General features: G+C 37.9%; 1 protein-coding gene across 4 annotated transcripts; it reads right to left on the bottom strand.

The window, feature by feature from the left end:
- Positions 1 to 4,119: 4,119 nt before the first annotated feature.
- Positions 4,120 to 93,014, bottom strand: NRIP1 (nuclear receptor interacting protein 1). Of its 4 annotated transcripts, none has more exons than XM_026700662.2 (2): positions 92,878 to 93,014; positions 4,120 to 12,993 (listed from the first exon to the last, which is right to left on the bottom strand). In XM_026700662.2, exon 2 carries the CDS (start codon positions 12,677 to 12,679, stop codon positions 9,194 to 9,196), a length of 3,486 nt encoding a protein of 1,161 aa, XP_026556447.1. In that variant the 5' UTR covers positions 12,680 to 12,993; positions 92,878 to 93,014; the 3' UTR covers positions 4,120 to 9,193. The 4 variants fall into 4 exon arrangements, 3 of the variants coding, with proteins under 3 accessions (XP_026556447.1, XP_026556446.1, XP_026556445.1); XM_026700661.2 differs by having other exon boundaries at positions 92,494 to 93,011; XM_026700660.2 differs by lacking the exon at positions 92,878 to 93,014 and adding an exon at positions 92,214 to 92,430.
- Positions 93,015 to 144,179: the final 51,165 nt, after the last annotated feature.

Genomic DNA, 144,179 nt, shown 5'->3' on the forward strand with positions numbered 1-144,179 from the left:
AATTGCATATTTCATTCCAGAAAATCATTTTTTTTAAAAAAATCTAGTTTATAGGATTTTTAAAATACATTTAAATCTTTCAGTTTATGTGAATTAAGGATAGCAACTAAATACCAGTTCTATACCCAGTAAGAAATTATATTACATTATTATAATGATACCTTAATAAATAAAGGATAGGTTTCACATGTATATTCATAAAACAGGTATTACAGATTATACAGGAAGGGTGCATAGAAGTTTGCCCTTGGTTATATTGTTTACAGTAAGGTGCAATAAAGTGTGGTTTTTGAGTGGCAGAACATTTCTGTTCACATATTTAGTTTTCTATATACTTTAGTCTCCCATAGTGACTTATGAATTAGCTTGCAGCAGATTGGATGATTGTTGGAAGAAAGAATGAATTTAAAGATAACACTAACACTATATATTAATATTAGATATAAGATAACACTATAATTAATATTATTTTTGTAAGAAAAGTTTTTAAAACTTGGGTTTTCATGAAAGAAAATAATGATAGGTGTTTTCAGAAATAACATGATGGTGAGAATGCCCACATTACATAAACTGATATACAGCTAAGAAACAGTAAGCTAATGCATTACAGAGACAGATAGAGGTCAAAGGAAAACCTAAACAGAGTAGTAAGAGTTAGAAGAGAAAGAGAACTGATCTGATCTGATAGGAAGCAAAAAGAAGATTAAAGCAGAATAGTTAAGCCAGAACACTGGCAGAGTTGAAAGTTTGGAGTGCAGTAGTTTTTAGCAGCAGGACCATCCCAGTAGCAACACTAACAGTATTGTGTTGACCAGCTGGCATTGGTAGTAAATTTGCCCACTTAGCAAAATGAGGTTCACAAAAGTTCCAATGGCAGCATAAGCAAATGCAACCAATTGTGCAACTGGTTTAATGCATGTGAGGGCAGATTAAGGCCTGATAATGGGGAGATCATTATACCTTATACAAAGAAAAAGGTAGCAAGAGGGAATAAAAAAATTATGAAGAATTAAATTACAAAGAAACATTAAGTGACTTTGACATTCAATTTTTAGCTGAGTTCTCAAGAGTCTATGAAACAGAACAATAAGTAAAATTTGGCAAGGGATCCTTCTAATCTTAGGCAGATTGTTCCAACGTGCTGGAGTGGCCACTGAAAAGGTACATGTCCAAGGTCCTATCAGGTGACAACCTTTAAGTGTGGGAACCTGGAGTGTGCCCATCTAATATAAACTGAGAGTGACAGGGAGATACCCTCAAGGTATCATGGTCTCTCAAGTAAACTGGCCCTGTGCCATACAGGGCTTTAAAAATGATAACCAGCTCCCTGAATTGTACCCAAACATTAACTAACAGTCAGTGGAGCTCATGCAGCAGTATTATTGTTTGGGTAAATCATGGGGCAGACAAAACTGTAATTCTGATCCAGCTGCAGATTCCAATTGGTCTTCAAGGTCAGCCACATGTAGATCAAGTTTCAGTAATCTGAACAGGAGGCAACTATATCACAGAAATCTATCCATGAAGTAGCTTGATGCTCAGTAGTAAGAATGGGACTGGAGGATAGAAAATCAGAGTACGTGGAAGCCCACAATAATGAACTCTTTTTTCTGTTTAAGGAACAGTTGAAGTTATACAGGTGAAACTCAAAAAATTAGAATATTGTACAAACGTTCATTTATTTCAATAACACAACTTAAAAGGTGAAACTAATAGATGAGATAGACTCATTACATGCAAAGCAAGATAGTTCAAGCTGTGATTTGTCATAATTGTGATGATTATGGCTTACAGCTCATGAAAACCCCAAATCCACAATCTCAGAAAATTAGACTATTACATGCAATCAATAAAACAAGGATTGTACATAGAACAATATCGGACCTCTGAAAAGTATAAGCATGCATATATACTCAGTACTTGGTTTGGGCCCCTTTTGCAGAAATTACTGCCTCAATGCGGAGTGGCATGGAAGCTATCAGCCTGTGGCACTGCTGAAGTGTTATGGAAGACCAGGATGCTTCAATAGCGGCCTTCAGCTCCTCTGCATTGTTTGGTCTCATGTCTCTTCTCTTTCTCTTGGCAATGCCCCATAGATTCTCTATGGGGTTCAGGTCAGGTGAGTTTGCTGGTCAATCACAGTAATCCCACGGTCATTGAAACAGGTTTTGGTGCTTTTGGCAGTGTGGGCAGGGGCCAAGTCCTGCTGGAAAATGAAGTCAGCTTCCCCATAAAGCTCGTCTATGGAAGGAAGCATGAAGTGCTCCCAAATATCCTGGTAGACGGCTGCGTTGACTCTGGACTTAATGAAGCACAGTGGACCAACACCAGCAGATGACATGGCTCCCCAAATCAACACAGACTGTGGAAACTTCACACTGGACTTCAAGCATCTTGCAGTGTGTTCCTCTCCATTCTTCCTCCAGACTCTGGGTCCTTGGTTTCCAAATGAGATGCAAAAGTTGCTCTCATCAGAAAAGAGGACTTTGGACTACTGAGCAACAGACCAGTTCTGTGTTTCTTTAGCCCAGGTAAGATGTTTCTGACATTGTTTGTTGTTCAGGAGCAGCTTGACAAGAGGAATATGACATTTGAAGCCCACGTCCAAGATCCGTTTGTGTGTGGTAGCTCTTGATGCACTGACTCCAGCCTCAGTCCACTCCTTGTGAAAGTCCCCAACACTTTTGAAGGGTCTTTTCCTGACAATCCTCTCCAGGCTGTGGTCATCCCTGCTGCTTGTGCACCCTTTTCTTCCACACTTTTGATACAGCACTTTGGAGCATCCAACTTCTTTTGCAATTACCTTTTGAGGCTTTCCCTCCTTATGGAGGGTGTTAATGATGGTTTTCTGCACAACTGTCAGGTCAGCAGACTTTCCCATGATTTTGATTCCTACTGAACCAGACTGAGAGACCATTTAAAGGCCCAGGAACTCTTTGCAGGTGTTATGGCTTAATTAGCTGATTAAAGCGGGACACTTTGAGCCTAGAATATTGAATCTTTTCACAATATTCTAATTTTCTGAGATTGTGGATTTGGGGTTTTCATGAGCTGTAAGCCATAATCATCTCAATTATGACACATCACGGCTTGAACTATCTTGCTTTGCTTGTAATGAGTCTATCTCATATATTAGGTTCACCTTTTAAGTTGCATTATTGAAATAAATGAATTTTTGCACGATATTCTAACTTTTTGAGTTTCACCTGTATACCTCAATGATTTCTGTGTCCTTAGATAAATGTGCCGGGCAGAGAGATCATCAAAGCATCACAATATAGGCATGCTGGATTTTAGAAGAGCTAATTTCCAAAACTTTAGAGAGCTAATATCCAGGATCCCATGAAAAAAATAATCAGATCAAAGTGAAATTAGAAGAGTTGTGTGTATGTGTGTGTGTGTTTATGCATATGTGTGCGTGCGTGTGTGTGTGTGTGTGTGTGTGAAATAGATGATGGAGGTAATTTGTAAGGATTAGGAGTTTTACCAGCAAGTAGCTAATATCTGTAGGAAGCAAATTAGGAAAACTAAAGGGGGAAAAAACAGAGCAGATTCTAGAAAAAAAGGCCTGGCTGACTGTTAAAAGATGGTAGGATAGTCATGGATAATAGGGTGAAGGCAGAGCTTTCAACTCCTACAGTACTTCAGTCCTTTCAATAAGGGAATTATGTTCAATGGACCTAGATAAAACAAATGACAAAAGGATGGGGTGGCAACCCAAAATAAATATGGACAGAAATACAGAGAAAATAAATAGGAACAATGTGCTAGGTACACATTTTTTTTAATAAGGTACTAATTAGAAAGGTTGTTGTTTATTAGTCCTGAAGTATTATAATACTGATTCAGTTTCCTGGGACTAATACTGTTACAGTAAACTGAAGTTCAACTGATTAAAGAATCTTAGTGAACAAATATACTTGATAATCTCTATGTGATGCACAGTAGAAGAATTATGTATCTGCTCTAATTCAGCAAATATTACAAGAGATTGTATGTTTTCCTCTATACGGGATTTATGCATGGAGTATTAGTCTACAAGAGGGGAGATTATGGCAAATTAAGAATTACTGTTTGGTTGCAAATAAAACAATGCAATCAATAGATTAAGACTACAAATTCAATGCATTTTTTCATTTATTCAAATTTTCTGCAGGAAGTAAACACTGAAAGAATTTTAAAAACTTCACACTGCCATATGTACAGTTTTGCGACATTACATGAATAAGTCATGTCTTAATAAAATGAGAATTTTTATTTTTTTTTAATCAGTGAAAACTTCACAACAAAAAAGGCTGTATAAATTCCATAATTTGTATGTATGTCAATGCAAAACAAGATTACATTATCTGAAAATACTGCAATAGAATTTCAGTGGCTTTAAATGGAATTAAAAACTTAACAATATTTGTGATGGGGGGCAAGGAGAGGATCTTTTCGTTTTAAAGGTAGTTCTTTTTTCCCCAGGCTCATTCATTTGAAGCATTCTTTTACAAAGCTGAAATACCATAGCAGAAGTCATGTTCAGAAACAGAATACAGTGATAATCCGGTTTTGACAATTTTTGCCATTGCAGAGATGCACAGGGTCCCCCATGCATTTATCATGCAGCAATAATTACAATTTTAAATAAAACATTTTCTATACATTCCTCCAGACTTGCACTGTATACATACATGCAAAATGTTAACCCTATGCAATAATATTTACATTTATTAATACATGGAATATACAGAACAAAATGATTAAAATGTTAATTTCTTTGCATTTGATATAATACAAAATATGTATTTTAAAGAAACCACTATTTACATCATAGTTTTTAGAAAAAAAATTAAACATGTTAAGAAGTCTATATATTTACATATGTATACATATATATAGAGAGATATAAAATATAACTTGCCAGTTTATTCAACTAAGATGCAGCAGAGAATTAACTGGTAATATTTTGCTCTCATTAGTGACAATCCAAGGGAAAACAAAATATTAACAAAAAATTAAATATTTATTTCTTGTTATAGAAAAACAAAGGTGGCTGAGCACACCTCAAAAATCAAGTATTTCTGATATTGAGAAATTACAGTAGGTTTCTGCTATTTATTATACCAGCCTGGCCCTGAAAAAAAAGTGATATTGCATTGAAACTCAGATTTCTTAAAGAAATACATCTCTTTTCGGATTCACTTGGACAACCTGAAAAAAGACAGTCTGATTTAGTGAATAAATGGATGTGTTGCATTTGTGCAAAATCTGAGTAGTATTTATTTGCAGGTATGTGATTCATTTATAAGCATGTATGTGATTCAGTTGTACAATCCAAGATTATGAATAGTCACTTGGAAGTAAGCCCTATTATATTCATGGAGTCACAGCCAAGTGTGGAAAATAAAACATTTTTCCAAGTAAAATAGAATGCCAAATGTTGGGGATATGTCAATTTATGTTTGCTTTTATATGATGGAAGAATGAGATAAATATTACTTATTACTCTTGTATATATTTTATGCTTTTGTAACTGAATTTACGCAGGATTAGAGATCCAGATAGGAACCAAAGAAGAAATAAAAATAAAGAGGGAAACAGAAGGAGTGGATAATCCCTCGTTCCTAAAAGAACTTTTAAAGTCAGTTTACTGTTTTTTGTAGTTCTCAGCCCTGAGGTCAAGCTGAAAGTAAAGCACTTGCAGGAATGTGTGCTTTTTCTTCAAATCAAACCTTTCTCTTCATTTAACATCTTAAATACTTAATTAATTTACACTTAACTGCAGTACATGAATCAAGTTCAGACATGTGATGTTCATAATTTAATTTTAACTGCAATTCTAAGTTTTGCTATTAAATGTGGCATTTTGAAGTCTGCAGTTTGAAATATTTCTAATTTTAGAAATGTCTAATATAAAATACTAATAATGCAATGCTAACGATTATTATCAAAATAATACATGTGTGTGAAGTGCTGAAGTGGCAAGAATAGTAAAGCAATTAATGTATTATTAAAAATTATGCAAAAAGGTTTTAGCCAGGTTTTCATGCCTGTGTGTTTGAGATACAAAACAATCAAGCCCATTAAACATGATCTCAAATATAACTTAATAGTTGAAAAGTGAGATTCTATATTAAAATGGCTTATTCTAAATGTTGTAAGGCAAAGAAATACATAAAAACTGCTTCTCAACTGTATCTGAATAAAATCCAATGAACTCAAAAGAATGTATTTGAGAATATTTGAGAATACATTTGAAAATATTTGAGAATACATTATAAGATTGCACTACAATAGTGCACTAATACATGTCTATTGAAACTTGCAAATCAATTTCAATTTCATGCACATTTTTGGTTGTTTATGTTCCTCTTAGACCAAAATATGGGTTCTTGAAAGTGGGAGGGAAGAGCCATTGGGCAAAAGCAAAAGACATTGAGGAAAATAGCTAGAACATATAAAGGAAGGGATTGGGAATACAGAGTAAATAGGCAGGGACACTGCTGTTGCCAATATCCTTGACCCAAAGGTGCCTTTTCAAAAGGCAACTGGACTTTGTTCTTTCTTGAAGTTTTGCTTCTCATCCAAGACATTTCTTTAAATCTTCAAGGAAACATCTTCAAGGAAAAACGAAGTTCAGTTGCCCTTTTGGGACAATCATGATGACTGAGAATCTCTCTAGACCAATATTCTTGAGTTCAACTCTGCTTATTCATTTAGTACACCCACCCTCTGAATCTTCCCAGATCATCCATTCATTAGCTCTCTTTAAATGCTGCTGATGTACTTTCCTTCAAGCATAGTGTAATGGGAAGTAGAGAAAAAATGGCATAGGGAAGATTGATAAATGACTTGCTGTACAGGCCATGTAGAAGATAAAGGAGAAAAGAGCAAGGAACATTATTACACTATTCCTCTTGTAAGTGACTTCCAGACTTCAGTCTTGATGAAATCACAATAACCAAAATATCTGGGTTTCAGTTCTGCTGAATCACAGTCACCAGCAGAACTTCCAAGGAACAATGTTTGTTCCATTTAAAAACAAAACACATTGTCCATGTTTTGCACACACCACTAAACAAAAAGTTCAATTTAATTTGATTGGGTTTTTTTGCACCAATAATGAACATAAGACTTGAGCTTCAATATTACACATAAGAATTTACGCAAGACTCATAATTTGTTGCTATTGCTATGGGTCATGTAATAGCTGTAATAAGAATTAAGTGAAATTATGAAATTTAAGTTACTGATGGCACCTGGATATTATGCTAACTTCTCAAGGAATAATGGCAGTTTCTGGGAAACAATTGAAGGATGTTATGCTATTTACATTTTATTCGTAATTCATTTGATGGCATACTAGTTATTGTGGAAATAAATTTCTGTATTTTCAATTAGAGTAGCCTTCTCATTTACTCTCCAATGATATGTATCTGTTTATATAAAAGTTTAGTCTGCCAATAATAACTAATACATGCATATTTTCAATATAGCTGAACCTGCTGAGCTGAGCTGTACTAGATTTGGCTTTTTGTCAAATACAATTTTACCCAAATCTGTGGAAGACTTGAATTGATCTGGATTTAATCACAATAAAAGGTGTTACCAAGTAATGTGTTTGAAAAGAAATGCAGAAAATTATATATAAAAGTACCATTAACCTTGATACTTCAAAATTATAATTATAGAAAATTTTAAATAATCCGTGATTTCATTGGAACTAATCTAAATTTAAAAATTATTTTTATTTAGCTTTGTAATGTGTTTAACATGTATTTCATGTCTAATGGGATAAATTAAACCAACAATTTTGAACATAATACATTTATTAATGATGTTTCTTGCCACTTTCCCCTCTAGGCATCTGGAATTCCATGAATCAATAAAATAACATCTTTCACACTAGTAGATGCTTAGTTTATTTACTTTATATTTTCCAGTTCTGCAGTCAAATGTAGAGTTTATTTATTTTAAGGCATTTAAATATTAAAATCATTCAGTTCTTCCAATTTATAATTCCTTTCTTATTGCTAGGATAGAAAAAGTTTAAAAATGATCGTGAGCTCGTTTAGATCATTTGATAATTTATACATCTTTCATCTTAGCTATATAAATCTTTTATATATATGAATTAGTGAAAATAGATCACAATGTTAGATTGACTGTCATATTTTTTTCTTTTTTTAAGCATGAGTCTAGAATCTTTCAACTTCATGTTAATTTCCCTGGAAAATTTGAATAAATGTAAATAAATAAACAATTAAAAGTAGTGAAAGAGATTTATCTTTTCCTGCCAGTAATTTATGATTCAGCTTCATTATTTTTTAAAGTCACAACCTAGATTTAATTTATTGAAGCCGAGTGTCTAGGAAAGGCAACCAAAAAAAGGACAGTATTTCTTGTGGTTCTGTCCAATTATGCAAATTCAAATTACACGCTATTTGGAAGCACTAGAAATTTCATTGTGTACAATTCTCTAGTTAATACTGATTAAGTATTACAAAAACAACAAATAAATGACTTGGCCTGGATGATGATCCATTTATATATATAAAAATATTCTTCACATTTTATAAATGAACAGACAATACAAGATGATGGTAGCCCAGTTGTGAGAGAAGAGAAAATATACAATGTTGAATGATGCAATATTTAAATGATACTGCATTGTATGAGTAACACCAGTATCTCACAAAAAATCTTCTTTTATGTATCTTACTACAGTTGCTTTTGTCTCTATACTTATTCCTACACTCGCCCAGATACATGTAAATAAATCTGCTCATATGATTTATTCTGTTTGCCATGTGTACAAATCACATACAGCTTTTTGAAATGTCTGTGATTTATCACTTTCGTGGTTTTGAAACATTTAAGGAAAATAGTATGGATTTCCATAAGCAAATACTTATGTGCAAGGACAGTAATAGCAGTTACTCACTGAGTACAATCCAGCTGCAAATTACTCATGGACATTTATATAATTAACAAGTCCTGATGACATGTATTGTGATAAATTTCTAGTAAATTTCTAGTAAAGCAAAAATAAAGAACAAAAGCTGTATGCATCTTAAATATCAGCAAAAAAAATTCATCAAACAAAACCATAGCTATACCATGCTCTTCTCAAATCATGCTAGATTTACATTATTTTATTCAAAGAAAATATTCAAACCTGATTGTAAACACTTTGTAAGATTTTAACCTACTCAGGTTCTTTTTTTATTGTTAATACCTTTTCTAAGAGTCCATATACTTCTCCATTGTGTTGAATGGACATATTATTTGAATGGCTAATGTATGCATTTCTTCTATTAGGAAATGTTTTACATTCTGTGACAGGAGACAACTCTTTCTTCATTGTGACAGAAGATGAATTTTCCATAAATGATTTATCTCTCCAAGCATCTTTGCTATGGGCTTCCTGAATACTAATAGGGTTCCCCCCCTTTTGTAACATATAATACAATATTGGATTAGTTTGGGTCAGTCTTGGGGAGTCTCTCTCAAGATCATTTTTGTCAGAATCAGTGATGACCCATTTTAGAGGTCCCCTTTCATTAGGTACATGGCAAATGCTAAACTGGTCACATTCTGGCTTTGATGATACTGTGCCTCCCAAATGTTCAGTGAAGGGAGAACTGGCAGGACTCTTCATAGCAACTGAATATTGAAATGTCTGGTAGTCCAAGCAATTGCTTGGTTGCCCCGGGTTCCCTATGAGAGTATGCATAGGAGAAACACTGAATTCAGCCTTGTCATTATTTGATAGGTTATGTTTGCTTCCTTTCTTTTTGCCATCCATTACTGATAAATTATTTCTATGCTGAGACATATCTTTTTCACAATTTTCTGATAGAAGCAGTTGCTTTAGCACATTAAATCCTTTACTTTCTGTAGACCAACTTCTGTTTTCACTTTCATTATTTGACACATAACCTGAAGAATATTTTATTTCAAAATCAGTTTTGATGAACTTAGATTCTTTTTGGTTAAGACAACTGCCATACAAAGCATCTGCAGTAGTTTTGTGATTGATTGTGACATCAGGTATTTTACCTTTATTACTTTTTAGTATTTTTAAAGGACCTTCTAAAGAATCAGAATGCAATTTTCTCTTTTTCGGGAGCATACTGTGACTTTTTGATTCCACAAAACTCTGTTCATGGTTTCTCCTATCCAGGTTATCTGCAGAGCAGCCATCTTGACTCTGTCTCAGTAATCGACTTAGAAGTCCATTCTTCGAAAAGGAAAAGTCTTGAGATGTAAGAGACTGGGACTGAAATTCTTCTGATGCTGGAGAAATAGCTATATTTCTCTCTAAAGAATGAGTTGTTTCTGGAAATTTCTTATTAACATTTTCAATTATTTGTTGAGCATTTGAATTCTGAAGGGCACTGGATTCTTCCTCAGAAGGCTCAGCTTTTATTTTTACAGTTAGTATTTGTTCATTCAAAACTTTTTCTGTTGGATCTTGTAAATTCTCTTCTTTTAAAAACATTTTTTCCTTTGTTTCATTCATATTTTTGTTGGTGGTTCCCAGAAGTAACTGGAGCACAGTGCGTCGTTCTAGCAGATTTTGGATTTCTGAATTGGGAAGTTTTTGTTCTGGGAGAAACTGATTAGTGAGAATTCTGTTTTTTTCAAGTGTACATGATGTGTTATGAAGCAGGGAGGTATTTAGTCCATCTATCAATGCTACTGGTTTCTCAGTGTTAAGAGTCATTAGTTGTTTGCTTGCTTGTCTTTGGTTATCCCCTGACATGGAAGACTGCATCCCACATTGAGCTAAGTTTTGCAATAGTTTACTTGCGCTGAAAGATGAAGGTGTTTGTAAAGTTTCTTTTTTATTTTGTTTACTTCCATGAAGTTCTTTGTGAATAGTAAGATCTATCAAGTGTTTAGAAGCTGGATTAGATAGTCTCTCGGGCTGTATGATGCAAGTATATGGTGGTGAATTACATTTTATCATTAAAGGAGAATTGTGTGAAAGGTTGATAGGTGAATCTGCTTTTGCAGAAGTTTGCAAAGGAGGAGTATGTACTGGAATTATTCGATTAGTATTAGAAGAGTCAGTAATAGGAGTTCTGTTAGTCATTGAAAAATTAAATTTCGCCACATCAGCTGGAACTAATGTTCCTTCTGTTTCTTTAACTTTTGGTGAGTTTTCTTCTTCCTTATGACCAAGTAGCAATTGCAGTAAAGTTACTTTTTGGTGTGGATTCAATTTTGTATTTTTAGAAGTATCTTTTTCTTCTATGTTTTCCAGAGATGGGACTTTTGATTCCCAACTATGAAACAACGATTGAGTTAAATTGTCTAGAGAAGTTGTCTGCCCTGAATCTTGAGTATTTGTTTTTTGTTTGAAAGACAAATCTATAGGAAGACAATTTGAATGGGAACTCTCATCATCACTGCTATCATCTTCTGTAAAACTTGGGTTGTTGTCAGAGTATTCATCAACAGTAGTTGGTGTACTGCTTTCCTCAAAAATGCTGGACCTGTCATTTTGTTCATATTGTTTGTTCTGCTTAATAGTACTATGATTTTTCAGGAGGTGCAAAAGCAAACTACTGTTAGTAGGTGGTTTCATATGACCTTTTTCTGATGTTTTATAGTTTGTAATTTTTGGAGATGAATGAATTATGCCCATATGACTCTGAAAATTTGTGGTATTGCTTTTATTGGTTGTTGTTTTGTTTGAACATCTTGCCTGACCATTCAAATGGCTTTCCATTCCTTTTGATAGTTTAAAACGACCAACATCTTTTGGAGGAACAGTTTCTTTTAGTTTTGCCATAGCAGAAAGTCTCTCACTTGCGATTTGATTGGCATTTTGTGCTTTTAGAGCATGTTCCCTGGAATATTGCTGCAAATGTGCTTCACTTGAAAGAAGCAAAGCAAGTTGGCTGCAGGCAACACTTGGCTTAGGTGATGCAGCAGGACTAGATCTTTTCTCTACCATGTTTGCAACAGCTTGTAGTCTTGCAGCACAAGAAAGTGATTCATTCATTGCTTTTGAACCACTCTGTCCTGAATGTGTAGATTCTTTAAACCGATCTTGAACTAGGTTTGTTGTTAGCTCTGGCAGACCAGTCTCCAGTTTTTCATCTTTCAATTTGTTTTTTTTCAGCAAAGTCTTCAAGTGACTGGATGCAACACCATAGCACCTCAAGTCTTTCTCTACCTGCGAGGAATCATTGCTGAGCGAATATCCTTGCTCTTTAAGGCTCTGCCTAATTTGTTGCGACAAAGCAACACTCTGCAACCTAGAGCTAAATGACTGTAGTAAGGAAGCCAGCAATGTGCTATCTTGCTTGCTTTTAGGCACATTTTCAACCATGCCAGCCAACAACGCTTCTTTTTTCTCATTTATATCCACAAAAGAATCAGACAATCGTCCTTTGTTTTCAGCATTCCAGTCTTCAGAAGACTGTAGCAATCTTGCCTTTTTATGATGCAACATGCCAGAACTTCTATATGTATGTGTGTTGGGAACACCATCTCTCTGACAGCTAGGAGATGCATTTCCAGAAACGCTGAAATTCTGATCTTCAGCATTACTAGTAGGCTTTTTGTCAATGACAGAACCCGAACCTCCGGCTGTCTGATGCATTAGTAATCCCTCTAAGTAAGTTAGAACAATGGAATCCTGGTGCATCTCAGAGACAAGATCTTCTCCATGAGTCATGTTCAATACAAGTATCCACAAAAGCTCTCTTTTTATTCTACTTAGGATCTAGTGTATTATATGTGAACTGAAATTTAGCTCAACAAATAAATGTATACATGTTTTCCAAATTTGATGCAAGACAGTTGTAATACTCTTTTGCAGATCTTTCCATTAAGTATTTGTAGAAGAAGCAGTGTTCCCATTTTTCTCTGATTTAATATACACCATTTATGATGTTAAGGGACTATTGTATGGTGTCAGGTTAAAATGTTTTGTAGGGATTGACAATATTGTTTTCCATCTTCTTTCATCATATTACAAACACTTGATTCCTGTTAAAAAAAAAAGAAATAAAATATCAAGCCAAATCAAAACATAAATGTTTCATACAAGCAGGAATATTTCAAAATTCTATGTACAATTTCAGGTAAACCTTCCTATATAATTTTATTACTCTTCACTTGATTTTGAAGAGCACTAGAAGCCACAATAGCTCTGAAATGCAGTTGTGTGGGCAATTGATGAGTGGTTCCACAGTCCTAATAAATAGATCAATACTCTTAAAAATATATTTATAAGGATTTCTATTAGATTGATGAGAAATTTAGAAAAGTTGTAGACTGACCATTTATACAGGTTTGGAAATAGTAATACTTTCAGTTTTTGGATTAATATGTTTTGTAGGAATATATAATAATAATTCTGTGAAGTTCAAATAATGTTATGGGTTTCTTTTTTTAATGTATTATTCCACCATTAACACCATAAATAAGACATAAACATGGTAGAAGTAGACATAGCAGTAATCCATGCAAAGTAAACTTTCACATTTGGGGAAAGAGAAATAACATATGAAGTAGCATGCATAATATCATACAGATATTATGTACCATACGGATAATATCAACTTGTGGCTGGTTACTTAATGACCATTCAAAATTATGATTGTCTCAGAACAAGTTATTATTATTTATTAATTTGTTGGCTGCCCATTTCATCATAAGGTGACTCTGGACAGCTTACAATGTTAAAAAGAATCAAACAATAGAAAATCATTTATATAATAACATTAAACACTATAAAATACAAATTATCTTCTATAACTAAAAGATGGGGAGGGATGTAGTATGTAGTAGGATGTGTATGAGAGGGAGATGGTCCAAATGAGATGGCAGGGGGTGGGGGGAGTCACGCACACATTGCATCATGGGTGCAGGCACATGAGCACACGTGAGCACTTTTGGCATGCGATGTGGAAAAGGATAATTCAATAAAGATGTATTCTCAATTTTACTAGGCTTCCTTCAAAGTCATTTATGAGTAGATATTTTGCATCTAAGGTTCATTAATTAGAGCAGGGGTGTCAAACTGGATTTCTTCATTTTTGCCCTCCATAGCCTCCTGCAGCACTCTGCTGGCTGAAAGTGGGCCGTTTTCAGCCATTTTTTGGTTTGTTTTGGGCCCATTTCTCAGCCCAATTTTCAGCCAGCAGTGCTGCAGGAGGCCATAGTGGGTGAAAATGAGGCACGGGGGGCTGCACATGGCCTGTTTTAGCCACCAGAGGCATTGCGGGATGTTCCCTTGATATTTCCAGGCTAGCCCTGTGGGGCCTTGAGTTTGGCACCCTTGAATTAGAGTATTATTTTTATAGTAGTTATATATATGTATTCTCAACTGTCAGCCTGTTTTGATCTTTAACACCTAGACATAACATATTATTTATAATCTACAAACTTCAATGAATTATAAAGGTTTTTATGGGGAAGATAAACATCTTAATTTTATCTTAATTATTACTAAATTGATCATGTAAATTACAACATTCCTGATTTTTAGTTTTACCATTTTGAATTCAGTTTCTTTTTTCTTTTTTAGTTGTTTAGTCATAATGTCATTGTATTAACAATGTTGTAGTCTGTAAGCAATATTTGGAAGGAAATGTTATTCTTTTATTTACATGATAATTTTACAGTATAAGAAACTTGGAATCCTCACAGGGGGATGTTTTATGGTAAAATTTCCTGATCTAATAGGAATGAAATACTTTAGATCAACTAATGGGCAACCACGTTTGAGATTTTGATTTATCACAAGAGCAATTTGGAAAATCCAAAACCAAATGAAAGTGTATACAAATAAATCAATCTTATCCAGATTCTTTAGCAGTTGTGAGTTTCTAAGTGGAACAAAAATTTGTCCTGGGATTATTACAAATTTACAATTTTAAAAAATTAAAATATATTATTAATGCCCATTATTAATTTGGAATGTGTTCTCATTACAGATCTTAAATATTAAATATAATTCTTGTCTTAAGAAGATTCTTAGTTCAAAAATCTTATTGGAATGCATCATATAAGGTTTTCATTGAGCACAAACACACTGCAGCAACTTTGAACACCAGAAAAGGGAAACAAACCACCTATTTTCCAATGAAATGGATATTGATTACACCAAAAGCAACACGAACTATGAAATTGAGAACATGACCACACATCAAAAATATCTCAGAAACAACCAATAGACCATTACAATGACACAACATCACTGTAGTAATAAAACCAAATAAAGTTCTCCAAAATATCTTAAATAAACTAAAACCCTAATAGTCCAAGAAGAAAACATAGGAGTCATCTACAGTATAAGAGCCGTAACAGCCACTCTGTAGGATAGGCAGGCATGAACAATAGCTAGCAGTAAGAAGGCACAATGAAAGCCTTAATTTCATAACATATGACTAAAACACAATTTCAACTGGGAAACAGTATTTTAGTTCAAGTAAAATCCAAAAATATAAGGGAATTCCTGAAAGCTTGGCATTTGGATAGTTATCAATAGACACAAAGAAATAAGCCATATTTACATACCATTCAAAACAGACAACAAAAGCTAAAAAGGAAACAAAAAGACCAGAACTCATCCCTCCAGTAGATATACAGAGAATAGCACAAGACAATAAAGCAGAAAGCAATGCCCTAATCAAGGTCCAGTACCTAAGCTACTGTACCATAAATATGAATTAAAAATTACACTCACTAGCCCTGATTTACCTAGTTGATTAATGAAATGACCAGAGGAAGATGAAATATTACATAAAGGCTTTGCCTTTAGAAAGTGGTTTAAAGATGTGATATAACTGAATTGTAATTCAACAACCTGTAATTCAACATCATCAAATATGGGAGTAACAAAAATGACTTTCCTTTTAAAGACAATCAGGAATTGATAATGTATTCACTTTCTACTTATGAACAATCTCTTTCACTTGATGTAATGGAGAGACTAATGAATATTATTCCTTATTTGATCTGTAAGTGCGTATATTTATAATCTGGAAATTTACATAATGCACACTAAAGGTTTATCACTAATATTTATACTAAATCAAAACTGGGTGAAATGTGAAAAATATATTTTTCCTTCACAATGTTTCTATGTACTACTGAAAAAACAGGCAAATGTATAAACATATGAGCAAATGTATAAACTAGTGAAAACTGCTTATATAGTCATGCATATGAGATAGATGACCACATAAATAAATAAATTCAATTATAAAATCAATTTAGTAATTATGAAAACAATTTACTAACCGTAAAACTAATCTTTAATTTTCTTTATATATTTATATTTTCTTGCAGCATCAAAGTCGATTATTTAACATATAATAAATCTACAGCAACAATCACAGTAACAACTACATGATAATGAAAACCTTTTAGCTGTACAGTTCGGAGAACCGGCAAATACCACCTCTGACTGGAGATTTTATGGTATCCTTCCCCTGCCACACCCACCAAGCCACAGAACCAGTAGTAAAAAATTTTTGAATCCCACCACTGATGTTTAGATTTTTAGAAGATTAAAAATATTAATATTACACTTTTCAAAAGCAAGATAGGAACACTATTAGTGCTTTTGAATTTTGGGTTGGAGAACACTCTTAAGAATACTATGGAAATCCAAGAAAACAAATGAATGAATTATCAAACAAATCAATCCAGAGTTCTCATTTGAGGCACAAATGAATAGACTTAAATTGTCATACATTAGATACATTATATAAAGAATTATCTTTTTGGACCCTAATGATGGGAAAGGGAGAAGGAAAGAGAATGTGTATAATCTTATTCAAAATGCGACTTCTTTTTGCAGCCAGAAGCTGCAATCTGACCTTCTTTTAATAATTTTCTGCTCGCTTTCAGACAATCCAGCCAAGAGAAACATGCCCGTTTTGAACAAAGGCTTAGCAAAAACTGGGGACGCTAAGGAGGAGCCTCAAGTAGGAGTGTCTCAGAAATCAGCTCAGCCTATTGGATGAGAGACAGAAGCACCTCCCATGCCTGGATGCTCTGAACAGCTCATCTGGAGAAGGTCCAGTTCACTTTGTTATGGAGAAAATCTGAATGTTGATTTGATGCACATAATCAACCAATTAATCAATTGTGCAGAGTGCAAACTAAAAAAAAGTTATAGAGTGCAAAAAAAAAAAAAAACTCCACAGAAAGATGTGTTTGTGATGCTTCATTTACACTGAATAATATAAAATCTTTCATCTATTGTTTTTTTATTGGTATCAGTTAGGAACCATATTTCAAATGTCTACCTTTGCCTTGCTGTGTGATGTGTACTACACAAGACAGCTATTCATTTTTAAATTTGGTTAGACTTCTATTTTGGATATATATTGTCATTTTCTCATAGTTTACAGTTTTTATTAATTTATAATATAAAATACAAAAATACAAAAGCAATTTTTTGTATTTTATATTACAGGTGAAACTCAAAAAATTAGAATATTGTGCAAAAGTTCATTTATTTCAGTTATGCAACTTAAAAGGAGAAATTAATATATGAGATAGACTCATTACATGCAAAGCAAGATAGGTCAAGCCATGATTTGTCATAATTGTGATGATTATGGCTTACAGCTCATGAAAACCCCAAATCCACAATCTCAGAAAATTAGACTATTACATGCAATCAATAAAACAAGGATTGTACATAGAACGATATCGGACCTCTGAAAAGTATAAGCATGCATATGTACCTCAGTACTTGGTTTGGGCCCCTTTTGCAGCTATTACTGCCTCAGTGCAGTGTGGCATGGAAGCTATCAGCCTTTGGCACTGCTGAAGTGTTATGGAAGACCAGGATGCTTCAATAGCGGCCTTCAGCTCTTCTGCATTGTTTGGTCTCATGTCTCTCATCTTTCTCTTGGCAATGCCCCATAGATTCTTTATGGGGTTCAGGTCAGGTGAGTTTGCTGGCCAATCAAGCACAGTAATCCCACGGTCATTGAACCAGGTTTTGGTGCTTTTGGCAGTGTGGGCAGGGGCCAAGTCCTGCTGGAAAATGAAGTCAGCATCCCCATAAAGCTCATGTGCGGAAGGAAGCATGAAGTGCTCCAAAATCTCCTGGTAGATGGCTGCGTTGACTCTGGACTTAATGAAGCACAGTGGACCAATACCAGCAGATGACATGGCTCCCCAAATCAACACAGACTGTGGAAACTTCACACTGGACTTCAAGCATCTTGCAGTGTGTGCCTCTCCATTCTTCCTCCAGACTCTGGGTCCTTGGTTTCCAAATGAGATGCAAAAGTTGCTCTCATCAGAAAAGAGGACTTTGGACTACTGAGCAACAGACTAGGTCTGTTTTTCTTTAGCCCAGGTAAGAGGCTTCTGATGTTGTTTGTTGTTCAGGAGCAGCTTGACAAGCGGAATATGACATTTGAAGCCCATGTCCAGGATGTGTGTGGTGGCTCCTGATCCATTGACTCCAGCCTCAGTCCACTCCTTGTGAAAGTCCCCAACACTTTTGAATGGCCTTTTCCTAACAATCCTTTCCAGGCTGCGGTCATCCCTGCTGTTTCTGCACCTTTTTCTTCCACACTTCCCCTTCCACATAACTTTCTATTAGCATGCTTTGATACAGCACTTTGGGAACATCCAGCTATTTTTGCAATTACCTTTTGAGGCTTTCCCTCCTTATGGATGATGATGATTTTCTGCACAATTGTCAGGTCAGCAGTCTTTCCCATGATTGTGATTCCTACTGAACCAGACTGAGAGACTGAACCCTTTGCAGGTGTTATGGCTTAATTAGCTGATTAAAGCGGGACACTTTGAGCCTAGAATATTGAACTTCCATGAGCTGCAAGCCATAATCATCTCAATTATGGCACATCATGGCTTGAACTATCTTGCTTTGCATGTAATGAGTCTCTCATATATTAGGTTCACCTTTTAAGTTGCATTACTGAAATAAATGAACTTTTGCACGATATTCTAATTTTTGAGTTTCACCTGTATAACCTAATATATTGTTCTTTTCTAATTGCTATATACTCTCCAATTCTGGTTACCTAGCCTTGTATCATTGGCAATTTCTCTTTTTTAATGTTGTGCCAAATGTGTCTTGTAACTGTCAGCATGAATCAAACTAATGGTGATATTTTTTGGAATTGCATCTAATAGAAATATTTGTGGTTTCATTTCAAAATTGAATTAACCCATTTGTTATCAAGTATACTTTAGGGTTTTTTTTAACAACCCCATGTGATAAAATGGTTTCAATTTAAATATCACAACAAAGAACTAAATACTGCGGGCTTATTTAAGAATGAAACACAGGCAACACTAATTGGATGGTCCAAATTAACAGCAATAATAATTATCACCAATGTTCTTTAAGTGTCCATTTTTAAGTTTCTGGTGTTATCATAAAAGAGAACCTGACCTGAAGCACTTACATTGCAACACTAGTGAAAAGGGTCCAGCAGAGATTATACTATCTGAGAGTTCTCAGGAAAGAACAACTGAATGAAAAACTGATGGTGACTTTCTACCGCTGTACCAGAGAGGGTATTTTAACTTACAACCCTCAAGATTATTAACCTTGGAGGGACAAGATTTGCAATTAGGTTGGCATGGTATGGGAAAAATGAGATACATGGTTACTTTCAAAGACACTATATAACAATGGTGGCTAACCTTTTTGGACTCCTGTGCTGAAAATTGCACCCAGAAGACAATGAGTGTGCAACCCCTCCATGCTCCCTGTGCTTGCATGTGTGATCCCCCACTGCCCCCTTACCTACACTGTGGGCCTCCCAGATGATTTTCAGCCACTTTGAGGCCTTTTTCGGCCTCCCAGAGGCTCAAGGAAAGCCTCTGCAGCCTTTGGAGGCTGAAAAATGGGCCATTTCATCACTTCCGGTATTTCCAGAAATACAGGAAGTGATGAAACGGGCCTGTTTTTTGGCCTGCAAAGGCTGCAGAGGCTTCCTTTGAGCCTCTGGAAGGCTGAAAAAGGCTCAAACGGGCCGAAAATCAGCTGGGAGGTGTGCGCATGCACAGTGCAAGTAAGTTTGGCTGGGGCTCATGTGCCCACACAAATGGCTCTGTGTGCCATCTGTGGCACGCGTGCCATAGGTTCACCATCACGACTATATAAGAAATGCTTTATTGCTAGTATGGGACAAAATCAGAGAACAGCACTATTTGAAAATAAAATGGAAGCACTTATCCACCCAAATGTTTTTAATATGGGAAATGTGGTCAGATACAAAGATATTTTGAATGAAGAGGGTGAGCTCAAATCTAAACAAGAACTGGATGAGCAAGGGATCGAAATGGTTTGGTATTCACACATGCAAATACAATCTAGATATGAAAAAGATGTAAAATTATATGGTTTCTATCGAGAATTGACAGAACTGGATAACATACTAACTGGAACAGAAAAAAGATTGATAAAAAAATTGTATAGCTATCTGTTGAGCATTAAATTAGAAGAGGAACAAGTGAAGGAGACAATGATAGCATGGGCAAAAAAATTTGGTTACACAATAGAATTAGATAAATGGCAGAAGTTGTGGGATAGAAATTATAAGTTAACAATGTCAACTGTATACAAAGAAAACTCGTATAAGATGTTTTATAGATGGCATTTAGTACCGGCGAGATTGGCAAGGATGTTTAAAGAGAAATCAGCTAAATGTTGGAAATGCCAACAAACACCTGGGTCATATCATATGTGGTGGACATGTGTAGAAGCTAAAAAATATTGGACAGAAATACATATATGGTTGGAAAAGATGGTATAACATTGACTTAAAACCTGAAATATTCCTGCTGATCTTACCTGAAACTTACAGTAAAGAGAAAGTATATTTGATTGTTCATGTATTAATTGCAGCTAGAATTGTATTTTCTCAAAATTGGAAAAGCAAAGATTCCTACTGATAAAAATGTGATTAGAAAAAATATTAGAATGTGCAGAAATGAATAGATTAACGCTTGCAATTAAAGAGAAGGAGCAAACTGAATATTATAAGATATGGAAACTATTTTATCGATTGCTAGAGAAAAAATATGAAAGCTAGAAATAACTAATAGATTCATGAAATATAGAAAATAGGTTTATAGAATTAAACATGCTAAGAAGGAATGCTATGGTAATAGATATTACGTTTATTAATAAGATAATAAGATAAGAATAGAGAATACCAAAGTAATGAACATGGATGTAAATTTTAATTGTTATAGCACAAGATATTTGGACCCAGATGACACTGTTAAATGGAAGATGAATTGTATGTACCTTAAACAAAATTTACCCCCCCCCAAAAAAAAAACAACTTACTGCACCTGTGTATGGTTTGCCAATTGCACAGTGGCAGATAGGACAGCACTCCAGAGGGTTAACGTCATTGCCCAGAGGATCATTGGTTGCTCTCTCCCCTTTAAAACATTCTTAAAGATCCATCTCATCCTGGGCACCCTTTTTTTTAAACTATTACCATCTGTCAGACAGTACAGAATAATAAAAAGGACAAATAGGCTAAAAAACAGCTTCTATCCTAGGGCAGTAATTCTATTGAATATAATAATTATATTGAATTCTACTGTATAGTGCAATATTAATGCAAAATTGTGTTTTCAATTCAATAGTATAAAACAGGGATGTCAAACTGGATTTCTTCGAGGGCCAGATCAGCATTTTAGTTGTCTTCTGCGAGCCAGGGGGATGGGGACAGATGCCTCCTGCAGCACCCTGCTGGCCAAAACAGGGCATGCATGGCCCCTTGCACCTTGTTTTTGCCCTCCATGGCCTCCTGCAGTACCACGAGGCCTGTTTTGGCTGTTTTCGGCTACATTTTTTGGCCTGGTTTCAGTTGGCAGAATGCTGCAGAAGGCCATGGAAGGTACGGGGGATCCATGTGGCACATTTTAGCTGCCAGAGGCACTGTGGGCCAGTCCCTTGATATTTCCAGGTTGGCCCTGTGGGCCAGATTTAAGCACCCCATGGGCCTTGAGTTTGACACCCCTGGTATAGAAGGATATGTGTTTTTTTTATTTTTATAGTTATAATATACCCTGAAGATGGCATTTAATTTCACTGTATGAGGTGCAATGACAAGAAAGTAAAGTAAACTAAACTAAATTTATACTATCAATGGCCCCATTGACAACAGTTTTGAACAAAGCAAACTGTGGATATGAATTGGACAAAAAAGGAGTAACTTTATGTGGATGATTTAAAATTATTTGGAAAAACAAAGGCACAAAAAATTAAATTTTAAAATTAAAAAGCACAAAAAACCCTCTGTAAATATTCTGGGATGTAATTTGGCATTGAGAAGTATGCAACCATAACCATAAAGGCAGGAAACATTATTGAAGATGATGGAATACAGGTTAGCAATGAAGGCTTGATATAAAGTAGCAGCACCAGAAGATGATTAAAAGTATTTGGGAACTGTGGAAGCTTCTGATTTATTACACAATCAAATGAAAGAAAATGCTTCTACCAAATGTATCAAACAAGTTCAGAAAATCTTGAAATCAAAATTAAATGGTGAAACATTAAAGCAATTAACACCTAAGCAGACCTGTTATTTGAACAGCATAGCTTGCCAAATCCTGGTCTCCACTCTCACCATTCCAGCCACCATGGGTAATGAGATACAATGTGGAACTTGAAAAAATCCTCTTAAAAATTTAGACTGGACAAATTCTAATCATGCAAGATTGGAAGATGGACCCAATTCTGCACCATATAACAACTGGGCTAGAGGACTTAGCTTCGAAAAGCTTGATGGTGGCAGGTATGTATTGATCTCCACTAATAGCTGCTGCACTCCTATGTACGTTTTGTGAATAATTTACATAAGCCCTTTTATATCCATTAGCCTGAAAAATTACCCCCCGATATCAAAATCATTGTACCTGTTCAATGGAATATTAATAATCCAAGTATGCTTTTTAGAGCAATTTGCAAATTGCCACTATTTTAGTTTTAGAGCAGTTGATTTCCAACCAGTTCTCTTTACAATAGTGTACAAAGTGTTCAGTTGTCTCTTGAATCCTTTAAAGAATTACTGCATCATCTCCATATGGCACCATAGTAATATCTCTCTCTGTTACCTTGGATGGATGAAAATTCAATCTTGCCAGCTATTTTATCACATTTATATAAAAAATAAATTTAAAAAGTGCCACTATGCAGCCTTCCTTTACGTCCTTAGCAGTTGGAATAGGTGTTGTCGGATGTCCTTGAGAGGTAAATTTACTCTGAGTTGTGTTCATTTCTGTAATGCACAAATTAGTAGTAGTAGTTGGTGATCATTGGTGGTATTATACAGCAGTAGATGGTGATCAATGGTGATGTTAGCTTGATTCAAAACACAGAGTCAAATGGTGCCTTAATATCAACAAAGGATACATAGAGTAAAATAATAGACCGAGAGATGCATTTTGCAATGAGATGATGAAGTGTAACACATTAGTCATTTGTTGAGTTGCCTTCCCTGAAACTGGATTGGTTCTTCACCAATAATCCTGTCTATTCCATCCAGTCTGCTTCCACTGAAGATGTCTTGCATAAATTTAGCTATTTATTAAGGAAATGTATAGGTTGACAGTTGGCAGGAACTGTCTTATTCCCTTTCTTATAGATGAGTGCAATGATCGCTTAGGCCCCAATTCTTAACATAGAGACAGATTTATCTTCTTCTCCTCCATGCTGCATCGAGAACCCAGGATGGGTTGACTCCTTCCTATGACGTCATTTAGCTGAGTCTGTACTAAGATATAAAAGCCAGCCCCTGGAAGAGACCCCAGCTTTTGACTCAGCTCCTTTCAGTCAATAGCTGTGTCTCTGAAAGCTTCTGTTAGATAACACTCACCAGCGATCTTCAGTGCCGTTTTTCCTCATTTCAAGCAAGGTTGGGAGCAGCATTGCCAGAGCACTGTTCAGGCAAGTTGGGCAGCGTCTGTAGACCTCCCCCACGCCTGCGGTTTGAGCGGTCGTAAAAAGCAATCGGTAAACTGATAACAGCTTCAGCCAGCTGAGGTTCTGTAGATAGCACTCACCAGCGATCTTCAGTACCCTTTTTCCTCACTTCAGCAGCTCCCAGGATCTGGGCAGCTGCTCTTCCAGGAGAGCAGGGCTCTCTCTCTCCTGCAGCATTGGGAGCAGCATTGCCAGAGTGCTGTTCAAGCAAGTTGGGCAGCGTCTGTAGACCTCCCCCACACCTGCGGTTTGAGCGGTCGTAAAAAGCGATTGGTAAACTGATACCAGCATCAGCCAACTGATCTTGTGGCCAGAGGCTGCCCTTTCCTTTGTTAACTTCACTCGGGGCTCTTTATAGCCTAAGGAGATCTCGGAGCCTGTTTTCCATAGTCAGCGGCCATCTTGGATTGAAGCCTTCCACCACGAGGTGAGTGGCCATTTTGTAAGCCCGGGGGCTAATTTATACCCTAAAGGGCTTAATACAAAAAATTTACAAACAGTTTCTTTCCATTGTAAGAGCCTTTATTCTTCAAATGGAGCAAGATAAGGGTCAGGCAGAGTCCCCCCCCCCAGTGGAACAGTCTCTTAAGCCAATAAGAGAAAAAGTTGCAGGCAACACACGCAATCAGTCCAGAGGGAGGTGGCTGCTAGAATCAGAGCTAAGGCTCTAGCCCCTAAGAAGGCAACTCAGGCTGAGTTGAGGGCAGAAAATCACAGACATGCAGCCTTAGAGAGGCAGTTCAACAGAACTATTCAACAGAAGGGAGTGCAACTACAGCATGTTTCAGGTGATACTTGTGGGCCCCAGCCAAACCCTCCCAGGGGAGGAGAAGATATCTATGAGCCTGTCTCCTGCAGCTTTTGCAGTACAATGATCCTCAGGATCTAAGCAGATCTGGGCCTTATTTCCAACAGGCCTCTGGGCCCTATGCTCCTCCCCCTCCCTCCAGGCCTCAAACCTCTTCTAAATCTAGGCCTGAAGCCACCTTCACTCCCTCAGCAGTGGGCCTTCGGCCTTCTGCCCCTACCTTTGAGCATAGACCAGGGGATATCCAAGATGTTGTCTCTTTGGCCATTAGGCAGGGATTGGCTGAAGGCTTCAAGCAAATCCTTCGACCTCCAGAAAGGGTTCAGGCCCTTCTCCCTTCTCCATCTATAAGTTGCCTCATCACCCTGATTTACACAGGCCCCAGGACCTCAGGGTCCATTCTTCTCTACCAGAATGGGAGGAGGTTGATGAGGAGGGAAGGGCTTCACCATCTGAACACAGTTACTCCTCCCGTTCAGAATGTGAAGAGGGCGAGACCTTTGACCAAAATCTTTCAGAGGAAGAGGACTCTCGCCCAGAGCAGACATCCTCTGCATTGGTCTTCAATCATTCTCTCTTCAGGCCATTACTCAGCATGGCCTTGGTCACTACCAAGCTGTCACCAGAGGAAGTGGCTCCCGAGCCACAAGGAATTCCCTCTAGCCAGGGAGACTCATTCTTCTCCAAGCCTGTATTGCATGCAGGGGTTTTGCCTTCTCCCACTTTGTTCCTGGACATGGTCAAGGAACAGTGTGCTTCCCCTTCGTTAGGTCCTCGCCCATTTTCTCTGGATAAGCATTTCTACAACGTCAGCGCAGCTCTGGACAATTCCCTGGCAGTGCCTTCTGTAGACATTCCAGTTCTGGCCTCGTTCCCATTTTCTGGCACTCTCACGTGGGCCTCCATACGGTGGCTGCACCAACTCCAGATTAGATTGCCTACACCTGACCTTCGGTCTCACCAAGGCTTAAATAAGATTATCGCAGCGGCAGAATTCACTGCAGATGCCACTCACAATTCCGCCAAATTTGCATCTAGGGCCATGGCATCTTCAGTAGCAGCAAGAAGACTGTTATGGCTCAGAAATTGGCAGGCGGAGTCACACCATAAATGGAAGCTGGGTTCAGTTCCATTCGTGAGTGATAAGCTTTTGGCGATGCTCTGGAACCATATCTCATTGAAACCAGAGATAAACATAAAATTCTCTCTTCCTCTGGGAAGAGAGCTGACTATCGCCCAGTTCCTTATACTGGTAAACAGCCCTTTCGGGAGGGTGGGGGTCATTCATGCCGTCGCTCTAAGTAATCCCTCATTCTCCCCACCCATCGGAGGTCGCCTAGCCTTCTTTGCCTCCAAATGGGAGGAGTCAACAACGGATGCCTGTGTGCTCAGCACTATTAGGTCAGGATTACAGTTGGACTTCCTAATGCACCCCCCCCCCCCCCCCAAAAAAATTGATCTGTCCTGTCTCTTGGGACATTTCAAGGCAAGACCTTATGAATCAGGCTATTCAACTCCTTCTTGAAATCCAAGCTATTCAAACCTGTTCCCCCCTCTCAATGGGGACGTTGGCTTTATTCTCGCCTTTCATCATTCCCAAAGCCTCGGGGGGTAGCGAACCATCCTTGATCTAAACTCAGTCTGGACCCCTCATTTATTCCAAGGGTTAACACCAGTTTCACAGGTCCCAGGACATTATGTTGCCTGTCTTCTGCCCCCTCCCGCACCATGACTTAGAGCAGCAGTGGCACTTGCTAGACGTAGGTAGGGCTCTTAGAATATACATTAAGCGCACTTCCTCCTTCAGGAAGTCTGAAGCCATTTTGTTTCCTTTTCCCTTCTCACTTGGGGCACAAGGCCTCTTTAACTATTAGCAGGTGGGTCAGATCTTGCATTGAGCAGGCCTACAAATCTGCAGCCCTTCCGGTTTCTCGAGGTCTGACGGCGCACTCTACCAGAAACGCGGCCACTTCAGCTGCCTGGGTGATCCAAGCACCCTTGGAGGAGATCTGTCGTGCGGCCACGTGGATGTCTCCTTTCATCAGATACTACCATCTGGATGTCTTTGCCTCCGCAACTGCAGCCTTCGGCAGATGGGTGCTTCAACGAGTGGTTCAACAGTCGGTGTGATGAGCTGGACTAGGACCCACCCGTGGACATGCAAGCTTTGGTATGTCCCATCCTGGGCTCTCGATGCAGCATGGAGGAGAATGGGCATTGGTAGAAGTTACCCTGAATGCCCTTTCTATCTGTGCTGCAAGAGAGCTCAGCCCCTCCCTTGATTCGTCCAGAGAGGGTAAGTCATATTTCTGTATTCATTTGTGCTTTCAGAGACACCTTTCAGTCTGTCAAGTATCTTCACCAAAGCTGGGGTATCTTTCGGGGGCTGGCTTTTATATCTTAGTACAGACTCAGCGAAATGTCATCATAGGAAGGAGTCAACCCATCCTGGGCTCTCTCGCAGCATAGATAGAAAGGGCGTTCAGGGTAACTTCTACCAACGCCCATTCTACATCTTCTTCTTCTTCACTTCCTCTTTTACCATTTGGGTGCTGAAGGAGATACAAATTTCTGGCTAGTGCTCTTTTGATGGCCTCAAACATTGTTAATTGATAGTTGTTGTAGTATGTCTTTGATGTTGTCTCTCCATCTTCTGGGTCTGCCTCATGTTCTTTGATTTTCTCCTTTTTGTATATGCCTTGTATGGTATAGAAAGGGCGTTGGTACTTACCTGATACACCCGTTCTCTGTGAGCTGTGAAGAGCATCCAGAAGTGGGAGGTGCTTCAGTCTCTTCTGGAAAGGCTGGGTTTAAAACTCCGGGATGCTCCTCTTTCTCCACGGGACACCTCCCCAGCGTCCCCCAGTTTTGCGAAGACTGAGTGCCAAAGTCCGGAACTCATCACCTAATCTAGATTCCTGACGGAATGGAACCCCATGGAAAGAAATGGGTGGGGCTGGATGCTCTTCACAGCTCACAGAGAACGGGTGTATCAGGTAAGTACCAACGCCCTTTCTCCCATGAGCTGTTCAGAGCATCCAGAAGTGGGACATACCAAAGCTTGGCCTGTCCTTAGGGAGGGACTCCACCTGGATCGAAATCCACTCCTAAACTCTGTGGACCCTCTGCAGGACTCTTCTGCCAAATGAAGTGTCCGCTGAGGCATAGACATCAATTTTATAATTTCTGATAAAGGGCGATGGTGAAGCCCAAGTTGCCGCTCTGCAAATTTAATCTATGAAAGCCCATGTGACCCATGCTGCTGATGTTGCCACACTCCTTGTTGAGTGGGCTGTAATGCCCTTAGGCACTGAGATGGACTAGCATTTGTAACTTTAAGCTATGGTGGCTCTCAACCATCTACCAATGGTCATCGACGACACCTTGTGTCCTAAAGTGGATGGGTTGAAGGATAAGAATACAGCCTCAGATTTTCGAAATGCCGCCGTGCTGTCTAGATAGACGCTTAATGCCCTTCGAACGTCAAGTCGATGCCATTGATGCTCCAGTCTATGAGATGGTTTCGGACAAAAGTGTGGAAGCACCAACTCCAGTGCTCTGTGGAAGACTGAATTTACTTTAGGGGTGAACGATAGATCCAATCTGAGAACGACTCTGTCTGCATGAAAAACGCACAGGTCCTTTCTCATCGACAGTGCTGCCAATTGGAAATCCTCCTTGCTGATGTGATCGCAATTAAGAAGACACCTTATATGTCAGGAGTTTGAGACTAGCGGTTCTTAAAGGCTCAAATGGTCCAGTTGTGAGTGGGGTTAACACCTTGTTGAGCTCCCAAGTGGGGAGCAGTGAATTACAGGAGGTCGTAAGTTTGCAGCACCCTTAAGAAAGCTGTGGACATGTGGATGGTGCACTATGGAATGAAGGTCACCCCAGGATATCACCGAGGCTAAGGCTGCCACCTGTCTGCATAAAGTATTTGGAGATAGGCCCTTGGTCAACCCCTCCTGTAAAAAGTCCAATAATTGTCCTATTGATGGGGCGGTTGGGTCAATCTTAGACCTCTGGCACCGGTGGCAGAAAACGGACCACGTAGCCTCATATAGACAATTTATTGAGGACCGTCTGGATGCTTGTATGGTGGCAATGGCATCCTCTGAAATCTGTTGGGTCCTTAAACAGCTCCGCTCAACCTCCATACAGCTAGGCTGAGCCATTGTGGGTCCAGGTGAAGTACCAACCCTTGTGAGAAGGAAACCCTTGATGGTGGAATTTTCCAAGGTTGTTCTCTCGACAGGTCCTGTAAGTCCGTGAACCACGTTCACCTGGGCCAGTAAGGGGCGACCAATATCAATTCCGCTCGTTCCTCCAATAACTTCTGGATCGACCTGGGTGTTACAGGGAGTGGAGGAAACGCATATAGAAGTCCGGGAAGCCACTGACATCACAGGGCGTTGATGGCCTCCGCCCCCTGAGTCGGGTACCTTGAAATATACCCGGGCAATTGAGCATTGAGGGGAGAGGCAAATAGATCGATCACCAGTTGCCCAAACCTCCGCACTGCTTTCTGCAAGAAAGACGGGTGTAGGCGCCACTCTGTCTGATCTATCGTGGCCCTGCTGAGACAGTCTGCTTGTGTGTTTAAGGCCCCTGCTATGTGTTCTGCCTTGAGCAAAAACAGATTGGCCTCAGCCAACTTGAACAATCTGGCCATCTCCAGCATCAGAAGTTTGGAGTGGGTACCCCCCTGTCTGCTTACATGGGCCTTGGTTGTGATATTGTCTGTCAAGACCAGAATGTGGAGTGATTGGAAAAGGGGTAGAAAACTGCGTAACGCCAGATGAACTGCTTGCAGCTCCAACAGGTTGATGCTTTGTGATTGTTCGGAAATAGTCCAACTTCCCTGTGCAGTGTGGGATTGAGTTCCCCATCCTACCAGGCTGGCATCTGTTGTGATTGTTGCCCTGCAAGGTTCCTTGAAAGGACACCCCTTGTTTATCGTGTTTTCCGACCACCAGCGGAGCGATCAGAGAACATTGTGCAGTACCTTTATCCGGACATTGGAAGTGGCTCTTCCAGATCGCTGGAAAGGTAGCAGGAACCATTGCAGATCTCTAGAATGGAATCGAGCCCAAGGCATAATGGAAATACAAGAAATCAGTTTCCCTAACAATTGAGACAGAACTGCCAGGGAAACCCTGTTTAAGGCTCTGATCTCTCTGGCCAAAGACTGGATACTATTCAACCTGTCCTGAGAGAGAAAAACCTTGCCCTCCACGGTATTTATCACTGCCCCTAAATGAACTAACCTAGTTGAAAGGATCAAATGGCTTTTATCCCAATTTATGGAAAAGCCGTGACCTTGAAGGGTCTCCACAGTAATCATGGTATCCAAATTTGCTTGATGTCTGGAAGATGACAAAATTAAAATATCATCCAGATAACATTGTAAACGAATAGATTTGATCCTGAGGGAGGCAGCCAAAGCAGCTAGGACCTTGGTAAAAGTCCTAGGGGCCGAAGCCAGACCAAATGGTAGGGCGATATATTCGTAGTGCCGATCACAATAGCAAAATCTAAGATATTTGTAGTGAGCAGGTCTAATTGGTATATGATGATAAGCCTCTGTCAGATATATAGAGGTCAGGACATTGTTCTCTCTGATGCTGAGCAGAATGGACTGGAGAGTAGTCATCTTGAATTTTTGATAAACCAACATTTGTTCAGATGTTTGAGGTCCAGAATTGCTCTCCAGCCCCCCAAACTCTTTGGGAGCACAAACAATAGAGAGTAACAGCCTTGACCCCGTTGTTCAGATGGGACCTCTCTAATGGCCCGAATATGCAGAAGATGATTGATAGCTTCCTGCATCAATGCTCTCTTAATGGGGTCCGTGGACCTAGGGCTCCTAATGAAAAAGTTCGGGGGGGGGGGATTGAAACTCTAGCACCAAACCAAACCTAACAGAGTCCCTGACCCATGCATCAGAGGTGGAACTGTCCCATTGATCAGCAAACAATTTTGGCCGCCCTCCAATGGGAGCTGCTGTCAAGGACTCACTTGGGGCGACAAAAAAATCGGCCTCCGGTACCTCTGGGGTTTCTTCTGTTTTGGCCTCCCTGCTGACCTCTATCAGAAGATTCTGACCTATCCTGTCTAAAACTGGGCCTGTAGCCTGATGTTCTCTGCGATCTGGGAACATATGGGCCTTAATAGTAGGGCTGAAAGGAGCTCCTTCGAAACGACTGGGGCGTTCTGTTTTCAAACCTCCGAAAAAGAGGGGGAAGCACTTTTTTCTTGTTTCTATTCTCAATAAGCAGGGGCTCCAAGACACTGCCAAATAATTTATCTCCTGATATTGGGGCTGATGCCAGCTTGCATTTATGCTTGGTATCCACCTGACAATGTCTGAGCCATAGCAGTCTCCATGCTGATACGTGAGATGCTATGGCTCTAGATGAGAATTTGACTGCATTAAATGTGGTGTCGGCGGAGAATTCTGCCGCTGCAATAATCTTAGCAATGTCCTGGTGGTCTCTGACATTTGACACCAGAGATATATCCCTCAAGTGGAAGAGCCGTCGTAGGGAGGACCGTGTAAAAAAGGACGCAGCTGTAGCTGCCCTAATGGCCCAGGTGTCAGAAACATGCGCCCTACGGAGTGCCAACTCTGCTCTCTTTTCCTCTGGTCTCAGGGCTTCCTCGGCTTCATTGGGAAAGGTTGAAGAACAGGCCAGTGCCACAATGGGCTCATCCACCTCCGGCGTTTTGAGAAAATTTGAAAACTTTGGTGCCAAATTATAATATTGTTTATCGTATCCTGTTGGGGCTGGGTAGGATGCTGCTGATGCCCTTTGATTTTGTACTAATTCAGCAAACATATGAGGGACAGGAATAGTTTCTGCCTCATTAGCCAGTTGTGAGAATATTAGATCCTCAGATTCATCCTGAGACCTTGTTGACAATGGATGAGGGCTTGATGTGCCTAGTTTAGCGGTGTTCTTTGCTTTGAACAGTAAAGATTTAAAGAGGTCCGGATGAAAAAGGCCAGAAAAGGTAGGTTGGTCCGGAATGAGGCCTTCGTCATCCAACATTCCTCGTTCTAGTGGGTCAGCCTCTGACAACCCCAAGTTCATCTGATGGATCGATCCCATCTCCATGGGAACATCCCGGTCATCTAATTCCACCTCCTCCCGAAGACCCTGGACTGGTATGTCAGGAATATTGGGGAATACCTGAGTTTGATTATGTCCCATTTGTGGAAAGGATCGAGCAGACAGGGATCCCGTTTCTGAAGTAGCCGAAAAGTGTCTGGTCCGGATGGATTGCTGAACTCCAGCCGCAATGCCCTTGTGTATGGCCATCTCCATCCATTGCCTGATTTCGAAGGGAATAGTCTCATGTAATCCCTCCTCCTGTCTTAAACCGGCAGCTGTAGGGGTAAAGGTTGCCTCTGGGATTCGCTGGGAAGTGCTCATTGGAGGAGATATGCCTATGGGAGGCTGTCCAGAAATAGCCTCTCTGGGCTGAGTGGATAAGTCCAAAGGCCCCAACAATGTACTTGGGCCCTGATCCGATTGTTGTGTCATAGCCATCTTGTCCGCCTCCCTGGCCTGTTTCTGCAACTGCCTTTCCAAGGCTTGGTGCTGTCTATGGGCATCCTTATCCACCGCCTTAGAGGCCTTTTTGGGGCCCACTGACTTATCTCGGGACTTATTTGTCTTGGAGCGGAAGATGTTGTCACCTTCCATTGTGGAGGACTGATTCTCGTGCCTCTAACTTTATTTTTTTAAAAAAAGATATTATTGTTATTATTATTATTTGTACTTAGGGGTGATGCCTACCCCTGTGGTTGAAAGTAGAACGCTTCTCCAGGAGTGTAAGTCTATATATATATATACACACACATATATCTATACACACACAGATATATACACATACACACACACACACACACATATATATGCATAGATACATATATGTGCCTATATCTACATGTAAAATTGTGTATATGGGAAACAGTATCTAAGGATCCCCAACAAGGGAAACCCCCAAGCACTCCAAGCAAGAAATATTCTGGATCCCTGGTCCCCAACAAGGGAAACCAGCTATACAGGGCCTGGATGGATCCTTTCCTGTCAAAAACGTCCCGCTGTTTGAAATGGCACTTGCGGCTTCACTCCAATGTAATGATCCAAAAGCAATTGCAAAAAGAAAAAAAAAATCCTGTTTAAGGACTAGCCTGCTTATCCAGTGCCAGCAAGATAAAAGAGAAATAATGCCAGGGAAATGGAGTGGGAAGGTACTTGTCCCGGTCCCGAAGAAGGGAAACCAGCGGGGAATGGTGCCTGTGATATTTAGGCACGAACTTGAAGCCAGCCATTGAAAATGGCGGGAAGGCAGAATCTCCGATGTTAATTGCCTGAGCAGTTTAACGAGCCACTGCTGCTGACTCTCTAAATTGTCAGATAAATGATCCTGTCAGTCGAAACAGCAAGGAGAAGTGAGCCGCGGCTGCGAGCACTCCACCAAGATTGCAGAGATAAGAGATTGGGGGATTAGATATGCTAATTGCCTGAAGTGGCTGTCTCAGGCTGCCTGCGGAGTGGCAGGCTCCGCCAGCCACAAAGAACTGCTCTCAAACTGATCGGAGGGGATGACCTAATAGAGCCACAAGCCTTGAAATCGCCAAATTAATTGGGGAAAAATTTACAAGCAGAATTAATCCAAGAGCAAACCTGAATTTTGACTAGCTAAATCAGAAAACCATTCCAGTCAGGGAGTGCACAACCTCTTACCACAAAGGCTGAGCTAAAACTGGGGAACGCTGGGGAGGTGTCCCATGGAGGTGGAGGAGCGTCCCGGAGTTTTAAGGCCAGACTTTCCAGAAGAGACTGAAGCACCTCCCACTTCTGGATGCTCTGAACAGCTCATGGGAGAATGCCACAACATCCTCTCCAGGTGAGCAAACCAATTTATTTGCTGTTTTTGTATGTAATTTAAGATTGGTTCTATGCCAATTCTTTCTATTATGGTCTTATTTCTGATTTTATCTCTTCTGGTCACTCCAGCAGCTATCCTTCAACATCTCGTTTCTGTGGTGACTAATTTTTGTTTATGTTTTTGGCACTGGTAACAAAGGATGGAGATGAATATGCTTTTATGAGATGCTTCTTTGTGCTGATTGGTATTGGCTTGTTGAGGAATGGAGCAAGCTGTCCTAATTCTTGGTTTGCCTAACTGCATAGTATGTCAATCTCTTCATCTTTTTACCATCTTTGGTGAATGTTGTTACTAGATATTTGAACGTTTGATACTTGTTTTGGGATAAACCTTGGGGATTTAGGGTATGCTCTTTTCTTCCAATTACCATTACTGCTGTTTTCTCTTTACTGATTCTCATATTATTCATCTAGCATTCTTGGTTCATGGCCATAAAATATTGTTGCAGTTTCTTAGCTGTACTTGCTATCAATGCTTGATCATTTGTCAAGAATAGTTTGATATTATTTGCATTCTTGGGTTTGGCTTCTTTGCTTATATTGTCAATGTAGATGATAAACAATATTGGAGATATGTAGAAGGTGACAGGTGCATTATTTTTAGTTAACTCAGTTGTAATAGCATCTGCACCTGCTGCATATCCTGATTTGAAATGAGAAACTAGGCTCATAATCTCTCTGGATTTTACAAATACTGATACCAAATAGGCATTTTTTCCAGATCAATGAGAAGTGGCAATGGCAAGGATGCTTTAAAACCTGGAATCTGTTCTGGAGATCTATTTGTTGAGCAAGGAAATGAGTCATTATAAAAGAGGGAATTGTGTTCTCTCTGTTCTGGAGTGGTTTTTTCTGTGATAATTTTCCTCTGTTCTTGGCAGAAGCTGTAACCATAAAAATTAGCTGAATCAGGACCTGGATTGAGGTGTCTTTAAATATTCTGGAAAGGAAAACACTAATGGAGTTTCTGCCATCCTAAGCATTTTCTGTATATTATCTGGTTTACTAAAAAGAAGACAAAAATCTTTTAAGCCCCAAAGAAATAGCTAAAAATGGTATGTTTTTTAAAAACTGCTTTCCAGTGTATAAGCAAGTAAGCAAGCTATTTAAAGGGATAGATAGTAGAGCCTTGTTGTTTGGAAGCATTCTACCTATACCTTTGGGATGATTTTTATTCAATGTCCCTACATTATTGGTTGTTGCAACTCACATTACCAGATATCATCAGGGTTTGCATAAGTTTACTGAGTGTATATTGAATGTCATTCAAAGAAGTAAAAAATATCTAGAACTGTGTAATCTGTAAGTAGGCAGAGTTCTCCTAATGCCTATGGAGTAGTCTCTACAGCATGATTATCAAACAGATTTTCCTTTCTATTTCTATCCATGTCTTGTAATGATGGGAGGTAGAGCTGTAAGGAAACTTGCTGGGCAATCTGGAGGGAACCTTGTCTTTCATCAATGTTTTTGGAGAGGAAATAGAATCTTCCTTTTTTTTAAGGTAGCAGTCTTGTTCTTAAGCAAGAGAATACCTATGACTCTGAGAATTATGTATGATAGAAAGAATATAATTTTCCAGCTTTGTCTTGTTATTTGCCCTGTTTTCTTTTACACTGTTGAGTGCTGTCTGTGCTATTTCTTAGTTGATTCTTTCAAAACAATCTTGCAGATAGCTTAATTCCACAGCCAGGTTCTCTTACTCCTTAATATTTATTGTAGTAATGATTTGATCTTTTAAGGTCACGGTTAAGACACTCCCTTTGCTTTCCTCTCAGTAACATAGTTTTTAATCACTTCTTTGACATAAAATTGGCCTGAAGTATAAAGTATTTTCCCAAAAAGCTGGTGGAATAGCTTCTCCAGTAGTCCCACAACTTGGCAGCCAAGAGCTGAAAGGGATAGAGGACTTTTATAGGTGAAATAAACTGGTGGAAGAAAAGTAATGTGTAAATACCTATGTTAAGAAAAACCTAGAACTTTTGCTACAGAAATTCAATCAAGGGGAAAAAGTGAAGGCTGAATTTAGAAAAGAAACAATTGAAAACAGATTTGTTAATTGGAGGAGAAAACAATGCATGGTCAATACTTGAAGGATATAAAAGGAAAAACTGATAAAAAAGCCACATGGAGTTGGTTAAAAGTAGGAGTGTGAACGAAAAATTGCAGGTTTTATTTTGTGGCTCAAGAACAAGAACAAGCTTTGCCAACTAATTACATGAAAGTGAAAATTCAACATGTAGCAAACAACAGTAAATGTCACCTTTGTAGTAGAAAGGGTGACACATTGATCATAACTGTATCTCCAACTGACTTTATTTGTGTGGTATATATTAAGGATACTTGATGTTCAAATAGGGCTACAACAAAGCTATTATTAAAGAATTGGAAACAATTCTTTTCTACAACCTGTTTTATTTGTGATTTAAAAAAAAAAATAATTGTTACTGAAATTTATTTGGAACCTACTGTTATGTACACTTTCACAACAAAAAGTGCCTATTTCCATAAAAATTGTGTTGCTTATTTATAATTTCTAGAGTCACTTTGATAGTGAGATGGGCAGCATATATATTTAATTAATAATTTATAAATTATAAAGTACATTAAATGTAATTTAGTGGGTCTAAAATAGCAAATCTCTCTTTCTCTCTCTCTTTCTCTGTGTATGATATACAAAATAAGATACATAATATCTGTAAGCATGAAGGGCTTCTGCTACAAATCACATAAGCGATCTGACGGATGGAACCTGGATTTCAGGGGCCGCGGGCCCGGACCGGCCATCTGCTGGAGCCCTTGCGCGATTCCCTGCTGGATGGCAAACTCCATCCATGATCTCATGCTCTCAGGGATTTCAGCCATGGGATGTTCAGGTGGCTCTTCCTGGCGCAGGCCAGTAGCAGTGGGGGTGAAAGTAGCTTCAGGAGCTTGCCTAGGCAGCGAGGCTGAGGATTGAGCAGGAGAGGGGGGGGGAGGTTGGGAGGAGGTTGAGGGAGTGGCGGGAGGAGGAGCCAGAGGCACGGAGCTTGACTCTCTAGACCGCCTATCTATTTCCCTCTCTAGTGCCTTGTGGCGTCTGAGGGCATCCTTCTGGGAGGCTTTGGAGATCTCCTGTGCCTGGTTGCGCAGGTAATGAGATTTGGATTTGGCCTTCAGAGAAGGGCCACGTGAAGGATTGTCATCTGCCATCTAGAAGAAGCTGGAAAAAAAATTATTTAAGTTAATATAAGACGGTTGGCTCGTCTGGATACGGCCTACACCAAGGCCGGGTATCACAACGGTTGTTTCACGCCCCCCTTTTAGTGAAAATTTTTTTTATCAATCCTGGAGTTGTTCTGGTTTGTTTTTGTTTTATTATTATTATTATTATTATTATTCCATGAGGTACATCATTGACTCATGATGAATCACTTTGTTTGCCTGAAACAGAGTTTCCTTTTAAAAAAAAAATAAATAAATAAAGAAGCAGGGACTAGCCCAAAGTCTCGTTGCTTGTTATTAGAGCGTTTCCAATTAGCCGAAAGAACGCCAGGCCTGAGTAATATAATGGCCTATTGCAGCTATCCCCCAGACGAAAACCGGGGTGGGGAGGTGAATGCTGCTACATCGCCAGCTGAGGAGGCTGCGGAGCCAACGGACCTTATGAGTGCTCGGGAGCCCTCGAAAGCCTTGAGGGGATGAGCTGGAGCTATAGGCAGTCCTTGGGAAGCTACCTAGTGAGGGATTAATCACGCAGCCTGGAAAAAAACTGTTAGACAAGGCCCCAAAATGGCGGCCGGCCATGTGGCCGCATCCAAAATGGCGGATGCCACATGGCCACACCCAAAGTGGCGGATGCCACGTGGCGCCCAAAATGGCGGCCGCGAGCTATGCGAGGGGCTATCAGCGGCGGTACTCTCCCATTAGATGAAGAGGCCTAAAAGGCCCTAAAAGAATGGGAGGAGCAGGGGATAATTATCTCCCCTAGCCTAGATTATGGCGTTCAGTGGGGGGGAAACAACGAAAGGAGGCAGGAACGAAGCGGCGCTCAGCGGTGAGCGAATGAAGCGGCAGGCGAGGGGGTGGGGGTGGGGCGCCAGCATCTCGAAGCGCTGGAGACTTGTCCCCGGGAAAAACAGTTAAAGCTTCCCCCCCCTTTATGGAATGGGGAAGAAAACTCCCATAGGGAGCTGAAGGCCCCAGGGCAACTGCGCAGAATAAGAATAAAAGGTCCAACCTGATCGAAGTTCTGGAAAGAAAACCTGAATCGGCCAAGAGCTAGGTAGAAACACAGCCTGACTGTCACGAGGCTGAGCTAAAACTGGGGAACGCTACGAGGACCACGTGATGGGGAGGAGCGTTCCTCAATTCAAGCTCAGCCTGTGAGAGCCGAGACTGGAGCACCTCCCATCCTGGACGCTCGTAGCAGCTCTATGGAGAACACATAATTTTCATTCAGCATCATAACTCCTAATGCAAACCAGTTATTGTAAATGTAGTATATATGTTAGGATACCATTGTATTTTATCCATTGCAAAGGTAATAGGGCAGCTTATCTATATAGTGAGTAATTCACATAAGTATGAAATGGATCCGGGGTGGAATACGACAGGGTTAACTACCTGTTCGGGATTTATGAGGTTCGGTAATTTATGATGTGCTTCCCTACACGCTACATCAGCATGCTGCATGCAGAGAAGCAGCTTTTGAAACAGCCCTCTTTTCCTGCTTTTTTAACTGCAGCTGTGCCTCGTTCAGCAGCTGAAGTTGAAAAACCAGGAAATAAAGATCAGGTAAGAGCCTGGGTGGGCAGGTAGGCAAAAACATCAGCAGACATAGAACCGGTTCTATGTCTGCTGCTCTTCAGAGCTACCAGTTCTACAGAGGTGGACAGAATCCGTAGAAACCCACCCTGAATGGACCTCATATTAATCAAATAGGTTTTTGCTACTTCTTGTAATTCTGAGTTAATTTACTTAGAAACATAGACTAGGACTGCAAGATATGAAAAACTACTAGGAATATCAGGAACATAAGTACTGTTATCTAAAAGCTGTCCCAATACTGATCTTCCTAGCAAAGCAGGTCTAAACCACAACTATTTTCTGAACAATCAATCTATAAGAAATTATCTGAAAATTTTAGAATTTTTTTCCCCATAGCAATCATAATTAGATGAATCTATACCTCACTAGCTGGGGCCCAATTTTCAGACTGTCTTACACATCTCTATTGAAGTCTAGTCTCTTAATTTTTTTTTACAGTCTATGGTTGCAAATTTAATAAATGCATGAACAGTTAGCAGATGCTGTTTCTGATTAGCATCAAACAGAATCTGAAAGCAAGATTAATTGATCAATATGTACCCAGGATTATCTTTATCTGTTTTAGTGAGTATTCTTTTTCCTAGAAATTACAGATCTTGCTACTAGTATTCACTTCTTCTTAAGATCAAGGTTCAGTTATCAAATTTAATTATGGATTCTCCTGAAGTCATATGGAGGCTAACTGGGTTTACATATCATGCTTAATGTACTTTGTGATCTTAATCTACAGGATTTCCAAAATATGATTTACAACTTAGTACAACTACAGTTTATATAACAAGCAATAATCAATAAAATGGTGGCTCCTACAGTGGATTAATGCAATGTGACACACAAGCTTGATTCTAAGTATATGAACTTTGTGAAAGGCTATAAGTGAGTAGTAGAACATAGGTTTTGCATCTAAAATTAAATGAATATATTCAGCATGCTTGGAGATAAAGATAATATTCAAGGTGAAACTGATTAAATGCTATTGTTTGTCTTTTGTAAATATTAATTATTTCATGTATATCTTTGAGAATATTATATACATTTCCTATTTTTTATCTACAATATTTTCAGATGTTGCTTATATTATTTCATTCAAAATCATGAATGAAGTGTAAGCATATACAAAATCATCAGATAATTGCTGATTCTGAAGTGTGAGTTTTACAAATGTATATTTAATCTTCAACAAGTTAAGTGGTTTAATATGCACTTTTCTGATATATTTATTTACATTAGTCAAATGTATATTTATTTTACCTTGGTTTAAACTACTGTATGTTGTTGATAACTATCAAACAGTTCATACAATTGTGTGTAATTATTATCACACAATAAGCAAATAATAGAATAAAAATGAATAATTTAGGGTACAACAAACTTCATCTTAAAGGGTTAAAAAGAAATGTCTGAAAATATCATCGACTTTTTCTAACAAGGATCAGATTTTGCTGTTGATTTAATTTTCATTAAACTAAACTTTTTTTTAACAATGACTGTTATTTTTTATTGTTTATACTGCTTTTAATAAGAGTAACACATAAGAGAAACACATTAAGAGCACATCAAATATGTAAATGTCTAGACTGACTTTGAAGCTTTATTATAGTTATTATAAAAGAACATATTATTAGAGAACTTCATAGATCTCATTTTGACATCAATACATTTTTATGCTCAGCAGGTCTCAACTACTCCTATGGTCATAATCAAACACACTTTAATATAAATTCAAAGATACCATTATTACAAAAAGGATTGAGAATCTGTAAATATTAATTGGACTGACTAAAGTGTTATTGAAGTACTGCAATTATTTGTCCAGAGTTTCAATATTTGATAATACATTTTCAAGATTCCTTTTAAGTCAAGCTGTTAAATACGCTTATCAGTTTTACAATATACTTCTGCCAAATTAAAGGTTTAGTCTAAAGATATTTATCTGGAAGGAAGTTCATACAACAAAATGGGTTTTTATCTTGAGTTGTCAAGTATAGGTCTACAACAGTTTTAACACATCTGTATTATTATTGTTATTGTTATTATAGATTTAATCTTCAATTTGATTTATAATCTGAGATTGGTAAAAACTTTATATTATTATTATTATTATTATTATTATTCCTAGGTTAGGACTTGAACTGTCAAGTTTTTACTAGTCCCAGACTGTGAATAGAATTGAAGATTAAATAACAACAGCAACAGCAACGACAGCAACAACAATAATAATAATGATAATTTAATCAATTCTAATCATAGTCTGGGACTAGTAAAAACTTAACAGTTCAAGTCCTAACCTAGGAATAATAATAATGATGATAATAATAATAGAAAACTGTTAGTTTGGGTTCTTTGTTTTAAAAAGTTTATTGAAGATACTTTTAGAAGAAAATGAAAAACTAATGCAAACTAATATAGAGTAAGAACTAAGAAAGGGAAAGAAGTATTTTATGATTTTCTTATAAACAAAATTATGTTTATCTTTTACTCTATGGTTACAAAATAGCTCTCTTTTTATTTCTACTTTTTCTAATTATCAAAACCATAAATCATAACTTCATTTTTTCTGTTTCACTCAAAAAGTCTATAAAGGGTTTCCGGACAGCAGTAAATGTAGATATTGTCTTTTTTTTAACAATCAAAGAATTCAATTTGGCCATCTCACCCAATTCCATCATTTTCACCAATCATTCCCCTATGAATCTTTCCATCATTATGTATATTAATAATCTTGCTGCAGTTATTATAGACAAAAACAAAGTCCGTAACTTTCTTTCCCCAACTGTTTGTCCATCGGTCCCAAAAGGAAAGCCTCTGTTTTCATGTTTCGATTCTCTCTAGCATTGATATGTCACATAAGCTGAACACTCATTCTGCAGCTTAATTGGATCTATTTTTTACATTATAAAATCAGAAGATATGTGCTTTAATGTATTTAAAAGCAGAATTCTAAAGAATTATCAACAGTGTCAGAAACAAATCATCATACACTGAAAAAGCCTGAATATATACTATCTGTCCCATGTACTTTCTATCATTAATTACACATAGAAAAATAAAACGGAAATAAAACCTGCATAATTGAAATTAGCAACTAAACACTTCCATTTATACAAGTTTTTCTAATGAAAAATTATTTTGGTTTACTCAAAAATGTTACAGCAACTGAAACTTAAATTTAAATCTTGGTATTTATATTGTATCCTATTTTCAAAACAAATCTTTAGCATGCTAAGGAATACAATATTTACTGTCCCTTCTATTAATTTTATTCTTCAAATTGAAGTAATAGCAGTGAAAGTGGAAATAAGTTAATCTACCAAAACTATGTGAACATTCTAAAATGTTTTCCAACATTGAATGTTAAAATTATTATTTGTAAAAAAAAGGAAAGAAATAGTAATTTCTCCCATCTAACCTCTTTACAAAACACTACTATACATTTCTGTAACTGAGCAGTTCATATGGCTTATTGTTAGTATTCTATTTATGATATCAAGGGAAAACACAAGGGAAAATATGGCTTGTTAGAGCTGGTTATATATTTTACTGTAGTAAACAAATAGAAATCCTTTTATGCTCCCTCATACTTTTTAGTCATTTATTTCAATTCTTTACAACACACAGCACATGCCAAGAAAGAACTTCATATTAAGTATTCCTGAAGTGCGCAATATAATAAAAGAGATTTCAAGCATACCTTTCTTTCACAGCAGTGGTGCCAAGCACAGGTACACTGTAGCAATCAATTTGTTCTGCAGACAGTAACACTTTCACAGAATACTAATGCAAAATCTCTTTTCTTTCTCCTTCGACTTTACTCCCCAATGCCTGGGTCCCAACCAATACCAGGAGAAGGGTAGCCTGCCTTTCACTGAGATACCCCCCTACTGTTAATCAAGCATATGTGTACAAGGACAGAAAATTAAACCTTTACCAAGCTTGACTTAGGTAGAGGGAATAGCTAAACACACACATGCCAAGGTCAGAATACACATAAATACATACAAATCTATTTGAGTGAACAAATTCATCATACTTTACTTGTGCTGGCTCTTTATCTCAGGGAACTAAAATTACTTCCTAGCGAGAGCTAGGATTTAGATATAAATGCATGTTCTGATTTTATTAGTAAATAGTAAATAGTTTGGTTCAAAGTAAGAAATATGTGAACATCTGAGATTACTTTGCTAATCTGCTTTTTTTTCTTTTAAAAATGTTGAAATATTCTTTAAGGAAGTAACAAATCCCAATGTTCAAAGTCAAGTTACATTAACAATATTTTAAAACCCCTAAAATTAAACAAATATGGTGCCATTCACACGATAGGAAATAGAAAATAGGAAACATGTCAACATAGGAAAATGGGTGACAAAATATTTGTAAAATATCTTACCTTTACAAAAACATATTTTTATTATAACTATTTAGGTTTTATTTTAAACAGAAGGATGTTATATTTTCATTTTTCAGAGTAATGTATCTCTCAAATACTGAAAGCTTTGTGACTTAAAACTTTCACAAGGATCTGACTTCTTAAACATTCTACAGCAACTAGTTATTTATAATTTGTCAACTGAATAGCATTTTTCAGAAACAGCAGTATTTCCTAGATAATGAGATTGAGAATTTGAATCATTATTGGCAAAGCTTTATTACACATGTGACCTACATTTAAAGGAACAGGGAGAAAAATAATATCTATTGGCATTTCATCTCCTGTAAATTGGGAAAATGCTTTTGAAATATCAGTACTTTCACTGTCAGATCATAAAGGGAAGTATAATCAATACCAATCAGTGTGTCCTTGACATACTGACCGTGTCATCAGGCTATTGTCATGTGATATCATTTTTTCCCCACCTGGCTCATGACCTTGTCCTTTAAATGACCTAAAGCTTTCCTAAAGTAGCAGGAGGCCCCTCCCCACCGCCTCAACAAGGTCAAATGGGTCAGCATGCCCTCATCTATAATCCACCACCATTTGTCAGCAGGGAGGCTGGAGGAGGTAGGCTTACTACAAGGGGAGAATGCCCAATTAGGCAGCTGTCACACAAAGCACAGGCTGCAAAATTATCCCCTGTCAAAAGAAAGAGCAGCTGCAAGTGCCAATTACAGCAACCTTTCAACCCCTTAGGTACTGGAAACTACACAGAGGTAAATGAAGTATAATTAGTAGTAACAAATCAATAAATTAGGATAATAAATTATAATTTAATATTAGGGAAGCCTAAACCTTATATACTATTAAGGCAAGGGCAAAAAAATAGATTTTGCACTGCCTATCAGTTTTAATTTATACACTTTGCATACCTAGCATTTTCTTTATATGAATTTCTTGAAACAGTATAAGGAAGTTGTTATTTATTTCAGTTTAGCCACCAAGCACTTTGTTCAACTCAACCATATGACGTCCATTAACAGGCAAATCAGTTATAATTCCACTGAATAAAAAAGTTAGACTGTTCTATGTACAAAGCAGAACAAACAAGAAACGGGTATCATGGTTGGAATTCAAAGAGCTACATCATATGACCGAAACTTCTTGGACAGTCTAAATGCTGTCTAACATTTTTTTAAAAAAAGAATATTCAAAAGCAGTTGTGGGAAGACATAGGATAGCACCATTTTGTGCATACCTAGAATGTTTTTTAATTTTTTTTCTACTGCAGTAGACATAAAAGTGTTCCAATGATGGAGTGATGAAGATGGAATTTTGACATATAACCCATCTTTGATGTTTTAGAGATTCAAAGGTTTTTCTTGTCTAAGCCTAATTAAAATTAACAATACAGTTTAATTTCCCACTAAAATCAGCAAGAAAACAATATATTTGCTAGTTTACTATCACATCTGACTATAATCATTAAAGTGAGTAGGGGAAATATCAAATTTTCCAAAGTTGTAACTGAATCATCTCAATTCTACTTTTTTGTACTAATTACTTATATCTATATTTAACTGAATTGGATTTTAGATTGGTATTTTTATATCTGGGTTAAACAAGTTTTTGGATTGAGGGCACATTTTAAATTTTGAGAATATGTGGTGAGTGAACTCAAAAAATTCATCTGTTGATAAATTCTGTGCCATAATTGACAAAACCAATCACCTAAGCCTTTCCTCAACTCAGAAATACATTACATACAATGTTGAAGTTAAACATTATTTTGCACTATTCCACCTTAATTTTTAATCATTATAATTCTTTTTAAAAATTAGGAAAAGGCGGTAGCCCTCAATCATGAAAAAGAAGCTATTGGGAGAAGCTGTGGGCAGGAGAATATTTGCATAAATCTGATATCTGGTATGCCAACTGTGGCCATTATTGCATTGGGAAGTGTTATACATGGTCACTCACACTCCTTGTTTTCTTGAATTGAACTACTACAATTTGCTCTACAAATGTCTATTATACTTGAATATCATCAGAAGTTCAGCTGGTTCAACACTAACAGCTATTTAGAAAGCCCAAGATAGACTACTGCATTGCCTGGTGGGCTGGTTTTTGGCTGCAATTTAAGTGCCGGTTGTCACATTTAAAGCTCTATGTGGTTCAAAACCAAATACTTTTGAGATCTTCTATATCAGAGTGAAGTTACTCGTTAGGATTTAAGAGACAAGATTTATTAGGGTGCACTTTTCTGACAGAATGACATCTATAGGGACTTCATAGTCAAGACCTCCCAGAATTTTTCACCTTCTGTGAAACACCTGATATTCAAACTCTTTCTGCCTTGTTGAGCCTCTAAAGCAGACTCAACAGGGCTATGAAGACAGGGATATTCACGGGAGCATTTAGGAAAAATAAGGGTTGGACTGAAGGCTAAAAATATGAAAAACGGAGGAACTGGGTATGTCTAGTTTAGTGAAAAGAAGAACTAGGGGTGATATGATAGCAGTCTTCCAATATCTCAGGGGCTGCCACAAAAAAGAGGGAGTCAACCTATTCTCCAAAGCACCTGAAAGCAGGACAATAACCAATGGATGGAAACTAACCAAGGAAAGAAGCAACCTAGAATTGAGGAGAAATTTCCTGACAGAGCAATTAATCAATGGAATGACATACTTCAAGAAGTTGAAGGTGTTCCAACACTGGAGGTTTTTAAAGAAGAAATTGGACAACTATTTATCTGAAATAGTATAGGGTTTCCTGTTTGAGCAGGGGTTGGCCCAGAAGACCTCCAAGTCCCTTCCAACTTTTGTTATTCTGATTGATCTATCCCCACTGAATGGCATGGTTAGCAGATGTTTTTGTTATTATTTCTTTATGTAAGCCATTCAAAACTATTTGGACTTGGTGACATGCATGATCAAAAAATGCTAATTGAAGGGAACAATTCTTTTCTTTGGCAATACTTATGTTCCAGAACACAACTTGGTAGACATGTCAGAATGCCACAGAAGTATTGTCTGAAGAGAGAGAAAAAAAGGATGATGTCAATAAACTCTTCTATTAATTATTGGTACAGAAATTCTAGAAGCAACACTGAATAAAAATGATATTAAAGGCCCTAAGGATAGATTTTCCAAACTAAGTTTGGAAAAATATCCTTTTCTATTTTTAAAATTTTCATTGTTAATTGCTGGATAATGAAAAAACAATGGGAGATATAGCAAAAGGGTAACTACTTAATGCTATGTTGTCAAACCCAAAAAGTCTTCCTGTTCTTTTATTAGTTAAATAATAGACAGATAATTATTAATGATTCATGGTGTCTGCATACAGAGATCTTTATTGTTCATTTTTTTCTTTAAGTCAGATGATCAAGCTCAGATATCTGGCACTATCTTTTCTTCCCACTTTTTTTTATGAGTCTCTTTATTAGTCTAAACCAGCATCTTTATCTCCAATTTCTTCATATGTGCCTGGATTTTTGTTTTGTAGCAAAAATCTTTAAGAAGGAAAACCAAAGTTTAAGTATTTTTTTCATCAATAAGCAGAATTCTTTCTACAGAATTGCAGAATGGGACAACCAGCCTGAGCTTTTTTCCCACCATCAGGCCCAGATCAGACTTCTGCTGATCTTTAAGAAAAAAAACTGCAGACATATGGGGTCAGAAGCCTCTACAGACAGGCCCTGTGTCCAACTACAGACTCCTTCAGTACTTGTTGGGTCATTTAGAAGTTGAACTTAATTACAATAGGTAAGAAAAGTTGATTTTTTTGGAAACAATTTTTCTTGACCCATCTGAATTAGTTTTATAGTCTGGAAGAACTAGTAAATTTAATCTGATCAGCTGGATCTACAGTCAAACAAAGGAGTGGTATACCAATACCTGCTTGTTGAATTGGTCTGAATTTCCTGAACTAGAGGAAATTTATTCCCAGAAACCAGTAAGCACATAAAGAGAACTAAACCAAAGATAACAAGTATAAGCAACTATTGATAGGATCATGTATCGTCCGTCCCCTGAAACTAGTTAGGATATATCTAACAAAATAACCTTCTTTCTGATAAACTAGAACAATGGGATATGGGATGGGTGGTCCTATTACCAGATAAATTTGTGCTACAGCAATGTATAGTTATTAACAGGTCTATATGTTGAGATGGAGGAATGCAGTGGGGTACCAAGTATTATTTCAGCATCTTCATAATCTATTTATATGAGGAATAAAAGAAACAAAATTTGCAAATGGCACAAACCTGGAGTGGCGATGAGGACTGCTAACATTCCAGGAGACAGGTTCAAGATTCAAGATGTTAATAGACTCTTAACAGTGAACCTATCCAGCAAAATGTTGTTTAATGGTAAAAACGGTAAGATTCTCCACTTGGCAAGAAAAAAAACAATACAAAGGTACAAATTAAGAAGTATATAGCTTGGCAATAGTTATGAGAAAGATCTGAATGTCTTGTTAGACCACAGATTATGAACTAGCAATGTACTTCAATCATCAAACCCAGTTTGGGGCTGCATCACAGGAAATCATAACACCACATCCCACTCTATTGTTCTGCTCAGACTGTACCTGGAATAGTATGTTCAATTCTGGTCACAATACAAAAATGACACCGTAGAACTGGAAAAAGTGCGCAGAATAGCAATAGGTGAGTCCTTAAGTGAGATGGGGAGTTATAAGTGTGATGAATAAATGAATAAATATAGTAAGGGGCTTTGAGGCTAAATGCTATGCAAAATAACTGAAGGAATCTGGTATGTTTATCCTAAAGAAGAGAAGCTTAAGGGTAGGTAAGTGTTTTGCCAAGTGTTAGGGCAGTTATTAAGTGCCTAGAAATTGGGTGTTTTGGATCTAGAGATAATGATCAGATCAGAATAAAGATATTTTAAGCTTTATAATATACTCAAGCAAACAGACTTAAAAGCATAAAAAAAACCACCCAAAGACACCAAGCAAGATGATACCCAAATTTTTTACAACCTGTCAGGAGCTCATTAATAATAACAGTAGAGATAGCCCAAAGTGGTCAAATTCCACAGTACCCAGTTCTGGATTCTGTGCAGAAACTGCCCACAAACAAGAACTCCAAAGTTTTTATCAAAATCTTTCACAATGACAGAGGTGGTATTCTGCAGGTTTTGACCAGTTCTGAAGAACCAGTAGTGGAAATTTTGAGTAGTCCAGAGAATCGGCAAATACCACCTCTGACTAGAGATTTTAATCCTGCCATGCCCACCAAGCCATGCCCACAGAAACAGTAGTAAAAAAAATTGAATCCCACCACTGCTTCATGGCCCTGCTACGGTCATAAAAATGCAAGACCCGACCTTGACTGAGTGGCACATGACTCTGGACTGGAAATTGAAACTCTAAGACTTTCATAGTAAGAAAAGCCTTGCTACTACATACCCATTCTCCTTTATTCAGTAAACAAGACTTTTTTAAAAAAGCAAGTTAGCTCAAAATTAACTTGTGATACTAAAAATTTTAAATATCTTTCCACTTGTCACAGCAAAAAGTTCCAAAAATTCTGTAGTAAGTTGCTCTGGGTAACAAAGGTGGGATCTATTTATATTGAAATCAATATTCAAATTTATTTCTTTGGTCTTTGTATTACAAAATATATATAGAAAAAAAAACAGCTTTGTGTGTGTGTGTGTGTGTTTTGTCATGGATTTATCTGTTATCAGGGTTTTTTAAAATCTTGTGAGATTTTGCTTTGATATCGTTTGTAGCTTAACACTGTATAAAGCGAACCACTTCTTGAAATTCCCTGCTACTTAACCTGCTACTCTCTAAATTTCTATTTTTCTCTCATTGAACCAAATGTGCCAAATTCTTATATTAATTGCTAATTATTTGACAGCATAGGCTCAAATATTTATGATAAATCTTCCATATATGTTCCACTGCTCATTATTTGTTATATTGTATACCATATTGTTTAAAAAAACTGCATTGTTGCCATAGTTTCATTTTTAAACTGCCAAAATAGAAAAGCCTGCTTAATAAACTATAATGTTCATACTACAAACAAAAATGATGCTACAGTAGGCTCAGTCTGTAACTTGAAAATCAGGTTCACTATGATTTATGTCCAAAAAGCCCATGACAGCAAAAGTTGGAGGCATTAGAAGTCAAACCATATGACCTTTCTTTGTAATCAGCAGATAGCACAGTTAATAGGCTGTGGAAAACAAGTGTGCTGGCCAGGAAATCAAAGAAAAAAAGAGGCGTCATGGACATCCACAAGAGGTGGAAGGTTGAATGTTGTGATTCATGGTATCATTGGATATAATTTGTGCAATTGACACAAATTACATGCCAGTTATGACATGACATAATAAAATATATGACTCATGTAATTTGGTCAATAACATCCTTACACACAACATCATTGTGGCATCTACCAGATACTTAAGAGAGACACATTATCAAATTGTAAACTGCATACACTATGTTATTACACATACCTGTCCCACTTTATCTAATGAGAAGGTTTCAATAGAAAAAAATGGGCCATTTTTAAAAGCTTATTTCAATGGAAGGGTGGGGGACTTTTGAGGAAACAAGAGCAGCGTGTCTCAAAGGAGATCTATGTTCTCCAAGAGGCCACAGTGGCTCACACGGTAAGATGTTGGGCCTGTGCACTGCTGATGTTGGCAGCTTGGCAGTTCGATTCCCATGAGTAAATGAACTGAGGAAGGGACAAGAAAGGAGCCTACTGGCATTTAGGTGTCCTGTGGGTAAAGATAACACTGTCTGAAAAAAATTCTTTTCACAGAGAAAGGCTCAGTGATCCCTGGCTAACACATGCCGTACGCTAAATAAATAAATAAATAAATAAATGTTCTCCATTTAGACCCTTAAAACTACCTAATTGTCTTTTCCAAACAAGTAAAAATCATACCACAGAAAATAATCATTTTGATAATTCAGATTTGGCAGTGTGACATCAGAAGCACAAATGGTAGAACAGCTTGCCTGACATGAATTGGTCACCCTGCTTTAGAGGATCTGTAGCTAGAAACAATAACGCAAGCTCATGATTCTAATTGTATAATAACTACTACTTATATTGGCATATGTACCCATGAACTTATTCATTTAACAAATGCACTAAATTACTCTGCTTTATTTTAATATCAGCAATATGGATCTATCTTTGTTGATTCTACAATCTGTACTTTCCAGGTAGATAGATAAATTTAAATATTTACTGCAACCATTTACTTTCAGAAATTGAAAGACAAGAATCTTATATTGTTATTTACAACCGAAATGCACTTCTATTTTATACAGCATAAATGCAACTATACAATACAAAATGTTTCCTTATTCTTAACAATTCTAATAGTAATCAGTTGGAAAAAGCAAATAAAATGTTATTTGGATTTTCACTGTTTAGATATGCTTATACAATTGGAGGTTATAAAATTGAAGACTTTGCTGAAAATATGCACAATGCATTAATATCAATTGGAATACTATTCATTAAGGTTTGGTATTTCTTTGGGAAAGCATATGTAACTACAGCAAATTAGCTAATGTCTTCAGAATTCATTCTCATCATATGTGGGTAACTATCTCTTTAAATAATTTAAATCCTCTCCATCAACTACAAAGCTGTTTTGAAGCCATTTAGCTTTGTTCTTTACATGTGTTCTAATTAAGAAATGACCTTGACATCACACACAGAGAAATCCTGGATTATTTCCTACAGCAATATCTACCAAGTGGGGGAGGAGAGAAGAAAAGAAATACAAGTGGGGAAGCACACCCTGTATTTGTTTCTAGCAAGGAATTGAGCATGTTTTTGGTTGGTTGAATGCTGAAGTAATTCCACTGCATCGTGGTTTTTTTTCCCCTGGTTGTAGAATGTCACAGGGCGGGTTAGTGTGACCTTGAGCTGCATCAGCAGCACAGCAAGGGTCGAGATGCCTGCAGGCGCCCTTGTACTGGATTTGCAAGACAAAAACCTTCAAATTGGCTGAAGGACATCTTAAATCTCTTCAAAGGGTTTATGAACTAATCTGGGCTGTTCATAGCCGGATCTGTGCTAGTGTGAGAGGTAAAATTAAAAACAAGGTCTTTGACAGGATGCTATTTCCTTTTAACCCTTGTAATACAAAAAGAAACGTATCTTGGGCATTTTAAACAAACAATTTAATAACTAACTGTAAAGCACATAGCTGAAACACTGAAGCAATGTATTTCATAAAAGATTATATAAATGAACCTTTGGAAAAGAAGAATATTGTTATTGACATCAGATAGGAAGCAGCTTCGTTGCACATTGTTTTCTTATTCTTAAACAAAATTTGTCATTCTACTTTGCTTTTTTTTCCCTACAGAGTGCCCCCCTCCTCCTCCTCCCTCCCTCCCCTCCCCCCCCTCCCTACACAGATATTTTTCCCACCTATTCCAACTAAATGTATTTTCCTACCTGGTAAATATTCTTAAAACTTCTATAGTTTGTTCAGCGTATTTTGTCTAAACAAATAAAGAGGTTCCCTGTCAATAGATTGCGGATCATGATTTTCCAGAAATAAGCAACCTCCACAGATGTAGGAAGCAATTCATTGCAGGCAAGCATTCACCTTCTGCACATGAAGAGTGACAAAAGAAGCATATAGTTCTGCAGAAAATTCTTATCTTTCTTTGTGTAAATACGATATGCTATAATAACTTATTTGTATTCTGTGGTTTCCTTGAGGACGATGATATCATAATCAACATTAAGGTAAATGGAAAACAATTTATAAAGGGATTTTCTGGCATTATGGTTGTAATAAATTATTTGAATTTGAATATGAACATCTATGTTTGTTTTTAAGACTGCTAGGAGTAGCTGAGGAGTAGCCTTTCAAATTATATAAATTAAGGATGATCCTACACATTGTTCAATGTATATTCTGTCTAATGAATTAGATCTCACACACTGAATGTTGGAATGTTACTTCCAAATTTCCAAAATTAAAAGATTTGGCATGGCCTTTCCTATCAGGTGGACTTCTAAAAGAAGGGATCCTATGATTTTGTTTCTAGCAGGAAACAAGGTAAGGAAAAAGTTTGTCTAACCCTCACTAACAGAAACAGGGTTGGATATTGAAAATCTGGACAGCAAGGCTAGGATCAGCAAAGCTAGTTAGCCTAGAAATTGTTTTAAGTTTATGGATATAGATCCAAGCTGTGTAAACTCTGTGTGTATGCACATGTACACATGTATATTTGACTTCTTCATAAATAGTTTATTCCTTCTTTTTCTTTTCAACTTTCTTCTTAACTATATAAAGATTTATGATTCTTAATGAACCAGTGGTTTTATTTCGAAAATAATATATATTGCAGCACATCTGTTCCTATTGCATCAGAATGCTAAATACTGTCTTTTGCCTTCTTTTTTAGAAATTATTGTGAAAATATTATTCTGAAGAGGCTGGTAGCAATGTCTAGTTAGCTCTCTACTAGGTTAATGAAGATGGTCCATCCATTCAAATTACATATGAACATGCAAGACAATTGGAATTCCAATACAGAGTAAAAGTATGACAAGTATTAAAGGAGAAGGGAAATCTGTGAAACAACATGCATAGAATGTGTCTTCCTTGATGTATCTGGAAGAGCAAATCTTGTGCTAGTTATGTTAATAATAAATGTGATCTGATAGCTATTCACATAGCTTGGCAAAATTTGGCTTATAAGTAGTCCTTGATTTACAACTGATTGTTTAATGACTGTGCAAGTTACAATGACCTTGGAAAGATGCTTTATAACCCCTGAAGCACTTCTGGACATCGTTGCACTACCCCCCACAATCACATGACCACATTTCAGGTGCTTGGAATAGGCTCACATTAACAACCTTTTGCAATGCCCTGTGATCATGTGACTGCAATTTGTGACACTTTTGTTGGTTTTGGGGTTTTTGCTGATTTCCAGCAAAAAATGCCCATTTGGGAGGATGGATTTGCTTAACAGCCATGTGATTCCCTCAATGACCCCTATAAAATGGTTTTAAAAATAAGTCTAGTCATATGGGTGTTTCAATTGCTCATAAATCAATGACTACCAGTATTAATCCAGGGTTTATACAATACACTACATCATTAACTAATCTGGAAGCTGTGTTCAAATACACTGAGTCACAAACCTTTCAACACAGTGTAGCCTAATGTATCATCAGAATTCCCCCAAGAAAACATAAATAAAGAGCTGACTGGAGGCTAACTGAAACTAGCAAGATCAATATGAGTATCAACGATGACTTATCTTCCTAATACTAATTATGTAAAGTAACAGCCTTTCCTTTAGAATTTTTAAAAATATGGAGTCAGCTCCTAAATTTCCCAGCTTGCATGGCCACTACTAGAATTATAGGAATTGAAAGCCACATATTGCCCAGTTCAGGACAGTTACAATATATACAATGAAAGCTTCACTCTTTCTGACACATAATATATCAGTTATGGAATGTTATAAAAACAAAGGAATTTTTATAGTGAAAAAGTTTTTTACCTTCAAGAATACAATAATGACATAATGAGATGTAATTTGATATCATATCAGGATGTGACGCTTGAAGCAAATTTGCAGAGAAGAGTTTGTTTATAGCTCTCTAGTTTAGAATAGTTCTAACATACTGAATTGTTGTGCATATGCATCCACTTTGAAAAATATTGAAGCATACTTGGACAGATTAATATAATATTATCATTTGAGGTGCAATGTAGCCTAGCATCTTCATGGTGCACCTTGGGCAACATGACTTTGTCGTGGATAAATAGTTTATATCTTCCGGATGCTGGACCTCACAAGAATCTCTCAGCAAAAAGAAGCTGCATGAATACCGAAAATATTACCATGTTGCATGTTCACAAATACCTTGTCAATTCCAACAATGATTTGAAATGTTTTAGGGTCCAAACTATGGTTATGAACATGCTTATCCATGGTTAAATACGAACTTTTCAATTATTCTAATTTTCCTGATTCATACAGCACACTGACCTAATCACATGGAATGGCTCTATATAACATGTTAAACTAAATGTGGTTGATTAGTTTGTGGCTAAGCATGTTCTATGAATCTACACAATTAAACAAGATTCATGTTGTCTGAGTACACAAACTAATGCCATAGGATTTCTTGACTTAACATTCATTTTGATTTCTTTTATTGCTTATTGCCAGAATAGCTTTTACACAACTGAAAATAGCACCAACTATGTTTATTTTTAGAACATACAGATGGTGTATACATACCTTATTGTAGTATTCATATGGTGATACATACCTTATTTACATAACGGGATTACTGCAATGTAGACTACAATGACACAGTCAATACACACTAGCCTACTAAATTTTAGCTTATCATACAGCATAAGCCCAGTCAATGTAGTTAATCTGCATTTCATAATATATTATGAACCCAGAAATTGGATTAAATATATTGGGTTAACTATTACTAAGTATGTCATACAAACATTGTGGCCAGGATTTTGATATAAAATATATCTACTACAGTTTCCTTGGAGAAACTTGGGTTTCGAACTGGTTTCAAAGTACTACTGAAAATTATCCTGATGAGCTTTGACAGTTATTACATAAAAACAATATAATTAAGGAATAATCTTATCCCAGAAAAGCCTGCCCCTGGCTTTTGAGAAAAACATATATGATCTTCAGATGTCTTGCCATTCTTATTGGAAATAAACATGCTTAAATCTGACATTTTAATGCACTTTGACTTCTATGTTCAGGTCTAGAGGTGGTATTCAGCAGGTTCTAACCAGTTCTAGAGAACCGGTAGCAGAAATTTTGAATTCAGAGAATACCACTTCTGACTGGAGATTTTAAAGTATCCTTCCCCTGCCATGCCCACCAAGCCACGCCCACAGAACTGGTAGTAAAAAAAAATTGAATCCCACCACTGTTCAGGTCCCACTGTAGCCTGAAAAAGAGTTGCTCTTTCATAAGAGGAATACGATCTTGTTCAATGTCTAAAACACTTCTGGACTATTTTTGAAGTATGGGTCTAAACAGCTTAGCAGACTCAGTCCCAAGACGAAGGAGGTGGGGTTTACCCTGTCTTGGACTCTCGCAGCAGTATAACAGAAAAGATGCAGTTTCCATCTTTTATTAAACATACTTCTTTAAATATTTTTGCTATAAATTATATTTTATTCTTGGCTTCTCCTTTTGCCTTCTCACACATGATAAAACAAAGAGGATTAAATGCAACTTATTTTTTTGATATTGGCCATCAGTTGAGCTGATCTTTCACAGAGGATTCTTCCTAAAAAAAGAGCCTCTACTACATAAAAATGTGTTAAATGCTCTAAATGTTTATTATTAAAATTTGTTATGACTTGTTATGACATGATTTTCTATAACTTACAAATAAAACCCCAGGGAAATGCCATAGGTTTCTACAAATATCATCAAATAATCTTGAACAGATGTTATATAGGCATTATCTGGATTTATTTATTATTTATGCTTTATTGGATTTTGTTCATGTTCTTTTCAACTTTTCATTCTTCCTTAACAATACTACACTTTAGTCTAAATACTATATAATCTCCTTAACCTATTTAGTCATATAGAATGTTTATAAAATCAGCCAAGCAATCATTTTACATAGCAAATAAAAATTTCAAACCCCCTATTTTTTCTATCAAACAACTTCTACATATACAAGTAAGAAACCATTTATATTGGAAGACTTGATTTTGATTAACCAAATGTTTTAAGACATCATCTAGTTTGTAATATAAGATATATAGTCCTTGTTTCCATTATATTTTTACATGGAACCTGAGCAATATGAAGATTTGAACTGATTAGCAAGAATAGCAGTGATTTTCTGGAATAGACAAAACAGCTTATAGCCCCAGAAAGCTACTATGCAAAGAGTATATTGAGATATAACCAGCAAAGGAGGTCACAGCTAAAATGCCACTGCACTGCAGCAATTCCCGGTTGTTGAATCAACCTCTAAGTTTACATTAAAGCCCTTATAACTCCACTTGAACTAAAGCCATCATTAAGTTTATGAATAATACAGGGAGCACAAAAAGCAAGAAGTCAAATCTGATTTCCAGTTTCTTGGTAATTATATTAGACTAACTATGGTCAAAGACTAGCTACCTTAAGTAATTGATTAGAAGGGATCAAAGATGTACAATTTTGCAGTGCATCAATTTGTGAATTAAAAACCTTCGTAATATATACAATAAGCTAAGCATATTTACAGATCACTGTCATGGATCCTAGGAAATTAATTATAGAACCACCAGAGTCCAATTATTCTGTTTTCAGTAATGGCAAGAACTTGTTTAATTTCAGCATTTGATATCAGAGACATTCTACAAAGGAATAAGCAAAATTACTTAAACTGGTGGTGGTGATTCAGTTAGCCAGAAATTGTCATGTTCAGTTAACCAGAAAACCAACTGTATCAATCATGAAATAATCAGAAGTTTTTCCATAGCTTGCACTGCTTAATGACTTTTCTTCTATGGAAAACCCATTAACAGAGCACTATTGCCATAGCTGAATTATGCTACTATTCTCAGGCAACTGTTATAGCAATAGCACTTACTTTATATACTGCCCCATAGTTCTTTACAGCACTCACTGGGTGATTTACAATGTCAGCATATTGTTTCCAACTGTCTTGAGTCCTCATTTTACTGACCTTGGCAGGATGGAATACTGAGTCAATTTTGAGTCTTGTCAAAATTGAACTCCAGGCTGTGGGCAGAGTTTTCCTGAAATACTGCATTTTAACCACTGTGCCATTAGGATTCTACTATTCAGAAAAATGGCACTTTATTGGATATGCCTATGATTACTGATAATGAATTCATAGGTTAACTTTCAATTCTGTATTAATTGAAAATATTCTACAATTCAAGGATTTTCAGTTTATGATGTTCTTTAAATAAAGACAATTAAACTTCCTTTGTGACAAAATTCACACATTTCTTTCTCATTGACTGGCTTAAGAACAAAATGTGAGGTTCATATCCTGGTATAAGAATGTATTGCACTCTCATTTTTATTTCTTGAAAAAGTAACAAAGTAATAATCAGAATTTTGCCATGAAATCAGAAAGAAGGATTGGCTCATCAGGCAGCAGATAGGAAAACAGTAAACAGAATAGGAATAGATGAGAATATTTGTAGTTCAGGAATGAACGATTGGGTCCTTGGTGGTTTTCTTGAGGATGTTTCATTACCAAACTAGGTAATTTCATCAATGCTAGATGGAGTGGGGTTTGCTCTCTATCCAGCACTGCTCTCCCCAACCCCCCAGTCTGTGGCTTGGTACTCCACTGTGGAAACCGGGCTGCACAAGTGGCAGGAGTGTAAAGGTTTCTACTGCCCAGCCATTTCCAATTCTAGGGGGCAGTGCTCGACTCCATTTCTTAGTCAAGGGAGACAGTCTTGTTTGAAGACATTTTCCGTGGTCATGTGGTCAGCATGACTAAACACCAAGGTACATAGAACACTGTTACCTTCCCATTAAAGCAATACCGATTTATCCACTTGCATTTGCTTTAGAAAGGCTAGGTGGGCAGGAACTGAGGCAAGTAACGGAAACAGATGCCATCATGCAATGCTTGGGTTTTGAACCCAGGCTGTCAGCTTTCCAGATGATCTCAATATTTCTGATTAATTTTCTATTTAAAATCATACTTATCATTTGTTTCAGGGATATAACAACTACTCAAACAGTAAATTATTTTTGTAGCTAATATTCTGTGATTCTGTAGTTGAGTCTTTTTAAGAATTTAGACTTTAACATTCAAAGCGTAACAATTCTGAGTATGCCCTTTTTATTATTTTGTATCTGTGAATTACTTTATTCACTGCATTTATCTAGTCCTCCAATTTTCCGGTCTATCACTATGTGCCTTCACCCTTATTTAACTTAGAAACTTCTAGCATCTTAATACATAATTCTATATATGGTATTTCTCTCTAAAATAATTCTTCTCTTGAGGCATTTTGACCTTCCTGCTGACAATTATGTTCAACTCTATGTTCATGGCTTACTTTATTTTGTACACACATAAATATATAAAATATTTTTATTGTTTTTCCCAGATTTAAGTCTTCTTGTCCATAATTCATGTGGTTTATGTTTAAAAGCTGTTTTGTCACATTTAAACTAAGTTCTATTATAGTAATCTAATTCTATTTTAAACATAACACTGTTCTATTAACAGGCATAACAGGCACAGAAGCATGTACAATAACCACATAATGTGAATTACCTATAATAACAATAAAGTTAATGTAATTATATCCAAGTAACACTTTTGAAATGACACAAATGGTCTGCCCATTTTTCAAATAATGTAAACTTTTAAGTAATCAATGAAACATTTGAAAATTGATATCTACCTCATCATTTAATTTTGCTTTTGCAAGTTCGTGTAGTAAGTTAAATACATAATTTAAACTTAAATAACAACACAAAGTGTATTTATCATAGTGAGCTATGGTATTCTTTCCATAGTCCCCTCTCTCTTTCTACCTTTGCTGGCAAAAGCTGCCTTATGAATAGCCTCTTCTCTATTTTAAAGCAGAAGCTATGAATGTAGAATAGTGGTCACCAACCTTTCAGGCTCTGTGAACTGGCAGTGGCAGCAGGATAGTGGGGGTTTCACACATGCACCTGCTGTTTGTGCAAATGGAGCTTCATACATTCATGTGCTCGCCTGTCACTTGCAGCTAGTCTTTGTGGCCTGTTTCCCAACAGGTTGCGGCTCAGTACCAAGCCATGGACCAGGGGTTGGGGATCCCTGATCTGGAGGAAGCTATGGGCTTTTTCCACTAGGAGAGTGCAACTTCAACTAGGGCTAATATGGGAGCCAACAATAAATTCAGCAAACAGATTAAGAATATGATCTTTATATAATGTTCAACTCAGTATGGAGATGTATTTTCAGTATGCTGTAAACTCACTGTCAACCAATAAATAACTTTTCTAACAATGAAGTTTCATACAGATGTTAATTTTTGTTTTAGAAGCCTTGTGAATAAAATACCTGAATTTCTCCTCTTACTAAATACGGCTAAATTCAACATCATATTTGTCTGTGAGAGTTGGCTCGATGCATCTCTCCCTGACTCCATTACCACAGTAAGAGACTATGTTTACCGATAAGATTGTGAAATTCGTAAAGGAGGTGGTGTTGCTATCTTCTATAAAAAGTCCTTACATCTAAAAAACATCCAAGTTACCCAGGAGCTTCCTCTTCCTGTGACCATCATCTGTGAACTATCCTTAAATATCACATTTCAATTCTTACTATGTTACAGAGCACTTGATTATGACATCGAACATGTAAACAAGCTAAATTCACTACTAACATGGGCAACATCCTACCCACATGCTTTTATCTTTCTTGGTGACTTCAATCTACCTCATATTAACTAAACAAATATACAACTGAACCCATACATGAAACCTACTACAATGCTGTTACAAATCTGGGACTGGAACAACTAGTAACCAACAATACTAGACTTAACAACTGCCTCGATCTCATCTTCTGCAATAGTTTGAATTTAATTTACGGAATACAAACTAAAGAACCCTTTTCCAACAGTGACCACAATATGATTGACTTTTGTCTCAACATACATCCACACAAAAATCATCACAGTGACGTAATCCCCAATTATAACTTCAAAAAAGGCAACTATGATCTTATAGAGAACTATCTCTCATCCCTTGATTGGCAATCTCTATTCACTGGATGCAATACTGTTGAAGACCATTACAACATATTTTTACTTGAAGTCAAAAGAGTCATCAAACTATCTGTACCAATAACAACTCCCAAAACAAACAAACAAAAAAAACCAGATTACCCACAACAATAAGGAAACTTCAATCCAAAAAGAGATCACTCTGGCGGAAAAACAAATCTGGTCACGTTGCCAATTTCAAAAGCTGATACAAAAATTTATGCCACCAGATAAAGACTGAATGCACCAATTATCACATTAAACAAGAGGAAAACCTTCTACGCACCAATTCCACCCACGCTTTTTACAATTTTGTAAACAACACACTAAAAGACTCAAGGTCCATCCCACCCATGATAGGACCTAATGGTAAAGACTGCAACGACGACACCATTCAAGCCAACATCTTTAACACATTCTTTGGCTTAGTATTTGTAAACAGCAATGGATCATGTCCAGTATTTTCAAGCCGAATCACAGAAAACTACAATGATCTAATACATATCGATTTTACAGAAGACAATATTGAAAAACCACCATGCAATCTAAAACCATCTCTATCTATTGGACCAGATGGAATATGTGCTTACTTCTTAAAAAAGCTATCCACTGCCATAGCAGAACATCTAAGCATAACCTTTGAAAAATCTTTCAGGACCAGCTCCTTGCCAAACCTATGATCACAAGCCACGGTCATCCCCATCTTCAAAAAGGGAGACCCCAGCCTAGTTGAAAATTACAAACCAATCTCCTTATGTTGCGTCACCTGTAAAGTCATGGAATCAATTATTAACCAATTCATTATCCTCCACTTAGAGACAAACAACCTACTCGCTAATAAACAATTTGGTTTCAGAAAAAAACTATCCTGTAATCTGCAATTCTTACACTGCAAAAACATATGGACTACACAACTCAATCAGGGCAAAACAATAGACACAATTTACATAGACTTCTGTAAAGCCTTTGATTCAGTGGTACATGACAAACTACTACTAAAACTAAAATCTTACGGTATCTCTGGACAACTGCATAACTGGATAGAAGCATTCCTGTCAAACAGACAACAAATGGTCAAAATTGGGAGTGTCCTATCAAATTCTGTAGCTGTCCATAGTGGTGTCCCCCAAGGCAGTGTTCTAGGATCAACTCTCTTCATACTCTACATAAATGACCTCTGTGATCATATTAAGAGCAACTGTGTTCTCTTCGCTGATGATGTAAAGCTGTTCAATACCACAGACAATACTGCTACCCTTCAAAAAGACCTTGACTATGTATCAGAATGGTCAAACAAATGGCAACTTCAAATTTCAATAAATAAATGCTCTGTCTTACATACTGGCAAAAAAAATCAGAAAATAAAATACAAGCTGAATAGTCAAGATCTTGTTGATGATCCAAGCTCTGTAAAGGACCTTGGAATACTCATCTCTAATGATCTAAGTGCTAGAGCCCACTGTAACTACATAGCCAAAAAGGCATTAAGAGTTGTTAACCTAATCCTACATAGCTTTTTCTCTGGTAATAACACACTACTAACTAGAGCATACAAAACATTTGCTAGACCAATACTCGAACACAGCTCATCAGTCTGGAATCTACATTACGTATCTGATATTAGCACAGTTGAGTAAGTCCAGAAATATTTCACAAGAAGGGTTCTCCACTCCTCTACTCGTTGTAGAATACCTTATGCCATCAGACTTGAAATTCTAGACCTAGAAAACCTTGAATTTTGCCATCTTTGGTCTGATCTAAGTATGGTATATAAAATCATACATTGCAATGACTTACCTGTCAATGAATACTTCAGCTTCAACCATAACAACACAAAAGCACACACTAGATACAAACTCAAGGTTAACCACACCAAAGTTGATTGCAGGAAATACGACTTCAACAACAGAGTGGTCAATGTCTGGAATACTCTACCTGACTCTGTGGTTTCTTCCCCAAACCCCCAAAACTTTAACCTTAGATTGTCTACTATTAACCTCACTCCTTTCCTAAGAGGTCTGTAGGGGGTGTGCATAAGCTCACCAATGTGCCTACTGTCCCTGTCCTATTGTTTCTTTTATTTTTCTTATAAGTACCCATTTCATGTATTCATAACTATGTATATACTTATACCTATTATCCTGTAAGCGATTGACAAATCAAAATAAATAAATAAACCGTAATGGGAAGAAAACCAACATTTATGGCATTCCATACAAAAGCTGCCAAAGGCTTGAGAATTTACTCATCACTAAGTAAAACTGCCCACTCAAGAAAGAGTATAACTACTACAGAATACAAGCCCCGAATTCCAAGGCATCTAGCATTGTCTACAATCTCAAACCCTGCTAGTAAGGGGGGCATATCTCTTGTCTAAACTGCAAAATGATAATCCACAAGACTGATATTGCAATTTCTGTCTTATCTGCAGTTCTGAAAATCTCTAGAAGGGAATAATATAATCTACTTCATCCATGAAATCATGTCACATTAATCCCTGCACACTTCCTCAGAGTTCGTACAATCAATTCCTAGATAATATTCACAAGACTCTGCCCTAGTCCCAAGATGTAGCCTAACATGAAAATAATTGGATTAGCATATGGAAATAACTGCAGCTTGGAAAAAATGTGAAAGCTTTGGGAAAATAATGGCAAGCATTTGAAAAATAAGTTATTTTTTAAGAGTATTTTTTCTTGATACTCCTTCACTCTAAAATTGATAAAATAGAAAAAATGATTGCACTAATATTGCACTAATATGATTGTGCTGATATGTTTAAATAATACTTGTTAAGAAATATATATACCAATCAAACCCAGAAATACATAAATGAATGAATCCTCGTTTCAGGCAAATTTCAATTTTAAGAAGCCCATGAAAGTGGCAAAACATTAAGGATAAAAATAAATAATTCATAATTTATAACAGTTTATAATTCTATATGCTATGCATCTCTTGTAACAAGATTTTTTCAAATCTAGAAAAAGTTAGGCAACAAAAAAATTATTTTCAATTCAAAAATATTTGTATAAACAAAACAACCTATATTATTACAGTGCTAATTTCAGCTACAAAATGATTAAAAACTAGGTATCTTATAGATTCTAAAATGGAGGGATTTTATGATAAATTGACTGATTTAGATAGGATTTTGACAGGTACTGATGAAAAAGTGATTAAAAAATTATACAGTTATTTGTTGGAAATTATATTAGAGGAGGAACAAGTTAAAGAAATGATGATTGTTTGGGGGAAGAATTTTGGATATGGGATTGATTTGGAGAAATGGAAAAATTGTGGTCTCAAAATTATAAAATGACAATGTCAACAGCATATAAAGAAAACTTGTGTAAGATGTTTTACAGGTGGCATTTTCCCCCGGCAAGAATAGCAAGAATGTTCAAGAACAAATCTGAAAAGTGCTGGAAATGTCATCAGATACCTGGCTCATACTACCATATGTGGTGGACTTGTGAGGATGCTAGAAAATATTGGACTAAAATTCGCATATGGTTGGAAAAAATGATAAAGACACATATAGACTTGAAACCAGAGATTTTTTTATTGGGAATCTTACCTGATACATATAATAAAAAATTGAAGTATTTGATTGTAAATGTATTAACAGCGGCTAGGATTGTATTTGCTAACAACTGGAAGAGTGAGAAAATTCCATCAGAGGAAGAAATTATTAAGAAAATATTGGATTGTGCTGAAATGAGTAAATTGACATTTGAAATTAGAGAACAAGAAGATAAACAATTTTATGAAGTTTGGGATCTTTTTTACCAATGGTTAGATAATAAAACACAATAATAGAATATTTAGATTTAGGATATAATTTTCTTTGATATTATTTTTATAAAACCTTATTAAGATAGATTTGGTATGATCTTATGATTCGTTGCAAAATAAATTAAGTAAATTATAGTTATCTCATTAAAGTATGAATTAATAAAATTATAGTTAAATGATTTCTCAGTAATGATACTAGGTTATACAATTGTTGATTGATAATATGAGTTATGATGTAATATAACTATATTAGCGTTTAGGAAATGGATGCACAAAAAAAAAGTGGTAAACCAACTGATACACTGTTTGTAAATTTATGAAGAAGGATGATATTTTTATGTTTTATGTTGTATGTTTTATGTGGTTTTGTTTGTTGTTAAAATAAAAAACTTTAAAAAAATGATTAAAAACTAATTTTGCATATTACCATTAACAGAACTAGTCAGCCAAATTAACAATAATTTCCAAATTGCTTATTTGTACATGAAGGCATTTTTCCTGTAAGGTTACCTGGCAAATGTTTAGGTATCCTAGGCAGCCGCCTTGCAAATTTCCTCAAGCGATGCCCAGGTATTCCAGGCGGTGGAAGTAGCAGCACTTCTAGTGGAGTGGGCCATAATATTCTTTGGCACCGGCAAGGACAAAGTCTGGTAGGCTTTGGAAATACATGTTCTAATCCATCTACCAATGGTAGATGAGGAAACCTTGCTCCCCAAGGATGCAGGTTGGAAAGAAACGAACATGGCTTTGGATTTCTTAAAGGCTGCAGTATATTTGATGTAGATACGGAGGGCTCGCCTTACATACAACGTATGCCACTTGTGCTCCCAAGTCATGGTGTGGCTTGGGGCAGAAATCTGGTAACACAATGTCCTGCACCCAACGAAACCAAGAATTCACTTTAGGAATAAACGTAGGGTCTAGCTTTAGAATCACCCTGTTCTCATGGAAAAAGCACAGGTCCTGTCTAACTAAGAGTGCCACTAGTTCTGACACTCTCCTGGCTGAAGCCACTAGAAAAATCACCTTGATGGTCATAAATTGAAGAAACACCAAACTAAGAGATTCAAACGGGCTTCCTGTAAGGGCCTGCAACACTTTAGGGAGGTCCCATGTGGGATACCTATGAACCACTGGGGGGGGGGGGCAGAGATTAGAATCCCCCTTCAAAAACCTGTGAATTGAAGGTTGGTGAGATAAGGTCGAGTAAGTTTCCCAGGACAACATTGATGACAGAGCCACCTCTTGATGGCAAAGGGTGTTAGGTGTTAGCCCCTGATCTAGCCCACCTTGAAGGAACATTAATACATCTGCAACAGATGCCAAATAGGGGTCTTGGGCTGACTTTGAACACCAAGTGCAGAAGACCTTCCAGGTAACATCATAGATGTGAGTCGTGGAAGGTTTACGGGAAGCCTGGATAATCTCTATCACCCTGTCAGGGAGGTTAGAGTCCCTCAGAGATTGCCGTTCAAGTGCCAAACAGCTAAGCAAAATCACTGAAGGTCCAGGTGGAGTAATGCTCCTTGATGGAGGGAGATCCTGTTGACCGGAATCCCCCATGGCCGGTCTACAGATTCACCATATCGGAGAACCTGGGTCTCCTGGGCCAACGGGGCACCAGAAGCAGTAGCTCCGCCTTTTCCTCCAACATCTTCTGAATGACTGCCAGAATGATCGGAAGATGGGAAAAGGCATAGAGGAGACCTGGAGGCCATTTGCTACGAAGAGCATTCGTTCCCTCTGCTCCCTGAGTTGGAAACCTGGTGAAGAATCTGCTTATCTGAGCATTTTGAGGAGAGTCAAAGAGATCTTCTGCTGGTATTCCAAACCTGTGGGACAGATCCAGGAACAAGGAAGGATGGAGACCCCACTCAGATTGATCGACTCTGGACCGACTCAACCAGTCGGCCTGGGTGTTGTCGATTCCTGAAATGTGGTCTGCCCTGATGGAAAGAAGGTGACTCTCTGCCCAACGCCTCAGGTGTTCTGCTTTCCTTATCAAAGCCCTGGACCTGGTCCTCCACCCCTGTCTGTTGACATGTGCCTTTGCGGCCACATTGTCAGTCATGACCAGCACGTGACAACCTGCCACCCTGCTCTAGAAATGCTTCAGGGTTAGGAAAATGGCCCTGAGCTCTAGCCAATTGATGGGACAGGCCCTGTCTACCTGAGTCCAAGTCCCCTGGGCTATCTCACTGGCTAGAAGGGCCCCCAGCCCTGGAGGCTGGCATCTGCAGTAAGCAGGATTCTGTTTGGTTCCTTGAATGGATGACCTTTCCAGACTACCAGAGATGGCCACCATTTCAGAGAGGAAAGGATCTGTGGTGGAACCTGAACCCTGGTGGAAGTGTGGCTGGTTTCTGCCCATTGAAAAGGCAGCAGGAACCATTGAAGAACCCGGGCATGTAAATGGGACCACAGTACAATGCCAATGCAGGAAATCATTTTCCCTAAGAGTTTGGACAGGAGGAACAAGGGAAGAGTACGCTGCCATCGAATGTGAATGATGAAGATGACTTCATCATGAGGCTCTCCCCACACTCCAGGGAGAGAAAGACCTCACAGAGCGATGTATCAATGAGTGCCCCAAGATGAAGCAATCTGTTGTTGGAAAGAGATGGCTTTTCTTGAAGTTGGTAGAAAAACTGTGGTCTTGCAGGAACTGCAACATGATGTGGAGGTCGCGATGGGCGGATTGAAGCGATGTTGACTGGATCAGGATGTTGTCCAGGTAACACTGGACCCTCATTGGAACCGCTTGAAGTGAAGCCACCAATGCTGCCAAGATCTTGGTGAAGACGCTGGGAGCTGATGAAAGCTCGAAAGGCAGGGCCTGGTACTGGAAATGGTTGTTCTGGTAACAGAAGTGAAGAAACTGGTGGTGATGAGGCCAGATATGGAGGTATGCCTCTGTAAGGTCTATGGAAGAGAGGAGATCGCCCTCCCAAATGTCTTCTAGAATTGAATGCAAGGTCTGCATCTCAAAACACCTGTAAGGGATGAATCTGTTCAAAAACTTGAGGTCCAGAATGGCTTGTCACCCCCACCCCAAGGCCTTTGGGATAATAAAGAGGTGAGAGTAGAAACCTAGCCCGTGTTGATCCACTGAAACCTGCTGAATGGCTCTACTGTCCACGAGGTGTTGAATGGCCGATTTCATCAGGGCCTGTTCAGAACTGTCCCTAGATATCAGGCAGCAGATAAAAAAACTTGGGGTGGGAGAGAAACTTCAGTCGGAGACCCGACCTCCACCGTCCTGAGCACCCAGGTGTCCGATGTTGACTCCTCCCATCTGGAAGTGAAGACCTCTGATGGATGGGGAGAAAGGGCATTCACTTAGAGCGTTGGAAAGAATGACCTCCTCCTCCTTGAAAGGGCCATTTACCAGTGGTCTGTTGCTGCCTACCTGCAGCCTCAGGTCGTTGCTCCTGACAAGGAGGGAATGTTCTCTGGCCCCAAGAGAAATGAGCGGAGACTCAGGATGGAAGGAAGAAGATTGGTACTACTCTGACTTCTTTCTCACCAAGGAGAGAACCTTTCTCTTGGCTCTGGTTTCCACCAAGTATGGCTCCAGGGTGTTGCTGAACAGCTTTTCTCCGGCACATGGAGTGGAGGCCAGCTTCGATTTTTGGCAGGAATCAGACTGCCAATTTCACATCCAGAGAAGCCTGCTAGCTGCCACCGATGATGCCATGGCCCATGATGCAAATTTGGCCAAATTCAGTGTAGCGTTTGCCGTGAATTCTGCCATCGCAATGATTTTGACCTAAAATTGGAGGTAGGAAGCTGATCTTGCAGTTGGTGCAGTCATCACAGAAATGCCCTTGTAAAAAAAGGAAGCTGCTGTGGAGGCCCGGACCACACAAGCTGCTGCATGCTGGGTGCACTTGAAGGGTTTGCTCTGACCTCTTGTCCTCTGCCTTGAACACATCCTCCGGCTCAGTGGGGGGTGCCTGATGTTGAAAATAAGGCAACCAATGGGGCATCCACAGCTGGAACCAGGAGAGCATTGGCCAAGGAAGAGCCCATTTTGAAAAAAACACCTGTCATGTGTAGAAGGCTGAGGCCCTGCCCTAGGGGAGGCACAATGCTCCTTGACCAAATCCAGAAATAACAGAGGGGATGGAAGTACCTCTGAATGGACCACTGGCTTAGAGAAGAGTCACTGTGGCTAGAGGAAGGCACTTGGGGTTCTGGAGCCACCTCCTCAGGATTTAATTGGATGGTGACTAGGGTCTTGTGCAGGAGCGGTTTGAACAGAGAAGGTTTAAAAACTACTGCTGGGTTTTTTTTTTGATCAGATCTAAGCCCCTCTTCTTCAGATAAATCAGGATCCCTGATTTTTCCTTCCTCTTCCTCTGACTTAGAGGAACGACTGTGTTCAGAGGTGTTTATGTAATCCCTCTCCTCATCCTACCCCAATCCAATTGGATAGATGGGCAACTGAACCATTGTTGCCTGGAAAACACTCTCTGGGAAGGAGGGGTCCCTTGGGAGGAACCAGGGACCAAAGACTGACCACCCCCTAAGGGGTGGAGGAATTGCTGAAACCCCTCAATGAGGCCCTGCCTGATGGACACTGAGACTATGTCTCTGATACCATCAGGCCTGTGGGGTAGATCCACTAGACGCAGGCCTGCATCAGTGGAAGTGGAAGTTGCCTATGGCCTCCTTGAATCACCTGACCTAGGGGGAAAGAGGGACAAGGGTCTCAGGCAGCCTGTCTAATATTGGGCCCAGACTTTCTTAAACCCTGGGGTTAAAAACTCTTCCTCCACCCTCTCTGGAGACCAAACTAGAAGATGGCTGGCAGAGCTAGATTTAGCCTCCCCGACCCTGGCCATAACCTCTGGACAAACCTGCACTTCCCCTGACTGAGAAGTCTGCTGGATCTGGTTTCTCATCTGCTCCAGTGTCTTAGCAAACTGTTTTTCCAAAGCAGCATGCCTTCTCTTCTCAGCCCTGTCATTGGTATTGGGAAATTCATTGGTGAGGTGATAGTGACTGGATGTGTGATGTTCACTGGTAACTGTGTGGTGAGTGTTAACGGAGAACTCATTGGGCTGGAGATGTTAACTGTGCTGAAAACATTGTCAGGTGCTTATCAACTGGTTCATATTTATGACAGTCCCGGGATCATGTTATCAACTTTTGCAACCTTCTGACATATTCATATAACAACTGTGTTATTAACTTAACAACTGCAGTGACTTACTTAACAACTGTGGCAAGAAAGGTTGTTAAATGGGGCAAAATTCACTTAGTACCAAAGGAGCAGCTCCCCTTGCATTGTGGCTGCTGCAATGAATATGAGAAGCCCAGACAATGTTTTCAGCACAGTTAACATCTCCAGCCCAATGAGTTCTCCGTTAACACTCACCACCCAGTTACCAGTGAACATCACACATCCAGTCACTATCACCTCACCAATGAATCTCCCAATACCAATGACATTAGCTGGCCCTTTAAATATAGCCATGAGACCTGTGGAAAGCATGCCTTTCCTTCCCCAGGTGTTACCAACCTCTCCCCCCTAGTAAAAAAAGAAACCTAGAGCAAAAACTTCATGCAGTATTAAAAAGAATAGAAAAGGGGGCTGCTAAATTGAGTGCTAAATTGGCAAAATGGACTGCTAAATTGGCCACGCTCACTGAGTCACATGACAACCTGGCCATACCTACCCAGTCACATGACCACATAGCCACGCCCACCAAGCCACACCCACAGAACTGGTGGTAAAAAAAATTGAATCCCACCGCTGGTGTGTATGTTCATTTTTCTTTGTATGGAAGATTCGTTATCACGATCTTATTTTTATTCTTAGCACATTCAATATTTAAACTCTATACCAGCACAGTACTAAATTTACGAATAGTATATGTATATACCATTAAGGTTTTGCAACAGTACTTATATGCAAAACAATTATATTGTTCAATGAATTGTTATAGTACAAAATTAGAATCAAATTCCTTTCAAACAAACTGACAAAGAATTTTCACTGGTGTTTCAAAGCAAATTACAGAAATAATATTAGCTGATGTCAAATTCATTTTAATATACTAAAATATTTAAAATATTGATAACTATAGATTAATATATCAATAAAATCAATTTTTGAAATAATATTAATAATGCTAACAAATCGTTTCTAAAAGTAATTTCAGAATCTTCTCATAATACAGAAATTAGTATGAGAAATGTACACAAGCATCTCTTCTAATCTAGTACATACTACACCAATATTACTCAATTAATAAAGAGTTCTGATATAAAGTGGTTAATTTTCAATAAACATAAGGATTGCATTGGTTTTATAATTGGTTTTGCAATATATATCTTCTGTTCAATCTTAAAATAATATCAATAAAATTTAGCATAATACAACAAATAATATAGTAATATAAAATGAGAATGTTTCACTTTATATTAAAATGGTGGAACGTTGCAGATGTGCTTAATTTTCAATATATACAGCATATTATTTTTAAAAAGCTTTTAAAAGTTACAACAAAATGCTATACATGGGTTTAATTCTGTCAACTGAAAAAGTTCAATATAAGTTTGATTAATTATTCATGTTGAGTTTGCGATCCAACTTCACACATTCTAAAATTGTCTAAGTGGCCTTAGTGACACTGCTTAAAAAATGGAAACTGGAACCACTAATTTAAAAACTTATTCCTGGGAAAATGGCAGGTGTAGTGGCAGCATGGCTATATTAAAAGGTGAGATTCTTTCACATGAGGAACAGCCACACTCAGATATTCTAGAACTCAGGGAAAAGGGATGGGAGTGTAAATATCACAAGGATGATTCTGACAAGCTGCTATAAAAATGTGTAAAAGGTGTTCTTTGATCTCCTTCTAGATTTAGCTCAGTCTGGACAATACTGGGTGAAAAAAAACCAATCCTTTGTTTTTGGTTAAAAATAATCCCTGGCTTTCAACCTTAAGGAAAACTATTAAAGTCTTTTAAAGTAACAGAAACCAACAAAGAAAGAGATTTGCCTCTCCTTTCTTTTGCCAAGTAGTAACCAAAAAATGGATGCCACACCTAACTCTAATACCCTGTTTCCCTGACAATACAATCTAACCTGAAAGTAAGATCTAGATTGATTTTTACACGTGCAGCCTATATAAGCCCTGCCCCACCCAAAAAGCCCTAATTAAGATCCTGCCCATCCTGCCCATCCTGCCCACTCCTCCCATTCTGCCTGTGAAGAATGGACCCTGAGGTCTTGGGGTCTGTGGAAATCTCGTTGCGGAGGTAAGGAAGCCATAGACTGAGAAGGGAGAAAGGCCTAAACCCTTTCCAGAGGCCGAAGAATCTGTTGAAAACCTTCAGCCAATCCCTGCCTAATGGCTAAGGAAACAACATCTTGGATCTCCCTGGGCCTGTTATCAAAGATAGTGGAGGGCTGAAGGCCAGCTGCAGTGGGTGTGAAGGTGGCTTCCAGCCTGATCTTGGAGGCCTGAACTCTGGAGGGAAGAGAGGGGGCATAGGGCCCAGAGGTTTGCTGGAATATGGTCCAGACCTGCTGAAATCCTGAGATTGTTCCTCAAATGCCTCAGGGGACCAGACAGAGGGAGGTCCAAAGGCTCCATGAAAAATTTCCCCTCCCCTGGGGGAGCTTCTCTGGAAACCCTGATGTTCAGCTGCCTGGGAAACCTGTTGCAGTTGCTTTCTCATTTGTTGAAAAGTCTTGTTAAATTGTCTCTCTAGAGCACGGGTGGGCAAACTATGGCCCGGGGGCCACATCAGGCCCATTGGTCTTTTTAATCCGGCCCGCCGAAGATTGGTACAGAATTAAGGTTTGATGTGAATGATTGAATGATTGCATTCATTTGATTTTGACTTGTAATGACAGGCATTTTGACACCAGGTGGCGGCCTGTCTGTCAAATTTTAAAAGTCAATGAAGCCCCCGAGCCAAAAAGTTTGCCCACCCCTGCTCTAGAGCCACATGTCTGCGTTTCTCTGCCTTCAACTCAGCCTGAGTTGTCTTCTTAGGGGCTAGAGCCTTAGCTCTGATTTTTGCAGCCACTTCTCTCTGAGCAGTATGTTGTCTGCGTCTTTTCTTTTCAGTGGGTTGGAGGACCTGTTCCGCTGGAGGCGGAAAGCTCTGCATGAGCACTGTCCTGATCCATTTTAAATAAGCAAGGATCAAGTGTTGAGAGAATGACTCTCAAAAGTGCTTAAGGATAGTAGAGGGTGGAATTTGGTCTTTGGATCCCCGAAAATGGCCACCAGGCCACTTAAAATGGCCGCTCACCACGTGTCTGAAGAGACTGCACTCAAAGATGGCCACTGCTTGTTGATGGCTCCAAGAAGTGAATTTTGCTCCTTAAGCTATTGCAAGCCGCAAGCGATCAGATCAGCCAGAGAAGGAAGAGATGACTCCCAAGCGATCAGCTGGCTGGCTCTGTTATCAGTTTGCCAATCAGTTTTATGATCGGACAAACTGCAGCTATGGGGAAGGTCGCAGACGCTTCCCTGCTTGCCTAGCAGCACTTGGGAAAATGTTTATCCCAATGTTGCAGGAGAACGGAGCCCCGCTCTCCTGAAGTTGCAGCTGCCCAGATCCCCGGGAGCTGATTGAAGCAAGGGTAGCTTCTGTAGAAAATCACTGAATAAAATGCTAACGCTAACGCTTGTGACTTAAAGAAGCCGAGTCAAAACTGGGGATTCTCCTGGGGGCTGGCTTTTTATATACAAGTAGAGACTCAGCTTAATGATGTCATAAGAAGGAGTGTACCCATCCTGGGCTCTCGCTGCAGCATGGAGAAGCAAAGAGATCCAAAGCTGGCACTCTGAAGCAGTCCAACAGCTCCTGAAACAAATTGGAGTGCAAACGCCACTCTGTGTGGTCAATGGTGGCTCTGCTAAGCCAGTCAACCTCAACATTGGCCACACCTACAATGTGCTCAGCTCCGAGCAATACCTGGTGTCTCTCTGCCCCTAAGCAGAGCTGTTCTGCCTCTAGCATCAGTGGCCGTGAATGTGTCCCACCTTGGCGGTTAATGTGCACCTTAGTTGACACATTGACAGTCAAGATCAGGATGTCCTTATCTGAGACAGCATCCTCTAAGTGTCTCAGGGCCAGATGGACCTCCCTAAGCTCTAGCCAATTAATATTATGGCCCAAATCTGCCTGGGGCCATTGTCCCTGGACCACCCTGGATTGAATATGGGCTCCCCAGCCATAAAGACTGGCATCCATGGTCAGCACTAACCTGTCAGGTTCCTTGAATAACAGTCCCATGGAAAGTGCCTCAGATGACCACCATTGCAAGGATTTAAGGACCATTGGAGTTAATCTGATCTATAGAAGTGAACTACTCCTACCTGTCTTCTGATAAGGGAGAAGAACCGATCGAAGTGGCCTGGCATGCAAACTAGCCCAGGGTACAATATTAATGCATGGTATCATTTTCCACTGGAGCTTGGAAAGCGTAGCTAGGGACATTCTATGTTTAGATTTTACTTGCCCAGTTAACTCCCTGATACACTCCTGACGTTCCTGGGATAAGGACACCCAGCAGGAAATTGTATCTATTACAGCTCCCAGATGATGTAAGGTATTGGTGGGAGTGAAGTGGCTTTTGGTCTCGTTGACCAAAAAGCCATGCTCCTGGAGCACCTGAATGGTGATTTCCAAATCCTCTGTTGCACTAAATGGGGAGAATGACTGGACTAGTATATCATCCAGGTAACACTGGATTCTTACTGGGATTGCTCTAAGATGGGCTGCCAACAGTTTCATAAATATTCTGGAGGCTGATGAGAGCCCAAAGGGCAAGGCCCTGTATTGATAATGCCTCCCATTATAGCAGAACCTGAGGAATTGCCAGTGGGCTGGAATAATAGGTACCTGCAGGTAGGCCTCAGTTAAATCTATGGAAGTCAGGAAATCCCGCTCCCTAATTCCCTCCAGAATTGACTGGAGTGAATGCATCTTAAACCTCCTGTATTTAACCCAGTGGTTAAGATGCTTCAAGTCCAGAATTGCCCTCCATCCCCCCCCCCACCAAGGCTTTGGGAATTACAAACAGGATGGAATAAAACCCCATGCCCTGTTGGCCCTCAGGCACTGGCTGAATAGCCTGGATTTCCAGCAGGTGCTGAATAGCTGTTTCCATAAGGACCTCTCTCTCTTTCTCTATTCTGAGAGACAGGACAATGAGTAAAAAACCTTGGAGGTATAGAAAGGAACTCTATAGAGAGGCCCGAGCAGACCGTTTCCAGGACCTAAGTGTCTATGGATACTTCCTCCCAATGCCTGGCGAAGACATCTCCCAATGGGAGGGTTGACATCCGATTTATCTGGGCCGTCAGAAGGGACAACTCCCAGCCCCCCAAAAGGGCCATTTATTGTTAAATGGGTGATTTCTACCTGTCTTGTCCTGGGGTTTTTCCTGCCGGGGGACGGAAGGTCTCTGAGGCCTAGAAAAAACCCCTCCTGCTTCACAAGTCCTATAATAGGAGCATCTGAGATAGGGTGTTGATCTGAATTCACCCCTTCTGGACCTGGATGGCAAGACCTTCCCCTTGTCCTTGGAGTCCACCAGTACTTCACCCAGAGCCTCTCCAAATAATTTATCTCCTTAAAGGGGGCAGTGGCCAACCTCCACTTATGCCTCATATAAGCTGCTTAAGTATTCAAACAATTTTCATATTACATATATTCTCATTCTTACCAATCCTACCATTGCTACACATTTGTAAATTATGAAAGAATTTTAATAGATTTTCATGACACTGATATGGTATATCTTTGCTGTTTATTCATCCCTTCAAATCTACCTACAGAAGCTTCCTTCTGTGGAATAGTCTAGAGCAGGGGTGTCAAACTCAAAGCCCGCAGGCCAGATCTAGCCTGCAGGCTTGCACTGGAAACAGTGAAGGACTGGCCCGCGGTGCCTCTGCCAGCAAAAATTGAGTGTTGGAGGGCCACATGCAGGCCTCCTGGGCTCCATTTCTGGCCATGATGGCCTCCTGCAGCCTTCTGCCAGTGTGCAGCCCTCCCAGGCTTCGTTTTCACTGGCAGAGGCTAAAGGAGGCTGTTGTGGCCAGAAATATCACCATGCCCCCCCTCCGGCCACAACACCCCCCCCACATACCCCCAAGGTCAAACACAATCCTGATGCGGTCCTCAATGAAATTGAGTTTGACACCCCTAGTCTAGAGCAGGGGTGTCAAACTCACGTCATTATGGCGTTATCACTTGACATATCGTGACTTTTTTTCCCCTTCACCAAACTGGGTATGGGCATGGTCAGTGTATGTGATTCATCTGGCCCGCGGGCTGTAAGTTTGACGACTCTGGCCTAGAATTACAGTTCGTGACTGACTGCTACTTAATTGTTCTTAGAAACATGTCTGAAATGGAGAACATGAATATATTATAGAGACTTTGCAAACTGTTCAGAATTATATATTGCATTCTATCTTCAGAACTCCAAAATTAACAAAAAACAAAAAGTTTTGAAACAAGTTCAGATAGTTTGTGAAATAAGCTCATGAAATGAGCTTATTTCAATAGTTCATCAATTAAACGTAACTTCTTAGAGTACATTTTATTTTGTTTTATGTATTTATTCATAATTTGTAATTTTTTTGCCATTTCCTTAACATATATTCTGTATATTTTGATATGATTATTTTCAAACTATACTTTTTATATCTTCAATCCAGCCAGCACTAGCGCAAATTATTCAGGGTCTGGAGCAATAATCATTTACATACAAAAATAAATGTAGGTTTATATCCGCAGCAACAGATTCCATTACAAATATTCCTTATACTGTACATCTATTGATAAATACTTTAAACAAGGGAACATTTGAGGAACTGCCTCTTCCCAATTATGTTGTCCCATCAAGTCTGGCTAGAGAGATACATTGTAGGTCCCATCTATTAAAATGTTACATCTATGTGCTCAAGGACAGAAAGAAGAGGAGGACTGGAAGAAAAATGATGGGACTGGAGCAGAATTTTATTGTAATACAACTGTATTGTAAAACAGCATCTACTCCCACTTAGTTTTGGATGTTCTACAACAGAAATATATAAACATTTTGTTTGTGTGTATGTGTGTGTGCATTCACACACACACAATTTGAACAACCAAAAAATCCAACTGGTTTTTGTTTATTTACTACAGTATTTGTATAATAATAGATTCCAATTTGCCTCCCACTTCTTATATAAATACAGATTTATTAGAACTAAATTCTAAATGAAAACACTCCTCTAAATCAAAACAAATATTATTGGTTGGGAGTCCACTCTTATCAACATCACAGTTCAAATTCTCTTTGAAACATTTTTTTCATTGCCTTTCTAAAAGGCATTGGAAATTATTTTTCCTGAATTTACAATTGCAGCGTTCAAAGGGAGAGGCACAAACTGAAAGAACTGCTCCCCTTCTTTTATCTTACATTGAAGGTAGAAAAGACATTCAACATTCTTACCTAGGAAGAATATACTGAATATGCTATATCGGTAGTCTTTGACTTGACCATTTGTTTAGCAATTATTCAAAGTTACAATGGCACTGAAAAAAGTGACACCATTCCTTGTACATATGACACCTGCAGCATTCCCCAGAGTCATGTGATCAGAATCTGGGTTTTTGACAAGCAGCATGTATTTACAATGGCTGCAGCACCCCCGAGTCATGTGATTGCAATATGTGATCTTCCCAGCTGGTTTCCACCAAGCAAAGTCAACAGGGCAGGTTGCATTTATTTAACAACTGCATTATTCACTTAACAATTGCAATGATTCATTTTATTATGTTTTATATGGCAAAAAACATAATAAAATCAGGCATGACTTATTAGCCACTTTGTTTAGCAATCGAATTTCTGGTTCAAATCATGGACTTAAATCCTGTACTACTTATATGAAATAGTTAACCATGATGATATCAAAGTGCCAATCCAGTTGAGCCGGCAATAAAGGGGCAAGATGACCCCATAGAGGAGGGGAGTCTACAGCAGTCTGTAAACCAGTCAACTGCCACCACATCTCTGTATAACCCCTGATACCCCCAGTTGCTGGAGTCAATAGCCTCTCTCTTTGGGAACTGCAAAAAATGCCATGCTACAGTGACAATAGCTTCCAGCAGCAGCCAACAAGACCATGCATCATCACAGCACCTGCAGGCAGGAAAAATAGAAAAAGTCTTAATGCCTGCCAACAGGAACACAATCAACGCAGCCAACACTCCTAGTCTCATGAGCATGAGACTGGATTATGTTACCACCACACAAACCATCAAACATGCAGCTGCCTCATCTCCAATCAGCACCATTCAGCTGAAAACCCCATAATCTGGAGTACTTGTTGCGGGAAACCTTAGCCAAGTATGGGGCTTAGGAGTGAAGCCCAAAAAGAAAAACAACAAAGGGCACATCTTTGCCCCAACAAAGTCGGTACCTAAAAAGCTCTCACCGTCCTGTCAGTCAAAGTTGTACTCAGGTCAGCACCCTAGACAGCATCTAAATTGGTGTCAGGATTAATGCCCAACATAAGAGTTCCCCAACACAGTACCCCAAAGGCTTCAACAAATTAAAACACATAAGTCATATCAAAGATAATCAAGCTTTCCCAAAATACAATCTACACTCCCTGTTTCTTATCCTAGGATTTTGGAAAATGTAGAAAATGAAATCTGGAAGGCAAATTATTTGAAAAGTTATAATCCCCCTCCTCAGCCACAAGTTTGTAATGAAACATTTGTTCATCTACCACTAGGTTGTGGATAAATACAGACTAACATTTTCAAACAAAATTGACATTTTCCACAAAAAAACCTGAGCACAATAACTCCAATAGTACAAAATATGGTATTTGAGAGAAAACTATTTCCAATAGTTTCTATCCAGTCATGAAGACTAGGCAGAATGGATGAGCTCCAAGTCCCTTCAATTAACAATATCTTTTGGGACCTAGGAAGCGCACCTTCTTTGTCACAGTGCCTAACCCTTTGGAACATTATCACCTCCCACAGATTGGTATAGCTTTTGATAATGTTCTGAAAGTCCTTGAAAACCTGGCTGTTTTCCCAGGCTTAGATATAGGATGGTTGTTTCTCACTGTATTCCACTTTTTTAAAAGTATAAGCCATTCAGAGTCCTTTGAAGTATTAATAGCCATTAAATTTAAATAAACAAATAAATAATGCTTTGAGAATGATGGAATGAGGCAATTTGGCTAAAAACTAAAGATTTATGCAAAATTGTTTGACACTTTTATGTTGGAATACCCTACATATTGTTTCTTCCATATCTTTCCCAACCTAGCACCACCAAAATACTCTGCAATTCCCCCTATACATTTCCAGATCCCTAGATTTACTTCACATAGCCTAGCAGTCAGCTATATAGCCTTATCTCACAGTTATACACAATATGGTGTGATTCTTTTCCAAAATCTTCTTGTATTCCCAGATATATTCTATTTTTCTAAAAAGGAAGAACAATTAATGCATTTCAGATATGAAATCTCACATCTAGAATATCATTATTTCCTATTCCAGTGTTTGGGATACAATGCTATAAGAACAAACAACTATTCTGCAAATCCATTTACAAAATCTTTAAAAATGGAGAATACAAAAATAGAGTTCAAGCCCCCATCTAGGCTGTAATAAATAAGAGACTTCCTCAAAACTAGCAATTTGTTCAGCAAAGAAAATTTCCTCAGAGTCAAACCAAAACAAAAATACATAAACTTTTATTTTCATGCCTTTGTACATTACACTTTCTTAGTACGTTATCCTCTGTATACATTACACCCATCTCAAACTGAATTCAAAATGCAACTAGCAAACAATGTATATATTTCAACTTATGGATATTGTAGCACTTCTGAAAGATGCCATTTTTCACCTATACCACAACATTCTAGTCAGAAGTTTTCAGAATATTTTAAAGGTCTACAGCAAAAAATACCAAACTGCAATATTCTAACAGTGTATGTCACAAACACTACATCTCCTCTATCAGCAAAAATTAATCCACTTGAAAACTCAAGACTGTGAATCTACTCCAGAAAGGAAATATAATCCAATCAAATAGGCATGTTACTCACACCTCAAAGTCCATCCTCTGTATTCAATAACTACTTAATCTTTCATGAGTTCAATTTCAGTTTGTTCTCCCATAATCAGACTCTTAACATCTGGAGGCAATCTGAGGCTCTATAGTAGTTCAACTTTAATTTGCAGAAAGGAGAATTATAACTAAGTGTCATTAGTATATGTCTTTCCATAATTGCAATTTCATGGCAGATTGGAAAAAACTTCTCAAAGATAGAACTTTACTGCTTTGTCCACTACTAATTCAGACAAGTGATTTGTCTATACAAAGGGATGTATGTTGGAGGCCCTAAAGCTTTTATAAACAATTTAGCTAAAACCAACTGTACACAGCAATACAATTTCACTTGTACCTAAAATTAATTATGTTTAATTGTACAGGAACCTTGAACATCATAAAAAATATTTTTACTATAATACATTTATGATATTTCAGTACAGTATATATTACTGTTATTATTATTATTGGTTTATAAATTCAGGATTGTTTTAATGTGCTATTTGACTTACCTTGTTTATCTTAACTCATGTGAAACATTCTGACACAGTAATTAAGTTGCTGGCAAAGTAGTGTAACATCCTACTTTTAAAATAATATTTTGCTATGCCTTTATTTCAAACGATACATATTCTGCCACTTCATAATTCTTACGGCAATTAACCTATACATTTTACCTACTTAAAACTCTGAAAGCTACCATAATAAACACAGCATACACTAAACTTTAGTGCAAGCTACACACTGCCTATCTACTTTAGACAAATAATAAGTATAATAAAATGACTCACTAAACCTTAATTATTTGAAATTATATATGTAGAAAGTGGGAAAAACAAGCTAGAAACTATTTAAAGTCATCTCCACTCATCAAATTCTATTTATGACTAATAAAATACAATTCCAAATAAATAACCCAAATACAACACAATAAACGAGATTAGGAGCAGTCAGCATTAAAATACAGCAAAGTACAACTTATTATAGTACTATATATCTCACACACACGTGTGTGTGTGTATTAGACTTATCTGGTATATATGCATATTTGTCTAAAAATGAATTCATACATCTTCATACATCCTAAAATCAATGCATGCACGTAGACTTCCATGGAGGTTCATATATATAAAGAGAAACTGAATTTTCAATTTTTCAATCATGTTAACAATTATATACAGTGATCTTTTTATACATCTTACTCTGAATTCCCAATTCTGTACTTTGTACTGTTTTTAAAATCTTACAGCCATTTTTGTATTCATGTTCCTGAACCCATTCTATGATCATTGTATCCCTTTCCCATTCTGCCACATATTGTATAACCCCTTCTCATATGCTATGTCATAAAACTCATTTTTTTCTATGCTTTCCTTTAATAGTTAGTTATTAATTATTTGTCTAAAGTAAAAAAAAAACATGGAACAAATGAGCCACTTGAAAATAATTCAGTGTTCAGTGTTCAATTTCAAACAGAAAATGTGATGATTATCAGAAAAGTTCATGCTAATGTAAACTATTGTTATATGACTTTAGAAATTTAATTACAACCAATTCTGTTTCAAAGTGAATATACAGGCATATGCCACGTGGTATATCTTGTCCAATTCTCATAACTTGGTTGACAAGTTATGTGTATTCTACAGCAATATTATAGTTTACAGGTAGCAATACAAAAGAGTTACAGTTAAAGATTACCAAGCAATGTAACTTTAACTTACACTTACTGCACTGGCCTTGGACTTCTAAACTTTACTAGAAATGAACCAAAATCAATCCATCAGCTCACAAAAGTGTGCTTTCTTAACCTCTAGAACAGATGGGATTGGCTAGAAATGTCTAGCATGTCAAACTGTTAATCATCACTTAAATTAAGGCATGGTTCCACCATAACTGGCATTAGTGTGCAGGGAACCTATTTAGCTGTCACATACTCCTGCCACTCCTGCTCTGCTTTAATTAAGCTTAATGCCTTGTAATTTGACCTTCTGTTGCTAACCTATTAACCTTATCTAGTACAAGTTCAAATATGATAAACTAAAAAGTTGCTGTAAATGCCATTTAAACTGCTGAAAATGTAAGTGCTAACTTTCCTCTATTCAAAAAAAATGAAAGGTATCCAACAATTCTGATCCTATCCTCAAAAAAGAAATACTGCCAAGAAAATTTCAAACAAGCATTGATATAAGTAAGGACTATAGTTAGCCTTCATACAAGAACTTAGCAATAAATCTCAGCTGCACAGACATTTAATTCCTTACTCAGGAATAGGCTAACTGGTGGAAGATTTTAAAATATGACTTGCCTATTTTAGATTTTTTTTCTTGCTGACAAAAATGACAGCATGACACACAAACGATTTGCTTTCCATAGTGCAAAGGAGTCATTGCTTTTACAGAGGTCAATACTCTAAAGTTTAAAATCTAGGCTTTTCCCTCTGACTCTTCTGAATGAATGGATATTTGGTCATTCTTGTGATGGTCTTAGGTAAACATATTATATGGTGACATGGTTTTCTCTAGCCTGGAAATTAGTGGTTCCTGCCAGATCAACCTCAACTCATCTACAAACAAAATACAGAGCTCACTTTATCAATTAGTACTACAGTATGTTATTTCAATTTAGACATTGTACAAAGACCTAATACTCTGAAGAAGGCTCTAAGCTGTGCAAGCTGGAAAGAGAGAAAAAATGATGATGACCACCAGCATTACTGGTGATAGATGTACTGTTGGAAGACCTGAAAACCAGGTTAGGAACAGATGCAGAAAATCAATATATTCAGAATGGACACTGACTTGATGGCACATGATCAATTAACGCTATAATGATTTCTCCTAATATGGAATTTCAATTATTCCAAAATACAACAGCTTTACATAAATCAACCTAAAATATAAGTTGATGAAAACAAAAACAAAAAATATACACCAAGTCTACATGGTCCTGGAAGTTTTCATACTGTTATTAAAGGAACAAAATGCTGAATCTTAAAAAAATTAACTTGATTTCAAAAGGTAAAAACAAAAGTATTGCCTATAACTTTCAAATAATGTTAGAAGATTCCTATTCCAATCTGCTTAGAAGCCCTCTGAAAAATTATAGATTTTATTATTTTATAGAATAAATAATCAAAGAACAAATACATACTTTTAATTGATATAATGTGTTAAAAGATCAAGGTATTTACTGATCAAAAATGTTATTACATAATGTATCAAAAGACAATGGTGTACTGATCAAAAATGTAATTCAGGCTCAGGTCAACACATGGCTTTTGGTGAGAAGTATATAGATTTCTAACCCTGATATATTTTATACTATGTTGGCTATTTTCAAGCATATGCAGTGGTGCTAAAATTGAGAATGTTATTAAACTGCCCTTTTGCAAGCTTCGAAAGTAGAATATTAAACCTTGCTAGCATGAACATCTTTCTATGTTCATTTTGTATGCCACCAAGAGTAGTTTCAACAGTGGGATGGGTAATGTGTGTGTGTGCGTGTGTGTGTATGTTCATGTGAAAAAGAAAGAACGCCCTCTTTGAGTTCTATGGTTTTCTGTATCAGGATGTAGTAAAAATTATCTGGTTCTTAGCAGTTCTTAAAAGCAGGTAAATACAACCGCAGATGAACAACACCCATGACATATTACATCATGCCATCATTTATTTTACAAAAAGAAAGGCAAAATAGAGAAGCCATGTGTGAAAAACTAAGCACATCTTATGATTCAGTAGCTTTTGGAATCACTTTCAAGGGCAATAACTTGAAATAATTATTTTCTGTATGACTTTATCTGTCTCTTAGTTTCACTTGTGGAAGGATTTTGGCACAGTCTTCTTTACAAGATTGCTTGTGTTCACTGAGGTTTGTGGGCATTTATGCACAACTCTATTGAGATCCTGCACAGCATTTCAGTCAGACTGAGGTCTGGACTGATTGGACCATTGCAACCCCTTGATTCTTTTCTTTTTCAGCTATTCCATTGTAGAATGGTGCTGGTGTGCTAGGATCATTGTTCTCTTGCATGACCCAATGTCAGCCAAACTTTAGCTGTGGAAAGATGGCATCACATTTGACTATAGAATGCTTTGATATACAGAGGAGTTCATGGCCAACTCAATGACTGCAAGATGCCCAGATCACATAGATGCAAAACAAACCCAAATCATCACCCCTCCACCACCATGCTTGCCGGTTAGTATATTTGTGCTGATATGCTGTGTTTGGTTTTCGCCAAATGTGGCTCTGTGCCTTATGGCCAAACATTTCCACTTTGGTCTTGTCTATCCAAAGATCAGTGTTCCAGAAGTTTTTGATTTGTTCAGATGCAACCTTTGCAAATCTAAATTGTTCTGCCACATTCTTTTTAAAGAGAAGAGGTTTTCTTCTGATAACCCTTCCAAAGAAACCATACTTGTTCAGGTTTTTTTAATTGTATTGTCATGAATCTTTTAACATGCTAATTGAGGCCTGTAGAATGTGAGATGTACCTCTTGGACTTTTTGCTATTTCTCTGAGCATTGCATGGTCTGACCTTGAGGTGAATTTGCTGGGACATCTACTCCTGGGAAGATTGGCAACTGTTCTGAATGTTTTCCACTTGTGAATAATCTTTCTCATTGCAGAATGGTGGACTTTAAATTGTCTGGAAATGGCCTTATGTAGAGGTGGTATTCAGCAGGTTCTGACCAGTTCTGGAGAACTGGTAGTGGAAATTTTGAGTAGTTCAGAGAACGGGCAAATACCACTTCTGACTGGAGATTTTACAGTATTCTTCCCCTGCCATGCCCACCAGAACCGGTAGTAAAAAAAATTGAATCCCACCACTGGCCTTATGGCCCTTCCTAGATTGATGGAGGTGATGACCAGGCTGAGTCCAAGGGAAGAGTCAAACATGTCATAAGTCACAAATACCTTTGTGTCTGCAAGAGAGCTAAGTTCAGCCCACCTTGAATTCCTTTCTATTCTTCTCCTGCACATTTCCTTTAACGGTCACTTGCCCATATTCTTACAGATAACTTAAGTTTAATAAATCTTTATCCTTATTTGAACTGCCTGAATCTCCTGATTTCCTGGGTGCATGACAATTTATGGCAGCAACAATTGCTTCTCTGATCATTGCCGATGTCCTTATTCTTTGACATTGTATTAACACATACCACAGTGCTGAAGATCAGCAAATTCCTAAGACTGAGTTTCTTTTTAACCTCCTCCTCTTTTTTAAGGCTAAGTTGATATTTACTTATCTTCTTCAAAGTCAATTTGTTATTCTTCTAAAATACATAACATATCATTTTTATCCATTAATTATGTGCTAGTTTAAGGGGATTTTAAGATTATAATATAGGTTTTTCAAATATCAATTTGAGAAATTTAGGTTTTGATGTTTCACGTTCATACATTATAAATATGTAAAGTGAAAATTCAATAATTACTTTATTTTGTTTATTAATAAACTTGTATGCTGTCCATCACGCCAAAGGCCACTCTATGATTAATGCAATGGAGCAAAATTCTATTGCCATGATGAAACACTTGCTGATATACCAGACATTTGTGAATAACATAATCCTTCTTCCTCCACATAGTCTATTAAATCAAAATTTCACTGTATTTAGAAAATAACTATTTTACGCAGTACATCTTATGAGTTTACCAGAAATATTTCTATTGAAAAAACTGGTTTCATAAATCTACTGGAATGAAATTCAACTTATTATAATTATCTATTCCTATATTTATACTCCTATTTTCAGAAAACATAAAAGAGTTTGAAGGGACCTTGGAGGTTCTTGAGTCCAATCTCCTGTACCATTTCAACCCTATACCATTTCAGACAATTTGTTGTCAAAAGCCTCCAGTAATGAAACATCCACAACTTCTGAAGGAAAGCTGTTCCACTGGTTAATTGTTCTCACTGTTAGAAAGTTTCTCTTTAGTTTTAGATTGTTTCTCTGCTTGACTAGTTTCCAACCATTGTCTTGCTTTCTGGTGCTTTGGAAAATAGGTTGATCACTTCTTTTTTGTGGCAGCCCCAAAATAACTATTTTCCTAAAACATGCCACACACTAAATCAGTGGTAGTCAACCTGGTCCCTACCGCCCACTAGTGGGTGTTCCAGCTTTCATGGTGGGAGGTAGGGGTTTTGTCCTCTACTTTATAAATCACCATTACTGTGGAACCGGTGGGCGGTTAGAAAATTTTACTACTAACAGAGATACAAAAGTGGGCGGTATGTATAAAAGGTTGACTACCCCTGTATTAAATAAAATAAATTCCCAAAATAACCCTTATATTACAAACAATATAAATAATAGTATAAATAAATCACTCAACTTTGTTCCCAGATAGATGCCAGCATGGTTGCTGGCAGGTTCTTGCCCTGTTATTTGGGAACAGTTTGATCCTGTTGCTCCTGAGGAAGTTGACAGGATCCTAGAGAGTATGTGTCCAAGCACCTGTGTTTTAGACCCTTGTCCCTCTGGCTTATGAAAGGAGGTGACAGGTGGGTGGGGGTCCCCTTCATGGGTTACTGCCTTGTTGTGATGAAGGGGCTTGTGTAATAACAGGCAAGTTTGGCCTTGGAGTACAAAATCAAGCAGGGTACAGGCTGATAGAATTGTGTCAAGAGAATATGATGGTCATAGCAAACACTCTTTTCAAGCAACCCAAGAGATGGCTCTACACATGGACATCACCAGACGGTCAACACAGAAATCAGATTGACTATGTGCTCTGCAGCCAAAGATGGAGAAGCTCTATACAGTCAGGAAAAACAAGACCAGAAGCTGACTATGGCTCAGATCATGAGCTTCTCGCTGCAAAGTTTAGGCTTAAATTGAAGAAAGTAGGGAAAAGCACTAGGCCACTCAGGTATGAACTAAATCATATTCCTGATAAATATACAGCAGAGGTGACAAATAGATTTAAGGAATTAGATCTGATAGACAAGGTGCCTGAAGAACTATGGACAGAGGCTCGCAACATTGTAGAAAAGGCTGCAACTAAAACCATCCCAAAGAAAAAGAAATGCAAGAAAGCAAAATGGCTGTCTGAGGAAGCTTCGCAAATGACCACAGAAGTGTCTTCAGATAAGGCTAGTCCCTCAACTAAGAAGCAGAGATGAGAACAGCCCCTGGAGTCAGACATGATTGAGCAAGGGAAACCTTTATCTTTCTATGTATATTTTGGCTAAAACTTGGTTTATCTCCTTTTTACAAATAGCTAATCCTTGTGTGAAAATCAACAAGGGAGAAGTGATCCAGTGAGCAAACAATGTTTCAATCACTTATGGTTGAATTTAGGAATGTCTACTGAGTGGAAGCCAGGACTCACTGTTTTTCTGTTGCTACTCTCTAATGGTGAAATAGTTTCTCAGATTAAAGGCTTGCTCCATTCTTTTTGTTCTAAAAACTAATTCCAAAGTGAATAAGTAGAATAGTTTATAATCACCAGAATTAAAATTTAAATTTATTTGTGTTATTTGGTGTTTTTTTTAATATTTTTGATCTTGACATATTATTGTGTGTGCGTGTGCATGCATCTGGGCAAACATACCTATCTCTCTCCCCCCCACCCCCGCCCCGCACAACAATAACCTATGAGTTGAGTTGGGATAAGAGTGGCTATTCCAAAATCACCGAGCTGGCTTTCAGGTCTAAAGAAGCCCTAGAATTCACAAATCTCCTTGTTTCTAGACCAGCAGTTTAACTACAACATCAAAGTGGCTAGTTACAAATTTATTTTATTTACTTTCTATTTTCATTATTATTAAAATATTTTCAGTTTTCATCATTTTGCATAGTAAATGATAGTTTTAAATTTATTTATACTTAGCATAAATAATAGTATAGCATGTATATTTTAACTATGTTTTTTAACTGATGCATTACAAATTGTCTTGATTTAACAGTCTAAAAAATAGAAATCAAAAATATATAAGAAAAGCATTACTCAAAAATGTCTCTGGAACATTTTTCTGGAAACACCTCTTTTCATTAGATAATATAATCTATTATAGTATAATGCTAACAACAAGCCATTCTTGGAGATTAGTGAAAAGAAAAACAAGTTTTAAGTCCATTTCGGCCCATCTTATTCCACAGTAGAATAATAATGTTTTTATTGTTTCAATTGTAATATATTTTTTGAATTATAAGCCATCCAGAATCATTAAGATGGGTGGCTATAGAAACTGAAAAAAAAACCATTAAGATATCTGTACCGAACATATTAATAGCCACCTAGTGTATATGAAAGTATGATCTTTATAATCACTAAAAAAAAGAAATTTAATCTTAGAAAACAAAAAATAACTCTATCCAGACTAAGGGTCTTGCAAATAAAAATTGCAGTTGTGGCAAATGAACAGGGCACAAGGCTACATTTTTCTGTCCAAAAATCAGAAATGTATTTCTCTGAATATAATCTTTCATTTGAACCAGCTATAAATGCATTCATTCATTTATTAATTTATTAAATTATTTTTAAAGTTTGCTATGAAAAAATAGTTATTGGTTCAATTCATAGAACAGATATCTTTACAGCAAAGTCATAAGCAATAAAAAAGTCAGAGTGATTTTTTTTTACTATTTTTACTAAGACATATTTGCTATATTTTAATAATCAGATACATTTCTAATTCCATTTTTACTATTTATGGAGGAGGAAGAGATGGTGGTGGAGGAGGAGGGGGAAGAGAAAGAAGGACTTCTTACTTTCAAAATGTTTTCCTGCAGGATCCGAGTAATTTATACAAGAATTCTATGTGGTCTGAGTCTGAGAGGCAATTACTTGCCTAAATCACGTAATTCCATAAATTAGCATTTTTTTGAAGCAATACCAGTTTTACACAAAAGCTATGTCTGATTGAATTCAATGGAGCTTACATCTAGAAAACTAGGCACTGTACCAGTAATCCTCAATTTACAACCACAATTGAGCCCAAAGTTAGTGTTGCTAAATGAGAAATATGTTAAGTGAGAATTGTCCCATTTTACAACTTGTCCTATCACATTTGTTAAGTGGATCACTGCAGTTGTTAAATTAGCAACACGGTTGTTAAGTGAATTTGATTTTCCCATTGACTTTGCTTGTCAGAAGGTTGCTAAAGGCGATAATGTTATCCTGGGATAATGCAAGCATCATAAATTTGAATCAGTCAAGCATCCAAATGTAAATCCCATGACCATGGGAATGCTGTAACAGTCATAAGTGTAAAAATACGGCTTTGCAAAGCCGTTGTAACTTTAAATGGTCACTAAGTGAGCTGTTGTAAGATGAGGACTACCTGAATAGGGTTACAGTATAAAACATGTCAGAAAAAATATACATTTAAGATAATCTGAGCAAACTGAATAGTGTTGCCTTTTTTGACTTTTAGAACATGAGAATAGCCAACAGATTATAAACAATAATTTTTAAATTTTATGGTTTCAAGGAAGCCCTGTCACATTTGCTACTGTGAGAATCATGGACGTTGATCAGCAATTGCATGCTAAAGTTTCTTTGTATACTTGGGGGGCTATATAGAATTTTTTATTATGTTTATATAAAATATATAAAAAGGAAAAGGAACAAATGAGGGGAAAGGAAAAATAAAGTAACAAAAGCATACAAAGTTACAATAGATAATGAATATTTTGTTACAATGGAAAGATGTTTCATTCTGAATGCATATTTGTGTATTCATATGTGTTTGTTCTCTCCTTATGAACTGGCTCTTTATCAATATAGTAGAAAGACTGATCAATATTATTCCATGTGGTAAATTTTAATGTTGTATCTAATAACTTTTTTTCTTATGCATTGTAATACAATTTTACTGACATTCTGAAAATATTCCAAGACACTAACTTTTCCTTGGGTCTTAGTACTGATCTCTATAAACTGGAAACACATTCTAAAATGGCCAAAGTCTATTTTGGTGGCAATTAACAAAGAAGCAATAGCACAGTTCATAAATTATTTGTATCAACCCTGATTCACTGGAAGCAGTATCTCCATCCAAGACTATGCAGCATCTTTCAGACCTTCATAATTTTACGTAATTTGTATAGCAGGTAGATTTTTGTATCTTGGCATTCTTAGATGATTTAAAACCTGTTGTATTGGAACATAATATTAACAGTACTGTCATAGTCAACGAACAAGATACAAGGAAATTTATATAAAATCAAGTAGTTTTTGTATTTTCCACATATGTTGAAAAGGCATCATCATTTTGTTGATCAATGTTTTAAATGTCACTTTTGGCCCTGAAAGCCAACTAGATTTGGTATGAAATTTTTTTGCATTTAACTTGCAGATTTTAACAGCACATTATATCAGTTGATAAAGGCAATAATTTACGTGTTCGGAACATCTATGTCTGTATCTATATCTATATCGACAAATTTTTAATTTCTTTCTCCATTTTTTTCCCCATAGTTCTGAGGAAAATCTAGTGAAGCTGGTATTACTTCTGGAAGGAAATCTCATACTGGCAGCAAAAGAAAATTCCATACCAATGCAATTATTAATTTTAAAATTAATTTAATTTAAATGGATTTTTCCTAAGAGTTTAATCAGAGCAAGTACTTTCATTCCTCCCCCCCACCATCCTTACTGTAAGTGATCCCTATTAATTGTCAATTCTCACTACGAGCATATTTCATCTGTATTTTTAAAAATCTGTGGAGTAATCATATTTAAGAGAAAGTTTAAACAGAAAATCAAAAGAATTATGCAATATGTATTTCACTTGGATATTAAAATTCAATTTTCACTAGAAACAAAGATAGAATAAGAATTCTTATCCAGCATCAGCATATCCAAATCAACCTTTAAGCATCCCACACTTTAAAAATAATGTTTCATTTTTTTGTGTGGCAGGTGTTATATACTTGTTAAAAAGCAACTTGAGCAAAATGTTTCTTTTAATTACTATTCAGTTTTAAAATCCATACCACCATTGGTGGTAGAATCTCTTGGTGATCTTATTTTTTAAGATAAGAATAATGAAAATAAGACCAAATTAATACTTGGATGGGAGATCATCAAGTAATCTGAGGACTGGAGAAAAGATTGGGAAATTAAATAAAAACGACCTCCTGGAAGAAAGCAATAAGTGCTCTTTTATAGATCTATGTATTGTTTCCAAGACAACATGGATGTATTGGTTAGTCACAGGAATCAAGCTTAACTTGCCATGCTATTTTTTTAGAATCCATGGGCCTTTTAGAAACTTGTAAGAGTCCAAGTACACAAAAAAAGAAAAATCACAATAATGTGTACATGACTAGGAAAACAAGATGAATAAAAAACTTGATATTTCAACAAGCAAGTTCATATTTCAACATCTCCTGTTGATTACAGTGTCACCCTACACTAAACTCTGTAGTTTGAAAATGATTGGCACTTTTTTCTGAAAATTATAATGCAGGGTTATTTAATATAAATAAAATTTTAGGAATTTATAAATATTGATAATTTGTGAAAAAGCATCCATACAATGATAAATAATGCCATGCAAATCTGATTAAAAAAAATGGAAAGGCAGCTTTGAGACCAAATCTATCTTTTACTTTTAGCTCCCTCCTCCCCCCCCCCCCAAAAAAAAGGTGGGGGAGAAAAATTAGCAATCCTGGTTTAGTGAAGTTATATAATGACATATTGTCCACCACTCAGAGGGTGCTGTAATGCACTGCGACTGGTATATAAGTCTAAGTGATACTGCCATTGCTATAATAAAGGTGATACTTTATGTACTTTAATCCTATTCCAATTATGAAGAAAAATTTAAAGTATGCCCAAAAATAAGGGCCATAAGTAGGACAAGACATTTGTCCAAATTAATTATGATAAATCCTATACTTGTTAAGTAGTGAGTAAATACAAGCAACTGAAAGAATCTGGAATTTACTGAGTAAGTGTAGCTCTTTGAACACATTCCATTAATAAGTCACATTCTCAGTGCCACACCTTTATTGGTAATGTATTTGTATATACAATATTTATATGATTAGTCTGTGCCTGGGAATTTACTTAAAAACCAAATCATATTTTCTCAAACAGAAATAATTGTCTATACCTTACTTTTGAATTTAGGAACTTCTATCATGTAACTATTCCATCTAAACACTGCATTTGTTTTACAATAATTAAAAATAGCCACTAACTCCACCAATATTTTTCTTATCATCTGTCCTAAATCAATGCTTTAGTTCTTTTTATATAGAAAGAGGTTCCTTCCTCAATTCCTTAAAGAATTAAAACAAGCCAAAAATGTTTTTAAAAGAGAGATTAAAAAAACCCAGGGACAAACAGAAAGCAAAAGCAGAACATTTGGAAACATAAAAAATACTTCTGTGCTTATATTAAGCACATTGCCTATTCAGATCACACATGCTTAACTAGTCTACTGAGAATGTGACATATGTCACACTGAGCTATAATCCATTAAAAGTTAAATACAGATTCATTCATCTTTTCTTTCATAACAGGCTTTATTCCAGAGAGTAAAGAGCAATCTTCACTTCTAAAATCAATCTGAAATTAAAAGTTGAACTGTCCTATGTTCCCTATGAACTCTGTGGATTATATTATGCATGGCACTACATCTGCTTTGTGCCAAAAAAATATGCCACTTGGTATTGTAGAAATAATTGGTTTAGCAAATAAACTACGTATTTAGAAAAAGTTGTCAAAAAGAATATATATCAGGTATTCATCTATTGTGCTTCTATATATAGTAACGTTACAACTTCATAACTAATATGTGCTAAAGGTTGACAATATTATCAAGTCATTATACACTATATACTTTTAAAAAGTTTCTTGATACCACTCCCAGTGATCTTCCAAACACAATTGTTTGTCATTAAATTTAGTAAGTACAACCCAAAAACCAATAGAGATTTTACCATTTTTCTCCCTGTTATTTGTGAAGAATCCTTGGCCAAGAAAATCATCACTAGAGATAAATGGTGCAACAAGATACAGTTGAGCTTGGGATAAGTAGAAAGAAAGTGGGAACACATTATAGAACTAAGAGATTCGAACATATCTGTTATTGAAGGTGAGGTTGGCCAGGGAAGAAAAATCTGAACATCTGTGTGCGTGCGTGCATGCATGAACGCGTGCATATCTCCCTGTTTGCCAATGGAAAGGAAGTGAATAAATAACGAGAGGTGAGCACAGGCAGAAAAGAACCATAGCCTTGTTTAGAGCGGTTGTGCATGCAACTACAGAAGAAACGGGAGCTTCGGAACGCTACGAGGAGACTCTGGAGCAAGGAAGGGAGTGGGAAGAAGAGGGCTGAGCCTTCAAGAGCTCGCCAAGGTTTGCCTCGGCTCTAAATCCGCAGAGGAGCAGCTGGTGGAACTGCAGCTCCTGCGCACAAGACTTTGTGGGGCTCTCTAATTCAGAGAAAGGTTGAAGGAAAAGTATGGAGGATGCGAAAGGGAAAAAGAATAAAAAAAGCCTGGCTGGAAAGACCGAGGACAGGGGGCACAAACTTTGCCCGCTCTGCTTTCCTAATTCGTCTCCAAACTTTATTTATATAGCCCCTGTGGCGGGGGAGGGGGGAGGAAAAGAGAGAGGAGGAAAAAAACTGACCGGTTCCACCGGAAATAATCCTGAGAGATCCGAAGTACCCCCTTTCCCGTTCTTCCTCCGGCGCCTGTGCCCCACGACTCCATCCGTTCCTTTAAGTCTCTCCCTGATTCCGGTTCTTGTCAGGGTGCCAAAGCGGCGCCTCTCCAGCTCGCTCTACCCCCGGAGTCCCTAACCTTAGCCGCGGCCATTTCCATTTTCTTTCTCGTCGTCCTCGCCCTCTTCTCCCCGCCCTCCCGTACCCCTCCCCGGGCGAAAAGCCAGCTGGGGCCCTCGCGCTTACCTCCCAAAATGAGGTTCGTGGCATTCTCGTCAGCCGTTTCCGCAACTACCATTGCCGTCCTCAGGAAGCAGCAGCCCTGTCTGGAGCGAGCGCCGGCCCGCCTGTCCGCAGCCCGTCAGAGGGCTCTGAGTGCGCGTACTCGCGCGCACCTCCCGTTGCTCCAAAGGCCACCCGTGACAAACGGACGCGAACTCAAGACAGTTAATTCTAGTGTGGTGAGCTCCGACGAGTGGCGGCTTAAGGGAAGGGAAGGGGAGGAGAAAGCGGCCGCCGATCTGCGAAGCAACTCATGAAGCCACCGCCTCCGACGCCGATACAAAAGCGCACAGAGGCATATCTGCACTCGCACAACTACACAATGCCCTTTTAGGAAGCTGCCCTCACCCGCTCCACAGGGTATCTGCGTCTCTGTGTGTATGTTCTCCTCCTTTCTCCCTGATTCGGGGCTCTGCTGCAATGCCTGCGAGGCTGACTTTCAAAGCCTCACCCGCAGCCTACGATTTTTCCTCCCTCCCCTCCCTTCTTTCCAGCCTGTCAGTCCCTCCCTTCATTTCGCTCTTTCTGCCATTCATCGGTTTGGCCAAGTTTCGCTGTTTAATATTTTTATTTACCACTACCAGCTAGGAAAATCTGATGGAGAAACGGGAGGCGGGGGAGGGGGTATCGTTGACACAGATCTCAGCTGACTATTTGGCATGGTCTCATGGAAGGCTACAAGGCTTGCAAATAAAGTTGATTTCAAAGTTGATTTGAATGTACAGTCAACAAACCATGACAAACAAGGCTGGTGTGTGTTTGGGTGTTAATAAAAGTGCAATTTAACATTCTGAATTACTTTAGACTTTTCAGGTTATTAGGGAGGTTCAAATAATTTCCTCAGATGAATCATTTCATGTTGGCTCACAGTGAATTGATAAAGAGCAAATATTCAAATTTAGAAATATAGGTATATGAATGAGCTAGAAGAATGGTCCATAAATTGAAATCTTTTTAAAATATATGAAACTAACAAACATGACTATATATTATCTGAAAGATTAAAGGTGAAAGGAAATACAACAGTCAGCTGCCTTATTTTTAAAAAAATATTTTAAGTGGTGTAAAAATTCCAGTATTTGGGAGCAAGTGACCTAAATAACATTGTCTTGCAATAATAGAAACAATAATGTAATTATATTTTCACTTAAGATTTTCTAAAGAGGAAATACATAAATATCCTTACGATGCACTTTCATTTCATCTTACTACATTATATTTCAGTTGTTTTAATTCTACCAGATTTTATTTCCTGTTTACCAAAGTTCTTCAAAAATTTATATTTGACATTCAGTCAAAGTGTGGTTAGATCAGGAGTAGGCAATTAATTTTCCCAAGGAGCCACATGAGAAACTAGGACTGTTGTGCCACCCCTTGCTGCCCCCCCTCCCCCCGTTCCAGCTACCGCTGCTCTCTTGCTGCCACTACTGTCCCCCTGCCGCCACCACAGACTAGACAGACAGCCAAATGGGTGGATGTTGCCTACGATCATAAAATGCCCACACCTGGGTTAGATGAACCAATTATAATTGTATTGAACAATTTTGCCTTGGGACAAAAGACAGGTGGTCACCACCTGCTCTCTTCCATTGTTATATAGACAACAGGACAAAAACTTCATTAATTAGTCAAATTCCAGATCAATTATATGTTATAGCAAAATGTAATAACAGTGCTTCAATATCAATATTAATATTCTTGCAGTTGAATATTTACATGGTGCCATGTTGTTGTTTCAGAACCCAACTGATTTGCAGTAGATGTTGGCTTGTGTCTGTCACAACAAAATACTTAAAAGTTTTAGTTTTTAGATTTGGAAAATAATTGGCAAAAACTATGGGACAGAAATCAGAAAGTGACAATGGCCACATCATATAAGGAAAACTTCTATAAAATGTTCTATAGGTGGCATCTCCCTTGGCAAGACTGGCTAAAATGTTTAATAATATGTCCCCAAACTGTTGGAGATGTAAACAAACGTCTGGCACATATTACCACATGTGGTGGACTTGTATAAAGGAAAGAAAATTTTGGATACAAATACATCCATGGTTAGAAAAAATGATTAAGCAACATATAGATTTTAAGCCAGAACTGTTTTATTAGGTATTATATTAGATGGCTATGATAAAGGGACAATATATTTAATATTACATGACTGCAGCAAGAATTGTATATGCGCAGCAGTGAAAGAACTCAGAGGATGAGATGATAAGGAAGATACTAGACCAGTGGTGGCTAACCTTTTTGGGCTCCTGTGCCAAAAATTGTGCATGTGCTTGCATGCTCGCGCTCCCATGCCAGCACCCAGAAGGCAATGCATGCCCCCCATGTCCCCTAAGCATGCGCATGCAATCCCCACTCCACCCCCACCTCCCGCTGCCCCCTTACCTGAACTGCACCTCACAGCTGATTTTCGGTCGGTTTGAGGCCTTTTTCGGCCTTCCAGAGGCTTCTGCAGGCTTCTACAAGCTTTGTAGGCCAAAATCTAGCCCCATTTCATCACTTCCTGTTTTTCCAAAAATACCAGAAGTGACAAAACAGGGTGGAAGTGATTCCAGTCCCACAAATGTTTACTGAATTAGTTCAGAAACAATGGTCCTCTATTGCTACTTATCCCAATCCAACAGGATATGATAGGAAATTCTACAATTTAGTACCAGAATTCTCTAACACTCTACAACCCTATAGTAGAGGAACCAGTAGTAGCTCTAGCCTCTCCTTCTGCTATACCTAGCGAAGTGGAAGGAGCTCTTAAGCCAGAGGAGAGAGAGCAGAATTAGCACTTCGCAGGGCTCACTTAGCAGATGCATGGGCGATCAAGGAGGCTACTGCCACCTCATTCTTTACCAGATCTTCACTAAGATGGCTTCACCTGAGAGATTCCATTCCCTCATCAAATACCAGAGCGCACCAGGACATAGCCAAAGTGATTGCTGCTGCAGAATTCTCTGCTGACGCAACCTTTAATTCGGTCAAATTCTCATCAAGGGCCATAGTGTCCCAGGTCATAACGATGCCTACTCTGGCTCCGACATTGGCAAGTGGATACCAAACGTAAGTGGAAATTAGCATCTTCCCCCTTGGAAGGGGATAAACTATTTGGATCTGCCCTCTTTTTTTTGCAAGCATGAAAGTAGACCTTCCCAGACCTTTTGGAGGGGTTCCTTTCATCTCTTCTATCAAGGACCCTATTCCCAAACATCACAAAGGCCCTTCTGGTATAGACAAGGACAGCAGGCAGAACGATCTGAATTTGGGGACAGAACAGGAGGGGAGGGCAGAACAAAAGGTCCTTTTGTGGGACAGGAAACAAGTCCTTTTGTCGCCCCAAATAACATCCCCAAATCTCCCATAGGAGTATGATTAAGACTATTCGCAAATCAATGGGAATCCACAACATAAGATTCTTGGGTCAGAGAGACCATAAGATCAGGTCTCTTTCTAGAGTTCCTCTCCACACACCTGAATTTTTTCATGATGTGCCCTGTTTCAAAGGATCCTACAAAAAGGACTTTTATGGAGACTGCAATCTAGCATTTGCTGAAGATCTGGGCAATTCAACCAGTGTCGCGGGATCAACAAGGGCAAGGATTTTATTCCTATCTATTTGTGGTCCTGAAAAGTTTGGGGTGGGTAGGGGTGGAGAGCGATTCTAGACTTAAAATGCCAGAACCATTTCCTTGTCTACAAAAGATTTAAGATGAGCTCCATACAATCAATCCTACTCAGTATCAGACAAGGAGATGTCTTAACTTCAATAGACTTAACAGAGACGTATTTACACATTCCTATCAGACCCATGCATAGCAGATTCCTCAGATTCTGTTACAATAACCACCATTTTGAATATATAGCTCTTCCATTTTGTCTAGCTTCTGCTCTACGAACCTTTACAAAGGTTCTGGCAGCATTAGCACCTGATCTTAGGAGTAAGCCAATTAGGTTACAGTATTATCTTGATGACATATTAATTTTGTCATCGTCCAGCTGCCTAGATACTCGGGTCACTCCACAAGCTCTTCAAGAGCATGGTTTTTCAATAAATTGGGCCTAGAGTCATTTAACACCTTTGACTCGGCTCCAGCACTTGGGAGCCATCATTGACACAGTGTCTGGAAAAATATCCCTATCACCAGATAAGCAGAGTAGCATTATACAGTTGTCAAAAAAGGACTAACGAAAGAATATCCCTGGCCCAATTATCCAAACTGCTAGGAAAAATGATCTCCTGCATTTCTATTGTGTCCTGGGCCTGACTCCATGCCAGAACCCTTCAATGGTTTCTGCTGCCATATCAATGGTCAGGAAAGAGCAATTCCATATCCAAGGTCACCGTTCCATTAAAAGTACTCATATCGCTACACTGATGGACCACAGTAAATATCAGCAAGGGCTTCAAGGTTCCTCACAGACAGATTATCACAACAGATACAAATCTGTTTGGATGGAGGGGGGCACACTGTCAGTCCCTTACAGCTCTGGGTTGTTGGTCCATGACAGAATAGGCCTGCAGCATAAACTGGCTGGAATTAAGGGAAGTCCATTTGGCCTTGCACAAATTTCTACCACTAATCTAGGGGCAGCATGTTCTAACCCTGACTGACAACATGGCCACAAAGGCTCGTATAAACAGGCAGGGGGGCACCCATTCAAAATCACTAATGAAAGTGACAGAGTGACACTGCCGCTGGGCAGAGGAACCTGATATCCATCAAAGCAGAACACATTTTGGGACAGTCCAACATCCAGACAAACTGGTTGAACAGGGCTACTGTTGATCATTCAGAGTGGCGCCTGCACCCGAGATTGTTCCAGGAGATGTCACATCTGTTCAGTCAACCAATCATAGACCTCTTTGCCTCACCTTTCAACACACAGCTCCCAAGGTTCATGTCAAGGTTTCCAACACAAGGAGCGGAGGGAATCAACACTCTACGCTGTCGCTGGCCTTGAGGTCTCCTCTATGCCTTCCCTCCTCTCCCACTAAGTCCAAGGTGGTCCAGAAGCTTCTAGAGGAGAAAGCGGATCTGTTGTTGGTGGCATCTTACTGGCCAAGACATCCGTGGTTCATGGATTTCAGGGACCTTTCGATAACAGACCCATGGAGAATCCCACTGGACAGAGTCTCGTTCACACAGGGTCCAATTCAACATCCAGACCCACAATGGCTGCACCTCACCATATAGCACTTGAGCAGAGACATCTGAAAGGCGAAAAACTCCAATAAAGTCATCTTTATGATCCAAGTGGCCAACATCCATCAATGAACCATATATACAACAACACCTGGAACATCTTCTGCAGGTGGTGTGACAAGGTAAAAATAGACCCCACCTCTCCATTGGTGGCGCAAATATTGGACTTTCTTCAGGAAGGTTTGAACAAAGGACTTTCACCAAACACTTTTCGCAGACAGGTGGTGGCTCAAGACTAGAGTCATTACCTATGGTGACTTAAGATCCATTGCTCATCACCCAAGAATATGCAGCTTCCTCCATGGGGCCACGAATTTAAGTCCTCCAGTGATCCACAGATACCCTGCCTGGGATCTAAACAAGGTTCTCACAGCACTCACAAATCAGCCTTCTTACCTACTTACATACAAGGTGGTGTTCTTAGTAGTGATAACATCTGCAAGACGAATTTCTGAGCTAGCCACTCTGTCAGTGAGACAAGATCTCTGCATTTTCCATTCTGACAGAGTTGTCCTTCACCTAGATCCAACCTTCATTCCAAAAATTAATCCGACCTTCCACAGAGCTCAGGAGTTGATACTCCCCAACTTCTGTCCTAGACCATCTCATGGTCTAGAGCGACAATGGCATCTATTAGATGGGAGACATGCACTCAGAATCTGTATAGACAGGACTGCTTCTTTTAGGAAGATGGAGGTGCTCTTTGTCTCTTTTCAACCAGCTACTCAAGGAAGGAAGGTTACATCATTGACAGTTGGCAGGTGGCTACAAGCCATGATTGCAAAGACTTACAAGACTCAGTCATTGACTGTACCTACAGGCATTACAGCACATTCAACTAGGAGTGCTGAAACATTGGCTGTTTGGGCTACTCAAGTGTCAATCGAAGAAATATGTAAGGCAGAAACATGGGCTTCATCGTCACATTTCATAAGGCACTATAAACTGGATGTTTTTGCTTCTGCTGAAGCAGACTTCAGCAAATGGGTTTTAAAACAGGTCCACACATAACAAGAGGGGACTCCAACCAGATGGGGATCCTCCCATAGGACACGCCAAGCTTTGGTATGTCCCATATCTGGATGCTCTGAAAAGCTCATCTGGAGAAACTTTTTTCTTAAAAAGGGCATTGGTGCTTACCTGACACACCCATTCTCTGTAAGCTGTAAAGAGCATCCAGGCCCACCCAGAGTCTAATTCTGGCCAAGTTTACAGAGCAAAGATGAAAGAGAATGATGATGAACTTATCACTTCGACTTTGCCAAAACTGGAGGAGCCTCAAGGAGGAGTGTCAAAGAGGAGTTTCCTCAGAAATCAACTCAGCCTATCGGACGAGAGAAGTAAGCACCTCCCATGTCTGGATGCTCTTCACAGCTCACAGAGAATGGGTGTGTCAGGTAAGCACCAATGCCCCTTTTAGGAAAAAAGTGTGAGTGAAGTCTATTTTGGGAGAAATATCCCTAATAAAAGGAAAATATGACTCTAACTTAACATAAGTTTGGCATTTGATTCAACATTAATACTTTAAGAATGGGAAAATAACACTGTATTTCATGTGAGGCAAATTATTTTCAGTTTTAGTAATTAATTTCAATAATTGGTTAGACTAAGTTATATAAATTCAAACAAGCTCTGCAAAATAGTAGGAAAAGATTAACATAGAAGAAGAAAGACAAAAAATAATTAATTCATAATAGAATTAACTTAAAATTTTAGTGTTATTACTATATGTAAAAAGTTGTGAAGAGCAGGTACTGATTAGTTGAAAGAAATCTGTTATTTAAAGTAAGACTTTATATAAAATATTCTAACGCTGAATATACTCAGTGTCACTAATCATATATATTTCATGAAATTAAATGACAACAATAAAAACAAATAGAAATTATATGTACCTACTTCTCGCACCATTCCATTTCCAAACATGCAAAGGAAAAATAAAAAGCCATGTAAAATATATACAATCAGAGAAAAAGAGTGAATAAGAAAATAAAAAAATTGCTTAAGCAAATTAATAAACCATATCTCTTAACATATTCAACTCTCAATTCTATACGATAAAATGGGCAGAAGAGTTCTCATAGTGATTTTTCTCTTCTTTTGGCAAATACTCATTCCTCACAACAGATTATGTATTACCTACAAATCTTTCTTGCAGCACTTGAATTTCTTGAAATTTCTCTGTTCAAGCTACACAAATTCTCCACGTTTTTTTTTTTTTGTTCCTTTGTTTCGTTTTATCTATCGTTCTTATAGAACTTGTACTGTTCACTATTTTACTCTGTCAAGCTCAGCTACTTTGGCCTTTAACATTACTTTTCAGATCCATTCATTTTGCCCCTACAAACCAACATTCATTGCAAATCATTTGGGTCTTGAATTAACAACAGGGCATTATATAAATATAAAACTATACTCACATTTATACTACATTAACCTACCTTTAGCATTTACCACAAACATTCTGTCTGCTTTTATGCATAAATACATTTTATGGAATATTCGTCCTCTAGAGATCAGAATGGCCTTAACTCGGCTAGTCTTTTGTAAGGTCTGTTTCTTTGCCTGGGCCAGAGGCCCCAAATGTGTGAAGCTATCTCCTGGCTATGTTAATGCTTGTGGATTATTATATTCCTCAGCTACTGTGTATTTTAATTTTTGAATATTTGTAATTATTTTTATTTTATTTTAATATTGTTTTCTGCCCACAGTCATTTGCTGAGATGGGCAAATATACAAATTGATTAATAAATAAACAAAGGATATCAGAAATCATTGTTCTATTTCCTCCTCAATGTAGAATATATATTTAGAATTTGATTTATTCTCATTCATGCCTTATTTCCATATATTTTTAAATTCCATTAAACAACTAGCCTTCAACTCTATATTCATACAGACTTTTCATACTGAACCCCAGTGACCATTTTATTAGCCACTTTCAGTCATAACTCTGCCAAATAAATTTACAAATACACTTAACAACTTAATTTCCCTATCATTTTTGTTTTTACTCTACCTAACTTCTCAAAGTAGAGGAAAATTAGCATTGTTCATATCAATAAGTATTATTATTAATATTATTAAACAATAGTAATTGCCCAGCAACCCTGGACAATTCATGAATAAAGCCCCATGGAATCATAAAATAATACTGTGTTTCCACTAAAATAAGACCAGATCTTATATTTTTTGGACCAAAAGACCCCATTAGGTCTTATTTTGAGGGGATGTCTTATCCAGATATTCATTCCAGATAGCAGGCACTATAACATGCTTCTGGAATTCCAATAGATGGCATAATTTAATGGAAGCAACATGGAGCACACTAACCCTACTGGATCGAACAGATCGGGAACATACTGTGGGAGATAAACAGCCCCTCAATTTACTAGGCCCTATGCCATCTAGGACTATATAGGTAATGACCTTCATATTGAATTGCACTTGGAAGCAAAGCAACAAACATTGTAGTACATAAAGCAGAGGTGGCATATAGCCACACCTAGGCATGACCATCAATGTCTGTGCTGTTGCATTCCAGACCAGTTCAAGCTTTCCAAGTGTTTTTTAAGGGCACCCCTATTTAGTATAGCAGTAGTCAAACTGCGAGGTGATCAGGATATGGCTGTCTAAAGCAGGTGTGTCAAACTCAAGGCCCACAGGCCAAATCTGGCCCACGGGTTGTCTTGATCTGGCCACTTTGCTGCCCTAGAAACAGCAAAGAACCAGCCTGCGGTGCCTCTGCCAGTGAAAACAGAGCTCAGGAGGGCTGTGTACAGACCTCCTGGGTCCCATTTTTGGCTGTGATGGCTTCCTGCAACTCTCTGCCAATGAAAACAGAGCTCAGGGGGCTACACAGGCCGTAGGAGGCAATGCTGACTGAAAATGGGGCCTGTAGGGAGTCACGCTGTCCCTCTGAGATCTGTTTTCACTTGCAGAAGACTGCAGGAGGTTGTTGGGCCAAAAATGGGGCCTGGGGGAAAAGAAGGGAACGAAGAAGAAAGGAGAAGAAAGAGAGAGGAAGGAAGAAGGTAGGAAGGAGATTATAATGAGAGTGACGGAAGTCCAGCCTTAGCACTTGGCCACCACAGGTGCTCCCAATACAAGTGACATTGAGCTGGACATGCCCACCCTGTCCATGTCCCACCACCCACGAGGTCAAACACAACCCTGATGCAGCCCTCAATGAAATCAAGTTTGACACCCCTGGTCTAAAGTGTCTCCTAATTTAGGAAATTCCAGATGAAGGCCTTCTTAGTCACTGCTGCTATCTGCTCATGAAGCAGGACCAATGTCTCTTGAAAGATTCCAACTGTGTTATCCTACCCAAGGTTAAAGATGGAACATTGACAGATGTAGGTAGCCCCCTGTGCTTACAGCTGCTCATATAGACTTCACATACATCTTAAACAAATCACACAGTATTCCATAAGAACACTGTGTGCATTTTTAAACATTTTTCTAATTTAAACATGTACAACTGCAGACTTTCCATTTTTCAACATTAATGTAAGGTTTATGTCCAATTTTTCATTGTTTACTTAACACTACCATTTACAATAATGTTAATTCCATTTCTTTTCCTTGTAGGTAGTCCTCGACTTACAACCACATTGAATCCAAAATTTCTGTTGCTGAGCAAGATAGTTGTTGAAAAGAGTTTTGCTCTAGTTTACGAACTTCCTTGCCACAGTTGGCAAGCATCCAAATTATCATGTGACAGTCATGTGAAAAATAGTCATAAATCATTTTAGTGCTATTTTATCTTTAAATGATTACTAAACAAATGGTTGTAAGTCAAGGACTACCTGTATCATAAACAAAACAAATATTTTCTAAGCAAAAATCTATTTTGAGGAGCAGAAAAGTCAGCTACTTTGAACTTTCCAACATACATTTCATGTGTTAATTCTTAATGTTATGTGAAAAAGTACAGACTAGGTTACAAACTTTAGGTAATCCAACATGGTAACCTAAGATGTTTGTCTTCTGTGCTGCTCCTTGCGGATCTGGAAACCATTAATAAAATGCAAGCCCAGATTACAATGGTTTTTGCATAGATTTTTGCTCAAACAACAAACTGTACTAAGTATGAATTATGGGGGTCTTCACTGTTTCTTCCCCTGCTTTTTGCCCTTTCATGCAGGGAAGAAGAGCCTTGCAAAAACCCCTTCTCCCCTCCCCTCCCATCACAGAGATGGGCTATCATTAGATTGGAAGGAAGCACTGCAGACCATCTGCTCAGAAAGGCTTGAAACAGCTTAGGATAAAACATAGCAGTGTCGAAGTACTGCTTTGAGGTAGGTATAGTACATTTGCAATGAGTTGTGAGTGGTATGAGTGGGTAGGGGATGACGTTATCCATTCCTGCACTCAGTGAATGACGGGTGTGCTACTGATAAAGATAAAATCAGAAAGTTAGATATCTAACCTAATCACATGCATGCCCCATCTACCATTTCTTACGTGTACTTGTTTTGCAAGCCACTATATTGGTCCTCGCAATAATGTTGCTTACTTGAATTTGAAATAAAAATGATAAAATAAAACCATTTTAGAGTCTGAATTGGGTATAATTTTTTACAACTAGTGATAAGCATTTAGCCATTAGACAAATTCCAGATGCAAGTAAAGCCTCCCTCAGAACATTGCAGAACTGTTCTTTTTTCAGTGTTTTAATTGCCATCCAAGTCATTTTACAAAACAATTTATTCTATTTCTACTTACCCCTATTTTTTCATTCTCTCAAACAATCATGATTCTATGAACTGTGAGCATTCTTAATCTCTTACTGAGATATTTTGGTTTTATTTTTTGGTATTCTTTAGGTTTTGGTTGCCTCTTTGTCTTCCTTCAATCCTTTAGAAAGCCTGCAAAGTTATCCTTGTCTCCATCAATCAACAGTTTTTATTGGTTAACTATATGGAATTGATCAGTGCTACCTGTACCATTTTCTAATTCATATATTCTGTACTAATTTCAAGCTTGCATGTAATAATAACATTACTCAGCAAACCACTCTATCTAGTATTAGATCTATATCTGTATCTACAATATATGTATATATGTATCTATCTCTCTATATCTACTATCTATCTATCTATCTATCTATCTATCTATCTATCTATCTCTATGTAATTTTTTCCTTACAGAACCTGTATGCTTATGAAAGTCACTATCCTCTTTTAGCTGGATAGCTGTGCTAAAAATATACTTCTCACTATTCAGGACCAGAGGGTTTTGCATTATTAACTCATAGATCAGACAACCGTGCTCTAGTCTAAGAGCAATAGGCAAAACTTATTGAATGCTTTAATCTGTTAAATATGTGTTTGCATACTGCTATCTTTACAAATTATAAATAATATTTCATATTGCATATCCATTGCATCTAGCAGACTTGGTCCATGCTATTGATGTATTTTTGTGCATTATATGGTCCCTTTTTGTCTGATTCTAATTTGCCCCTTTCACAAACTCTCTATAGTTATATGAGAGTACTTTACATAGCAATTACAACTGATTAAAATAATATAAAAGCAGGAAGCAATCCAATATTGTATAATAGAATAAAACTTTCAGAATTATAAATTGGGTACAGTCAAATGAAAATATGCACAGTGACCCACCTTCACCAAGATTGATATCTTTGGTATTGATGGTATTAATTTAATGCCAAATCACATGGATAACACTTTATACAAAAAGTGTATTTGTCCATATAATCACTTCAGACCATAAGTAAGGTTTACCGTTTGCATTTGAGAGCACCAGTTTCTTTTACGAAGGAAGCAAAATAGCTCTTGCTCTTGTTTCTAACTTTTTCTAGCATCTACTTGACAACAATGTACAACTAATTTGCATTATATTCCATGTATGTTATTCCATGAGTGTATTTTCTCCTAATTATCTAGAAGAAAAGTATTATCTTTCATAGATGTGTACTGTTATGAATGTATGCAATAATAATTGATTAAACTGAAAAGATATTCATTTATATTATCTTTCCCAATTTAAAACCTTCAGGTATGCTAGAACCACCCAGAATTTCTAGCAAGTATCTTCAAAAGCCATAATGGCTTGGAATTCTAGGGGTTATAATCAAATGTGTTTAGAGCAGAGGTGATATTCAGCAGGTTCTGACCAGTTTTGGAGAACCGGTAGCAGAAATTTTGCGTAGTTCGGAGAACCAGCAAATACCACCTCTGACTGGAGATTTTACGGTATCCTTCCCCTGCCATGCCCACCAAGCCATGCCCACAGAACTGGTAGTAAAAACATTTGAATCCCACCCCTGGTTTAGAGGGATGCAGTTTGGAGAAGTCTGTTTAATATGTTCATGTAATCAGCAAAAGGATCCATAATATACACATTTCAGTCATGGTCATTGGGATTTGCATGGGAATATTTTAATGAAATCCATTCCAATAATCAGCAAGTTAAGTAGTTATCCAGGTCAATCTGACCAGTGGATTTTTCTTAAGCATAACATTGTTACATAGTACCTAAAGCACTGATTATAAAAATGATTAAAGTTTGAAAGGCCTACATAAACCCCAGCTAAAGGCAGATTTCACAAGAGATTTCTTCCTCCTAGATGTGGAAGCTTATTCCAGAAAGCAGCTGCCTTCAAGTGATTTTTTCTTGAAAAACTCTTTGATAATACATGACATCCAAAGAGCAGTTGTTACAAAATTTATCTTCAGGTTCCATTTGTGGGGAGGGGTGGGGTGGGGGATTGGAACTGTCTTCTAAGGTACAATCTAGTAAATCATATTGCACTTGAGGGGGGGAAATCCACAAATAATAGTAACATTCACTAAGGTTTAAGATTTAAAAGATTATAGTACACAGAAACCTTTCAGAAAGGATTCAGACTTGCCCTTTGAAAAAGACACTTCATCCCAGATACAGTTTGGTTAATCCTATTGAAATTCACAGGAACCATTTCACATCCTTATTCTTTTGTGAATAATATTTTTCTACTCTGTGGTCACTGATACAGTGTTCAGTACTTGATAGAATATCTAGGTATTAATTCATATCAGGAATTCAGAAATGAATAGTAATGGGAACCTCTTTTTCATCATTTAGCTAGGTTAGTTTAGAGCGATTTGCATTGAATAACCAAAATATAGCTTTGTACTATAGCTTTTGTTTCTGGAACTTCTTTGCATAACATAATTCCATTCTTAAATAATGTTTGATACAGGCATAAAATTAATATTGTATCATACAGGCTTCAGTTTAGAAAAAAAGGCCCATAAATTTAGGGGGTAGATATACTTTCTACTGCTTTCTTGGAAAGTTATCAGAAGTGGTTTGCCATTTTCCTTCTTAGAGCTGAAAGAAAGTGGCTAGCCCAACTCTACCCAGTTAGTTTTATGCCCAAAGTGGGATTAGAACTCAAAGTCTCTTAGTGTCTAGCCTGACGCCTTAAGTACTATACCAACTGGCTCACAGATATGCATAGGAATATGCTAATAATTTCAAATGCTATATTGTGTGATTATTTATACATCAATCTTATACATGTATTATGTATGTGTCATAGAATAACATTTTCCTGAGAAGATTGTCATTTATTCTATCAGAAAACCTAAATTCCTTGAAGTTAATAAAAAATATTTAATGAAATACAGATGAGAAACAGATTTATTTTAAATGTAATATACTTTTTCTCTTTCTACGTATTAATTGCAATATATTTTAAATTTAAAAATATCCAACCTACCATTAATTCATTTATGTCTGTATTTCCATAAGGTTATACTTTGAGTAGATTGTCATGCAGCCATCTTAAATTATGCAAAATATTCCTTGTTGTGAGATTTTTTTTTAATTTATGTGTCAGCTCACCTATATATCAGTTTAATCAACTATTTCCAGTAGAGGGCCTATTAAATTGTCTTACCAGAAACTATGAAGATCTAGATAATAACATTTTTGCAGTTAAAATAGATAATGAATTGTATATAAATGGTTTTTCTTACCATTACAGAGCTCTTAAGTGACTCATGAATCTAGGTTTGTATTATAAAACCCATATTATAAAACCCATATGTAGGTTTTAGAAATGTGTTAAACTTACTCTCTTCCTATATTATTATGTTGTTATGTATGTTATAATTATATTACCTTGCTGTTTATATGTACACTTGTTTGTATGTATACATTGTTTGTATATACACTGATTATATTACCTTGTTGTTTGTATGTACAGAGAGCTTACACACTGGAGAGAAATTACTTCTGTGTCCAATCATACTTGGCCAAAAAAGCTATTCTGTTCTGTTCTGTTCCGTTCCGTTCCGTTCTGTTCCGTTCCATTCCACCCCATTCTACCCTGCCCTACCCTACCCTACCCTACCCTATCCTACCTTATCCTATCTAATTTTAAGGAAATTAAAAATTATTGTAATTAGCCAGAAATGCATCTGTAATATGTGGCTTTCCTCTAGGTCATATATTTTTCCTACATATATATTTTTAAAAGGCCAAATCTAGCCTGCTGATCAGGCCACCAATTATGTCTTCTTACATTTTAGCTTTTTAAAAAAAAGAAAGATTATATAATGAATGAAAACTACTCAGTAATATTACAATCGTGGAAGGGAGGGAGGGAGGAAGTCTTCATTAGTACATAATTCTGTTTCAAACTTAGTATTACATTGTTCAAAACCTATTAATTTCTATTACTTTAGTATATATAGCTAAACATCATTTATTTCATTTTACTGTAGAAAAATAAAACTCTGCTTTGACCATTTTTACATACAGATCCAGAGACTTGCAGACACACCACATAGACAAATTGATTAAGATAAATAATATTAAGTTATTACAAACAACACAAGCCCATATTTCTGAAATTGATAGTAAACATATTTTTCCATAGAGACTTATTTACAATAGGAGCCCTACTGGAGAAAATTTGTTCTGATCTTTTTTTATTTTTTTCCTTAGCTTTTTAGTATATATTTTAAAAAATGTGTCAATATGGTCTATTCATATGAACATCATAATGCCATAAGAACAAATTTTCTATTTTTGAGAGATCCTTGGAAAAAAGCACACTAAACCTTTTCTTCAATGAGCCAGGTGCAACAATTAAAAACTTTATTATGGGATTATCATGGCCGGGCTTTTTAATGGATATTCTAAGTTATTAGGCAAACTATAAAAAAAATGAGACCAACATAGTTTTTCTGTGAATTGTGAAAATTTTACACCTGCTTTTATATCAAGTATACATCAACATGCAGAAATAAACTGTCATTTTGCACATCCTAAAATGTAAGCTTAGTTGAAGCTTACATTTATTACTGTTTTCTTAATTTATGAAACTGCATAAAGACTTTTTATTCTACTGGCAAAAATCACAATCTGCATATAATTAAAAAGGTTGCAATAATTATAATTGAATATTAAACATCCTTATAATCTAAGCAAGATTTAAGCAGATAAGGGGCTATAACAAAAATCTGTGTAGTAACCTTGATCTTAAGAAGTTGCATTTCAATTTCTGATTGTTTTGGATACTCAAAGGCTTTGCTTAAGATCTGTGACCAAATAGACATGTAAACTGTTTTAGAATATTTGTAAATCTGAAGGAGTGGGCTAAAAGTACCATTATTGTTTGAGTAAAAAAGTAAAAAGAATAAGCTCATTAATTAAAATACTAGATTTTTTAAAAAATAACTTTATTAGATTTTCAAATGAAGAAATAAAAATTAACACAAACTAATAATTAAAGTAAAAGTAAGTGAGAACTACAGAATAAAAAGGAAATAAAAGCCAAAAATGCAGACAGAAAAAAGAAACATAAAGAAATTACTTACAATTTTCTCTAGTATCTTCATATTTTTGCTAACCTCTTTGTCTTCTGTTTATTAATCTTTAAAATCAGCTGATGCACTAAATTCTTTTCATTTTCTATTAATATTTCAGTCCCCTTTAAAGGCTCTTCCAACACCAAGGCCAACTCATCTTCAAAAGCTTTCAACTTGTAAGTCTCTTTTTTTATTCTTATGTCCAAATTTAACAATGTCTTATCTGGAATGTTCTTCCTTATGATCATGTAGTATCTATCTTGAAAAATAAGTTCTATAAACAATTAGTAATTTGTATTACTATTCAGATTTAATGTAATAGTTGTGATGAGGAGAATCATAAAATGCTTCAATATTGTGTGATCTTTAACTTAAGAAAAATATTGTGCTACAATTGAGTTTGAAAAGTTCCTTACAGAAAGACCAAATAATTAATATTGGTGTTGTCATGATGTTATTGTTCTTTTTAATTTGGTGTATACTCTTATCTTTATGATCATTAAAAATGGCTCCATCAACAAAAAGAAGAATGTAATAGAAGTATATATTTAGTTATGTACCGTAAACTTACAGATGAAATCTTAGAAAAGGAATGAAAGAGCAAGTAAGTAAACATCAGCTCAGTCCTGAGAAAAAAAGAAGTCATGTCCACCTCAATTCTCTTGGGTGTAATAGGAGCAGTAAGAAAATTTGTCAGATAAACAAGATACTCTTATTATCCTACAACAATAAAATAGAATTCCAGCGGGTTTTGCAATATCTGTTTCCTGATGTGACATACAGTACCTGAAAGGGCTGGCATTAATTTTGAAACCTTCTATCAGAGAGGCATTGAACTGTGTCTTTGATCATGGAGATAGCGTCACATCTTCAGAGCATCCTGCTGCCCTCAGAATAAATAGCAGAAGCATTTTTCTAACGTCAACAACAAATGGATATACAAATAAGAAACCTACATAATGCCATTCTAGAGCAAACACAGCAGTTGGTAGAAAGGTTGCCTCAGCCAGAAGCAGCTCAGCAGCCTGCAGCCCAATCATTATTTCTTTGCTGTCGTGGGTGTTTGCCAGAGATATTTGAGCAGCCCAGGATCAGTTCTGATTTTCACAATGCGGTGAGCATTGTTTATGGTGGACTGGCCAGCAGAATTTCCTGCAGATTACTCCAGGATGGCTTTTGTTCTGAGTTTGCTAAATGAGGGGGCAGTTGTGCCCCTCATTGAGTACAATGTTCTATTGCTGTAGAATTACCAAATTTTCATATAAAATTTGCAGTGTATCTGATAATTTTTGCTGGGAGAGCAACTGCAAATGAAGAAGTTCACAAGCTAAAGCAAGGCAATCACAGAGTTCATGAATACATTTTTCAATTATGTGCAAAGTGGGGAGTAAAATGATTTGGCTCTGATGGACCAATTTCTGGAAGTGCTTGTTCATGAACTAGTAAGATAAATTAGTAATACAAGGCATACTAGAGAATTTGGAAGAACTGTTCCAATTTGTATGCTAATTGACAGGCATTTGAACAGGAAGGCCAGGATAAAGGCCAAGAAAAATTTCTAGTTTCCTCTGGCTTTCCACAGGTGGTCTTCAAGAGCTGTCAATGAGGGTGGAGAAAATGTACAGTTGATTCCCAAAACACCTTGCCAGTGTCTCCTTCATGGGCGGAAGGGGAGACTGGGTCTGACATAGAGAGATGGTATAAAGGGGTATAAATGAATATTAGCTTACCTCTCAGAAAGATTAGATATACACTATACAATATATACAAGATATACAAGATATACAAGATATACAATATACACTGCATTATGAGGAAAATAGTGGGAAACTTATTTTTTTCTCTCTGTTCTTAGCACCAATTCTTCATATTATTTTAGATTCAAAGTCTATCAATGAAATATAATAATTTGCCAAGGATGTAACTTAAGGCATTTTGTGTACAAGACACAATTGCTATAAACATAGATTTGGAAGGGAAAATGCCATAAAGTAGCATGAAACGTTGTGCTCAGTTGACACACCCTTGGCCTCTGCTCCAGGCTTCTCATTTCTCCAACCCCAAGAAACATCATCATCATCTCTGTGCTGCCCAAAATGATACAGCTGTCAGGAAAAGACAGGCAGTGGCAGCAGCAGTCTCTTCCTTTGACAGATGGATTCTGGCTGCTGTGTCCATTGTACTTGTTCAGAAAATATTTTGTGTGATTTCATGATTTGTTCTTATTTGCTTTTTTATCATAGAATCAGCTTGACCCGTTTCTTTTCCTTTTCTGGCTCTATACTTTGTTCTTCCCTCTTTTACTTTTCTCTCGTTTGTCACATTTGTTTCTGCCGTTGCATCATATTATGACATATAGCATATTATGGCATGATGCAATATTGTCTAAACATTCATAGATAAAATCAATAGTATATCACATAATGTATTCATACAATCTTATTTTGATATATTTTGCAAACATGAAATTCATCATATTCCTTATTGTTTATAGTCATTTTTGGCATCATATATTCATGTGGATGAATTGTATACTGTATACTGATTATGAATTTTTTTTGTATAATTATGAAAATATATTTATTTTTTCTTTATAAAACTACAATAGACTATTTTAGTTGCTATTCTAGTTTAGAAGGAATTTGTCTTTTCTCACAATTATTTCTCCAACATCCAACAAAACTGATAAAATCTTGTTGAAGTAATGATATCTCATTTCATTTAATGATTGACTAATTTCAAATAAGAGAAATTTGGAAATAAATTCAGAAATATTTCAGAATATTTCAGAAAAAAACCTGTTGAATATACAGTACTTTTAAACCTGAGGCATATTATTTTAAAAACAGAAAATATAATAAGTTTTAACCATTAAAGGCAATATTCTTTATTTTATTATAAATAATTCAGAGTGGAACACTTCTACAGAAGTGGAAAATTACTTAAGCATGCAGGAACATACCTCATCCTGTAGTTACCACTACTACGCTTAAGCAATTAGTGAGATTTGATTCCTGTACAATGTATAGAAAGCTTTGTTTTTGATCTGCCTCTAGTTATAGTTCATAACTATGAGATATTCCAAATATCTCTCTAATTATGTCTACATGCCCTTTCCATTCTCTTATTCTGTTACAATTTTGCCAAACATAATAACTTTTTCATGTCTATTGCGTATTGTTATTATCAATTAAATTTGTTATGGCTATTCACTCCAATAGACATTTACTCAGAGAATATGAATTGAGCTTGTTGATCATTGCTTCAGTTCTATTACACCGAAAACCAAATGAATGGTTCTTCGTGTGCTCATGTAGTGTTTCTGCACCAACAAGGATATCTGGAGAGCAGGAATAGACACCATTGTTTTCTACTTTTGCCCCAGCCACCTCAAATAGAGCATGTTTTCCTGTTCCACATTTTTAGTAGTGTTTTGCAACTTCTAGTAGCTCAAGAATTGCAGTCAGTTTTCCTACCATGCCCTACTTTCATCTAGGCCAGTCCCTGCACTTTAATTGACTATTATATGTATATAGTGGTACGAATGCCCTCTTACCTGTGCAATATTTCACCTCCCTAATATCTGCCACAGCTATTGGTATAATAATATCCCAAGTATTATAAATTTGGTTGACATGCAGAAAGACAGCTTGAAACATGGCATAAATATTTTAATTATTATACTACTATAGGTAGTCCTTGACTTACAATCACAATTGAGCTCAAAATTTCTATTGCTAAGACATTTGTTAAGTGAATTTTGCCCTATTTTACAATCTTTCTTGCCACATTTGTTAAGTGAATTGCTATGGTTGTTAAGTTAGTACAGTTGTTAAGTGAATCTGGCTTCTGCATTGACTTTGCTTGTCAGAAGGTTGCCAAAGTTAATTACATGATCCAACCATCATAAATATGAGTCAGTTGCCCAGTATCTGAAGTTTGATCTTGTGACCCCGGGAATGCTGCAATGGCCGTAAGTGTGAAAAACACTCATGTCACTTTTTTCAGTGCCATGTAACTTTGAATAGTCACTAAATGAACTATTGTAAGTTGAGGACTACTTGTATTTTTCTTTTTCTGTCCTATCCAATTTCCCACTTTTTTAAAAAATTGTACACTAATGCATCATTGAAACTTCTTTTCCTTCCTTCCTTCCTTCCTTCCTTCCTTCCTTCCTTCCTTCCTTCCTTCCTTTTCTTCACATTCTGTGAATATGAGATGAATACATGTGAAAAGGATGTCCCATTCCAAATAAGGTTATAATAGCAGATAGAATTGTGCAAAAGCTTTCCTTGCCCCAACTGCCATTTCTTCAAGTGGAAGCTGGTGGTCAAGAATGATTCCACATTATGAATCAATTCTACATGGGAAAATATATCTCTCTAATTTTTACTATTTCTCACTTAAATTTTATTTGAGCTATCTTTCCTTCCAATTTTAACATCCATGTATTTTCTATATAAATTAAAGATATTTTTCACTTTTTTCCTTATTCGGAACTAATTCAATTGTTAAAACATTTTTTTTATTCATTGGAAAGATTCCTCAGAAGCATATTCAGATTCTTGACACACCATTAGCCATTAATAAGTTCCACATTTTTGTATGATCTACACAAGACAAAGACCTTGCAGTGGTCAATGAAGCAAAGATAATCTTCCTCTTTCTTGTACTCTCTTATCTTTCTATTATACATCTTATGTTAGCTTACTGAGCTTGTATCCCATTGCCTTTTTTGAAACTTGCCTATTCATTTTAAATTCCTCTCTCTTCATGTATGGCTCTATTATTCCTTGTCAGCTCTTAAGCAAATCTTTTGCTTGTACGAGGAATTAGTACATATCTCTTTTCTTCAACTATAGCATGTGATATATATCACACACACACAAACACAAACACACACACAAACACACACACTTAGCACATATATATGCACACACATATGAACACACATACACACAAACCACTTCAATCTAAACAGTTCTAGGCAGTGTACATTATATGCTCTGGTTTACACATTTATTTTCTAAATTTGTTAACAAAAAGTTGTAATTACTTAATCTACTCATTTCTCTGCAGCTTTAAAAGAATTTTATCCCTACTTGGTACTTATCAATCAGAAAATTGGTATATTGCCTGTCATTGCTCATTGTCTAAATTCCTGTATAACAGTTTCTGCCACAGTCCTCATCATGAAAGTTGGTTTACTTACTTGCTTGTTTATACATAAAATTTATTTGCTGTCCGTCTTGGGTCTAATAGTGGCTTACAATATAAAAACATTGAAAAACATTAAAGCATCCATTGTAAAAAACATAGCAGATAAAAACCTTAATAGATAAAATCATGGATGCAATATTGCAAAAAAAAAAAAAAAAAAGGAGCTGGTAAATAAAATTTTAGAATACTGTTCCTGATTTTCAATTTCTCTATCATCTCTGATGTTATTGCATTTAAATATTTCCAAGCATCTATTAATTTTCTTGGAGCTCCTCGTTCTTAAAAATATTTACCATTTTCCTTTTTCTTGTTGACATTCTTGATTTAAATATATTTCCTTGTCCTTTCTCATTTATTGTTGAAATTTGCATCCAGTGTACTCTTTATGTTGCTTTAAACTTTCATTTTCATTCTTTCCTTGGCTAACCTGATAACATTTTGAAATTTTCCTTCTGTCTTCACACTGGACGTTGTCTTTCATAAAAGTTAAATGTACCGAATCTATTGCTACACCGTTCTTGTACTTTAACTGTGTTTTCTGGTTCAAATCTTGGTAACAGAGCCTACCCTTTTAAACAAATTTAAGGTCTATGTTTGAAATAAATAAGTCATGGTTTGCTACCACTGTGTCTGGCATGATTGCACTTTTTTCTTTTCCATATCCTATTATATAATTTATCTTGTCTGATTCTGTTTATATTTACAATGTGTTTATATTTACAATATTTATGTTTCTTGAATAAAGTGTTAACAGTAAAGATTTCTCCTGCAAAATTGATTTACTCAATTAAAATCTCTCAGTGAAGGAGTTGTTTTCTTCTTGGTATTTCCTTGATTAAGCTGTTGTTTACTGCTTGCTTACTTGTTTGAGTAAATAGTTCCTTGATTAGGGTACTAGGATATTAGTGAAGATTAACAGACATTATGTGTAGGACAGGCAAGTAGAAGACCAGCAGAACACATTCATGAACACCAGCTTGTAGTCTGATGACAATATGAACACTTCTTAATTGCACAACACATGGGAAGACTTAACCATAGTTTCAACTGTGAAACTAAGCATCCTAGACCAAGTTATATTCAAAAATGCTAGGGAATTCCTGGAAGCTTGACATTCAGACAAATCACCCATCAAAAACAATATTTGCACATCATTAAAAAGAGAAAATAAAAAGACCAGAATACTCCTTGCCATCAATCAACATCCAAATAAACAGGGATTAACCCCAGGATTAACATCAGAGAAACAATTGAACAGTAAACAAAACCCTAAGGATCTACCAATTTAGGCAAACAATAGATTATCCATTTCATGGTATTTTGGTTAGAAACTTTGAGTTTTAGTTTATCTGTGGATGGGTTTACATGTGAATATAAAAGGGACATATGGATACTTTTAAAGGGTATTACTATATAGAGATATAGATTAGCCACAATGTTGGGGATGCATTTTGGCACCTAAACTTCTCAGTTCATTTGCAAATAAATATGGTACATAAAACCTGTTTGAATTAGCATTGTCAGGCCATTCCATCATATGAGATCATATTATCGATATAATTATCTAACTTTGGTGACACATTCTGGTCCACCTAAACTTATTTATTTCTAAAGCATCCAGTTTAATACGGTCCATTTATGCTTTGATGCTTTTAGGTTTCCTAGTTTTATGTATGTCACATTTTATGTTTTTATGATATGTGTCTTTGTTAAACAAAAAACGTTTTTCTGCATTAGGCCATCAGTGATCAGATTTCCTTACTGCTCTGGTCTGAATATGTCCCACTTTTAGATATATTCTTCTCAAATTACTAGAGTGCATTTGGATTCAAGAAATAATCAGGTACCCACCCTTCTATATTATATAATCATATTCATAGTTTTATTAACAACAATAGAGAAGTGTATTCTGTTGTCTTTGGCCTTGAATTTAGAAAATTAATTTCTTTCATATCTACTTCCCTCACTACTACTATGGATCACTGTTCATTTCTATCATCCCTTTCACTAGGATCTTCCATTGGCACAAAACTTTCTGTATTTTAATGTAGTATTCCTGTAAAGAACTAGAGTGCCTGTGTATGTATAAAGCTTCTATATCCTGTTGTACATGAGCAGCTGTGTGTCCTTTAAAAATATAAGTTCATGATGGGCAGCTGTTTTTATTTAAGTGGCAGAAAGCACTGGATGGCTTGAACAATTAGAAATGAGTCTCCAATCCCCCCCCCCCCAAATAGCAAGAGTAGGTGTCCTAAAAAGCATATATTGTTTTAAAATTAGTATTTCAACTGCAAACAATTATTTAAATGAAATGTTTAAACCCAACATATTACAACATGTTTTGTTGTAATTCCAGCATATTTCATTTTGCCACTTTTTTTCTCAGCATTTTACTGTTGTTTTCATTTGCAACTTCCATGCCTGACTTTGTACAAGTGTCTCAATATGTGAATAATTATCACATGTTCATTTTAGAACTTGGCCTCACACCCTTTAGCTTCCTAATTATCTTCTGTCAAGACAACCTAATCTGTTTCTGAGACATTCATTTCACCCTTAATTCTAATTTTCCTTTCTCCTTATTCTTATCTTCTGTTGAATTTCATTGCATCTACATTATTTTTAAATTAATGATATTTATTATTCTAACCTTCAACATGGTTTCACATTTCAACATTCTGGAAAAAAATGAATTTAGATAATGCTCAAGTAAATAATTCCACATAGAAAATGTGATAAATTTGTATGTTGTCTGTATCTTTTCAGAATAAGCATAGGTGGATTTTGCGTGGTTTAACATTCTACCAAGCAAAAAATTGCTTCCATGTTTAAAACAACAATTCATGTATTGGAACAAGATTAGATTAAAACTCTGTTTGCATTTTTTTACAGTAGTGCATGTAATTATATATGAGCATCCTGAAATTGGTAAAACATACGCAGGAGTAATTCTAAACTTCAATGCAGATTGTATTTTCCATGCTTTTTAGTAAACAGATGAGTGTATCCTCCTTGCCTTGCCATACAGTCAAAAAAGTTTAATTGTAGTAATCACATTATGTAAAAAAAGTATAGAAACTTGAATTAGTGCAAAAAGCTGCATACTGGTTTTCTGATAATATCAAGAGATAGAACAAATGATTATATTTTAACTATTATGTCAGCAATTTACTACATACAAATGTGCTTCTATATTCAAATTAATGTTCTGGTTTCGACCCACAATGACCTACAATCTCCATTTATATTTATACCTGGGTAATGCAACTGTGTAATCTTAAATTCTGGGTTTAATGGAGGGCAGTGATTAGATAGCCATGTTCAGGAGTGGGATTTAAAAATCCCAGCAACTGGTTCATTGCCCGGTTGCTGGGTCGGCATGGCCATGGTGGGCATGGCCTACTAAAACTTCCTTTTTCCAGCTTCTGGTGGGCTTCCAGAGCCCAGGGAAGGCTGTTTTTGCCTTCCCAAGGGTCCAGAGGCCTCCTCCGAGCCTCTGGGAGGGCGAAAACAGCCTCCGCCAGCCTCTGGAGGCCTACCGGAAGCTGGAAAAAGGCGCATTTTGCCACTTTCGGTTTTTCCAGGAAGGCCATTTTTTGCCCTCCCAAGGGTCCAGAGGCCTCCCTTGGGTCTCTGGAAGGGCAAAAACAATCTCCTCTCTTCCCTCTCTTCTTTTCCCTCCCCCTTTTACCCCCTTGTCTCTCTACTTCTAATTCTCTCTTCTGCATTTCCCTCTTCTGTTGCTTTCTGATTTTATACTTATTTTTCACTCTAGTCTTTTTTGGGGTTGTTTTTCCCAATCTTAAACTTTCCATTCTCTCTCCCCCTTTCCTTTTTCCCCCCACCTAAGATTACTTGTTCATTAAAGATGGCTTCTTCTTTGTTCCAATCTTCTTGTTCTGCAAGCATTTCTTGTTGTTTCTCATAGTTCCAAATCTCCATTTCTAAGAAGTGAAATACGAAGCCAAAAGAACCTCTCCTTCTTGTGCATCTTCTTTGTACTTTTTAAGTTCCATTTTCAGTTCTTCTAAAAGTGGAGCCATTTTAAACAGTTTTAAACAACCACCCGATTGATTTTAGTCATTCAAATGCAAGAATCCAGAGATCATCGAGTTATCCAAATAGTCCCAAGCTGTTTCTTCTTATTTCTTTTTCACTTTCTCTTCCTGGGGTTTTACTGTTTTGTTCCGATGTTTCAATTAAGATGTATCTTTTGGAAGTGTTGTTGAGATTTTGCTGTCAGTTCTTTTTAATTCCAGGCAGTCTCCTCCCTTCCAGATCCTGCCCTTTTATTCTTTTTCTCTCCTTTCCTGTTTTCAAAAGCTTTTAATTATCCAGAAATCTTTATTATCCCTTTGACTTTTTATTTTCAGCATTAAATGCCTATTGATGTCAAAGTGGATTTTTTCCAATTTGTTGCTTAAGTCGCTTAGCTGTCAGTATAGGAAGAAGAGAAAAAACAACAAATTCTTTCCTTTTCTCTCTCCTTCGCAGCTTAGAAATCTTAGGGAATAATGTTATTGTTTTTTTTTAATAGTTTCAATTCCAGGGTACCTTAGTTGTTGCTTTTGCTGTTTGACCCGGTCAACCAAAACTTTCTCTTCTTATCTTCCTCCTGCAAATTCTTTTCAGGTCGAGTTCTTCTTTGTGGTGGCCATTTCTGACCACCGCTACAACTGCCTTCGGGAAAGGGAGTAATGGCCAGCTGGGGAGGAGAGATGCAGCTCTCCTCAACCCTGCAGGCAGTTTCCTCCTTCTTCACCACCTCTATGGGGTGGCTTAGCCCTGAAACCAGCTGGGTCAGGGCTCTCCAGCGGCAAGCATGGATCGAAACCGTGCAGAGATGTGGTTTTGGTCTGTCACCGAAGAAGCTCAAACCGGAGTCCCCTGAAAGGTATATGAGTTTAAACCTTCTCCACTCCGATTATAATATTATTAAGACAACCTTCATCCACATGATGATCCAAGATCCTTGATCATCATGAGTAAGATCACAGTTTCTAATGGTTTTGCTGGGTGTGTTAGAGTTTGCACATTTGAAATGGTTACTTTTGAGAAGTATCTCCTAAGAAAAAGAAACTTTCGGTTACTTCTTGATGGAATCGTTGGTATGCTTTGCTTCAGTAATGAAAAATTCCAGCTACTTTTATTCTTCTCTGCAGATAACTGCAAAAAGCACCATTGCAGCATAACCAGTGATGTCTTCAATGGAAGTCATAACAGGCTTTGACCAGTCACAGCATCATAACTGAAGCTCTGCCTATTTTTACATCAGTACGTGTACAAAAAGGGTAATGCTTTTACCACAAAACTACATCCTTTGCAGATGCTGGTGCCCATGGTAGCTTTTCTCTGCTTGTGAACTGAAATGGAGCTTTAATTTCCATGTTAACAAATGACATAATCAACAAGGATACATATATACCAAACAACCAGTGATGATGGGGTTGCATGCAGTTACTGGACTAATTTCATGGAGCTTTCAACCTAATTTAAAAGGCATCTGCAAGGGATTATTTCAGATCTCTGTAAACCTGTTTTTGCAGATGCCTCCCTTGGGTCTCTGGAAGGGCAAAAACAATCTCCTCTGGGCTCTGGAGGCCTTCCAGAAGCCAGAAACAGGCCCATTTCTGGACTTCCAGAAGGCCTGTTTTTCCCCCTCCCAGAGCCTCCGTGTGGATCCTGCACTTAGCTCCATCGAAAATGGGTCATGTGGAGACTCCTGGGAGGGCCAGGGCAAGAGGGGTGGGGCCAGCCAGTCGGTTGAAATACGGGTTCAGCAAACCAGCTATAACTTTAACATCCAGTTCGCCCAAACCTGTCCGAACCAGTAGAACCCTGGCCATGTCTTATCTCAATTATGAAGTACATTATTCATTTCACTTTTTTCTCCCTCCTTTTAATTTGTTTTTTAAATTGCACGGGCATTGTTGATATTATAGGGCAAAGAATAATGATCAAATAAAATACCTGTTTATTAATCCTGAACAAGACAAGTATTCTTCTACCTTTGCATTAAAGGCTGTTGCTATTTTCATTCTTCAAACCTTCAAAACCAATCTGAAAAATATTTACAATAGACTTCATTGCTATAATAGTGGAGTGCTAAGAAGGAACAAAAACCAGTCCCCAGCTTTTAGCTGTTGTAGGTCCTGCAGTAAGAGAATCCCTTACTTATGATCCCACACAAAAAGAGAAAAAAGAAAATACATTTCATGTAGCCATTCTCCCCTAATTTCATATGCCCTGCTTTTTTTACATGCATTATTGAGGAGGAGATACAGAATGAACAAGTTCGTATTTCCCTGACCTGTACTGCAGAAAATCAGAGTTTGGAGTACTTGAGGCAAATTATTTTGGATGGAAAAATGGTATCTCCAGTATCTACAGTGCTCCCGACTTGCCAGGTAAAAACTAGTTTTGGAAACGTTCTTCTAGTATTTCAACTAAGCCAATATAAACCAGCTTAGCTGCTGAAAAAGGACAATAATACGAAGTCAGAGTGGTGCATCGTGTAGGATTGGTACAGATTTCTGGTGTACTGTAGAAGCTAAATTATCACGATAACTATAGAAATATATAACTACTTTCAACTGCTTGTGAAATACATTTACTTGTGATTATAATGTCTCAGGAAATTGCTATTTTTAAAAGAAATTTCAAATAATAAACTGAACATCTGTAACTGTAAAGTTGCTTGATATCTTTAGGGCTATAAAATGTTTTTAAAGTCCAACAGATGCTGAAGTTAGTAATATAAAACCACACATATCTTAGTGATCACTGTGCTATGTTTGTTTGCTACTGCTTTTTCCCAGTTGATCATTTTGGGACTTCCAAAATTGCAGAGATTGAATTTTGCTTAATCAACAACTGCTGGGCTGGATGTAAAATAATTTATCTTAATCCACTGAAACCAAGCTAACATTTTATTACTAAGTTACATTTTTGTCTTAATGTTTACTGTACATAATTACCATTTTTCCTGTCTTTTTTTAAAGCTGTCTTTTTATAACAATTGTCTAAACAGATATTTTGCATTATATGAGTTAGGTCACAGATCAAGTAGATACAGCAGTGAGTAATGTATTGTTGCATTAAAATACCTGCATGTTTATAGCTCCAGATAAGTCAAAATAGATATTAGAAAAACAAAGAAATAAAAGCAGTATTCAAATCATATGTGATATGTTAGGAGGCATAAGAACAACACTAAAATTGTGTATTAAATTATAACTAATGACTGAGCATCGAAATATTGTTAACCATACACTCTATTTTGACAATTAGCAATGTTTAGATTTTTTTCTCAATGAACATTAATTTAATTGCATTATGTAACTATAATTGTTAATTTCAGATAAAAGTAAACAAAGTTGAAGAAATGATTAATTTTAATTTGTAAATGACAATCTCCTGCAAGTTTAAATTAGCTATCTAAGCTGATCAATTCAGAGGAAAAGACCAAGAATAAAAATATCTTTTGGTCCTTTAATATTTTTCCTTACTATTTTTTTAAAAAGTCGGTAAATGTCAATGAATATAAACCCTTTCCATTTTCATCTGTATTTAATGCTGAGCAAGTAAATTCTGCTAAACATAGTTGTTGCAGTGCATTGCACAAATTGTACTCTTTGGAATTGGTCCTTTCTTTGTGCATTCTAACTGCCTTTTGAATTCACCAGCTTTAGAGAAATGTATATTTTTATGCAAGAGTAGTGCAGGATCAGCGGCTTTTTCCCCTTGCTTCAGAGATGATTAAAAAGTAGACAGGCTTGAATAACAAAATAAAGGACTACACTAAGCTTTTGAGGTTAAGCTTCAGCAGATGACAGGATAGAGCTTTTGTGGGGGGGGAGGGTAACAAGTGAGATGGTAGGTTAGTGTAAATACACACACACACACACACACAAACCTAACCTAACCTATATATACACACTGTATCCCCATACTTTTGCTGAGAGAAGAATGAAAAAGCAAGATAGCATAGAACATACTATATGCATCACTGGAACTTATTGCTTATTTTTATTGCATTAGAGTAAATGACCTTTTTTCATAGCTGCCAAGTCAGTTATCATAATTTAGTTCTGCACTGAATCCCCTGTCAGGAGCTGAGATCTGAATCTGCAGAAAATAACAGGAACAGCTTCAGAAAATGCTGTGCTTTCAATTAGCATGCAGAAACTACTATACTGTTTTTCTCATCCAGATTTATAAAATATACTTCTACAAACAGTTGGCAACTATGCATGGGTTGGAATGAATTAATTAATCCAGTCTATAATAAAAGTTTCAATCCACTTCTTTTAGTTAACCAGTCCTCTTCTATCAACTTCATTATTTAACACTATGTTGACTCTTATCTAGTGCCAATTTGCCTTGAATGTAAGTATCAGATTCTTGTTTATCAGTGGTATGTATTAAACCCAATGTGTTTTGAACCAAACTCCTGTTTCTGGTTTTTTGTTCCTGACAGAAATGTAGAGGTGCCATTAGTTGCCAGCATTTTTTGGTGTTTAACCATACTATAAATATTAGTATTACTATTTACTGAAATGTTTGTCCATGTGCTAATTATGATGCCAACTAAAAGATAGAACTAAAACCATTGTAATGTTTATGGAGATTTTTAATTATCCAGGTATATGGGACAACAGTAGTAATGTATTCCACTGAATATATTTTTCTACTGAACATCTGTAGTCCTTAATGTAATTACATTTACATGGAGAGAAGTATACAGTCGGGTACCCAAAGATTCTGTCTAAGGCCTAGTACTTCTCCATATATTCATAAATGTTTTAGATGAGGGAATAGAAGGGAAATTCATCAAATTTGCAGATGATATCAAACTTGGGGAAGTAGCTAACACTTTGAACTCAAGCTCCAGAAACACTGGGACAGATTTGAACACTGGGCCCTTTCCAAAATGCAGTTCAGTGGTGAGAAAAGTAAGGTTTTACACTTAGGCAAGCAAAACCAAATGCATAGGTATAGAATAGATGGTACCTGGCTCAACAGTAGTAACTGTGAGAAGAATCTAGGAGTTCTAGTGGACAACCACTTTAAAATTAGCTAGCAGTGTGCTGCAGTTGCCAAAAAAGCCAATGTAACCTAGGCTGCATCAATGGGGAACAGAAGCAAGATAACATGAAGTGTTAGTACCACTTTTTAATACTTCAGTAAGACCACACTTGGAATATTTCATCCAGTTTTGGTCATCACAATACAAAAAAGATGTTGAGATTTTAGAAAGAGTGCAGGAATAGCGACAAAAAAAGGTGATTAAGGGACTGTATCTGGAAACTGAAACATATGAGAAAACTAGATATGTCTAGTCTAACAAAGAGAAGGATTAGGAGCGACATGATGGCAGTCTTTCAATCTTTCAATATCTAAGGGGCTGTCACAAAGAAGAGGGGGTCAACCTATTCTCTAAAGTACTGGAAGGCAGGACAAGGAATAACAGATGGAAACTTATCAAGGAGATCCAACTTCCAACTAATGAGAAATTTACTGACAGTGAGACCAATCAGTCAAATGGCTTTTGCCTCCAGAAGTTGTGGGTGTTTCAACACTAGAGGTTATTAAGAAGAGATAAGATAGCTATTTGTATGAAATGGTATAGAATCTTCTGCTTAAGCAGGGGACTAGAAGACCTTCAAGGTCCCTTTCAACTTTATTTTTCTGTTATCCTGGAAAAGAAAGCAATGGCAAATAACTTCCACATTGTTGTAAATAAAATTGTTAAAATTTGTTTATGAAGTTACAAAGAGTAATATTCAAAAAAGTTTTACTTTAATTTCATACCAAGCACAAGTAATAACATTTAAAGCTCTGAGTGATTTAGGATTGGAATACCTGAAAGTTGTCTTTACCTATACATACTTATTTATTAAATAATTTTAAAAATGTATGCCAAAATGTAACCAATTATTTACATTAATTTTTGATTATAAAGATGCCTACTTCTAAGATCTCTCCTTCCATTGTTTGTGAAACTTAACATCTTATTTAAAGTGTACCCTGATTTTTTTAAATATTTTGAAATGCTTTTGTAGCTTTTAAAGACATGCAAATACTTTCAAAGAAATGATTTGCATAGGATAAGGAGATGGTTAGAAGCAGCTTCTGAACCAGCTGTGTACTTCTGGGAAAAGTTGCTGCTGCTTTAATTGTTTGAGGAAATCTGGTTGGTAGAGACTCCTATATGTTGTAAAGCATCATTTTGAAGGCATTTGAATAACTTTAATAGTTTTATTATGGGATGATGGTTTTTATATTTTAACATTTAGTGTTCTTTATTTTAAAATAAATATATATTTTAATAACTGAATTTACCATTTCTTTTGTAAATCATTCTGGAGCTTCCAGAAGGACAGGAATAGTTAAAACTAAAATTCTATTGGCTTTTACCTGGTAAGAGGGTCTGAAACAAGGGACAAGTAAAATCAAATGTGTGGTTCATCCAGTCTTTCTTTGTTCTGTTCTCTTTCTGATACTTTTTCTCATTTCTCATTCTCTTTATGACACTCTCATCTTTTATATGCAACAAAATATGGGTAAGTTAAAACAGGTTTACAGAGATCTGAAATAATCCCTTGCAGATGCCTTTTAAATTAGGTTGAAAGCTCCATGAAATTAGTCCAGTAACTGCATGCAACCCCATCATCACTGGTTGTTTGGTATATATGTATCCTTGTTGATTATGTCATTTGTTAACATGGAAATTAAAGCTCCATTTCAGTTCACAAGCAGAGAAAAGCTACCATGGGCACCAGCATCTGCAAAGGATGTAGTTTTGTGGTAAAAGCATTACCCTTTTTGTACACGTACTGATGTAAAAATAGGCAGAGCTTCAGTTATGATGCTGTGACTGGTCAAAGCCTGTTATGACTTCCATTGAAGACATCACTGGTTATGCTGCAATGGTGCTTTTTGCAGTTATCTGCAGAGAAGAATAAAAGTAGCTGGAATTTTTCATTACTGAAGCAAAGCATACCAACGATTCCATCAAGAAGTAACCGAAAGTTTCTTTTTCTTAGGAGATACTTCTCAAAAGTAACCATTTCAAATGTGCAAACTCTAACACACCCAGCAAAACCATTAGAAACTGTGATCTTACTCATGATGATCAAGGATCTTGGATCATCATGTGGATGAAGGTTGTCTTAATAATATTATAATCGGAGTGGAGAAGGTTTAAACTCATATACCTTTCAGGGGACTCCGGTTTGAGCTTCTTCGGTGACAGACCAAAACCACATCTCTGCACGGTTTTGATCCATGCTCGCCGCTGGAGAGCCCTGACCCAGCTGGTTTCAGGGCTAAGCCACCCCATAGAGGTGGTGAAGAAGGAGGAAACTGCCTGCAGGGTTGAGGAGAGCTGCATCTCTCCTCCCCAGCTGGCCATTACTCCCTTTCCCGAAGGCAGTTGTAGCGGTGGTCAGAAATGGCCACCACAAAGAAGAACTCGACCTGAAAAGAATTTGCAGGAGGAAGATAAGAAGAGAAAGTTTTGGTTGACCGGGTCAAACAGCAAAAGCAACAACTAAGGTACCCTGGAATTGAAACTATTAAAAAAAAACAATAACATTATTCCCTAAGATTTCTAAGCTGCGAAGGAGAGAGAAAAGGGAAAGAATTTGTTGTTTTTTTCTCTTCTTCCTATACTGACAGCTAAGCGACTTAAGCAACAAATTGGAAAAAAATCCACTTTGACATCAATAGGCATTTAATGCTGAAAATAAAAAGTCAAAGGGATAATAAAGATTTCTGGATAATTAAAAGCTTTTGAAAACAGGAAAGGAGAGAAAAAGAATAAAAGGGCAGGATCTGGAAGGGAGGAGACTGCCTGGAATTAAAAAGAACTGACAGCAAAATCTCAACAACACTTCCAAAAGATACATCTTAATTGAAACATCGGAACAAAACAGTAAAACCCCAGGAAGAGAAAGTGAAAAAAGAAATAAGAAGAAACAGCTTGGGACTATTTGGATAACTCGATGATCTCTGGATTCTTGCATTTGAATGACTAAAATCAATCGGGTGGTTGTTTAAAACTGTTTAAAATGGCTCCACTTTTAGAAGAACTGAAAATGGAACTTAAAAAGTACAAAGAAGATGCACAAGAAGGGAGAGGTTCTTTTGGCTTCGTATTTCACTTCTTAGAAATGGAGATTTGGAACTATGAGAAACAACAAGAAATGCTTGCAGAACAAGAAGATTGGAACAAAGAAGAAGCCATCTTTAATGAACAAGTAATCTTAGGTGGGGGGGAAAAAGGAAAGGGGGGAGAGAGAATGGAAAGTTTAAGATTGGGAAAAACAACCCCAAAAAAGACTAGAGTGAAAAATAAGTATAAAATCAGAAAGCAACAGAAGAGGGAAATGCAGAAGAGAGAATTAGAAGTAGAGAGACAAGGGGGTAAAAGGGGGAGGGAAAAGAAGAGAGGGAAGAAAGAAAGGAAAAGAAGTCATAAAGGTCAGAAACAAAATATAGAGAAATAGGGCCTATTTAGAGATAATGAGTGAAAATCTAATGGAAAAAGTGAGTCTGCAAAGGTACATAAGATAGAAATAGAAATAGAAATAATTTCAGAAAATATGAAACAATGTATGATTAAAATGTTTGATAAAATAGTTATCATATCTTAGTGGAATACTTGTCAATAAATAAATGTAACAAAATGAATATTTAATGTTTTACAAAACATATGTGAAGAGAAATAAGGGAAAATTAATTATGGAGATTATATGTGTCTTTAAGGAAGTATGATATTTAATTGAAAGAAATGTTAAAGAGGTTATGACTTTAATGATTATTAATGATAGAACTGAATTGGAATGGAATGAGGGGTTATAATTACATATATTTATAATCCTTTTTTAAAAAAAGAATATAGTGTGCATTATAAGAATGTACCAAGCAGAATTCGATTGGAAGTTATGTATTATGTATTATATTGAAGGTCATAACCTTAAGGTATATGTTGAAGTTTAAATAAGAGTTGAATGGATATAATTAAAAGATATAAAGGTGTCATACTCCAATTAGTAACTACAGGAGAAAATTCATTTAACGAGAAAAGATAATATGAAATTGAAACAGAACAGACAAAAGTATAAATATAATGATTTGAATTGAGATGAGATAATCAAAATAAAATTGAGAAAATTAAAAGAGGGGAAAAACTATATAGAAAATGTAGAATAGTATAAGATATGGAATAGAACACAAAAATGAGCATGAAATTGAGTTTGTGTCTGAATAAAGAAGTTCAACCTGGGACCATGCTATTTTCAAAAAAGGTGTTTTCCTTGTATTTTGTTTGTGTGAAAACCCAAATAAAACTTTATTAAAAAAAACCTCATTTACCTTTCAGCTCGTAATACTGTTTCATCTAGACTTTTCTGAAGGTGGGCAACTGCCAAGCTACAGTACATTCTTCAACTTCTTGTTTTTTTAAGCTACCGATGTCTGCCAGCTGTCCTACATAATATGAATGAGCCTATTAAAACACAGTAGCTAGGATGGTAATCCAAAGAAGGAAGATGTGGTAAACACAGTGTTCCGAAGTTTATGTTTTAATTGATTCAAAATGTGACTGTATGTTAAATTTGTATAAACAGTCTGACTTAAAACTTTTGATCAGAATAACTTTATTAGCTCCATCTTTTCTAAAATTAAAAAGTATGGGGGCAGGGGAAACTACTCAAGAGTTTTTTTCCATAATTTGAACAAATGAAGAGTAAACAACTCTAAGAAAACCTGAATTCCTTAAACTTTAATATAATTGACTAGTTCTAAATCTTCATTGACTCTGGAATACTTACAGCTATAACATTTATTTTCAAAATGAGGAGTTCATTCAATTTTAAAAGGACTCTAGGCAGCTTTTTGTTTTATTTTGTTTAAAATCCTTATGGCTTGTTTATTTATTATTATATTTTATAGTGTTGTGGAATAAAAGACAGATGACCAGAGTTGTTACATGTGCAGAGCACAATATTTGAATATAAATAGTAGTATCTACTGGTAAAGGGAATAAATATAAAATTTCATTGTATATTGATTATTTATATACAACAGAGTTGTTTCCATTTAAGTTTCTTTCTTCATGCTATAATAAAGAGTGACTTTAAGGTACACATATCTGGTTTCTACTGCTCAGGCCAGCCATCATTATTTTATAGGCCTTAATAAAGTATTTTATAATCTCTAGAATGTTTTTCAAAGGATTAATAAAGAGTAGTTCCATTTAACTCTGTTTCCTGTATTCAAAGGTTAAATGTGAGAACCTCAGATGTGAGCTGTTCAGTTGCTCATAGTAATAATCTCTAAATAAGCAGTTGGTGGCTTATCTGCAAATTGTCAGTCCTGCACAAAGGACACAGCCAGCAAGCCTTCAGATAGTCAACTTTGAACCTTGGGTGGACCTTGAACCAGTCAGCACAGTAACAGGAAAACCAGCAGACAGATTTTGCACAGAGGTTACAAGGCTGCTTACAAGCAGAGTAACTGCTGCACTTTGCTATGTGAACTTTGTTCCTGGATACAGGGGCATTTAATCTCTGTGACAGAGCTCTTTGTTTCATTACTTATTAACATTCTCTTTTCTAGTGAAGTTCTTTTGGTTATTAAGCTTTATGAGGGAGGGAGGGAGGGAGAAGGAAGGAAGGAAGGAAGGAAGGAAGGAAGGAAGGAAGAGAAAGAAAGAAAGAAAGAAAGAAAGAAAGAAAGAAAGAAAGAAAGAAAGAAAGAAAGAAAGAAAGAAAGAAAGAAAGAAAGAAAAGGAGAGAGTGAATATACATATTTTTTATAGATTCACTGCTGTTAGCAATTCAAAATAAAATTGTTGTATGCCACCCAGTCACTTTTTATGAAATGGTCAGTCATATACATTAAATATAATAGTAATAGAATAGTACTTAGACTTATATACCCCTTCATAGTGCTTTACAGCCCTCTGTAAGCAGTTTATAGAGTCAAGCATATTGCCCCTAAGAATCTGGGTTCTCATTTTACTGACCTTGGAAGGATAGATTCATACATGCATACATACGTACATACATACATACATGCATCAGTGATGGAATTCAATTTTTTTTACTACCGGTTCTGTGGGCATGGCTTATTTGGTGGGCGTGGCTTGTGGTCATGTGACTGGGTGGGTGTGGCTTGGTGGTCATGTGACTGGGTGGGCATGGCCAACTCAATGTCACTCACATCAAGGGGTGCCTCACCTGGCCCCTCCCCTCCCAGCCATTCCTTGTCACCCAGCCTCAACTTATCTATAGTTCTGTAAAAATGTTGTTCACCTTTTTTGACTTTATTATCTGCACACGATAGATGTACTTTCATGGACCACTGAAAGGAGGAAATGGCTCACATTCTTTACTCAAGAGTGTGATAGGCAAGAGGCTTTTAAGGGGCTGCCACAAAGAAAGGAGGACAATGTATTTTCCAAAGAAGCAGAATGCAAACAAGAAGCAATGGATGGAAACTGAAGAGAGAGAGAAGCAACCTAAAACTAAGGAGAAATTTCCTAACAGTGAGAACAATTAACCAGTGGAACTGCCTGTCTCCAGAAGTTCTGGATGCTCCAACACTGGAAGTTTTTAAGAAAAGACTGGACAGCCATTTCTCTGAAATGGTATAGGGTTCACCTCAAGGTCCCTTGTAAGTGTTATTCTGTTATTCTGACACCTTTCCCAGGATTTCTACTCAGAGTTTGGCATCCTCGGTTTTTTTGCCTGAGCTGGGGGTTGGACTAGAAGACCTCCAAGGTCCCTTTCAACTCTTGTTAAACACATGTGTATTTTATGCTCTGGACTATTGGCATTGAATGCATGTAAACCCTGAAAAATAGTGGTAGCCCTGGGCAAAAGAAAGGCAGAAAAATCACTCTAGGTGTAGGGACAGTATAAAATATTAACACATGATAAATGATGGAACAATTAAAAATAGCACAGAGTTTTATCTCTCTCTCTCTTCCTATTTTTTTCATTCTTTCTCTACCTTCCTCTTTCTTTCTTTCTTTCTTTCTTTCTTTCTTTCTTTCTTTCTTTCTTTCTTTCTTTCTTTCTTTCTTTCTCTTTCTTTCTTTCTTTCTTTCTTTCTTATACACACACACACACACACACACACACACACAGCACTAACAGACAAGCATTTTGGAAGCAGCTCCTTTCAATTTCTCCAAGGCTTGAGTGGATTCTTCCACCCCCTCTGTCAGACCGCACTCCTTCTCACTTCAGCACTTTAACTCACACGGGGAAAGTGATACTTGCAGCGTCCATGGGGAATCCTTGGAGAAGTTTTTAAAAGACCTACTTCCAAAATGCATTTCTTTTACGTTGCAAAAGTGCTCCAAGGCTCGAGTCACCCCGACTCCCTCTGACAGACCGCACTCTTTCTCACTCCAGACACTTTAACTCACATGGGAAAAGCAATACTTGCAGCATCCATGCCTTTCTTCCTTTTCCCCGGGGAGAAAGAGGACATGGGGAATAGAAAGCTAGGAGAGTGATTGCAAGTGAGCAACCGGGAGACCGGGTTGGGGGCGTGGCCAGCCAGTGATTGCCACCGGTTCGGCAACCCATGCCAAATAACCTCTACCAGTTCGCCCGAATAGGTGCGAACCGGTTGAATAGTACCTCTGACATAATCAGTTGAGCCAGCATACCAGTTTAAACTCTTACAGATAAGATATTTTATATATTAAAATATCTAAAGCCACCTTTTATGCAATTAATAATATGAAAATAAACTTGATTAACCAGTTGAAAGTAGCTGATAGGTGCAAAATTGTGGCTTCACATCACTCATATGGGTAGATATGGGTTTCTAAGAATCTTGCAGGGACTTTATTTTTTAATTGTGTCATGCCTATTTTATAACTCATACTTCCTATGTAGGGGTTTCATTAACACCCTTAAGGGTGTTTCAGGGACTTGCCCTGAAAGAAACTAGGAAGGTAGGACCCAGATAACAGCTTTCTAAGAAATAGGCCTTTCTCCCTGGAAAAGCTTGCCCTTCTCTACTTTCATGGTGTTTTACACAATGTTGGAAAACAACAACATCTCTTCAGTACAGAATTTCCATTTGTGGGACAGAAGTAACATTTTATTCATATTATTATGAAGTTGTCCTATTATTTATTCCATTTAATGATTTGACTTGGTGAGCATTCTACTGATATTTTATTGTACTGTCTGTAAGCCATATAGAATCATAAGCATATGCAGCATGCAAATGTTGGTAAATAAATAAAATAAATAAACAAGTTCTTTTATTTTGTTATATGTTTTGTAGAAGTGAAACCAAGAGAATGGTTCCAGTTTCATATAATGATTTTATTTATGGCAATTAGCACATACTTAGAAAAAAAGCATGGGTTATTTTTCAAATAGGAAATCCATTATTCATTCATACGTACAATACATACATATACATATACATATACATATACATATACATATACATATACATATACATATACATATACATATACATATATATATATATATATATATATATATATATATATATATAAAGTTTTCGCGGGTACTTACATGTATGGCATTCAGCTTTGTTCGGGTATTTTCCCACGTCATTGTAGTTGTGCTTTTAAAGTTGTAGCAACGTTTCGGCAGAATCTCATCTGCCATCATCAGGCTTCTGTATAGTGTTCATCTGTGAGTCAGACTTTTACAGTGGTTTCAGATTTAAATTTGGGGCAGCCTATTGCTGTGCCAGAATGGTTTTTTCTTCACCCTGATTGGTTGGGAGTCTTGGTCTGTGTGTATTGGTCTTGGAGTTTGCTGTGTTCTGCTTGATTGGTGTTTCTAATATCTTCTGCCTGGTTTTTGGCTCTTTTTGTATCTTGATTGGCTGGCAACATTGTGTTACTTTATTGGAGGCCTTTAGTGCAGCTTGGCTCCGGGTAAATGGACGGCTATCATTAGTTAGGAAGCTAGGTTTCATCTGGGTGCCTGGTTGGGGTGTGTTTGAGCTGGAGGTATCGGGGGGGATCTGTCTGTGCCCAGGTGTTTGCCTGGCTTGTGGTGTGGAGATTTTTTTGTTTGTGAGTGCAGGCTTCCAAATGATTGACAGTCTGGTGGAATCATCTCTTCTGTTCATGCTTTCTGGTCTTTTTTCAATCTCTATGGCTTCTCTAAACAATCTTTAAATCTAAAGATCTGTAGATTTAGGTATTCCAAAACAAAATATATCATAGATATTCCCATCTTTATTTCTGACAACTCTTATGTGATGATTTGCCCTGAATGCAGTGACCATTACATGGAATCATAGTTCTGTCAACAGAATTTTCACCTGAGAAATCATTTATAGATTCCTTCTGGTCCATAAAGTGCCATATTACTTGTTTATTAAATTAGGTGTCACCATTTTCACTATTAATATATTTGTGCATTTTATTGCATTTTTCGAACATAAATATTAATGTAAGCCATTTAATACATTTGTAATGAAAAGGACAGTATAAAGATATCACTAATGATATAAATAAATCCCCAATTTTCAGTAGGTTAATACCTTGATGTAGTCCAAATGTCTTACAAAATTATAATCAAGCTTTAGATATCTCTAGAAATCTTTTTACCAGACTAGATGGAAAAGATAGCAGCAAATAGGGAGGAAAATTGGATGAGGAAAGGAAGGAGAGAGCAAGAAAGCAGATTTAATGTAGTCACAAACTCTGCATGTAGCACATCATTAAAATGGAATATAGAAGACTAAAAGCTTAATTGGATTAGGCTCTCTTAGATGTTACACAGTTTTTATATTATAGCTAGGATTGATGGGGAAGGGGGAAATTCAGTGACCAAACTTACATTTTTTAGAAATATAAAAGCAATCTTACCTGTATCTGTCCCTAGCTATAAGAAAATACACTGAAAATAGAGAAACAAAAGTGTACAATTTTTCATGAATTAAGTTGCACATTAATCTGGGTTATGCACTAAATAAAAAAGCTCATTAGAAATCATATAGGATGGTAAATATTCCAGTATTTGGAAGAGGTGTAACTGTCAAAATAGTCCATTTTCATTAGCAGAAAGACACTTCTTGATACTGTAGGAAGAACACAATATTTTCGGGAGCAGAAAGACTGCAAATATTTATATTAAGCTTTGCATTTGTAGCATCAGAAAATAAAATAACACAACAATAAACAGATAATTGAACTGCCCAGATTCATTGCAAAGAGAAACACTTATCCCCCAATTGCTAACTTGTCTAAATAGAAATAAAAACAGGATTCAGCATCAATTATTAAGAAAGATAGTGTAAATATTTTTATATTGAATCTAAAATGGGAGTTTAGAAATGTCTTCAATTTTCCCCAGTTACTCTGCTTATGAAAGCCAACAAATTCTATAGAGATCAAAAAAGAGTAAGATTTTTCAAAACTGCAATTTATGCCATGAAATATTTGCATATTGCATATTTGCATATTCACCCAACCAATAACTATATTTCTGACGATAGATATAATCTGGAAAAAGTATGCATGATAAAAATTAACTGCCCTTCCTTGTACTATTATCTCAAATGATTCTCCTGGCACTTTATCTGTTATGAAATTACATTACTGTTAAGAGATTCTCCTGCGCTTGTCAGCTGTTCCAGCAGGGCACTGACAAGCAACAAGTAAGTGCAGCCTGGGAAAGAGCTGTGGAGCCTCCCACACCATTTCCACGAGGCGCGCTGCTTGCTACAGAGCCTCCCATGCCATTGTTTGATGTGTGGCTCACATAGGAGCCTCTAAGATGGGAGACCAACCACGTGGGTCTTCTGTGGCGTGCATCTCCTGGAGCGTAAAATTCAGGCCTCAGGTAGGAAAAGGAATTGGCTGGCCTCCCATGCAGTCCCCTAGCAAAACTAGGCCCAAATCCTATTGCACCTCCCAGCTGATGTTCGGGACTCTGAGTGGGTTCAATTCCCAACACAAAAGCTACCCCTCAGAGCGAGGCCCCAAGGATACAGACCTGCCAACTGGAGCTCTTCAGAAAGCCTCCGGCCTTGTGGCTGGTGGCCATTTTAGGATCAAGTTCTTTCAGGTACCATTTTGATTGGGCCTCAAAGCAGTAATCCCTTCTGTCTGGCCTCCATCTCGGAAGACATCCTGTGGAGGAGCTGACAGCACCTCCAGTGTTCTTTCTAGAAAAATGGAAAATGACTGGGCCCAAGCAGGACCACCCAAGGCCCTGAAGTGTCAAGAAGGCCTACCATGAGAAGGTGTCAAAGAGTCCTTTCAGCCAATGGGCAGGCAGCAGTGAAGATCAGGGCCAAGGTCCTTCCTCCCAAGAAAACTTCAAAATCAGAACTTCAAGCTGAAAGGAGGAGCCACACTGCACTAGAAAAACAGTTTGCCAAAAACTTCCAAAATTTAAAAGAACAGGACCTTTCTCAGTCAGGAGAGTCTCAGACCTATACTGATCAGGTTCCCGGAACAGGAGGGTGAGAAGATAGTTTAGCAAGTTGCCTTCAGGCAAGGGGACTGAGAGGCTTGATGAGGCCTCCTTTCCCCAAGATCTCAGTAGGTCTGGGCCTTACTTCAGGCCTGCTAATTGGGATACTGGAATTTACAATCCTCGGGGATTTTTGCCCCAAGGGGAACATAGGCCTAAGGTGGAGGCTTATTTTACTCTCACTGCAGCTAGGTTCCGCCCCATGGTCCCCCCTCAGACAATAGGCCCCAAGATATTCAATCTTTGGTCTCTGTGGCAGCCAGGCAAGGCATCGCTGAGGGTTTCCAGCAGCTCCTCTGCCCGGCAGGTGGGGCCCCTAGCATCCTCTCTGCTATCTATCAGGGAAACCCCCCTCCATAGAGGGAGATCTCCAAACCTCTGGATTTCATGCCTTCCTCTAATCTCCTTAGCGGGGAAGGACAGGAAGACAGAGGTTCTTCATATCCCTCAGAGCATAGCAGATCCTCTATGTCAGAGGAAGAGGAGGGCGGGAACTCAGGGATCCCTATCTTTCAGACAAAGAAGAGAGTAGGCTGGAGTAGTCCACGTCAGTGGCTGTCTTCAAATCTTCATTCTTTAGGCCCCTACTGCACAAGGCTTTAGTTACTGCACAACTAAGCCTAGAGGAGGTGGCACCAGAGCCACAGGTAGACCTCATGGCCCAAGGGAACTCGTTATTTTCCAAACCTCTGGTCCAAAATGAGGTATTCCCCTTATTATTATTTTTGGACTTGGTGAGGGATCAATGTGCTACTCCCCTGTCAGGGCCTTGCCCCTCATCCCAAGACAAGAGATTCTTTAATGTGGGACCTTCCCTTGCCAATGCCCTAGCAGTACCATCTGTAGATGCCCCAGTGGTAGCCACGTTTGCTTCCTTCGGAACCCCCATGGAACTAAAGGATGTCTTGAGGTCTGAGGACAAAAAACCGGAGCAAACTCTGAAACGCACGCATCAGGCCACAGCTTAGGCAATGAAGGTGTTAAGTTTGGGAAAAGAGAGGCTGAACCAGAGCATGAGTGCAACAATACTTTATTATAACAATAAAGGGCTGACCGTGCTTGCCACGCCTGGAAACTGGCTCGCAGCAATCAGCAACTGGTGGGACCCCGCAGCCTGCTTTTATAGCTGGCTGCTGGGGAGAACCAACCAATGAGTGAAGGGAAGAACGCCCACGCGAAGTGAGTGGACCTGAGTGAGAACTCCAAGAGTATCTCAGGACATAACACCCCTTCCCCCCAGATGCGAACACGCATAGTCTCTGAGGTAGGCAGGAGGTTTATGTTGGCGCCCGGAACGGCGCAGCTCTGGAACACTGTCTGTCCGTTCGGGGTCTGCCTGGGAAGGCAGAGCCGGCAAAGTGTCATCAGTATGCCCCTCGGTTCGGGCATGCCCGGGGCTCGTAGGGTTGGTCCCTGGGGATGTGCTCCCGTAGACTGGATCGGGTTGGTCAACCGTCTGGGTGCCGCTGTCCGTGTTCGGGCCTTCGGAATCGGTTGTTGGTGTGAATTGGTCGCCGGGCATGATGTGGATGTGGGGCTGCGGATGTGGTCTCCCCTCATCGTGTGACTCTGGATCCCTGCTGGCGAGGGTGCTGTGGCGCCTCCGCAGTTGGTCTATGTGCCTTCTCCAGACGCGGCCATCCTCTAGCCTGACCCGATACGACCACGGTCCGGTGATGGCTACGATCTCGCCCGGGATCCACAGGGGGTCTCCAGCGAAGTTCCTCGCGAATACTGGCTCCTGTAAGATAAAATGTCTAACCCCCGATGTGGAAGCGAGGGGAGAGTCAGGGCAATATTGTGGGTGGAGTCTGTCCAATACAGTCCTCAGGCGCCTGCCCATCAGGAGCTCAGCTGGGGACTTATTGGTGGCTGAGCAAGGAGTTGAGTGCTGGCTCATCAGGAACCGCGAGAGTTTGTGGTGCCAGTCATCCCTGCTGAACCTAGCCAGGGCTTCTTTAGTGGTCCTGACGGCCCTTTCAGCCAATCCGTTACTGGCAGGATGAAATGGGGCTGTGAAAATGTGGCGGATGCCCAGGTTGGCTACGAAACGGCTGAACTCGGTTGATGCGAACTGTGGGCCATTGTCGGAGACCAAGGAGTCGGGTAGCCCGTGCGTTACGAACAGGCGTGTTAACACGTTGGTGATTGCTAGTGTGGTGGTCGTGGATAGCTGTGCTACGTCAATCCATTTAGAATAGGCATCCACGACCACTAGGAACATCTTCCCATGCAAGGGGCCGGCCAGGTCGATGTGAATTCTGGACCAAGGAGCGCTGGCGCTTTCCCATCTAGTAGGGGTGGCAATGGGGGGAGCAGGACGGGATTCCTGGCAAATGCTGCAGGAACTTACCCAATTGACAACGTCCTCGTCGAGACCCGGCCACCACACGTAGCTGCGTGCTAAAGCCTTCATTCTCACGATGCCAGGGTGTCCCTCGTGCAACGCTTCCAGAACTCGGGTACGCAGTGAGGTCGGGATGACCACTCGAGTGCCCCATAGTAGACAGCCCTGCAAACTGGACAACTCCTGCATGCGAGTCTTGAATGGTGTGAATTTGTTTTCAACATTGCCCCCTGGCCACCCCCTCCTCACCCAGTCGAGCACCTGGGCGAGCGTTTGATCTGCCTTGGTTTTAGCAGCGATGTCAAGGGCAGTGATGGGTAGGTCCAACTGGGTGATCTCGAAAATCGCGTGGACAGGAGCAGGGTCTTCAGCCGGAGCCGGCAAGGGGCAGCGACTGAGAGCGTCAGCGTGGGACAGTGTTTTACCCGGGCGGTGTATAAGTCTGTAGGAGTAGGCTGCTAGGAAGAGGGTCCACCTTGTCATCCTAGGGGAAAGGACTTGAGGGGTCTGTTTGTCCCCGGCTAGTAGGCCCAGGAGGGGCTTGTGGTCCGTGACCAGCTCGAAAAAATGGCCAAAAAGAAATTCGTGAAATTTTTTCACGGCTGCAACAGCTGCTAGGGCTTCCTTATCGATCTGGCTGTAATTGCGCTCCGTTGCAGAGAGCGTCCTTGAGAAAAAGGCGATGGGAGCCTCGGCGCCATTGGGGAGCCTGTGACTTAGTACCGCCCCAATTCCAAAAGGGGATGCGTCTGCTGCCAGCACTAGAGGGAGGTTAGGGTCGAATTGAATAAGTACCGCCTCTGACGTGAGTAGTGATTTGACGGCGTGAAAAGCCTGGTCTTCTTTGTGCCCCCAGTGCCACGGTGACTTTTTATCCAGTAATCTGTGTAGGGGTTCAGCTACTGATGCTTTATGGGGCAAGAAGGATGCGTAAAAGTTCAATAGCCCCAAGAACGCCTGTAGTTCAGTTTTGGAGGTTGGAGTGGGTGCCTCGTGGATTGCCTTAACCTTGGACTCCAGGGGGTGAATGCCAGAGGCGTCAATTTTATAACCCAGAAAGTCCACCTGTCTAGTGGCAATGGCACATTTTTCCTTTTTCAACTTGAGGCCATGCTGTCTGAACCTCTCTAACACTGCTCTAACTCTCTGGAAGAGTTGGGGTCTGTCCCTGGCCGAGACTAAGATGTCGTCGAAGTAGGGTACTACACCAGGAGGCCCTGCAAAATCCGCTCCATGAGGGATTGAAAAATACCTGGGGCAACACTTACGCCAAATTGGAGACGCTTGCACCGGAAGGCACCCTGTGAGTGACAATGGTCTGGAGTTCCGCTGTTTGGTTATCAACAGGGAACTGCTGATATGCTTGAGACATGTCCAATTTAGCAAAAATGCTGCCTGGTTCGAATGTGTGTAATAAATGCTGAATGACAGGCACCGGATAAGCGCTAACTTGTAAAAATTTATTGATTGTCGTCTTGTAGTCCGAGCAAATTCTCAGGCTACCGTCTTTTTTGAGGGGTGTAACAATGGGCGTCTCCCATTTGGCGAAATCTGTTGGCTCAATGACCCCTTGTTTTAACAGTTTATCTAATTCTGCATCTAGTTTTGGCCGAATAGCAAATGGGACCCTACGCGGTTTTAGCCTGATTGGTACTGCCTTGGGGTCAACCGAGAATGAGATGGGGGTACCGTTATAACACCCCAGCTCCTCGCTGAACACATCTGAGTAATCAGCGAATAAGGAGTCAGTGTCTGAGGTTGAGACAGCATGGACTCCGGTTAGCCCTAGGCCGAGATGGGGAAACCAATCGAGCCCCAATAAGGTGGGTAGATTGCCGTTAACTACCACTAGAGGTAGGTGACCTTTAAAAGCTTTAAAACTGACCAGGAACTTGCCTCTGCCAATTACAGGAATGGTCTTCCCCTGGTAGTCCTTCAGGCTAAACTGGCATCTCTGGAGCCGGCTAGTGGATAGGCTTGGTTGGAGCCTCTTGAGGGTGTTCCATGAGATAATTGAGAGCGCTGACCCCGTGTCAACCTCCATGCGGCACGGTTTACCTTCTAGGGAAACGGAGAGAGAAATTTTACTAACAGTGTGGCCAGTGTGCTTGGCAAGGTGGTGCGTGCGACAGTTCAATACTTGCCTCTGTGGTCCCGAGTGCGAGGGGGGGTGTCTTTGTGCTGAGCTTTGGGGGGCTTGGCAGACTCTCGCGATGTGCCCCCTTTTATGGCAGTTATTGCAGGTGGCTCCTTTAAACTTGCAGGTGGCCCTCTGATGAGATCCCCCACAGGCTAGGCACAGGGTGATGTGCTTGGGTGGACCGATGTTTTCTTGTTTGGCTCCTACCTGCGGCCGTCGGTCGTTGGAGAGGCGGTGGACGTCGTTTTCGTCACTGACGGTTTCCTCTGCTACCACCTCCTCGGAGTGGACTGGAAGTGATGTCAGCTTGGCGCTAGGGCCCTGGATTTCGGTGGCTGAGTTCGTTGCCAGCTCAGCTGCCAAGGCCTCCTCGACTGCTTGTGCGAGGTTGAGGTCTTTTTTGGCGAGAAGGCGCCTTTGCAGGTGGAGGTCCTTGACCCCGCAGACTAGTTGATCGAGGAGCATGTCCTCCAGGTAGGTTCCAAACCCACAATGCAGTGCTGCTGTTCTGAGAGCAGCCATATATTGATTGATGGTCTCCTTGCTCGATTGCTTCCTCATACGGAAGGTGAATCTCCTGGCAATCTGTGAGGGCCTGGGGGAATAGTGGTTAGTGAGGATTTCAAGTAACTCAGACCACGGAACGTTTTTCAACTCACGAGGAGCCACGAGTGCCGTGGCAGTATCGTAGACGGTGGCTCCACAGTAGATTAGGAAATACGATTTTTTCCGATGCTCTCCCGCATCCGCCAGGCCAACTGCATCGATATAATGATTGAAGCGGTTCTTATACGATTCCCACTTCTCCTCGTCTGGTTTGAATGCTGGGAAGACTGGATTGGAACTCATGGTGCTGGGACCGGTTGAACAACCTGTGGAATAAATCTCTCTGGGGCAGCAGACAATGTTTTAGTGCCTGTGGTAGGCAAGTGATTCAGCTCAGGAGAGGCTTTTCGCAATCCTCTCTTTCTCTCTGGGTTGACCACGTTTGGCTGTTAGCCGTTGGCGGCGTCTAGATTCGCGCCTGTGTGGGCGTCAGTGACTGGGCTACAGTGCTGTGCTGTACCTTTTAGGTTTGAAATTCAAATGACAGCCGTTTGAATTTCGCGCCTAATACTGAGCGGCTGCGGCTCGCAGCGCTTCACTTTCCCTGTAGCTGGGCTAACAAGCGGCTACAGACGCTTCTAACTTTCGATTCTGACCGCTCTCTCTGGCTGCGGATCAGCGTTCGCTTCTTATCGCTTGCTGGCCGCTTTCTCTGTCAGCGGATCAGCGTTTGCTCTTTTTGTTTGCTCTTTTTGTTTGCTGACCGCTCTCTCTGGCTGCGGATCAGCGTTGCCCTTATCGCCGGCCGATCGCTCTCTCTGGCTGCGGATCGGCGGCTAGTGACTCAGCGGTTGCATGGTGCTTCTGGTAGCCATCCCATCCTCGTCGCCAGTGTTAAGTTTGGGAAAAGAGAGGCTGAACCAGAGCATGAGTGCAACAATACTTTATTATAACAATAAAGGGCTGACCGTGCTTGCCACGCCTGGAAACTGGCTCGCAGCAATCAGCAACTGGTGGGACCCCACAGCCTGCTTTTATAGCTGGCTGCTGGGGAGAACCAACCAATGAGTGAAGGGAAGAACGCCCACGCGAAGTGAGTGGACCTGAGTGAGAACTCCAAGAGTATCTCAGGACATAACAGAAGGCCTCCACCGCGGCCTTGTTTTTTACGAGGTCAGCAATACGTTGGTTATACCAACTCCAAGACCAGCTACCAAGCACTGACGTCAGGTCCCACCAAGACCTAAACAAATAATTGCCACAGCTGAATTCACAGCAGATGCTACCCTAAGCTTCGCCAGATTCTCCTCTAAGGCAGTGGCTTCCTCTGTGTTTGCGAGTCATCTTCTCTGGATGGCAAGTGGCAGACCAACTCTCAGCACAAGTGGAAGATGGAAAGCTGCCCCATGCTCCGGGGAGAACCTTTTTGAAATGGCCTTGGAACCGTACCTGGTTGAGACCAGGAATAAAAGGAAAGTGCTGTCGTCAACTAACAAAAGGAATTCTGGCAGACACCATACTCCAGGCCTCCCACTTTCCATCCTGAAACTAACCCTCAGTTCCCTCAGGCCCAAAGAATGTTCCCGCCTTGCCAGGAACAACATCTGGCCCGCGCAGCCACACAAACAATAGTTCTCTGGTAAGCGGCCCTTTCGAGGAGGAGGAGGTCATCCATTCCAATGCTCTAAGTAACTGCATCCACTCCCATCCCATCGGAGGTCATCTGACCTTTTTTGCTTCTATTTTTTAATATTTTTTAAATAAAAATACTTTATTAAGCAAATTTATACAAATACAATAAAACCAAACATTCCGCTTATTGCAACGTGAGCAAGAGTGTTCACTCAATCTGACATCTCTCAAATTATGTAGAATAATCATTCACATCTATTACATTAATATATAACACAAAGTTTCATCTAATTATATATTACAAACATAGTTACATATAATGTTGCTAATTTCCATCATACCTTTTTATTTGACTTAGTTTTTTTTCCTTTCATGTCTACCTTCCAATCAACTGTACCAAAAATTCCAGATCTCATTGTACTCTGACTCTTTGTTTTTAAATTCCATTGACAACCTGTCCATTTCTGCATATTCCAAAGTTTTCTTTATAATCATGAAGTCGGGGGTGGGGGAGGGCGGGAGGGTATTTTCGCATTTCCAATTTTGGACAAAGGCAAGCCTTGCTGCTGTTAATATATGGAGTATAATAATTTTTTTTTAAAAAAACTATTTTTTGGTTTGAAAATTCCTAATAAAAATATTTCTAGTTTCAATTCAATTTTAGCATTTATAATTTCTTCTAGCCAATTTCTAATTTTCCACAAATGTTTGCTTTTGGGCAGGTCCACCACATATGATAGTAGGTTCCCTGCTCAGAGCCACATTTCCAATAGCTTGCCAAATTATTGGGGAACATTTTTGCAAGTCTCGCTGGTGGTAAGTGACAGTGATAAAACATTTTATATAAATTCCCCTTATAAGTTGCTAATAGTTAATTTATAATTTATTTTCCATAGGTTTTCCCAATCTTCCAAATTGATACTATATCCAAATTTTTTGGCCCAGGTTATCATTGTTTCCTTCACAGTTTCTTCTTCCAATTTATATCTTAACAAATATATGTACATTTTGGTAATCATTTTTCTCTCTGGCCCCTGTAAAATTTTGTCCAATTCTTGTTGGTCCAAATATATCCCATACTGTTCTATGTCTTTCTTATAACTTTATAAGTACAGCCACCAATCTACTTATATTCCTTGGGACACAAGCTCCTGCTTAGATTTTAATTTCCCTTGTTCATCTAATAGCTCTTTATAGCTCACTGTCTTATTCAAATCTAAAACATTTGGGTATACCATAGCTTCCATGGTTGACATCCAGATTGGGATCTTTGTATAATGGTTTCATTTTAATTTTTCCCAAACCCCTAGTAATGTATCTCTAATTTGATGTCTTTGAAAGTACGAATGAAATTTATTTTTTCCTTCCCACATGAATGCATGCCCTGCAGATCACATCCTTCTAATATTAATACTCTTTTATTCTTTAGATTTACCCAATCTTTAATCCATGTTGTTATTGTGGCCTGATAATAGAGTTCCCAATCTGGAAGTCTGAACCCTCCCTTGTCTTTACTATCCTGCAGGAGCTCTAGTTTTATCCAGGCCTTTTTCCCTTCCCAAATAATTTTTTTAATTGTTTTGTTTAATTCTTCAAAGAAGATTTTGCCTAATTTTATTGGAATTGTTTGAAAAAGGAATAATAACTTAGGTAGTATATTCAGCAATTTTCCCGATCAATAATATCTGAAGTTTTCCCCAATTTTCCAAACCTTTTTGTATTTGTTTTAGTAATTTCTCATAATTATCTGTTTTTATTGATGAACTTTCAGCTGCCAGCCACACCCCGAGATATTTCAATTTTTTTGTTGTTTGAATCTCCAATTTCTTTCCCAATTCCTCCTTCTGTTTCACTGTCATATTCTTTATTAATACTTTTGTTTTTTCTTTATTTATTTTTAGTCCCACCACTCTGCCAAATTCTTCAATTTCCTGCAATATATGTCCTGTTTCAAGAGGGTCTTCTAAGATGAATGCTATGTCATCGTCAAATGCTTCCATTTTATATTCTTCTGTTCTAATTCTCAAACCTTTTATTTCTTGGTTATTTCTAATCTGTGTTAATAGTACCTCTCCTGCAATGATAAATAGTAGTAGTAGCAATAGCAGACACCCCTGTCTTACTCCTTTTGATACATTAAATTTCTCCATTAATTCGCCATTCAAAATTATCTTCGTTGTTTGAGTGGTGTATGTGGATTTGATCATATCTAAAAAAAATTCTCCAAAGTTCATTAGATGTAATTGATTAATAAAAAAATTCCAGTTCAAATTGTCGAAGGCTTTTTGTGCATCCATAAACATTAAAGCCAATTGCTTGTCTGGGTGTGCCCCATAATACCCTAATACATTCATCATCAGTCTGGTGTTATTTCTTAAATGTCTCTGTGGTACGAATAGATTTTGGTCAGGATGGATATATTCATGCAAAATTTTCTTAACCCTCTGCAATTATTGTAACTAATATTTTGTAATCCACATTAAGTAATGAAATCAGTCTGTAGTTTTGTATCTGTTGGTTATTGGTATTCTCTTTTAAAATAAGGGTAATATAGGCTTCTGTCCATGCATTTGGGAGTTTTGCTTATTCTGTTTCATTGTACAAATCCAACATTAGCTGTTCCAATGGTGTTTGAATTTCCTTATATAATTCTGCGGGGATCCCATCTGGTCCCAGTGATTTATTACATTTTTGTTTACTAATTGCCTCTTTCATTTCAGTCATTGTGATTTCATCATTTAACATTTCCTTTGTGAGATCTGAGATTGTAGGTAAATTTTTCTCATTCAAATATTATTTGATCCTCTCTTCTGGTATCTCATCCTGAGTGTACAGTGCTGAAAAATATTTCTGGGCAATAGATTGTTTTGCTTCAGCCAGATGGCATGGGTTTTCATCCTGTAGGGTTTGTATTGTTTTCCTCTCCCAGCCAACAGGATTTCTCTCAGCCAAGGGACCCTTCTACATCCGGAACTCCAGTGGTTCCAACTGGCCGCATGGTGGTTGAGTGGCAATCTTTAAGAGATTCCAACCTCTCTAACAGAGTCATTGAGACCATACAGGCTTCTCGTAAACTGTCAACCAACCGACTTATGATGCCACCTGGAAGAGGTTCTGTGGGTGGTGTTCTCAGAGATCCCGGGACCCTACTTCAGCATTTATTCCACAAGTGATACAGTTTCTCCAGGACGGGTTGGACAAAGGGCTAGCACCAAACACCCTCAGGTG

This window comes from Pseudonaja textilis, chromosome 7 (genome assembly GCF_049901715.1).
Source record: "Pseudonaja textilis isolate UNSWEBS1 chromosome 7, rPseTex1.2, whole genome shotgun sequence".
Lineage (NCBI taxonomy): Eukaryota > Metazoa > Chordata > Lepidosauria > Squamata > Elapidae > Pseudonaja > Pseudonaja textilis.

Coding starts and splice junctions, on each gene's coding strand:
- NRIP1 (XM_026700662.2), bottom strand. CDS start 12,679: ATGACTCATGGAGAAGATCTTGTCTCTGAGATGCACCAGGATTCCATT.